General features: G+C 40.1%; 11 protein-coding genes across 13 annotated transcripts; 9 read left to right on the forward strand and 2 right to left on the reverse strand.

The window, feature by feature from the left end:
* Positions 1–4294: 4294 nt before the first annotated feature.
* On the reverse strand, positions 4295–15936 carry rcbtb2 (regulator of chromosome condensation (RCC1) and BTB (POZ) domain containing protein 2). The gene is made up of 12 exons (XM_072391949.1): positions 15765–15936; positions 14207–14339; positions 12301–12451; positions 11458–11624; positions 11214–11372; positions 10796–10903; positions 9779–9921; positions 9325–9515; positions 8528–8654; positions 5535–5674; positions 5326–5456; positions 4295–5214 (listed from the first exon to the last, which is right to left on the reverse strand). The coding sequence occupies exons 2-12, from the start codon at positions 14330–14332 to the stop codon at positions 5074–5076; spliced, it is 1584 nt and encodes a 527-aa protein (XP_072248050.1). The 5' UTR covers positions 14333–14339; positions 15765–15936; the 3' UTR covers positions 4295–5073.
* Positions 15937–17940: 2004 nt separating this feature from the next.
* fndc3a (fibronectin type III domain containing 3A) lies at positions 17941–56812 on the forward strand. Its single transcript, XM_072391950.1, has 27 exons — positions 17941–17957; positions 18166–18320; positions 20972–21115; positions 30201–30276; positions 39867–39943; positions 40045–40291; positions 40485–40775; positions 41305–41363; positions 41806–41972; positions 42083–42142; positions 42221–42359; positions 43857–43910; positions 44004–44128; positions 44295–44469; positions 44821–44907; positions 46705–46843; positions 47327–47395; positions 47494–47612; positions 48805–48910; positions 49093–49268; positions 49387–49500; positions 49606–49755; positions 50867–51213; positions 51895–52107; positions 52286–52452; positions 53358–53482; positions 54341–56812. The coding sequence occupies exons 3-27, from the start codon at positions 21005–21007 to the stop codon at positions 54662–54664; spliced, it is 3717 nt and encodes a 1238-aa protein (XP_072248051.1). The 5' UTR covers positions 17941–17957; positions 18166–18320; positions 20972–21004; the 3' UTR covers positions 54665–56812.
* A 3496-nt stretch (positions 56813–60308) lies between these two features.
* On the forward strand, positions 60309–63859 carry mlnr (motilin receptor). The gene is made up of 2 exons (XM_072391673.1): positions 60309–61092; positions 63561–63859. Exons 1-2 carry the CDS (start codon positions 60309–60311, stop codon positions 63857–63859), a joined length of 1083 nt encoding a protein of 360 aa, XP_072247774.1.
* A 4401-nt stretch (positions 63860–68260) lies between these two features.
* LOC140313960 (capZ-interacting protein) lies at positions 68261–82609 on the forward strand. 3 transcript variants are annotated; one of them, XM_072391951.1, is made up of 6 exons: positions 68261–68471; positions 78918–79004; positions 79105–79176; positions 79907–79972; positions 80742–80945; positions 81588–82609. In XM_072391951.1, the coding sequence occupies exons 1-6, from the start codon at positions 68421–68423 to the stop codon at positions 81972–81974; spliced, it is 867 nt and encodes a 288-aa protein (XP_072248052.1). In that variant the 5' UTR covers positions 68261–68420; the 3' UTR covers positions 81975–82609. The 3 variants fall into 3 exon arrangements, with proteins under 3 accessions (XP_072248052.1, XP_072248054.1, XP_072248053.1); XM_072391953.1 differs by having other exon boundaries at positions 68261–68426; positions 78921–79004; XM_072391952.1 differs by having other exon boundaries at positions 68262–68426.
* Positions 82610–82703: 94 nt separating this feature from the next.
* Positions 82704–88370, forward strand: LOC140313961 (TPA-induced transmembrane protein). The gene is made up of 7 exons (XM_072391954.1): positions 82704–83833; positions 84473–84550; positions 84797–84883; positions 85508–85640; positions 85832–85962; positions 87008–87078; positions 87173–88370. Exons 1-7 carry the CDS (start codon positions 83783–83785, stop codon positions 87366–87368), a joined length of 747 nt encoding a protein of 248 aa, XP_072248055.1. The 5' UTR covers positions 82704–83782; the 3' UTR covers positions 87369–88370.
* A 3744-nt stretch (positions 88371–92114) lies between these two features.
* guca1c (guanylate cyclase activator 1C) lies at positions 92115–94272 on the forward strand. Its single transcript, XM_072391955.1, has 4 exons — positions 92115–92314; positions 92760–92909; positions 93368–93455; positions 93601–94272. Exons 1-4 carry the CDS (start codon positions 92120–92122, stop codon positions 93735–93737), a joined length of 570 nt encoding a protein of 189 aa, XP_072248056.1. The 5' UTR covers positions 92115–92119; the 3' UTR covers positions 93738–94272.
* Positions 94273–95012: 740 nt separating this feature from the next.
* On the forward strand, positions 95013–95605 carry thrsp (thyroid hormone responsive). The gene has a single exon (XM_072391956.1). It carries the CDS (start codon positions 95094–95096, stop codon positions 95508–95510), a length of 417 nt encoding a protein of 138 aa, XP_072248057.1. The 5' UTR covers positions 95013–95093; the 3' UTR covers positions 95511–95605.
* Positions 95606–95782: 177 nt separating this feature from the next.
* ndufc2 (NADH:ubiquinone oxidoreductase subunit C2) lies at positions 95783–97054 on the reverse strand. The gene is made up of 3 exons (XM_072391959.1): positions 96804–97054; positions 96404–96547; positions 95783–95966 (listed from the first exon to the last, which is right to left on the reverse strand). Exons 1-3 carry the CDS (start codon positions 96940–96942, stop codon positions 95917–95919), a joined length of 333 nt encoding a protein of 110 aa, XP_072248060.1. The 5' UTR covers positions 96943–97054; the 3' UTR covers positions 95783–95916.
* Positions 97055–97447: 393 nt separating this feature from the next.
* Positions 97448–101135, forward strand: rab30 (RAB30, member RAS oncogene family). The gene is made up of 5 exons (XM_072391958.1): positions 97448–97628; positions 98547–98645; positions 98735–98818; positions 98924–99107; positions 99467–101135. The coding sequence occupies exons 2-5, from the start codon at positions 98553–98555 to the stop codon at positions 99715–99717; spliced, it is 612 nt and encodes a 203-aa protein (XP_072248059.1). The 5' UTR covers positions 97448–97628; positions 98547–98552; the 3' UTR covers positions 99718–101135.
* A 1054-nt stretch (positions 101136–102189) lies between these two features.
* On the forward strand, positions 102190–117040 carry prcp (prolylcarboxypeptidase (angiotensinase C)). The gene is made up of 9 exons (XM_072391957.1): positions 102190–102917; positions 108502–108642; positions 108727–108828; positions 108960–109141; positions 109376–109533; positions 111229–111401; positions 113916–114083; positions 114199–114386; positions 116258–117040. The coding sequence occupies exons 1-9, from the start codon at positions 102738–102740 to the stop codon at positions 116505–116507; spliced, it is 1542 nt and encodes a 513-aa protein (XP_072248058.1). The 5' UTR covers positions 102190–102737; the 3' UTR covers positions 116508–117040.
* A 3410-nt stretch (positions 117041–120450) lies between these two features.
* LOC140313683 (protein FAM181B) lies at positions 120451–122223 on the forward strand. The gene has a single exon (XM_072391674.1). The coding sequence runs from the start codon at positions 120577–120579 to the stop codon at positions 121537–121539; it is 963 nt and encodes a 320-aa protein (XP_072247775.1). The 5' UTR covers positions 120451–120576; the 3' UTR covers positions 121540–122223.
* Positions 122224–141483: the final 19260 nt, after the last annotated feature.

Raw genomic sequence — 141483 nt, forward strand, 5'->3', positions numbered from 1 at the left:
AGAGGAGTTAAAAGTAGGATATTACGCTCGCCTCCGAGGTGTAGTGAGGTATGAAGTTATAAAGAATTCTAGTGTGTAACATCCAGGGCAAAATGATAGGAGACAATGTAATGTGTAATGTAATATTTCCATCAGTGTCCAATTTCCAGTCTGTTCTTCTTACTTATAAATAAGCATTTTATATTCAAAGATGGGGCTATTATCTGCTGTCTCACAGTATCGTTTTTAAAAAGAAAAGTCAAATATCTATTAAATTTAAAGGAAAGTACCTCACACAGAGCTGGTGATACTTGCTTTTATACTTACTGTAAATACATAATTCATCACAATGTTAAACTGGAATATCACATTTTTAAGTGTCATTAATTTTGATGATGTTTAATAACTAGCTGAGGAACAGATTACCAAAAAAAGACTTGAGACATGACTTTGGTGTCAAGATGTCAGACTCGCACTTGACTTTAAGAAGAAAATTAGACTACTCTCATAAATGGCTGTGTTTCATAAAGGTAAAAATAAGAAGCAACCATCCAAAATGCAAAGTGAAAAACAAATGTCTTCAGAGATAAAGGCTCTCTGGGCCATCTGACTGTGCTTCAAAGGGCTTCCGGCTCACTCTCTCATGTTCACCGTGGAAACAGCGGCTGCACAAATGTTGTGCGGGGATCCCCAAACAAACAGGCCACAATGAGGCAGCTCATCCAACAGAACTGCAGATACGCCAACCACTGAGGGCACGAGTCCTCCTGGGGGTAGGCCCAACACAAATTTCATAAAAGAAGGAGCAAGAATAATGTTTAAACATAGAAATAAAAATAAGGGAAATGACTTTCTTTTTTTCCCCCCCAGATAACCACACATATCTTCATGCAATATACCAGAAACACAAAGATCAGTCAGATGCGTGACAACTTATCTGTATCCTAATCTTTTCTGGAAAATCACAAGTGAAAACAAAACCAGTCTTGACATTTTATAGGGAAATCTTTGGCTCATCACCTAAAGTTTTCACTGTTTTATAAACCAAATACTCCCCACCCACAAACTATTTTCACTCCCACACAAGTTCTCTTTGCATGCACAGTGGTTAAAGAGGTAAATCATCAATGTCACATTGACCCATTTTCAATCCACAAACCGCCGTTGTGCTAAATCAACGGCAGCATGAGAAGTGATGCGAGCAAAATGTTTGAAACTGGTTTGAATACAAGATGCAGCTAAATCTGCATTGTGGCCGAACAGCTTATAATTAGGTGCTGAACAGGAAACATATAAGCACTTGAGATTAGACTGATGATTAACCAGAAACTATTGTACATGCAGAATATTCCACAATGTTCAAGTGTAAAGAGTGGGCATGTGTCCACATCAGAAGTTTAAAAACCTCAGATGTAGTTCTCATTTCTGCTTGGTTTGCACAAATTAATTAAGCAATACTCGCTAAACTGAGGAAAAATTACCACGGAGGCAGTTTCCCTTTTTCATGTCGCCATTCATTTACGCCTCGCACCAGCCTCCCGAGCTATTTTGTGCATGCCTGAGTAGCTCTGCAGAGGAGTACTGAAGCTAGTCCACTTACGTTTCTTTCTAGGGTTTATAGTCACATGAGACTAAAAAAAGATTGACTGGTAATGAAGCAGCCAGAAACAGGCGTGCCAATAGACGTTGTCGTGTTCGCGGTCTGAGAGAGGAAATACAAACTCCAGGTCTAGCTCAGAATTTATTAAATGGTTGAAGTTACACAGCGCTGTGGACCTCTCTCTGCCAGGCTCAGAAACAAAATAAGCTTTTATTTTGCCATACAAATCTGATACATTAGTGGTCCAAACGTTGGAGAGGAGCCGTGGTTTAGACTTGGCTTTCCCCGATTGGTCCTTGGTCCGATATCGGCCTTGTACCCCATCTCTGCTCCATTCCCATATCTTCTCTCCCTGTGTGGGAAAACTCCTCCCTCTCTCCCGGTGTCCGGTACTTTTCCACTAGGCTTCATCCCACCTGTTTTGACTCCCCCTGTAAGCATGTAGCAGTGTCTCTCAACACTCAACTAAGTGTCTTTCCTGTTTTAACCCTTCCTGTCTTAACCCCTCACACCGTGGGGTCAATGCTTGTTCCCTTCAAAAAGAAAGGGTAAAAGCAAAATGCAGAAATATGTAAAGTAAAAGGTCGTCTTAAACCTTTAACTACGTACAGGCTTATAAAACTGGGTAAAAGGCACAACCATAGGAGCCACAAGCTGGTAAAGACAAAAGGGAAGCCACAAAGAAGATGACGCTAAGTTCTCTTCCATCAAACAGACAACTTCTCACTAATTAAGACTGCAAAACATCAGACGCGTGTTATATTTACCCCAGACTAGACCAAGCTGCAAAGAAAAAAACCCTACGTTTATTTTGGAGGAAAAAAAGTACGCACATTCACTCCTAACTGAAGTAGAGTTTTGTCTGGACTACTTTCAATAAGTCAGGTCAAATTTATTTGTATAGCTCATTTCATGCACAAAACAATTCAAAGTGCTTAAAATAAAATAACCATTTCATGGCACTTGACACCTTTTCTACTCCACTGAACCTCTTATGTCAGTGCCTCGATGTGTAAAACTAAATCAGGATTTATTTCACACTTTGACACAGAGTAACATGGCAGAGAGCCAGCGACCGTTAGCAGTTGTGTACACTTCCTCATTTGACTTGTAAAACTGTTTAACTTGTCACTGATAGGATGAGCAGTTTGGTACTACTACAGCGCGTAGCTACGTTTTAACTCGGTTTAGTCCACAAAAAACAAAACATTAACATGACTGAAAGCCTAATTCATCATATGTTGGGTTTAAAGACAAAAAAACAGAAACATATTAAGAACAACCTGCGTTATTCCTGCTACAAATAGCAAAGTTGGGTAATCACTGTTTAGGTAGATCTGTCATCAGAAAGCAGCCGATACTTGTCCATCAGTTTCCTCTCAGCATTTACGACACGAATCACTTGATTTACTCATTTGATTAGTCTTTGGCTAGAATGGAGATCTAGCATCATCGTCATCTCTCTGGTGATGATTTGGCATTCATCACATAACACCTAAACATACATGATCATCTGTTAGGACTCATAATAAAGCCTTTTAACATTTCACTGTGGTGTTGACACACGATCAACATTATTCAACAGTCTCAGCAAAATTAACATTTCAACTTTGACTTAATTTAAAAAAAAAAAAAAAAGGTGTTAAATGTGCCGTTGAGGAAGCGCACAACCACATGTATAATAAACCAGAAGGTTGCTCTGGCAGGAAGAAATGAAACTCCACGTGCTGCATTTCAGTTTGCACACTCTAATCGCACTTCATCCCTGCCGGTTTCTGCCACTTCCTGTGGAAATTTCAACACACCGTATCAAATGGTGCACTTCTTATGATAGTTGCAGGTGGACCTATTATTCAGCAACCCTAACATGCAGGAAATTATTATCAGCAGTGACGTAAAAGCTCGCCAACAAACATACAACAAAACATACAAACACTGACCCCAACTGGTTACCATTTCTGCGATAAAGTTCTCGAGGTGTGTTTTGCAATAGCATATACATCAAGAATGAAACTGTTTATTTTGATTTTATGTACATAACATTATGAAATGTTACCATTTGTGCCTCTGTCAGTAGCATTTTTCATACAAAGTGATAAAACACAAGCTTTTTAAAATACTAATTGGCTTGTTAAAGCAATAATGAAGCTCTGTGTTGATTTCCGTTTGGGCTTTACCTCGAGGTCCTACACGAGCTTTAAATGGAGTCTGCTATCAATTACACTAAGCTAGCACGATATCATTACCACAAGGAGCAATCTGGGGAGACATAAAAACAAATCCTTGTAAAAAGTCCGCTGCCAATAAGTTAATAAAAAAAATTGTTGTAAACATACCAAATTCCAAGGAAATTCAAGTGAAAAATGAGTGTACAGTGTACCGTCACCATCAGGAAACACAAGAATCAACATGTTTGTGTGAGTCAAGCATTGTTTCCAGCAGCACACACATCCTCCAGCAGAATACCTGTACACATGTCATAGTACGTTTAAAAAAAACAACCCAAAAAGAGTTGGAACTGACCACATCTGCTCTCATCAGTCCAAATGTCAGTCAGCATCAATACCAAGCGGTGACCATAGATTAGGATGGCATATAAGTAACGAATGAGTAACTAAGACAAAGTGACAACATCGTTGCTTAAATGTGAGACTGTTCATTAACAAAGCTGTCGAATAATTTATGCATCATGTTCCAGTCTAATGCAAGAAGACAGTTTAATACACTTTAATCCAGAAAGTTGGACAATCAAGGCATCCAAAATACAAGTTGGTTACACAACTGGGTGGGGGCCGTTATTTAATAACTTTTAAGCTATTCATTTCACACACTAAAGCTATTGAAGTATCTTCATCTCCTTCCTGTTACTGTAAAAAAAACTTTTCATATGTGTAAATAAGAAAACGTAGAAACAGATTCTTGTGATCGGCCAACATCAGCTGACTGATATGAGGGTCCGGCTACAAGAGAAAAGCAGCAATGTGTAAAAGGGTAGATTCAGCGCTCAATTGTTTGTTGCTGATCCCTTTATGTCATCACTGATGAGACATAATGAGCTATGAAATTTGTCTGATGGATTTTTGTGACCGGTTGAGATTAGTCGAAAGCATTTTCAGACATCTGGCACCCTTTTGTGTGTTAACAGACTTGAACAAACAGACTCTGCTGAGCCCGTTGTCAGTGACAGAGAAACAACAGATTGACGACTACTGTGGCACATCTTCCTGTTCAGCCCCTGCACTGCCTGCTCGTGACTGGATTAGCGGAGTAACCCAATATTTCCAACCCACTCAAGTGTGTTTGGACGAGGTTTACAAGAATAACACAGAAGCATCAGTTAGCAGGTGAAACCTTAAACCATTTCCCTCCTCAGTATTTACATCCCCTGTGACAAGTCTTTCAAGAGCTGACCAACCGGCTGTTTACTTTGGCTGGCTCTCCTCCGTGGGATTAAACCACATCTTCTTGAGTTCATCATTACAGGGGCGCTCTAGTCAGTTTTTGAAGGCCCCGTAGCGACTGGCTTTACTAATGAAGGTCTTGAGCAGGTCATGATCCATGTCTGCAAAGGCCTGGGTCTGCGTGACAGCTGTTAGGTGGTTGACACAAAACTTGAAGCAGAACTCCTCCAGGTCCTAAAAATGAAGAGGGCTATCTGGTCAGTGCTGAGGAGTGTAACTGACTAGCTACTGTGCAGGCCCCCACCACCATGGTGTCTGACTGTGTGTCAGGGGCTATAAGCTTACCCGCGCCTCATATTTGACCGCAGCAGAGAGCAGAGTGATGGCGTTCTCTTCAGAGATGCCTCTCTTGATCGTTTCCTGACACAATCTCTTTAGCCTCGTCTCTCGGTAGAATGTAGCCAAATCTAAAAGTCCTGCACACACACACACACACAGCTGAGCGTTTAAATTTCTGGTTCTCTCGGCTGTAAAGTCTCCGCGTTAAGGCTTACCAATAGCATCCTCTGGTGGCAAGTTAATAGTGTCTGTGTAGAGATACTCCAGGAAGGCTCTGTAGACCAGGTATGAGAACTGGTGAATTTCTATGGCATCTTCATCCGTTTCATTCAACAACGCACGGAAATGCTCACACCTGGAGAGGTAAGAGAAGAAAACACAGCAGTGAATGAGCATGTGTTTGCCCAGCTATTACAGATGAAACAAACCTTACTGCAGCTCAAGTCTCCAGTATTCCTCTTGATCAGACCAATTCAGCATTTTTTTCAGACATGAAATCAGTGTAAACGAACCAAACAGCATCCTAAAAGTAATACAATAGTGTAAAAAAACAGTATCGATCAACTGTATACCGTTTAACCAGGAAATTAAATATTATTTGTTCTCACGTTTAACAGGAGACAGCAGCAGTGGATAAACACAGAATCCTTTCCATGATAAATAAAAATCCCACTCACGGGAGGACATATGTTTGTCCAAATCTACGATAAAGAGAAGACTTAAAAAAAAAATAGAGAGTACACCTCAGGATGCAAATCACTCATAAACCCAAGAACGCTGAGACCAACAGACTGTGCCGAAAACTTTAAAAGACAGAACCGATCAACCAGAACCAGAACGAAAGGAAGAACAAAAAAAAGCAAGAAGGAAGTTAATGACTGATGAACAGAGACAGAGAACAGAGGCCAGGTGCACATATCCTGGTTTCTATGTCCAAAAACAGAAAGGGACTCTGCAAACGCGCACACCGTCTTTTTCAAACAAGCCTTCAGGTCAGCCACACCGAAGCTTCCCATGAAAGGGTGTGTAAATTCTCTATAGTTCACCGGAAACGTGTGGCTAACAGCAGTTCTCCTGCAAAGTCCCTAATCAACCCAAGTGTTCATGATTTTCTTCTGCTCCTCCCTGTCTTTGTCTGATGTGTTTTTCTCCTTGATGAAAACACATCCAGGTGCATGAGTAATCGACGTGCGCAGTCCACACGCCTACAAACGTTGGAGCTGCGCGCCGACAGGCACAGAGGCGTCCGTCGGCTCCTCGAACACTGGTGAAAATGACTAAATTTACATGATACAGGCCTTAGAAACGGAGAACTGCCTTTAAAACACGAGGAGGCAGCGTGAAGCATTTATGGATGAATTATGGGGTGTACAGAGATAAACTGTCTGCTTAGTTTTAGCTTCACACTGTTTCACACTACATGTGCAAATGTTGTGTCCTAACTCACTTCTGACTTTGTGAAAAACACACGTTATTCTTTTGAAAAGGTAAAGAAGAGTAATGACTTGAAACTTTATTTATTTATATAGCACCTTTCATGCAGCCCAAAGTGCTTCACAGAGCAGGAGAGAACAGAAGTACACAACAATAGAAAGAGCCAGCAAATTAAAACCAAGTCAACAAGAAAAATCTCCCCCATCCATCTCCCCTGAAACTCAGGAATTCCCCCTGGGGAGGCCTGCCTTACATTTAGAAAACCTCTGACCTGAAACAACACTGTGAAAGCAGCTACAAGTTTCTTTAGCTAAATAAGTGAAGCATTCTGCAGCGGCAGAGCCAATCACCTGACGTCAACCTGAGTGAGCTGCATTTAAGATAAAACTGATGGCTAAAACACATGCCTGGGGGAGCTTTACGAAGAAGACAAACAGTTCTTTGGTGATGTCCGTGCTTTCCTAACTTCAGGCAGGCGACGTCTGTCAAGAAAAAATCTTATTTCATGTTAAGCTAATTCATCAAAATACAACTGAGCCTTTAAAAACAGGTTTTACATAGCCAAGAACTGTAATTCCTTCATGTAATTTGGATCTAAACAGGCTCAAATTATCGTTGAGAGTCGGCCCTTTGCTGATATCCATTATGTGGCTTTAATTTGAATATGGTTATATGAAGCTAAACTGACACTGAGTCAGTGTTGAAATATTTCTGGACCTCTATATATACTAATAAATAGTAAATAAAGGGCTCAGCTTTTGCAGCCCAACATATTTACTCTATTGATTCACATTATCAAACTCAAGATTCATTTTCAAGGGCATTACACACACACATATATATATCTCCAGTATATACCCCCTGAGGTAGACTAAAGTTCTAGCTCGCTGCCTTTTTCCATATTTCTCTCCTTCTGGGCCTCAGATAACCTGATTACATTTTTGAAAACGCTTCTCATCCTCCTCACTGCTAATCTCGGTCAGCTCCAAACACTGTCTCTACCAGTTCTTCTCAGGACGCAGCAGAACAAACAACTGAGTTTCATTCTATCAGGAAGCATCTTTAACGTGTAATTTGTAGAAGTTCTGCACAATTGCACATTTGTGGGAGCATATGCAATAAGGGAGACGGAGCAGACAGTCTGGCTCCTTCCTCCTGACAGTGCAAAAGAGCAAGGGCCTGGAATGCAGATACTCTGTGTTCAAGTGCTGTTATAAAAAGAAACACGGGAAACAATAGGCCGCCCTGCGTCTCCATGACTAACAGGAAACACTGTCTCCCAGATGAGGTTTAAATATAGGAAGACAGCATACATCGAGTGGATGTTACTTTTGTTGTCCTAGATTAAAGCTCCTCATGTTTTCATTCATAATGGAGACAAAATCATTTTTATTATGTTGCTGAAACTTAAAAGAACAGAGTTCAGCATGATAAAAGGCTGCTTCTCCTCCTCTGAAAATCCCAGTATTGTTTGCCAAGTGTTCTCATTAATTATGATGAAGCGCAGCATCACAAAGCGAAAAATACACTCACATGATCAAAATGAAAGTCAGGATGGAGAAGCAGTTTGTTCTCAAGAGGGTGAAAAGGAAAATGTTTTGTTAAAATCTGAGTGCAAAAGGATACAGGCCCAGTATAAAAAGAAGAAGACACCGTTTCACTTCTTCTGCTATTCATGAAAGCAACTGTAATGTTGTACTGTGGTTTCATCACATAAAGGAAAACAGGAAAACTGTTTTGTACATGTTAGAACAGATCAGAATTAGAATTTTACCTGATCTTCAGCAGAGCTTTGTGAACATGGATGCATTTCCCATCAACCAAGAATTTCAGGTCAGAAATCTCTGGGCTGTCAAACTCCTTCTTCAGAGACTGGGCGACCGTCAGGTAGTCATCTCCATCTGGAAAAAGCACAGAGAACTGAGTCATTCTTTTGTTTTTACCTTAAACTGGGTAAGTGCTACATTCTGTTTAGTGTCCACTTTAAAGTCTTGTAACAACTGCGAAGTTCCAGCGTAAACCAGCAGCACACACCATATGTACAGGGTATTACATTTTCTTATAAAGATGACAGAAATGACATTTAAAAGGCAATTTCTTTAAAAGTTATAGACACGACTCTTTCATAACAGAACAGAAAGGCAATACAGGCAAATAAAGACATTCCCATCACCATTTGTTCCTCTGACCCGACAGTCAAATGGTTCTAAAAGAAAAGACTCCTCTCATGAGACTGGCGATTGTCAATTCAACAGATTCTTATGGGATATCATTCGCTTTACAGTGTAAACAGCAAATGAAGCTCCAACAATGTTAATGCTCCTCAGTTTGAGCAGAGTTCATAGAAGAATGTGTTTGACATGAAGAGGAAACACAGCATCCTGTTTATTTCTTAGACCACTTCCAGGAATTTGCACCTATGACACACAGATATGTGCCAACTGCATAATTATCCCCAACTGGTCACAGGGTTAACAGTTTGAAATATTCAACTGAATTGCCTTGATTATTGAAAAGTGTTGACCTCTATGAGCCCTACATCTTCTTCAGTTGTCTGTACACAGCACTTACCCACTGACAGAAGATGCCACGTGACTGCTGGGGTGGCGAAGCAGGCAAACACGTCATCGGTGCTGCTGAAATGGGTGAGGTGAGGGCTGCACACTGCCTGACCTCGACACTGACCCCACATCAGAACCTGTCCGCTCTGCGTCTTGGCAGCTGATGTGTGGCTGGTGTGACATGCAGCCACCTCCACCATCCTAGCAAATCAGAATTCAAACCTTCAAGTACTAGTAATGCACAGCTTTTGCACAGAAATACACTCATTACATTTAGAAAAGAGGTAAATCCATTTATAAATTCTTACCAATTATTTCAGTATTGATGAATAGAAGCATATATACAGTGAACACTACTTTGGGATCAGAAAAACTCTTATTATTCATCATGTAGCCCTCCGTGATGAATGACTGTCACTGACATGATGCTGTTCCTTTAGAACAGCGTAAAGTGATGTACCAACCTCTCTTTATCTGTGTTTATTGGAGTTGGAATAGCTTGGTTGCTTTTATTGCCTGTTCCCAACTGTCCATATGAGTTGGCTCCCCAGGCGTAAACAAAGCCCTCATCTGTAAGCGCCAGCGTGTGTGCATATCCACACGCGACCTGTTTGGAAGGAGGAGCATTTTCAAGAAAAAAAAACCCACAAAAACTGGGACATTGTGTACAATGTTAAGAAAAACAGAACATTTGACATTTCCTGATATTCACACATTAGCTCAGCTTGGAGCTGATGGCAGCAACATGTCTCAAAAAAGTAGAGCTGGGGACAACAAAAAGCTCGGAAAGAGTGCGATTATAAAAGAAACAGAGGGAGGAACATGTTGATAGTAATATTAAGGTTAATTGGCAACAGCTCAGGTACATGATTGTGTAGAAAAAGAGCACCTTTGGAAGGCAGAGTCTCTTACAAGTAAAGCTGGGCGTATCTAAAAATCGTGGAACACTTTCAGCACAGTGCTCCCAAACATAAAGTTTTGTAGTATTTCTATAGAACATTTCATCATCAGAAGACTCAAACAACCTTTAGACATGTCTGTGAGCACGGCTGAAAATCAGTGATGTCTGTGATCTTCAGGCAGCTCTGCATTAAAAACAGACATGGGAAACACTGCATGGGCTCAGGAACACTTCCAGAAACCACTGTCTGTGAACGCAGCTCACCGTGACCTCCACAAACAGCCATGGAACTGGCACATCTGGAAAGGTACCATCAAAGCTGAAAGTTAAATACAGGCTCCTGCACAGATGATGCCTTCTCCTTGCATATTTTAAACCACACTGCATCTGTTACAAAAGAATTTTATCTTGAAGATTGCTTTGTGGCTGATCTCCTCAGTTCACAGGTGCTTATAGACAGTTTTACAGAAGACGGGATGCTACTCACATGGCTCTGTCACGATCTTTTTGAGACGTGTTGCTGCCAAAAAATTCAAGATAAATACACATTTCTCTTGTAATAGGAAAAAGTCCAACTTACCTGGATTATGTTGACACCTTGGAGGGCAGCGATCCTGCACGGCGTCTGCTGATTTCCATTGTTGCCCAAACCCAGCTGTCCATTGCAATTGTAGCCCCAACCATAGATCTACAAAAGACAAATTCAGGGTATGCACATAACTTCACAAGGACATTGGTGGAGGGTGTTTTTTTTATTTGATTATGGCTCACTCCCAATAGCCTGTTGTAAAGTATGCTACAAACCACTTCTCTAGTGGAATGAGAGCCATATCTTAGCCGTATTTTAGGTTTAGGTTAGCTTAACTGGTTAAGTGGGCAATACAAGCTTTGAGTCTTCTCCGTCTACTTTTCTGTCCCTCCACTTTCAAATGAAGGCACACGACTGTCCAAAAGTAAATGAATAAATATAACAACTTCAAAATTCTATGACACGGTACCTCTCCATTGTCCAGAACAGCCATAGAGCAGAGCTGACCGCAGGCTATGTTGACCACCACTTTGTTCTGCAGGCAGCTGCTGACCCGACGTGGTGTTGGCTGATTGGCAGTAGACCCTGAACCTACTTGGCCGGAGTTGTTGTAACCCCATGCAAACACCTAGCCACAGAGATAAAAACTCATTGTCCAAAGATGTACTGAGTAGAAACACACTCAAGTGAGGACACAAGAGAGGTTGACTTACCTCTCCATCTGTGGTGAGGGCAATAGTGTGGTGGGAGCCACAGGCCACCTCTGTCACTCTCTTACTAAGGAGGTTGGTGGACACCAAAGCAGGGATCAGTCCATGGTTGGTGGTCCCATTTCCCAGTTGGCTGTAGCCATTGTGGCCCCAGGCAAATACTTCACCATCTACACAGCAGTGGGTAAACTCTTCTTCATGTTGTAAACAGTTGAGTTCACCAGATTTACAGCCAAAGCTCAACACTACTCCCATTAGGTATCACATGTTGTTTTTTTATGGAGCTTAAATATTTCTGAATGACAGAAAAAACACGTCCAAAGTGGGAGAGAACGAATAAACTCAAACTGTATGTCGAACCTGACTTTCTGTTCTCTATCAAAGAGGATGTGGAGTCAGTTAAAAATGACTTAGCTGTACAGATCACGTAAAAAAAAGTGTAAAGACACCTGGATAAAAGACAATGCAGCACCAAATTAAATGAGGCATTTAACATAATTGCAACTCATGATCAGTCACAGCTCAGTGTAATCAGAAGCTGGTGTAAAGTGGTGCTATGCTTCAAATGTGGTGTGATGCACACTTCTGAGTGCAATGAGTAAATGCAAACATAAAAGCATAACACCAGCTAAACCCTTTCTTTGATTCACAAATGTACAGCACTTTCAACAAAAAGTATCAAGGTTTAATGGGTGAATTTTGGATATAAAGTTGTGGCTGCAATGGTCAGCCATTAGAAAACTACATTAGTTCGTATGGTTCTGTTTACATGGGTTTTCTCTTCCTCTGCCTTCACCTTGGGGACAAATACAGCTTTTCTGAAATGTTACATTCTGAACCGATTACCTGCAGTGGCGATAACCACATGTGGTCCTGTTCCATAGCTCAGGGACACAATCTTCTTTCCACACAAGACATCAATCCTACGCGGCTCAATAGTGCTTTGAAGGTCTCCGAGTCCCAAACAGCCGCTGCAGTTGGTGCCTAAAGCAAAGACCTGCAAGCAGCAAATGCAGCCGAAGTGCAACCGATGCTTAGAAATTAAACGTATACTCCACACACTAGTGTTCACAGGTATTTACAAGCACTCACAGACATTATGTTCATTCTGCGTTTCATGAAATAAAATAACAAAACTAAAGACATGGCGATAGAACCGAACTGAGATCCGAAGTGTTTGCTGGCCACGTCACCGTGTTGATAAGTCTTTCCTGAAGAAAAGTTTGAATGCTCTTCGGCAAGTTGCATTATCCTAAAAAAATACTTCATCATCACCAAACCTCCTTTAGATTGATGGAGTGAGTTTGTTCATCTGCCGTCGAGGTACTGACTGCCATCTCCTCCTTTACCTGTCATCAAACCCATGTCATCAGTGATTGTGGAAACGCGTTTTCTTCAAGCAGTCAACTTTATAGGTTTCCTTTAACCTAAACCGAAGAAATTCTCTTTATCTAATCACTGAATATCACTTTAATCCAACCATCTACGGTCCGTGACAGCTTCTCTTTAGCCCTCTGTCACCTTGCTTTCTTCTGGTTTGGTAAGGGACGATTTGGCTTCTCTGTCAATCTCAGCTTCTTCCAGCTATATGTGCCCATTTGTTTTTCATCTCTTATTTGTGTGTTCTCTCTTTCAGACATATTTCTTTGATTTTTTTTTTCAGACATAACTGTCAGGAAACAACAAACATCTTGTGCCACACTGAGCTGAACTGGCATCTTGAAAGAGTTTTCTAATCTTCCATTGTTTCCGCTGACAGCTTTCCAGTTTGGGCCATGGTTCGTGCAACTCAGCCTGGTGCAACAGCCTGTAAAGCTTTGCAAGCTGTTTCTTAACAGCTGTCTCATTTGGGTGTCAAAGCTCACGCAGGAATTCATTTTAGAAATGCAAATTACAAGGCAGTTGTTTTCCTCACAATTGAGCGATTCAACAATTGTTTTCTCTACTTCATCTGAAAGAAATTATGCAAAAAACTGTTTTAGAAAAACTCAACTTTTTTTGGCATGTTTCACAAAGCCAGAAGGTTCGGCTATTAAAGGTAATAATTTCATTCCATAACTGAGTTTTATTTTTATATTCTTACTGTGTAAATAGGTCGAATAGATATCTTCTAAGTACGGTGATTCCATATTTTTTGTCAGGGGGTTGTACTTATACACCTATGAATACTTAGTGAGACAACTTACCCAAAACACTGTCGTTTATCATTACGGTCACATGATCAAGCATTTAACCTTATCTGCCTTATTCCTTCTTGTACAGCCCTTGTAACATCAGTAAGAAATGTACAGCAGTGTTTTATTATCATTATTAATAGTAGTTCAAATATTTGTTAATAACATTAATCATGAATTCTATACTTAATCAAATCGATTCAATAAAACCCACCAAAATAAATTCTTTGCCAAGTGTTTGCTCCGAAACCTCACCTGTGTCAGGGGCAAACAAATGAGCAAAGCTAGACAGATGAGGCACGTACAGCACCTTTCCATGGGATAAAAATAGAGCTTGCTTGGGTATTAGGCCGATATGGCTAAAGATAACCCCATTCTATCTGCTTATCTCTGCGCGGAGAACTGCCCCTTATATCAGAGAGTGAGAAGCCAGAAGCACTTTTGTTTAATCGACTGTCAAAATAAAAGAAAACAGGTCAAATCAACACTGTGAAAAAGATAAACTCTATTAAGTCTAACTGCACACCTCAGTCCAAATTAGAGGATTAAGGAACCCTTGCTTAAAGCACAAACGTTACCTCGTCATTAACTGTGACATAGAGAGCTTCATTTGCAGCACTGCCAAAGACACAAGCCTGCCGGATAAGCCGTAGTTCCTCAGGAGGAAGGAGTGCAAACACTGGCCACTTCCCTATGTCCAGCATGCTACAGCTGTGAAGACAGAAAAACACACAGTTACACTGCTCTGAATACAAGCATTTATGGTCTAGCTGACTTTGACAGATCAGTTATTAAAAATGTCTAACAAAACTAAGCTTAAATAAAGAGCAATTAACATTGCAAAAAAAAAGGCACTGAGAAGCAGAGCCTGATGCATAAAGTTAAAAACAGAGAGGATAAGTTATGAATGAGAGATCCCGCATCTTAAAGTGTCAGCATGTTTGTGCTGAGCCCAGTTTTGCAGACACGTCAATACATGTGTGCATGCGGACTCAGCTAAACACAATAATGCAAGTTTACTGATGGGATGAGAAAGTTCCAGTTTACACCATTTCAAACATTCAACGAAAGTCTGAAATAGTATCAGTCAAGAAAAAAGTTTTCTTGGTACAAGACCAAAAGATTAGATTTTAAATGTGCTGTTTAGCTTTTTAAATACAAGCCACTGTTGAAAAATAAATCAGTGATTTGCAACCCTTGTGTATTGAAGTAAGAAATAAAAATTTTAAAAAGTAGACTGGAGTCAGGGTCACAACTGAGATGTGTGTGTGGTCTTCAACTGATAAAACATCTTGCCAAAAATCAAAAAGTGGAAGCCCAAAAACGGATAACAGACTCAGAACTTTCCTCTTTCATTGGTCATCTCTCTGGCATCCCTGCTTAGAACAATCACCTCCATCTCCAGCTGCTTGAACACTAATATGTCAGTGATAATAATCCAAACTAGAACTTCTAATTTAATATTTACATTACATTTTCTGCCAATATTTATGAAGTTAAAGTACTTCCCTCTTCTGGTAATCCAGTTGAAATAAAAGCTCTCAGTGTTTCTACTACCACATGTGCCTCAGTATTCACTGGAGATTAAATAAATGATCCATGTGGCCGTTTCTGCACTTGTGTAAGTCTGCTGTCTTGCGTTACCTGGTCTAATGTGCAGCTCACACTATATAAAAAGCATATCAGCAATAACACTCCATCTAACATGGCTGAATCACAACACCAGGCGCAGAAAAAACACTTCTAAATCTGATTTAACACACTTCAGATTCTCAAAAGACCCTTATAAAGACATGTTTCAGTCATCTGGCAAACATACAGCTGCTGTCTTATGAATGATAATGTGAAGTTGCACTTAGCATGAACCCACCCCTGCCTAACCCCACCCCGCTTCCATGAAATGTTCCAACACTTCAAATGCAAAGAGGATACAAACAGACAACACAAACGCTAGGCTCGCTGCCTAACACTTGCAGCCTATAAACTGCAGCACAAAGGTTTATAATGTGCCGTCTATAATCCACAAAAAACTACCATCTAAAAGAGTACAATCCAGCACAAAACTATTGAGCTAATTAGCATTAAGAAGTCTTGTTGCTACTGGGAACCGCTGAAGGCTCCAACTGTTGACGTTACCTTGCTGTTGTTCTAGCCAGTGTTTCGTCCACGATGTCGTTTTCTATCTAACGGCAAAACATACACTTTTCTGAAGGAATCATATCAATAGTCTAGCGTGGGTCTGTTAGCTGTGGCTGCACCTTCTTGTAGCTAGCTTTGACCACTACATCATCACTTAAAAAAACAAAACTTACCCTCAGCTTACTTCCTGTAGTCCCATGGTGTGTTTAAAGAGAGTCGGAGGTTGGAGCTTCAATGGTTTCTGTATCAGATGAGTACAGTACAGTAGGCCTTAATAACTTAGCTGCATAAAAGGCTGTGCACAGATAGAAATAGCAATTTCATTTGTTCTCAAAACTCTCCGTAAAATTACACAATCCACAACGTACAATTAATGAATTTGTTGTTATTTATTTTTCTGTTTTTAGTAACTATACATTGTTTACCTGCTTTTATGGGAACAATCCATGATTTTTCTTATATTTTAGGCCATAAGTATACTGCAGACGTTTTAATAACATACATAATAATTTATTTTATCCGACATCACAGGTTACAGCAGCATGAGAAATATAGAATATTGAACACACCTCTGCAAGCTATATACAACAAATACCTCCTTCCCCACCCAGATCACAGTTAAAAAAAAAACCCCACACACATGTGGCCACTCATCTTGCATTTCTCCCTGCATTGTGGGTGCAGCCGTCTGCTGCTGAGGTCCCACGCAGAGCACAGCTTGTTTCATTTATGTGTACACAAATGTGTTTGTGTGACTTCCCTACATCAACCTTCTATTGCTTGGAGTTGTTTTTTTCTTTTTCCTTTTTTCATTTTAAGTCTCGCTACTTTTACTCGATCTCCATCTTGACATCTTATGAGAAACAAGATGAAAAGCAAATGTTTAATTCCTGAATATTTTCTTGATATGCTTTTTTGTTCTGCAGCAAAAACAGTAGAAACAAACGTTCAAAAAGAGGGTAAGACATTTATATTAAACAATTCAAAGAAGGTCGCCTCAAAGGGTTAACTGGAACTATAGATCATCCTCACAACATCAGTTTAGTAGAAAATTACTACAAATCCCCCTCATCACTCCAAAACTGAGGCACAGAGGTCCTGCTTTATAAAGTCCAGCAGGTGGAGCCCTGTCTAGTCTGACACGTCACACCTTTTTAGACGAATATAGCTCAAATATATTTAGACATATAGGAAGTGTGTGTGTGTACATTCTTTCTTTGGTTAAATAAAAACAGCTGCTTCAATACAAGTAGTTTTAGATAGATAGATAGATAGATAGATAGATAGATAGATAGATAGATAGATAGATAGATAGATAGATAGATAGATAGATAGATAGATAGATAGATAGATAGATAGATAGATAGATAGATAGATAGATAGATAGATAGATAGATAGATAGATAGATAGATAGATAGATAGATAGATAGATAGATAGATAGATAGATAGATAGATAGATAGATAGATAGATAGATAGATAGATAGATAGATACTTACTTGGTAGTGCAACTCAGTAGGATATATGTTAGTTCAATGCTTCTTGGCACTGATTTGAACATTTGTGGTTTGGAGTTAAGGACTCTATATAACTCCATATTTTGGAGTTGAAGATAAACTTTATTAATTTATTTTTACCTCTATCTTGCATTTTGCAGATATGTGTGTATTTTCTCGGAAAGGACATGTGGTAACACTATAAACATTACGCCTTATATGCAACGTGTTGCTGTTTCAGTGGGCTAGAAACTAAAATAATTAATCAAATTAAAGAAATGAAAAAGAAACTCACAGAGTGGCGTATGGCATCAACAGTTATGCAAAATTAAGCCTAGAAGGGTTAGTTAAACAGGGGGCATGATTCATTTTCTCGCCTCATCACTTCATCGCACACTTTGTATATGGCTGACTTGGACGAACCTGTTACAGACACGTCAACCGTACGGTCTTCCTTAAAGTCATGAAAATATGGGTAAACATACGAAGTTAATTTATGCACCATCGCATAGTAAGCATGCCCACTATACGAAACAAAATTGAGCACTGAAAAATTTATAAAGCCTGGAATCGCTATTTTGGAATTTGGGAATCATCGTGAGTTGTTCTCATACGCATGCGCACCAAGCCTGTAAGCGATGGCGAAATTCCTGCCTTTTATTCGTGGAACAGGGTTGGCTGGAAAGTTATCTCGGTAAAAACTAGCTGCTACGTTAGCATTATCAGCAGTGGTATCGAGACTGTTGCTTGCTAGATATCTTTAGCTGTTTGAGGTGCAGTTACTGCAAGACGTCACCATTTATACTACGAGGAAAGCACATCATCTTGCTAACTATTAGCTAGGCAGCATTAGGTAGCTAACGCTAGCATGTCACGTTTTGCCTTTTCTTGTGTTTATCCAGGTAGCTAGCGAGTTATCAGTCTCAGGTGTTGCAGAAGATAGTTGGTCATTGTAACTTGCTGACTTTAAATATCCCGTGAGGACCTGCATAGGAATCATCACTGTGCACCGTCGTGTCAGTCAAGATTGCTGCTGCTGTACCAACCAACTGACTGAGTGAGTAACGTTAGCTGCACCATTCGTAATAACTATTTGTGTTGCGACAGTCTGTCATGTATTATAATCGTGTCTCTTAATGGAACTCAAAATCACCGTGAGGTTATTACGTGTGCCTACTAAAAGGTTAAGTTTCAGTTAGATAACAACAAGTATGACATAACGCTAATCACACACCTGTAGTCAGAGTAAACAATTCTGTTGGGTGCAAGGAAGCTAACGTTATTAACGCTGCCATTAAATAAGAAGCTCTATTCCTGGATATCAACTTAAGCGTTATTTATTAATGTATTTGCATGTCGTTTAGTGCAGAACTATAAACAATAATGTAAAGTGAGGCAGACATGTTGTTAGCTAAGTGTCTATCAATAAGCCTGAAGCAGATGCATCCACTTAATGGATGGCTAGCTGCTACATTTATATGGCATGTTTTTTCAGGTGTTGCAGCTGATTATCTACAGTAAAATAGGTTTCTAACTGTCGACTCCATTAGTCTCTCAGTCTAACCGAAACTGTAACCGAAAAACAGCTGCTGTGTCCTCGGACTACTCTCTCTGCGACAAACAAATATGATGTACGGTTGGGGCAACAGCAGATGTTACCGCAGTTTAGACACAGAAGCTATGTTTGCGTGTTGCAAGAGGAAAAGATGCACTCTGGCTTTTCCATGGAACCACAACAGGGATGTTGTTTCTGTGGTGATTTATGATTTAAACTTTTAAAGACACATTTCTTCCTTTCTCTGCAGAGGTCACAGGAGCAAAGTGGGAAAGTACCTACATCATATGATAGCAGGAGAAACATGCTGCCCATGGAAGTCTTTTATAACCAGCATACATAGAAATTCTTCATAATTCCCCTCTCACTTCAATCGAATTACATGAAATGATGATGAAGATGAGTGTTTTTTTCTCATGTGAGAAAATAATTTAACCTTTAACTTCCCCAAATGTGTCAAAGATGTGTTGTCAGAGGCAAAAGGAATAATTGTTTGGGTTTTCCTTTTTAATGTATTTTTATGTAGCTGCTGTGAGTGTGGTCTTGGTAAATCAGTTTGATTTGAACAAACTTGTTTTAAAATTTGTAGAGCTTTATGAATATATTGATGAGCTCAGTGGCCTAATTAGAGCCCGGGTAGTCTACTATTAATCTTAAGCCTGCTAGTAATACTATGCTAATCTCATGTCAGTCCTGCACTATAGCAATAGTTCCCTCAAATCTAGTTCAATGACCATCAGACTGTAAACTGACTTTGTTGTTTAAGCATAAGGAGGGGAGGGGCTAAAGCAAACAGATAAGCCAGATCACTGCAAGGTTTAGGGACGCATGCGCTAGAGTGTAATTAGGTTCAAGGACACATATTACACCTCTCACATGGTGTTTGTCATTTTTCATCTTTTTCTATTGTCAAATTCTATCAAAGCAACTTTGTATTTTATCAGTAAACATTTTCTTATCAGACTTTGATCTAATTGGAGTTTGGTTTGTTGATTTCTAGAATTGTGTACATGCCATTTTGATACTTGGCAAAGCATTTTGCTTGTCTCATTTGCTCTCACTTTGTAACATGAGATTCATTGTTATTGCAGTGATATGATCATCAGGTGGTTGTCATCTAAAAGAGAATTTTTTACCATCACTGCATGGTATTGAAAAAAAAAATGGGATATTTAACCGCTTGCGGAAGTGAGAGCTCTTTTATGATGCTGAATGTTTGCGTTACAAACGATCACTTTGATTCATTGTTGCAAGTCGAGTAAATCCGATTGCATCACTTCAACAAAACTTGATATAGAGACGGATAATTTACTACCATTTATTCATCAACCTTTCTGCTCTACTGGGCTGCTTCCATTTGGGATTATTTTCCTCAGGCCTAATTGTTGGTTTACTAACGGTATACTTAATATAAGCCAGACAGTCAGAAATAGTTTCACGTGTTGTACAAAATAACTTATGTGTCAGTAATGTTGTCCAATTTTGAAATCCAGACAAGCTAGCTGTCCAGCAGCTCATAAATCGTATTAAAGAGGAAATAATAAAGAATATCTTGAAAGGAGAATTTTCTTAGAGCTACAATCTAGTGGCCATCATTGGCATTACACTTATAGTGGCCATACTGAGCCGGACCATGTTAATCAGATAATGCACACATTTCAAGCATTTTTCCCAGACACCTATAAAGTGGTGTCGAAGCATTGATTCCTTTTCTTCTTTGTTGGGGGTGGGGTAGGATGGGGGGTGGGGTTGTGTCACCCAGTAGTTTTCATTGAGTTAATGAGATGCCATATTATAATCTGGTTCTTAATGCATGATAGATGCAGCCTTACCAGAACATTTACAGGGTGTATATATATATATGTGTGTGTGTGTGCATAGACACATCATCCATTTGTTCATGCTTAAATCCTTCAGCCTAAAGGGGAGTATTTAATTTTAATTTACAGACAACGCTGCACACTTTCATCAGTAAACTAGCTGGTGACGCACTCATAGTAATATATACAACCTGGAGGAGAGGAGCTGCCTCCTGAAGAAATCTGGATAAACGGCATTATCAGCACAGGTTGAATGATTGCCGGGACAGTGACGTCGCAAACCTTTGTGATATACTGTGTACACTTCCATATATCATTGCCTTTCTTTTGCAGCAGTACCTCTTCAGTGGTGTGAATGAGGGAGACATGGCAGACCGCACGCCACCTCTGGAGTCTGGCCAGCTTCTCAGCCCTGAACTCCCAATCCTGGCCTCGCCACCACCCCCACCAATGGTCAACGGGGAAGGCCCTCAGCAGGTACATACAGACCTCTGTGTATCCTGGTCTCTTCTGTTGAATCTTCACAAATGGCCTTCTAAGAAAAAGCCTTTAAATTACATTTGAGGGTATGTGTGTCTTTGAGAGATGAAGAGATGGTGTTTGCGTCTTATTTTCTGAGTGTTGGCCTTAAGTGTGCAGGTGCTGAGCTTCTTTATCCTATCATATGAAAAAACTGAAGGCTGATTTTTAAAATGCATTTACATATTTTTGTCCTTTTAGGAAATACTCACTCTGTGCCATATATAATGCTGCTAAATAAATCCACAGATATTTGTGCCATAGTGTTAGCAATATTTATCCATCTGTGAAATTTTATGTATGCATTTGTTACTCATGTACATATGGTTTATTTTATGCCTCCATCTGTTAGAGTAATGACATTATCAATTTTAAGAGTGTTGCTGTAGATTAACTTTGTAGTTTGCAAAAAAGTGTTCTGATGCATTCAGATTGTCTTGTGAGATCTTTGTGGGATTTTTGCAGGCTTGTTTCAGATGCTAATCACTCTTACTCAACTAAGTATTGAAACAACCAAATGGATTTGCTCTCCTCTAATCAGTTGCTCATTGAAGGTATTTCATAGGCAGCAGGTGCATGTTGGTTATGAACCATATCTCTCTCGGTTTTGATGGCGGTTTTGCCTTGTATTTTCAGGATATGGGCTTATATCCACCATCGCTTCTTGTCAGTATCAGAGTGAGATTGAACGACTTTGACAAGCTCGGCTGATTTCCTTGTCATTTTAAGGGTCACCAGTTTGATTTGCTTAAGTTTCCCTGACTTCGAGATAGCATCGAACCCAGTGATATCTTTTCAGCCCATTTCCTCAGTCATGTGTTCTTTGTCCTGATAACACTTGTGAGTATTGGCTACATAAAACTTGCCTTTCCACCCATCTCTGCCGTTTCCACAGTGGAAAACCCCTCACCTGAATCAGGCTTTGTTCACGTACAGATTGAATTTTGCTCATTTTGTTCAGCTGTAAGGGAGGAGTTCTCATGGAATTCAGTCTTTACTTTACCACATCTTGCAAATATTCCCTGATTGCCTCAACATGCCCCCTGTGACTCTTTACATTGTTTTATAAGGGCTAAAATAATGATAAAAAAAGCTGCTGTTGTTTCCTAGCTTACATCATTACCACCCTGCCGCTCAGGCCAATTTGAGACGCTGCATGTTCATGATAGCTGAAATTGGAAAACCAATTTCATGTGTTTTTCAGTGATTCTTTTAAAATTTTATTTATTTATTTTTTCCATGTCTGTGGATCATTCTCAGACATATCAGTACCAGCATCTTTGGTTTGCAGCTGTTTACATGAGCACGAAGCCTTTGCTTCACATGATAAGAAATGATTTACTTTTTTATCCCCTTTGTGTAGCAAACAGTGATGGTCTGTTCACAATATATCTCAGTGGTTCACATTCATTTATGGTAAAAGCAATTGTTAGTCACCGAGCTGATGTATTTAATTTAGCATGAAATAAACAAAGACATTTTAATTATGTTAACTATATTCCTTTCAGAGACAGAGTGGCAAAAAAAACCCTGTAAAGAATAATTTGTTAAAACTATTAAGCTTGAAACGCTAAATAAGTCAGTCTGACACCAAATTAACGAGTGAATAATGTGGCGTGATATACAGGTGCACAGAGGCATTGTTTGGGCAGCATCTACTTCTTTTTCATTGAAATGTTATCATAATGTGCAATGTGTTTGTCATATTCCATTTGAATCCATCAGATTAGGGTTCATGTGCAGTTTGTTAACAGCTGCAGCGGGTTTGCATCAGTTGGACTTTTCCTGCAGGTGTTGTTGAAATCGATCCTTAAGGCAGCATAATAAAGTATATGACCCCATTTTATTGTGCTCCGTTTTAAGAGCAACGTGTGGTGAGTCACACACCTGGGTTTTTGAGATCTTTATTGATTAATTATCCTGTTGACACAAATTTCTATTTGCAGAACAATTTTAAAGGGATTTTTTTCTTTTTTAATCTTTTTTTTGTTAACCTTTAAGCTCTTTTCATGTGTTAAATGGAAACATGCACTGCATGCAGTGTTTTCTCAGATTAAGGGTGTTTTAGTACCTTGTGGAGAGCACCCACAGATAAGGAGATTAAATGTGATTTTGTGCCGTCAGAGTCTGACCCCTGACCAGCTGTGAAAATGACCAGAGAATAAAAAAGATGTTGCATTGTTTGATGTTGGGACTTTGAAGCATTGTTGTTCGAGCAATACCATGAATGAATGTAGTTTGCGTGTTCTGTGTCTGATAAGGTGCGTAAATATCATGACAGCTTCAGAGTGAGGGGCACGGACTACTGAAGGGGTCTGGGCCCTGACAGAATGAGGCAGGACTGTGGTGACAGTGAAGAGGATGCACAGTGATAGCTGACCCCTCAGTTTCTGACCTTTAGTTAGAAAAGCAGCAAGGACACTTAATTCTTTGGTCTTTCTTTTCTTTTTTCCTAATTCTAGCCTTGGTATTAACGCTCTATTGAACCAATTATTCTGAGTCAGAGAGGAAGCTGTTGTCTTGGGGTCATTACCTGAGATGATTCCTTTTAAGAGATGACTTTGGCTACAGTATGATTCACTGCTTCCTTCCACTTGAGCTCCCCCCCCCCTTTGGTTTTTCCTGCTCTTGTTGTTTGGTTTGTAGCTAAATTGGTAACAGATGAATCGGTCCGTTTCTGTCAATGTTTAAGCCTAGTTAATGGCCTATGCACTTAGCTGTTGGCTGTGCTGATAGATATGTATATTTTCTCCCACTTTATTCATTACTCTATTTTGTTGGGCCTGCTTTTTATTCTTTGGACTCTTTGTGCTTGTGTTTTTATTTTCCCCTGTTCTGATGGATTTGAGGTTTCTGTTTATAACTTGACAGATTGGCAGGGATTAGTCTCACTCCTTGGTGCAGACTTCTTGCTGTGCGGTCTGTTAGAAACACTTATAATAACACCATATAATTACAAGTTATTTCAAGACAACATTGTCCGCTTAAGGGATGGCTTGGAGAGAAGTGAAGGTGGAGTAGATGCTTTGTGTTTCACCTAATTCCACCGTACTCATGTTAAAACAAATTGCTGTTAAAAACATGGCGTGAAATCGAAGAACCAGCAACCTATGAGTCCTCTGGTTGTTTAAAAAGAGCTCCGTAATGTATTGCGACTTCACAAACTGAACAGGAAACGCAGAGTCATGAATGTGCGGCCTGCTTGTGGCTACGTGTTATGTGTGGGTTCATATGAATGTGGGTTACAGAGACCTGACTCCTAATTCAGATGTCTTTAGTACTGGCCTTGTATGCTATAGCCAGACAGAGGAGACAGGTCCTTGGACACATTTCCCTCACAAGTTGCCAGAGGGCTTGAGCTGCTGTGACAAAAATGCAACCCACTCTTCTTGTCTCCTCGTCGGCTACTGAATCATCTGTGAAGACGGGGGTTAGCCCACTATTTGTCAGCTACTGTGAGGAGGCGGACAGTTTGTGACTCAGCAGTGTTTAGGCCACTTTATTCCAGGCAAATAAAACAAACCACATTAGTTTAGGTACTGCGATAGAAACAGTAAGCCACTACGCCCAAGTCTTATGATGGTGAAATCCCTACTGTTTATCCTGGCATCATGTTGGTGGCTCTATCTTGTAAACAAACGTGCACATAGATGCAACGGGGCTATTTCGGGCTATATGTTAATGTTGGAACAGTTCTAGATGTGAGTTAACGCATCATAAATGCTGAATAGAACTGACCTGGTGTCTCTGCAGCTTTCAAGGCTAACCCAGCTAGCATGTTACAGCTGACTGCACATCAGCTTGTGCGCTGCCAAAATGCTCCAACTGCTGCCAGTAAATGTTTGATTCACTAGGTGCACTTAATTATAATAACTGAATAACATCTAACATCATGCACATTTTTAGTTACCAGTTACATGCAGGAGAATACACATACCCTTAAAGGCAACTCACGATTTCCACATGCATTTGGTCACATGGCCCGTGTGAGATATTTCATGATACCACTGCGCTATCGACTGGTTACGTGCCTGTGCATGGAAAGCTTTGGTGTGGCTGACCCAAACGGCAGTATGGATAAGACTGACTGGGACTCTGCAAACATGCATGCTGACACAGAAACCATTTACCCAGCCTAACAGTTGCATGCTCAGGCTTCATATCAGCAGCCAACAACTCCTTTTTATTTGTAAGCTTTTTATTTAAAGGGTAATATCAACCTCAGGAAACTACTGTGAGCTGCAGCAACCCAGACCAAAACAAACATGACCAAAGTCAAAAGTAAAACCGAAGTTGCAGCCTCTCAGACAGCTCATAAATCTCTCTATCTCAGATTAAAGGGGCTGATTTAGACTTGGGTCTTATCTCTCTTCTTTTTTTTTTTTTTTTTTTTTTAAACCAAATTAAGTGCGATACTCGGTGAATGACGATCTAGAGTTTCGCTTGCTCTCAGAGAGATATGCCTGCTTGATCATGCACACATTTGCCTTTTCCTGAACACGATTTCGGACTGTCAAGCAATATCAAAAAGCTTATGAATAGGAAAAGGAAAGCAAAAGTTGAAGAGAAGCTGTTCTTATCAGCTCCTGACAAGAAGTAGTGGGACGTGGTGGTAAATTCATCGGAGGAAAAAACAACCTAAAGGATTGATTGGAAACATGAAAACTAGTTAACCTGGTAAATAGTTAAACTTTGATTCCAGATACCACATTAATGTACATGATTGACTGTTCTTGGATATCATTTTGTGATCTCTCTGATTATCCTATCTGGGACTAGATAATACATCAGTATAATCTCCTTTTGGAGTTTTTACCCCCCCCCCCCCCCCCCCCCCCCCCTTATTTCTTTTTTTTTATCCACTATGCTATTATGCAACGTTTCCAGGAGATCCTGAAGGGTGGAGGATCATGAAATTGCTTTGAATCATCACTGCACACGCAAGTGTATGCCATCAGCTGCAGGGAGACTGCGTTAGTTCCTGGCTTGTTCCGACCCTGGCAGGATTTTCCCTGTGTCATTTGGCTCCTGTTTCCTGTCCACCCAGCTGCTATGTCGCATCAGCGCACAGTAAACAATTAAGAGGAACAAACTGAGAAAGCTGAACTCTGAGTCACCAGTGGCTGGGAAACGTCACGAGCACAGAGCAGGCCCATTCTCTGGGGTAATAAAACACAGCAGTGGCCACCTGTGTGACAGTGCTAAGAAAGCCAGGATCCGTTAGCACACACAGAATTAATACCTGGATGTAAATCTTTAGTGGTTTGAGCCAGATGTGTTGCTTAGCTTTGGGACATTACATTCTATAAAATTGTTGTATTCATATTTTCTTTCTTTTCTCTTTTCAATTAAAAAGATCTGATGTTTCTTTAATGTGACCAGGAGACCGCTGCACACTACAATGCTTAGTCATCTGTGTGGAAAGTAACCTTTGCAGTTTCCTAGCACTTTTTCAGAGTCTATATTCTTACAAAGCAAGCCACTCAGTGACGCATTCACTTGGTTGATGCACTCGCATTCGCTTAGTTTGTGTTTGCCAAGTGTCTTTATCATAAGAGGAACTTGCTTTATCTAAAAAGTAATTAAACTTTGCCATGTTCGCTTCTTCACATCACGTGTTTTGTGTACTGAATACATACGTCATAGGCATATGACGAACCTTTTGCCTTATAGAAAAATCTACTCTCTGCTCTTATGAAGCTGCCTTTATTTGCGTCATATTTCCTCCATTATATTCTAGAACGGGTTCTAAAATGATTTGCATTCATTGTGTTTTTCTCATACTTATCTGATGGCTACTTTTTTTGTTCCAAACAAGCCGAGCCGATACGAGACAGCAACTTGGAAACGTTGCAGCTTGCTGATTGGTCAGAGAGAATTGAAACTTGTGTGCACTATGGCTGCATCTTGATAGTGCCTGGATTTACATGTAAAATGATCAACCACAGAGAAAGCTCACAGCTGTGAGGTCGGCTGAATGTGCTGCTGCCACTGAGTGAAGTTGTTGGGTAAAAACCAAGTGCCTGTCGGGCTTTTCGGGGAAACTATTCAGTGGACAGTAACAATGGTTTGACCGAAAAGAAGCTCGATTGGTCATTGAGAGCTTATCTGAATTCATTCTGGCAACAAAGTTGCAATGTTGGAAGCAGTTAAGAGAAGTAGTGATTGAATCTGCAGCTCACAGACAAAGAGGGAGAGTTGGGGTGGGGCTTGAGATGACGGGAGCAAAAACCAGCGCAGCTTTACAGAGGAAACCGGTTATTTACTGCAATATCAAAATATCTCACTGTTACCGGTGAAAAACATCAATACAAAATCTAAAAAGCACGTACACCATCAAATCAGACCAAGCTGATGTTTTATCTCTGTAGAAAAAGTTTGTTCCATAGCTGCATATGTTTTACAGAAAAGCCATTTTTAATGGATTCTCAGGTTAATGAGGATTTTAGATCAAAGCAGTTTAAATCTAGTGGGAGTCTGTGCTGTTTCTTTCCGTCTTTTGCAAGTCATTTTACTCTAAATATCCCTGAGGTTATCTTACTCTTTAAGCCTATGATATATGGACTGCTTGTGGCTATTCTCGTATCACTGCTTTAATCCAGAATTTTAACATTTAACAAGTAAAATAAACTAGGATTTGATCTTGGGGAGTATTTTTGATGTAGCTGTTGCGCTGCAGAGTCGGTGACGCATCTGTTAACTTGACACATGCTGATCAAGTGATCAGCACTGTCGCTTTAAGGAACGATCCATTTAGACTTAAATGAGGGCAGATGTTTCAGAGGCATTGAGTACTCGCAAGCTGTGTGTATTGTTTCACCATACGAATAATGTCTCTGTTTGTCTGAGCGTACTGCTTTGTGGTCCGTGAAGACTGTGGAGAACTCGAAGCTGGAATTGTCACCAGTGCCGGTGCTCTGCAGTTGAACTCCCTCTTCCTCATCTCCTCATTGATCACAGCATTAGGAGAATGTATGGCATTTTGCTCTGTGAATGGGAGAGAGAGCCAGAGAGCGGATGAGGGGGAGGGAGAGAGGGAGGCAGGCAGAGGGACTGTAGCGTAGTCGTATATGTCAGCCTGAGAAGCTGCGTGGGTCGCTCAGTTCCCTCACGCCATTGTTGTTGTTGTTGTTGTAAAAAGACAGGACAAAGGACTCCCCACGCTATGGACCCCTTATACCTTTGCCGGCTAACAGTGCTATGATCACACCCTGATGGAATGCTATTGAAATTAACCACATTAAGGATCACAGCAGGCGTTAACTGAGCTGGCACACAGTGACAGAGGCAGGAAGAAAACAGAATAGCAAACTGAGGCATCATCCAAAGTCGTTTTCATTTTTGGTCCTGTTTTCTTGGACTCATCTGCCTCCTCTTCCGAAGAGTGGCCACTGCTGATAAGGTTTCAATCCCTTCTGTGGAGGTTTGGCGCGGACATCGCTGAGGCTTATTTGTTGAAGGGGTTGCTGTGGATACTGACGGCAGGCAAGCTGCACTGGAGCCAGAGGCAAGAGTGAACAAGTCGCCTGCTGCAGAGTGTGCCTGTTGGAGCAGATGCGGCTGAACCGAGCTAAGCAATGAGATTCATGCCACACTTTCTGTGAAGGCAACATCCAGTGCGAAAGAGCAAGCCCCAAATTACTGTTCTCCTCGCGCTCTGTCAGTTTCTTGCCGGACTTTATGCAGAAGTTGATGGAAATGGAGGGTGTAGAGGACCAGCCCTGCCAGATGTGTTAGCATCGCAGGTCATGTGATTTCTCATGAGGGTTGGGTGAAGTGGTGGAGGGTCTGGTAGACCCTGGAGCATCTTATCCTGTCTGTGACTGCATGAGTAGTGACGCTTGAATGAGACAAAGCAATGCGGGCAACAGTAAGTAGCAGTAAGATCTTTTACAGACAACATTTTCCTCCTGATTTTTAGTAACCTGAAGTGCATTTCACAGTATTGATCTTGACTGTAATTTCCAAAGTAAAATTAATTGCCGGGGGGGGGGTTGTTGTTTTTTTTTTTTTTATTTTTTTTTTTTACCAATAACATAGGGAGAGAACAACCAACATACTCATGTACCTGACAGAAGTCCCCTGACTTTTATTTAATTAGCTTCTTTTGCCCCTCCCACTACCATCATCACACTACACACACTGCTGACGCTGCTTGTGTGGGTTTGTATGAACATATCGCTCTATGTGTGGCAGTCAAAGGGCTCTTTCCTGTCCGCTGAGCACATGAATGGGAGCAGTGTCAGAGATGGAGGTGCTGATGATTTCAGTGTTTGAAGACAGCCTTAGCCACAGCTCTTTGGCAGAGGAGTGTAGATTCTATGACAGCGACTTCCACAAGAGTGAGGTACCTAGCGCCCACACACAGTGCCAGGCGAAAAGAAAAAAAATGTTTTTGGTGAAGGGAACAACCACTTTTCAGGGGAAGTTTCTGCTTTTAGGTTTAGAGCTGTCAGTTAGGTGAATTTTTAAGACTGACCATGGAAGGATTTTTGTTAATTTTGTTTTATTTTTTGACACTGATTTTGAAACTCTGTATTTGTATAAAACTGTATTTGCTTGAAAATGTTTACTTGAACAAAAGCGCGTGTTTTCCATGAGCTTATTTCTTGTTCGGTCAGTATTTGTTTAGTGTTTTGTCAGGACCGAAGCAGCATGACTCACTGTTAAATACATAGCAGCGTGTACCTGACATTTCATGTGGAACCGAGTGTAAATAAAATCTAGATACTGGAAGATGTAGTTCTGTTGAATGTATCGGCTCCTTTGTGCGTTTTAAATTTGCAAAGTCAGTTTGACTATTTTTAAACGCAGTATTGTGTATTTTTTCAGCCTTTTAAAGTAGCTTAAATTGATACATTAATTCATAATTTGTCCATTAATTAACTTTTTGTTATTTTTGTAGAGATAGTAAAACCTATTTTTTATATAACTTATTATATTCAGATGTTTAAGAAATATGAGTGTCTGATCTGTATTAAGTCTGTGAAATGGTTTGTTAGTAAAAATGAACCGAATCCATTTCCTCTTTGCTTCCCCACAGGTAATCCTGGTGCAGGTTAACCCAGGTGAGGCCTTCACTATTCGACGAGAGGATGGTCAGTTTCAGTGTATCACAGGTAAGAATTCGATTGTGCTTTTTCTAAAACCTCTTTTTAAAGGTTCAGTGTGTAGGAGGTAGTGACATCTGGTGGTTCGTATGGCATGTTTAAAGAAACTCGATGGCCTCACCCACCCTTGAGAGCTAGCTTGATAAAGTCATAAATTCCAGTGTGTCTGATGTGGACCTTTGCCTTCTTTACATGCAGCTCCTCTGGAAAATGTGTAGTAAATTTCAGGCCTACAGAGCTGCTGTGAAACCAGCTATTCTGCATCTTTACGTTGCTTTTTTTTCCACTTTTTTAAATGTAGTGAATATTTTCTTACCGTTTATGTCTCATTAAAGCTCATTACACATGTCAGCGACCCTGCTCTTCTCCCACAGCGGTCGCAGCAGCACAAACAAACACGCCTTCTTAAGCCGCTGCTGTTCCCATTTAACCGAGCAGATAAAACGGAGGTGGCTCAGCGCCGCTTCAGTGTTAGCTTGCACACAGCGAGCCGGCGTCGCAGAACCAGCTGAGTGATGACAGCTCGGTTAGTCAGAGCAGCGTGTTTTGTGAAGCTGGCTCTCCTGGCTGTTTTTGGCCTGTGTGACTTCCTCTGACACTTGCTCAGAGGCATATCAGTGGCAGGCCAACTTCAGCCTCTCATTCCACCTCTGTACTTTCAGAGGACAGGCTGTGCTGGTAAAGCTCTCCAGTCCTGTCTGGAAACAGACTGTGTGAAAAGAGGTATCGTAGTCTCTGTAATTTCAAAGGAGCGAGACAGAGAAATATAGTTTTTATTTCTTTTTAAAAGAAAGTTTGCTCAGAAAGCTCTTTAGTAGGACCCCTTGTTCAGTCCTGCAACACACTCAAACTTACAGTCATTTAGACTTTTTATTTAAATGGTTAAAACGCTGGTAATTCTGTCGTACATTTATTTTTTTTGGCCTGACTGATGATGGTATATTAGACGATATGAAGCAGACAGGTGTTCCTAATTCTTTCCCCCTCCAGTGGGCAAATTAATTGAACAACAGTGTAACAATGGACAGGTGTTTCTAACACAATGATTAGTAAATATGAGTAAGAAAACGATTCATCTTTGTTCTCTTATGTAATAATCATTTATTTACAGACTACTAGACTGCAAGCATTTAGTAAGTGGGTTTGTTAGCTAATGTGAGCCTCCTGTCATGACAAGAATGTGGGGTGGGGCCAGTTCTGTCATCAGTGTTTGTTGCTCCATTCATTAATGTTCGCCTCATTAAAGTATTTATTTCAATGATGCCCTCCTGTAACAATACAATCCCTAATTTCTGATTATCAAAGGATGAAGAATCTTGTTTTAACTGAGGCGAAGGCCTTCTCCCTCTGACACCCAACACAGAGTTTCTAAAGTAAAGACTGCAGAGCAATGCCATCTACTTCATATGCTGCTTTTGGTTTGGCTCAACATGATCCGAAAACTAGTTTAACAGCTTGACCACAAACTTTATTTCTTGTAAAGCACAACAACAGCATTATTCATAATCTGTCCTGGAACAGCTGCAGTGACGATACGACAGAGCCGCTGCGTCAACGCTTTAAAAGCCGACACACACGAGTACAAATGAAGGAAGACTTCACATTATTTACATGTCATTTATATATATTTTTGTTCAGAATTGAATTGACTTTTGATGGTCGGTGACACAGAATTGGGGAACCACATAAATTAAATCGACATGTGAAACGACACCAGTTCTCTCTTAAAGTTCCACTTTACTGTAAAGTTTTCAAATAAACTGAAGGTCTGTTTCGATGGGTAAAGGAAATCTGCAAGTGTTGAATTACAACCATTTAGATTTTTTAGATCCTACATTATATGCTGGTGATCCACAGATTTTCACCATTAACACCACTGGAAAAAGCTTGTCTGGTGCTCTCATTTAAGGGAGTTCGATTTCTGACCTATATATATATATATATATACAAAGGGAGGTTTTGGCCAAGATGCAATGATGTATTTTTACAGAAATGTAACGGATAGCAGTCACGTCTCACAGCTCTGATCAGATTGAACTGGATGTATGACAAATTAATATCATAATCTGAAGATGGTTGGTGTTTTATTCATGCATGTAAAAGCCTGGGTTCTACTTTAAATGAGGATTTGTTTGTAAAATGAAGATGTCAAGGACACGATGAATATTCTGGTTTGTCCTGCTGAAATTATACTATAGAATCCACTCTGCAGCTCATGAGTACAACTGTGAGTCGGTTAAAGTTACTCTGGGTACGCCTTTAGCATTTGTAACATTGGGAAAATTTGACTTTTAAAGTTGGGGATGAAAGCAGGTTTGTCGTTTAGTCAAACATCAACAAAGCCGCAGCTCTTTCTTTCCAGTAGAAGTTACAGTGGCTGTTGTATGTGGAATAGCCCTTCCTGTCTTTACTTTGTGAAAATGTAATATAATCGTAATTTTCTACCCAAAAAGCTAACATAGTTGACACAAAGTGTTCCCTAAAAATCTGGGCCTGGATGTTTCTGAGCTTTTCTTTTTGCTCTGTGGAAGTTCGTTAAAAGTTTGTACAATCAGTTGCAGAATAGCCCTCCCTCATTTTAGACGTTTTCACATGGGTCCAAGACTCAGCCGTCACTTAGGTCTCCTGTCTTGCTGCCACTCATTGGGTGTAACCCGAGCACCATGAGATCTCTGAGGTCACATGCAATCCATCAACATAAGAAATTGCACATCTTGAGCGTGTTGTGCAACACTTTTTGTGGCCAGAAGCTTTTTAAGAGGCTGATCAGACACATTAACCATACGTAATGAATAGGTCTTTTACCAAGCTTGTTTTCACAAGCCTAGATGTGGGATGCAGTCATTGTTCTGTCTGCACTGGCCATGAAAAGAACCAAGCCCACAGTCTTTTTTTCTAAAGTTGGACTTGTAAAATTTTCCTGACCTTCAGTAGTAACTCTTCATTAAATGTTGGACTCTCTGCATCGCCCTGAATGTTATCATAATTATAAAGGTGGCAGATTTCTGATTTGCAGAATGATTATAGCAAGGAAAACGTGTTTCAGAGCTGATATGGCTCCATAATTACCTTTTTTTTTGTTCTTTAATAAGTGTGACTAATCAAAATATTGCCTAAGTATATAAATCCAGCAGTAATCCTTCTACCTGAATGCTGCTCTTGCTGTTCAGTTCGACAGCTGATAAAATGAAAGGTGTTCCAATGATCTATCATAATGTGAACAAAACATATTGGATAATTTCAGTGTTTAGTAAAGTATTATGGGGCAGAGAGGCAGCGTTTGAGTTGGATGTGCAGCTCATTCTTATTTATCCTGATGGGAGTCATTTCCTTTTCCACAGTTGTTCCGCTGGCTTTGCGACAGCAACAATGAAGTGTAGCTCCGACGTGTTTTTGTCAAGCCTGAACGGAAGGCAACTGGAGTAGTTGCAGGAGGCAGCTTTGTGGGGCCGTGGTTGTAAATCATAAGGATAAATATTGGTTGCCTGGAAAAACAGTTAATTTTTTGCCTTCTTAAATTGTGTTTTTGACGAAAGAAGATGCTAACACAATAAATGTTTGAGAAAAAACACCTGTTGTGTCCCAGGACGAGGAATTTAGTGACATATGTTTAGACCAGTATTGAATAGCGCTGTCTGTTTTAGGAAAATGACTTGCCTGTGGCCTTTGTCAATACCTTGTGGCATATGTGCAGAACAATAAAACAGTAGGCCTCAGGTATTCAGACTGGATGACAAAGCAGCGAAATGAGAGATGGAAGGTGATGCTGCACAGCCAGGATGGCGTCTTAGTGTGTTCTCAGCAGGGGCTCCTCTGCTTGCTTTTGTCTGACTGAGCTCTAATACCAGCCCTCCATTATGAGCCGAGTAAAACTTCCTAATAGGGAGCAAGAATACATAGTTTTTCCATCAGAGGAAAAACCTGGAACTAAGAGGTGCCACATAGATCAGTGTGACTGCTACTAACTGGCCTGTCACAGGGTGTACTCATCTCTCTGTGACGTGAATAGAGGGATGACTCACCGCTTGCAGTGCAAAGAGGCAGGAAGATGAGTGTGTGTGTGCGTGTTTTAGTGCGGGCAAGAATTTATGTGTGTATGTGGTTGGTTTGGTTTGTTGTTTGAACACAACAACAGACTATCTTTGTTCACTTAGGCACTGTTGTGCATATATGCATGCAATCATTCTTAACCCGAGAGTATACTGACGGGGTGGAAGGACAACGGTAAAAGTCAAGCCAAGTGGTTTGCGTGTGTTTTTCAGGATGTAATCTATCCTATCATTTTTTTTCCAGTCCAACAACTAGACGTGCATAACAGCCATGTGACGGGGCATGGCAGCCTGCTTAATAGGAACAGACAGTCTTGTAACATGCAGTTTATAAAGGGCATTTGCGTTTTTTGATATCTGCCTTGAAGGTGGGATCTTTGGTGAAGAGAGATAATTAGAGTAGCCATTTAGCATCCTTCTGCTCACCATCTCCCCTGCCTTAAGGGGAGCTCTGTATGCGAGGGGACGTGCCCTCATAACTTCACCCCAAGTGCTCCTTTTGTTTCCCTTTCCCAGAATCTGCTACAAGATTCCAGATTTAAGAGCTGTATCATCAGCATCTGTAGCCACCTGATAAGCTTGGTGACTGATGAGGCACGTCAGCATCAGGACCATTGGGCTGATTAGATCCACTTCTTTATCTGAGTTAGCCTACTGGTGATTCACCCACACTTTGGATGATTCATTCTTTGGGCGATGGCATAAAGCATTGTGTAGTTCCAATAGGATTTTTGACCTGCTACAGATGTGCCACAGAACGTAATATACCCAGCTGTGTGAATGGCATCTGGACTAGAAGTTATGAGGATAGAGAGGACATCTCCTCATTCCTTACATTACAAATGTGATTGAGAACTCTGGCTCAGTCTGTAACTATGTTGTAAGCTGATGTTTATTTGTAGCTATGGTGAAAGTATTCTTGTTCCATAGGTTCCGTCAGGCTGAATCTAAGTGCTGCATGTAGTTTCATAGTTGAAGGTTTTATTTCTTTGCATCAGAAAAAATAAATGGAAGTAGGTTGTCAAATCAAATATGAGAGGCAAATGATATACTAGTGTGGCCCTGGACATATTATCAGGATATTATAAAAGTGATATGGTCCTTACCAGGTTCTAAAATGATGTAAATACAACCTCCAGCTGAATAACGACACATGACACATTAAATGTTTCAGTCTACAGCATACAGGTGCGTGTTCTCACGATGTGAAGGAGGAAAGACCTCAGCGGTGATCTCAGAGAAGCACTTGTTGCTGCCCATCAATCTGAGAAGGGTGATCTTATTTCCAAACAATTTGGAGGATGTCTGAGGGGCTAGTACCGAATGTATAGGGCTGCCAGTGGTCCGTCAGTTGGTTTATCTGGGGTTTTAAAATTCTCTTTCATTTTACCGGCTCACATTATCATATAATTGAATTATACAATCCACATGCACAACTGTGTGTTTGTTGTTTCTCACTCACAGCACCCTCTCACTGACCCAGCTCATCACATATGGCTCACATAATTGGAGTGCAAACACATCAGACACATTAGCACTTTCCTTTTGTGCTCCTCGGCTCCCCCACCTAACTCCAAGGACATGTACACGAACGTGCGTGCAGATGAAGGATGGAGCTTGGGGCTCATTTTGCCATTGCTACAAGAGAGACTAAGAAAGGTTGAAATGTATAATAAAAGCATTATATATATATTATATATGTCAACTTTTCCTCCACTTGCAGGAGGTTCCTTAAATCATACATGGGTTTGGGGATTAAAGTTTTGTTACCGGATGGAACTTGAGAGGAAACTAAGGATTTAGAGTCTGTTCATTCTCATAAACGCAGTCAAATGCTTAATTTTTAAAATTTTTTTTTAAAAAAGATCCGTTCCCTACAGCCATGGCCTCTATTGCTCTGGTTTAGTCTGGCTCAGAGAGGCAGCCGCAGCAGCAGGGTGTGATGTTCTGTAACAAACAGTAGCATGAAGGTTACAGATTCCCTTCCTTCCTGTAAACATTATTCATACCACTGGGACTGTGAGAGCTGTGTGGATGTCTTGACATATGAGGAAATCAAAGTTTATGAACATCTAAGAAAAAACGTCTATTTTTAATAAATTCTCTTGTGCTGTTTACTGCACAGCTTCTTCCCGTAGGCTCTGGTTTACACACAGATCAACATAGAAAGCTGTTCCCTCTTTGCGGTTCCTTCTGCTCTATGTGGTGGTTGGATCCTAACCGGCATGAGAAGCAGCCTGGCCGAGGGCAAGTGCACACATGCGTAATCTGCTAACAGAATGCTACACTTATTGCAAATTAGTGCATTCCTCATTAATGGAAGATGTTTCCTGCCTGCAAGAAAAATGTGCAAAATCATGCTAAAATGGGACTATTTGCTACCGTCATCACAAAGGGGGAAAAAAAAAAAACCCTGTTGGTTTACTATTGTAATTATTACTTTCCTGTATTATTGACAGTTCAGTACTTGGTCTCTTTTCCTTGCTTGGCAGTAATTATCATGCTGAGTCATTTCATCTGTTTCTTTCTCCTCTCCTCTTTACTTGTGGATGTAGACAATTTATTAGCTCCAATTAAAAATCAAGCCCACTCCATCTTTTTTGGCTCATAGTTGATGATGTGAGATATCTCATATGAACCTGCTCTGTTTCTCTGTATCATTATCCCCTCTTGTCTGTTTTCCTTCATTTTACCACCCTTCTGTCAACCCTTTGTAGTATATCTTCATTTTATTCCTCCAATCTAGCTGAGGGTTCACTTGTACATCTGATTAAACCTGACATTTTGCTTGGATTGTTTCTATTATTTCAACACCACGTCTCCTAAGTTTCCCCCTGTTTGCATTCTACCTCAGTGAACCAATGCGAAGCCCCACTTGATTGTTATTTGTATCCATTTTCAGACAGGAGGACATGGATGAGTGCTCCTCACAACAATGGCACATCTGAGTATGGATGCATGTGAGCATGTAGAATACCTGGCCTTTAGGTTTCTCTTTTGTGTTTGGCTTCTTTTCTCTCTCCCTCCCTTTTCGTCTGGAGGACGGCTTATGTTTCTCCCGTGGCTGCTTCCTCTGGAAGGCTGGCACTCCACGGCCACGTCAGCACTACCAATGCTCCAGTTGACACGGGGAGGGGAGGGGGATGTGGCCGGTTTTTTTTATTTATCTGATCTCAACACGCTTGTGCGTCAGTTTGATGTAAAAGAGTGAGTGCCCCCCCCCATGTCTCCGCCCTACCTTTGTTTTTCTCTCCCTTCTACAGTAACATAAAATGCCAGTCTTCTTATTCGTACACTCTCCAAGTCTGTATACGCATAGATTTTAAATCTAAATGGATAACACATAGGACACTAATAAAATTCATCACATTTACTGCTGGTCAGCATCAGCAGCACTAAATAGAATTGCCTTAATCAGTCATTAGGCAGGTCCACAGCCGAGTGCTGTGCAGCACAATATTCACCTAATGTGTCTTAAAAGTGAGTGGAGTTTACAGCAAACACTTTGAACATTCACTAAAATTACATTGTAATATTAAATCAATTATGAACAGGCGATTGTTGCTGGGTTCATTCAGGCTGAGCTCCTCCATGCTCCCTGATTTTAAAATGTTGTCCAACTGCATGCTTTGTTCTCGGGTGGACATATAACTCACGGCGTGTCTACCAGTTGTCTGTTTTATGCAAAAATATTTATTAGCGGGTATAACTTAAATACTTAATACTTTAGTAATGGCTCGCATTGCGGTTACTGTCAAAGCATTTTCTCTCGACCTGAGTGACTGATGGTATGGTACACCGAGCCAGTGGGATAAGATCATAATATGATAAAACACACCTTGTGCTTGATGGCATTAAAACATAAAATGGCAGACAGCAGATGTGTGTGCATTCTAGTGGGATTCATAGGGCAGCTGTCGCTCCGCTTCTCTCTGTCACTAAATGTATATCGATTGTGTTAATTACTAATATTCTAAAAAGCCCTCTTTGATCTCCCAGGTGTGAACTCTTTGAAATTCTCAGCTTGCCTTTCTCCTCCTCTCTCCTGCCTCACGTCAGTTAAATGTCATCTGACAACAACTAAAGTGAATTTTTCAGGCCACACCAGGTCCCCAAAACGGACACAAAACTGACTTCCAGCCCTAAAATCATGAGCTGACCCTCATTAATGTGGCCAGTACAGATGGAGCCACTATGTTGCTGTGAATGGATGTTGTCAGTGTTTGGTCTTCAGTTTTTTAATCTGAGGAGATGGTCCAGCACACTTTCCAGTCATCTATGTGGCATCCCATCCTGCCACATATCCCCTCATATGGCATACAGGCCTCGGGGTGTATGCCCAGCTGCCGTTGAGCCCTCCCATAAATTCTGCTTTCATGCCTCTTTGTCATCTTGATGGTTGCAGTTTATATTCCTGTTGAAGAGTACTGCGTACATAGAGAGACAATTCTAAGATTTATTTAATCTTTACGCCACAAACTTAATCCTCCAGAAAGTTAAATCAACACTTCTTTGAATCAGCTTCAGCAACAACTGTATTAGGTAACCCTCATGGAGTTAGGCTTTATTAGCGGGCTGAGTTAATAGCCTTAGCTCGGTTACCAAACACTGGAATTGCATCCATCTTTCTTTCTGTTACTCTCCCATTAGAGGCTGAATGACAACACCTAAGAGAATGGTGTCAGTGGGACTGTTGGAAGTTGCAGTATGTCACTGCATTGGCTATCCTCTGAAGCCATGACCCCATAATAGCTGCACATTGAGAGGTCCATTCTCTCATTACACAATTATTGATAAAAAAAAAAAAGTGAAAAAAGTTTTTCCTCATGAATTATCCCGGGATGTCGGTGAATCCCTCTGGTCTCCTGCATGATATCCGGCATTGGGTCCTCATTGTTTCTGTCTCAGGTTTAAAAAGAAGAGAAATGTGCTAATGTTCAAACTTGGCTCTGAGATTACTCTGTTTCTTTCTCCAAGGCTTTCTGCTGATCTGTCACTTCTCTGAGCTGAGCTAAGCCATTGGACTGGCCCCTACAACAGAGCAGGGAAATTTGTTTCTCAGCACTTTTGTAAAGTAGTCCTCTTACTTTTGCCAATATGGTTAAAAATGCATTTCTTTGCCTTTTCTTACCCATGCGCATTTTGGGTTGGGATACTCCCTAACTGGTGATATTCACACCAGTTAAAACCTGCCGGTTGTCATATGCTGCTTGTTGCTACATGCAATGAGTTTTTGAAAACGTGAAGAGCTTTTATGTTTACCCATTACAGTAGTTAAAGTCCTTATGCCATCTAAAATACTAAAGAAAACTGTTTCCTTAAAAATGTTCAAGTCTTTATGAAGTTTGACAATGTGCTGCGAATGTGGAACTTTAGACCCAGCGCTTCGATATCTCTGTATCTTTTGTATAACTCTTGGGCTCTGGCTTGGAAATGGAATTAAATTTCTGCCTTATGTACACCTCCCTGTGTGCCTTAGCATATTTACCACAGATAAATCAGCTGCTTGTCCAGAGAGGGTGATTGATCCCATTATCTCTTCCTTCATAGGTCCTGCTCAGGTTCCCATGATGTCTCCAAATGGTTCAGTGCCTCCAATTTATGTGCCTCCTGGATATGTTTCACAGGTATTTATTCCAAACTCTTTCCTGTCCAATATTTGTGATGGTCAGCTTCTATGAAGAATTAGCAGCTTTAAAGTCTGTTATGTCTGTTTGCTTCCTCTAAGATCATAGAAGAGAATGGAGTGCGGCGGGTTCTGGTTTTACCTCAGCAACCAGATTTCCACCCAGGGGGGCATTCCCCTCTCCACCATCCTCCACCTCCACCCCATGCACACATGCCTGCCTTCATCTCACACCATGCCATGATGCCCCATCCACCTCACCTGTTTACAGGCATGGCAGGGGGTGTGGGCGACTTGAGCTCCCAGTACATCCCTCAGTACCATCCAGCTCATATCTTCTCAGAGCAGGGTGAGTTGGAGTCTGCAGTCAGGTACTCTTTATTTGTCCTTGTAGCTTTATTAGCCAAGTCGACCAGTACAGTGAAGACCCGAGCCAAACTGTCAAGCCTTTTAGCCTCTTCATCTTGAAGATACTTCACTTCTGAGCTGTCTACTTGTATGGCCGTTTTATAATAACTTGAAGGTTCGTTCTGTTTTTACAGTCTCTACAGATTCTCACTCTCAACATGGACGCCCATCGTTTGTTCACAGAGACGATAGAACTAACAAAACACATGAACGTCTTCAGAAGAAACTGAAAGAGCGTCAGGGAGGTGGAGGAGGAGGGCAGGTGAAGGATAGCCCTCCGTCGTCACCTCAGAAGTCCTGCAGCAGCCCCCCAGCTGTGGACATTCACAACGGCATTAGTGGGAAAGTGCTCGATGCAGAGCACAGACATGCTGTAGCCTGTCCGGACAGGCAGACTGGCAAGGGAAAAAATGGAGAGTCAAAAGGTAAGGTGGTTTTACAGCAGAGGTTTGCTCAGATTTTACAGTTTGATAAACCGATAACATAACTGAATATTTCCCTGTGGTCGCACAGGTTGATAGTACTTTATGACTTCATAAAGATACCATTAACTTGTGATGGGGCGTTAAAAAAAAGTCATGTTGCTTTTATTATTGTGTACCTAATTAGCCAACTTTTTTGCATGAATTCCTTTTGGTTAATTAAAAATGGATTCAGGACCTGTTAACCAACTAAAAGTAGCTTAAAGTGACAATATTATCTTCCTATTTTGATGCAGTGTTGGTTCAGCGAACAAAACTAGTGGTACCACCAACTAATATTGCAGTCATAAAGTTACACCCCTTATCAAACCTTTTATTAGCAGTAGTCAAAAACAATATTCACGTCTGGATTCACAATACAGAGCACTCAAAATCTAGTAGAGGCAAACAGCGACTGTGTCAGTAATATTTACTCAGTTGGACGTTGATGTCATGGTTTCCATTATGTTCTCTACCTTCTCTTTCTCCTCAGAGCTAGACAAGGAAGCTCAGGCCCTGCTCGCACTTTTGAGTACCATCAGTAAACCCACGGTTGGTATTCACTTCTATTTTTTCTGTCTTCATCTAAATATTACATGACTCTATGTGACAGTTAACATCTAAAAAGAATTGTTGCTCGACAACCTTGGAAAGTGCAGCTTTAGTAGACAAACCACACTAGTTTCTTTAAGGGCTGTGAAATGAACTGTGGGAAGTAAAAGACTAAGGTGAGGCCCCAGGGCAGAGGGTTGGAGTTACAAACTTGACCTCATTGAGTTATTCCACATACCCCCCCCCCCACCGGCAGTCTAGCTCAGACTATTTTTAAACCTTCTCCAAACAGAATGAAAAATCTCTGGTTTGCAAAGCACATCTCTGCAGCTGGGAACCCTTTGTCAGTTCCCTCATTACTTTGCATATTTCGATACCCCTCAAAGATTTGAATACTTGTCTTTTAGACATTTGAATGACACGTGAATTTGTCATTTGCTAGGTGTCAGACATCCAAGCCAGAGGAGCAGTAGTCAGCTGGAGTGCTCCCACCAGGCCAGAGAATGAGAATGGCAGCATTGAGGATGACTGTAGCCCCACAGAGCCCCTCAGCTTTGAGGTCTCTGTCTCAGTTGGCGGCAAAGATGGGAAATACCAGAGCATGTACTGGTGAGTGCAAACGGCAAGATACTACAAGGGTGGACGCAAATTTGTGTCAGATTTTGTATTTGCAGTCATCAAAAATCACAGAACAATATTTTTCTTTCCCTTTGATGCAGCGGGGAAGAATTAAATGCAACTTTGGAGGACCTTCGACCAACGACAGACTATCATGTCAGGTTGGCATAACCCCCTGCCCGCATTAACATCTGTCAGTATACAGTGGAACCTTGTGTAAACACGTTGTGTTTCATCAGGGTCCAGGCAATGAGTAACTGTTTACTGGGAAGCCCATCAGAGGCTGTGAGCTTCACCACTTTAAGCTGTGAGCCAGATCCTCCCAATCCTCCCAGGAAGGCCAGTGGGACCAAGAACACACTTGTACTCCAGTGGAAGGTAAAAAAAAAATAGTATTTTGACCGATGGAGTTGGAATTTAAAGCCACAGTTTTGAAAGTGGACAAAGGAGAATCCTCTGTCTAATGGAACACCAGAATGAATGTGGCCCCACAGTATATTAGCCTTATATTAATTTATTAACCAATATTTTTAATTTGAGCACAGAAATTATGTCAGTTTGCACAGCATCATAAATACAGGTTTTGTGATGCACACTAAAAGTAGAAGAATTTGGTTAAATAACTAAAATGTCATTAGTTATAACCCCTCAAAACTGTCTGAGAGAAGGACAAAAGCTTATAAAGGAAAAAGCTCCCACCCACACAATCTTCCTGTCCTTGGCAAAAAAAAGTTGCTGAAATCATCTTCAGTGTTGTGCTTCTTCTCCTACTTTGGCTTAGATTTGTTACTTTGAGCAGAAGGATGGTGGTATCACAGATTACCTCCCATTTTAACAGGGACACATCAGGAAGCTCCACGCTTGCTTAGCAAACTTAATTGAATGAAATAAATCTTGTGCGTGCATCTAAATGCACCTTGTTTATTATTAGTCGTGCCAAAGGTTGCTTCTTTTATTGGAGAAGCCTGTCACAATCACATAATCACCTGATTGCAGTCATGTGAAAATGCAATTATCCTTATAAATGTCTGTTCACATGCATTAAATCATTGCGCACCGGCGCCTGTCCCAGCTGCCATTGGGCAAGAAGTGGGCCACACAGAGACAAACAACCTGACGCTCACTCCTGGGGTCTATAGAGAATCACGCATTAACATGCATGTTTTTGGACCCGTAGAGAACTCGCACATATGTGGGGAGAACATGCAAACTCCACACAGAAAAGCCCCGGCCTGGATTCGTACCAGGAACCCTGTTCCTTTGTGAGGCGACAGTTGGAACCACCACATCACTGTGCAGCCCTGACTTTCAGGCACTTTTAGCATAATTTTTTCTTTTCAAAAAGTACCTGCTGAAACATACAGCAACCTTTGAATAAAAATGAATTGCTTTCAGTGTAGGAGAGTCCCTCTCTGCTTCAAGCACAGGGAGGGATGCTTTGTATCGGTGCATTACATAATGATCATATGGGTCCTCTGCGGATAATTTAATGAACAAGGACCCAAACAGCAGCTTCAAGGACGTTAATGTGAGTTAGAGAGTTAGTTTGGAAGAAGAAAATTACGAGATTATCTAGCTTCTGATCTAATAACAATAACTGAAATGAAAATCTAAGTACATGCAATAAGTTTAGGACAAAATAGACACACTTTCCCCACCCAACAATTGTCAACAACCAATCAAAAATGTGGCTGGCTAAGATTGTTATTGTCAGCTAAAGCTTATTTAGCTGAACCCTAGTTTGTTGCATTTAATCACAGGTCAAATAGTCAACAACTAGAAATTTATGAACTTTGCAGCTCTAGTTGCAGTTAAAGAAATGTGTGTTTGTGATGGAAAGTGAAATATAATGAGTCGTGTCTGCTCCCCCTATAGGCTCCATGTGACAACGGATCCAAAATTCAAAACTACATTCTGCAATGGGATGAGGTAAAATATTATCTATCATGACGCTTCGTTAAGTTTTGCACAGCTGAGATGCCGAGTTGCTCCGTTCTTACCTCAGCATCTTGTTGTCTTCAGGGGAAGGGCACAGGTATTTATGAACAGTGCTACTATGGACCTCAGAAGCAGTATAGAGTGACCAAGCTTACTCCAGCCTCAAGATACTCCTTCCGCCTTGCAGCAAAAAATGACATGGGTGTAAGGTAGGTGAGATTCTTTCTTGGATGGCGCCCTGACTGTTGTCCATCGTGATGTTACTGTTTCTTCCATTCACTGTCTCTATCTGTATGTGCTTGTGCGTCTCACACTGTCTCTGCTGTCTCTTCCTCCCATTCTGTCCCATCCTCCGTCTCCCTCGGCCCTCCCCAGCGAGTTCAGTGAAGTGGTGGACCTGTTCACCTCATGCAGTGTGCCATTGCCACCCTTCCCTCCAGAGCTGGAGATGGCAGGTGTGACCTGGCTGTGTGTGAAGTGGCAGAGACCGAGTAGCTCTCCAAAAGAGGATGACATCTACTATATTTTGGAGATGGAGGAAGAAGGTTCGGTAGGTCTCTCAGTGCCTGCAATTTATCATTTTTAATTAAATATTGTACATCTCATTTCCTTTTTTGGGAAGGTGCTTTCTTTTGTTCACTGGACCTTACTTCATTGGCAGTTTTTACATGTGAGAGTTTGACAATCTGTAAATGATATGATAATAGACATTCGTTGATATGATGTGACACTTGATCAGAATCAAGCATTCACCTTCAAAGATGGCTCCTGTTGGCAAACAGAGGAGTTCCTTTTGCTCCAGTTATTGTTCCTCCCTCAGACGCCTTTTTCTACAATGATTGTCAAATAATTCATTGCTCAGCGTATTGTTTTCTTTCTTCCTCATTTGTCTTTGTCCCAGGGATATGGCTTCCAGCCAAGCTACGACGGTGATGAACTCTCCTGCACTGCGAGGAATCTCCACAGGAGTACCAAGTACAAGTTTAGGGTAAGCAAGCTCTTTGTCAGAGCTGTTTATCTGGAGGTTTAACATTGGAAGTGGAGTTTGTATGTGTGGAGGGAACAGGGTTCAGGGAGGGAGGGATGCTCAGGCCCACGATGGCCCTATGACTCATCTGTTTACAGGATTCAGCCAGCAGAACAGTGGGCAACTGACAGCATCACAGGAGGACTCCAGTGTTGATCACATGCCAGGCCCCAGTGAGAAGCTCGGCAAGCGAAGTGTTTGACCAAAATGTGGCCTTTTGGCTTGCAGTTACGTAACAGAGTTGAGGGACAGACTGTTTTTTTCCCTCCATGTCACTTTATCTCTGTTTCCTCACCCTCATTCTCACATTTCCACCCTCTCATTCTCATCCAACTCGTTGAGCTTTTGACTGTGAAAAGTCTCGACTAATTTACTAAACGACTCAAGTGATCATCCTTCATATCTTGTTGTTGGACCCTTACGATGACCGATGTCACTCCTGATCATTAAATCTACATAATTAGAAAAAGGCTTTAATAGCTACACTTTTCACTGACAAACTCCGTGTGAGATGAGATGTTGGTCAAAATACAAAATGAAAAAAGATCAAAGGTTTATTCGACTGATTTGTTGTTTTGTGCTTAGAAACAGTTCACCATTGCGTAACCTCTGTTTGGGCCACGTGTTCCTTTGTCCTTCCGTCCTGCTGCCATAAATATTATAAATGCCATAAATTATGTATGACTTTTTTTTTTATCATGGCAGTTTATGGCAGCAATTTTTAATGAGTGCAAAAAAGATCCCCAGCAGACATTCAGTATACTTGGGTAACAATTAACGCTACATTGCCCATCTGTAGTAGGATTCTTAGTTGTTTTCTTTATGAATAATTGTACAAACTCTTTAAAGATTGATGCAGCTACTTGTCTGGTGTTTGAGCACAGTGGCTGCACTCTGGGATGTTGGATGAATTGTTGGTATGCAGCAAGTTTAGAATTACAGAAACGCACGTGTTGTGATTATATTTTACAAATAATCCCTGTTAAATATATAGGTGTGTTTTAGAAGTTGCCGTTATCATCTGAAGTTGACAGCTGGATTGCAGGTATTTTGCTGTGGCTCAGTTCTTAATAGCTGTTATTTTCCTGCAGCGGGTGACAGCAACAACTGCTGTTTTTATTCTGCCCACCGCCTCAAAGAACATAAAATCTAAGTTTTACTCCATTAACCAGAGCAGACTGTGCCATAGCGCGGGTAAATATGGTGCTGATAGAAAAGTTTTTAACATCTAAACGCACCACCTCATGCATAAATGATAGAAATCCATCTTGCTCATTCCTCTTATCCAGCTGCACAGTGTGAAGGGAGATGGGGTGCTGTGCAGTTTGTCATGGCGCAGTATGAATGAGCTCCACGCAGCAGGCGATCAGAGATTTCTGTATTATTGCAGATGTTTCTCACTGAAATGCAAATGCCACCAAAGCTGTATTGCCTCATGGCATAATTGTATACTTGTGGTTTCTAAACAGTTTTGTTGAAAATATGTAAGTTAATGATTCTTGTTCATAACATTGTATTTGTCTGAGGTAATTTTAGCTGAAGGCACACTGAATTAGCATTTCAGGGTCTAATTAGTAGAATAGAATAGTCTATTGTCATTGTACAGGCATCTATACAACAGAATTGAATGTGGTTCGTGCTATCAGGAAACGTAATGTCTTTATTACGCTTGCCTTCTATGACTTTCAAAGCAAGCTGTTTCCAATATTCTGACAAGAATAAGACTGCTTACTGCATGTGTTTGTACACTTTCACCAGGTGACAGCATACAACTCAGAAGGGAAGAGTAACCCCAGTCAGGTGGTTGAGTTTATCACAAAGCCAGACAGGCCCACCTGTCCCTGCAGACCTGTCATCAGAGGAAGAGTCCTGCCTAACAGCTTCAAAATGGCCTGGGGTGAGCTTTCCTCCCAGATTCCCTTAATAAAACCTCTCAGTCTTGTATGTTGATGACAACCTGGCAAGTCTAGTTTACCGATTCACTTTTCTTATGGAGCTCTGCCTGACAGTAGATGAGACAGATCACATCCCATATAGTCTGTACTATAGATGATGTACAGGTTTCTCCTCTATTCAGACATCAGCAAGAATCCTTCATATGCGTCAGCGGGCAAACACATCCCTCATCTCTGTGTACCTGCTCTATGCTTCCATTTGTCAAGTGGAAAAACATGTCCGCAGTTCTAATAACGTTTCATTTCTCTGTGCGCCCAAATGAGTCCCGGAGGTTACTTTGGGGGGTAAATCCCTTCTCATATGTCCTAATTTTACTGACTTGCTTCAGGACAAATTTAAAGGCTTGTTAAATTCTCATGTGGATGACCACACAAAGCAGGATGTTTAATATGATGCGGAAGTTTTGCTTTTCTTAAAAATCTAGAGCCCCCTAAAGATGGTGGCGGAGCAGAAGTCACAAAGTACGTTGTGGAACTGTCTGAGGGGTTAAGTGGTGAGTTCCACAAGCTTATGATCAAACAGCTGAAAATTTCTCTCTGTTCTGTTGAAAACGTTCTTATTTGGTGGTGATTTTAATCAATCTGTTTTTAGGTTTATCATGGGGGCTGGTGTACTCTGGGCCGGCTCTGGAACATGTCTGTGAGGGTTTAAAGCCTGGCTGCTCCTACCAAACACGAGTTTACTGCCTGAGCGAGGGGGGGCAAAGCCCGGTGAGTCATTCAGCATCAGTACACGTGCACATGTGATGGTGTGTGCGCACATCTTTGTGTTTCCACACAAGAATTTAAAGTGTTGAATGATTGCTTACAGTTCAGTGGATTACAGCTTCAGATATCATTAATTTTCACCTTTTTTTTAATCATTATCATCACGGTAACTCAGACTTCATATTGAGGTGGAATTGGCCTCCAAACCTCCATACATTATTCCTACATTTGCTACTGCAATTCACTCTAAATTTTATTTAGTTTTGCACATTTTCCCTTGTGGCTTTTTTCATTATGGACACATTTCTTGTCTGTTACTTGGTTTGCAATTGTTAGGGCAGGCTGCCAGTGTTATGATTATATTTTTACACAATTTTTAGATATGCATTCTATTTATGGTGAGTTTTAATAAGAATTTGTCATTTATTCAACCTCCTATAGTGGGAAATTGGATCACTCTTCCTGGTGTGAAAGTACAAGACAAAGTCTGCTAATCGATTAACCCTCCCTGCATGTGTCGGAGGATGTTTTTCTATTTTTATTTAACCGGGAAAAGCCTCATTGAGATTAAAAATTAATTTTTCCAGGAGGAGCTAAGACGGCAGCACGGAGATAAAAATCTACCGACAGACACATCAACACGCATAAAAACTGACTGAAGTATAAAATTTAAAGTATAAAATCCAAAAATCAGGCAGAACATCTAAATCTGCCAAGTCATCCAGCATTTATTTAAAAGCCTCCAATGGCACCATGTCATGAAGTTTCAAGTCCTAATTCTTCATCAGTTCAGTTTGCACATGCTCTTCATTCACGTCTCCAGCAGCTGTTTAGCTGTTTAGGATTTGGTTCACACGGGCTGGGGAAGACGCATGAGTCACTGAGACGGTTTTGTTTTGGTGCAACACAAATGTGACACAGCATTCACATGCTTTGCTTTGCCATACTTTTATTGTTTCCAGATAATCTAACTTTATCCATGGGAAACTCTGTTACTCAAACCTTGTGTATGCTTAAACAATGCATTCAGATTTGTCTCCTCCCTGGTCTGTTGTAGCCTGAATCAGCCTGATAAGCTGCTGAAAATGACAATAGTATTCAGTGTCTTTTGTGAGGGCGAGTGAGAGGAGGTTGTGAAATTGTCAATTTGTTATTTTCTGCCGCTCTTAATTGGTGTGTTGTATTCCCTTGCAAGCTGTCAGAGACCCTGCAGGTCCAGACTCCCGCAGTGCCTCCAGGGCCCTGCCAGCCCCCACGAGTGGTGGGCAAGCCCAAAGCCAGGGAGGTGCAGCTGCGCTGGGGTGAGTCATTCTTCTCCAACTTACATCTGTGTGGGATGCATTTCTAGGGTTGGTTAATGTATGTATTTGTGATGATGAGTTTTGATTATGCTGCATCTTTTACTGCGAATTTTACAATTTGTCTTGGAAAACCCTTTTTAAAGTTTCACCAATTTATGCACTGGTTTGTGGAAATTTCACAGGTCCCCCCCAGGTAGACGGTGGAAGCTCAGTGTCCTGCTACAGTGTAGAAGTGAGTGGGCCGCAGTCTGAGGAGAGCAGGGAGGTTTACCAAGGTCCAGAGCTGGACTGCTCTGTGGGAGGATTAATGCCTGGCAAAACCTACAGCTTCCGGCTCAAGGCAGCAAACAAAGCTGGGGTGAGAACGAACTGTTAAAGCTAATCCATCAACGGGAAGACAGATTTTATTTCTTAGCTGCATCATAATATACATCTACTCTTGTTTCCTTATACTCGTTCTTCTTTGGCACCACTAGTTTGGGCCTCTTTCTGAGCGCTGTGATGTTACAACTGGCCCCGGAGCCCCTGAGCAGTGCAAGGCCCCTTCAACCACATGCAAGTCCCCCAGCTGTGTTGTTGTGAGCTGGGAGGTAAGACCAGCTTCATTTTTATGTATCACATGCATAATTCTAAGATTCTCATGGAAAAATGGCCTAAAGCTGCACATTGTAATCAGTACTCATTGTCGCTTTTAGGCACCTCCATGCAACGGCGCTCCGGTGACAGAATATCGTCTCGAGTGGGGCGCAGCAGAGGGCAGCATGCAGGTGTGCTACAGCGGACCAGGACTCAGCCATGAAACGAAGGGGCTCCTGCCAGCTACCAACTACTTCTGCCGGGTGCAGGTGAACTGAACAAACACTGGCTTTTTATTTTCAAGAAGCCTCTATTAATTGACAGAAACAGTCGCATGGCAACTCATCGCAATTGATAAAGAATAATCTGTCTTCTTAGAAACTAATTCATGGGAGGATGATGGGGAATTCAGAGTTTAAACAGGTACTTCTGTAGTTGTGCGAAAGTTCAGTTCTGCCTCTTTCCGTCCTTCCTCGTTACCTTGAGCTGACCTTCCATTCATCACAGCAGCCTTTTTATGCATGTCAGGATACAGATGGATTCGGGCCGTAATCTTTTCAGTGTGGCGCTGTGGCGTTAGTCAGCGCTGGCTTTAAACTGCCCATTTATGCAAAGGTCATTGATACATGAGGTATCCCAGGTGTCTTCATTCCTCATAATGGCCTGCAGCCATGTTAACATGGAATAATGGCCACTGCAGGCTTATGCTAATTCAGACTGTGAGCGTAATGTTGACACCAAGCCAGTTGTGTATGAAACAGCCAGAACAGCGCTTCCTTAATTTTCTGATCCTTCGAGGCATCTGTTCAGCTTGAGGTGGGCTGATGTGCAGCATGGATTCTTTTCTCCTTTTAAAGGAAATGTATTCCTCACACACCCATAAATCTCACCTCAGTCATTGCAACAGGTTGCTGCTGTTTTGGATGATATTATGGGAGAGTGTGTACAAGAACAAGTAACAGTTAAATTCTCCCCATATTTGGAAGATTTCTTTGGATTTTTAGTTGTTAGTTAATAATTTGAAGACCTCTTGAACTTGATTTCTTTTTAACATGCTGTTCATGTAGGCTCAAAGCTGAGGATTAAATTTAAATTTAAAGTGCAGTTGCACTTTTCTTTCTTCTTATTTTGGCTCGCCATGTTGCTAGTCAGATATTTAACTTGATTTGCTTACCCATGATGGCTGGCTGACGATTCCATTGTCAGATCTGTGTTGCTGATGTTCAAAAACAAAAAAAATGCTTATTTGTTCGGCTTTGTTGAAATGTTTACACTGGAACTCCACCTTGTGGACAAAAAGGGACGTTGCGTGCCCCCACATGTCGCAGGTTGACTGCTGACATTGGCATGTTGGGCTCACTCTTGTGTCTTGACGTACAGGCTGTCAACGTGGCCGGCGTGGGGCCCTTCAGCGAGGCGGTGCTGTGCCAGACGCCTTGCTCTGCGCCTGCAGCTGTCAGCAACATCTACGTGCTGAAGGAGTCCGAGCTGCAAAAGTACGAGACTCCAGCTGATGCAGATGATGATGATGAGGAAGAGGATGGTGGTTCCACGCCACCACCAGTCTTCTCTCCATCCACCTGCCTGGGTATTTGCTGGGATCCTCCATGTGATCACGGCTCTGAGATCACTTCCTACCTGATTGACCTTGGAGAGAAACAGCCCATAGTTGTCGGCCCTGTCACCAAACACATCATCCAGCATCTGCAGCCTGACACCAGCTATAGGTTGGTGTTCTTTGTGATCTCCAGGGTTACAGAATGTGGTATCACTCACATTTCAGCATTAGTATTTGGTTCTCTGCGCTCACAAGTCATGAACGTGTTGGAATTCAATAAGACGCACACCACACTGATGTATTAACTCACTCCTCAAAGCTTTGTACAAAAAGAGGATACAAAACGTCATGAAGTCTCACATCTCACTCCCCAAACATTCTTAAAGTCAGGTCAAGGTCTGCTTTTTGGGACAAAATGATGCTGAACTTGAACGTGACCAGCTGAAGTAACCCCAGGTCACTTCATTCACCACATTTCCTGTCCTGAAGCGACCATGACCCTGGAATGGTCCAATCGTTATGCTCCCAAGCAAATTTAAGCTTTTTTTTTTTCCACTGATGAGTAGTTTTCTTAAGGCTACGCCGCAGTTTAGCTCCTTGCATTGTGCTTGTTGAAATGTTCTTGGTTTCACTGTTAAACATGGCAGGTAGTTGTAAAACCATTTTGTTTTGCACCCCCTAAAACTAAGTTTTTCTTCAGATTTGCAGTGAAAACTTGCATCACTTTAAAAGGTTACGTTAAGAATTTGTCTTCTTTAATGCCACTTTGACAGTCTCTGCTCTGTTCAGGTCAGGTTAAGAGCAGTCTTTGCAGCTCTTTGAAGTTTTCTCCGCTCTTCTTCTCTCTTAGGATCCGAATTCAAGCCCAGAATAGCCTGGGAACAGGACCCTTTAGTCACACCTTTAAGCTGAAGACAAAGCCCCTTCCCCCGCTGCCTCCCCGCCTGGAGTGCACCGCCTTCAGTCACCAGACCCTCAGGCTCAAGTGGGGCGACGGCCCAACCAAAGCTGCCACCTCAGATGCCCTCCAGTATCAGCTTCAGATGGGAGACAAGAACGGCAGGTCAGTGACCTGGTACATTGCTGATCGGGGAGGGGGGGTGCACCTGTCGAAGTGCTCTAGAAAAAGGAAACTGGGATTGCTTAAGCCACTGTATATTCAAAGGATTTTTTTCTCCCCCAAAATTAATCTTTGCTCATTAAATCCTTTCTCTGGATTTTTCATGTTCCTGTCATTGCAGATTTATATCCTTGTATAAAGGACCATGCCACACACACAAAGTCCAGAGGCTTAATGAGTCTACCTCTTACACGTTCCGCATCCAGGCCTTTAATGAGGCGGGCGAAGGGCCCTTCTCCAATGTTTACACATTCACCACCCCACGCTCCCCTCCAGCCCCTGTGAAAGGTACAGTGCCACTTTTCTTTTCTCACTATGCTTTTCTTTCTTCTTCTTCTTTTTTTTTCTTCATCTCTCTGTGCAACAGTTCTTATTATCTTCACCAACACTTACCGCTGACAGCCAGTGTGTTCAGTTTTTAACCTCATTTGACCAAAGCTTGACTTTCATTTGAGTAAGACTCACCAGCCACGGCTGTCGTCGTGAGTCGGGTTGTTCAGCTTTATGGTCTGTTCTCTGCCAGCCTCTGCAAAGCCCCTTTTGATCCGACTCGGTGAAGTCAATAATGAGGATAAAGGCTTTATTGTCAGTGTAGCAGCGCTTTAGAATCAGGCAGTCATGTGCCAGAATTGTCAGTGTTACTTAACACTGTTTGTCTCCACGGTAAAGTGGACATAAACAGTTCAAGATAAAGTCTAAATGCCATCAGGGACTGAAGTGGATTGTTCTGTTATTACCATAACACTTCACTTGTCCACTACAGCCTGGTATTTTTATACGTTTAGCTTAAAGTGCCAACTACCTACCTAATGCAGTATTTGAGCTATTGTACTCTGCAAATAGGGGGAAAGCATATGCAGTTGTTAAAGATTTGAAGGGGGAGGGTTAGTTAGTTATTTAGAAATGACACAAAGTAAGTGTTGGGGTTATTTTTGGTCCAAAGGAGCCTTTCGTCCAACTTAATGGCAGTAGTGAGGGATTGCCACTTTTAAGAGATACGCAAATAAATGGATGTTCAGGTGCCTTTTATCTGGGATTACGAGTCACTCGAACAACTAAGTAGAAGGCCACAAGGTACGTCAGGAAATGTTGTAACTCATATTCATCTTTTACAAACTGACACCGTCTTGATCCATCTGTTGGATCAGCAGAAGAAGTTTTCTCACAAATTTCATCCCACCTTTACTTCTCAGCCCCTAAAGTGGAGCGTCTAGACGACAACTCCTGCGAAGTCACATGGGAGGCCCTACTGCCCATGAAGGGGGACCCAGTTACCTACACCTTGCAGTGCATGATGGGGAATTCAGAGTTTAAACAGGTACTTCTGTAGTTGTGCGAAAGTTCAGTTCTGCCTCTTTCCGTCCTTCCTCGTTACCTTGAGCTGACCTTCCATTCATCACAGCAGCCTTTTTATGCATGTCAGGATACAGATGGATTCGGGCCGTAATCTTTTCAGTGTGGCGCTGTGGCGTTAGTCAGCGCTGGCTTTAAACTGCCCATTTATGCAAAGGTCATTGATACATGAGGTATCCCAGGTGTCTTCATTCCTCATAATGGCCTGCAGCCATGTTAACATGGAATAATGGCCACTGCAGGCTTATGCTAATCTCACCACATCGTACACTGCAATTGAATCAGGAAGCTGAAATATGTGTCTGTCCTCCCCGTTTGTTTCCCTCCTTATTGTTGGTCACAGTGGCCTCGCTGGATTCAAAGCCTATGTTTATGAAAGGGAGTTGAGGACAGGAGCACGAGCCTGAAGGACAGTTCAATCATTTTAAGACTTCTTCTTGTTACCATAATCCTTGGCTTCAGAAGATTTTCATTTTTCCTCTTGAAAGTCGTAGGTACCAATAAATCTTTATTTAGTTAGTTTATGGGCTTGCTTCAACAGTTTAAAAGATAATTTGTTAATTAATGATTTACTTGTGGAACCACACGGATCAGACTCACTAAAAACAAATGAGTGTGTCAGAGTAATTCGAGCAGATGGCTTTCCACATCAGGAATGATATGAAATGAATCAGTCTGTTCAGTGAAAGACGGTCAAGCTGAAAAAGGTATCTGCAGCTGCCTGAGGCAGTCAGTTGGGAAGCCTGTTTTCTGTTTTATTGCCCTCTGTATGTTCAGTACATTTAAGAAAATAATCCACTGGCCTCCTCCTTCCTGTTCACAGGCCTACAAAGGCTCTGCTACATCCTTCCACATGCAGAACCTGCAGCCCAACAGCGACTACCGTTTCCGAGTTTGTGCTGTCAGGCAGTGCCAGGACGCCACAGAGCTGAGTGGTCCCTACAGCCCCACTGTGACCCTCTCCCCCCAGCGGAATGATGTAGTGTCGGGCGGCAGCGCATCCGGCTCAGGGTCCAGGACCGGTATCGAGTCCAATCGAACCAGACAGAGTCTGACAGACGAGCAGTGTGCTTTCCTCCTCCTCATGGTTTTTGCCGTCATCGCCATCCTCATCGCTTTTGTCATCCAGTACTTTGTCATTAAATGAGCAGTTTGCGCCACCCAGCTGCAGGGTTATAGCTTTACCCCACCCCCCCATCCGTTGTTTTGTATTCTTTGTTTTCACTTAAACTGTTTTCCGGTTTCAACAGAGTAATTGCATTAGCTGAAATGGGGTGCCGCAGGAGGGTGTGCTGGGAAATAAGAGCTGAACAGCAGTTATGAATGGAGGATGTAACATCTCATTTGGCACCTGTGATACCTTCCGTACTCTCCAGCCTTTCTGCCCCAAGTTTGTGATATCTGTTGTTCTTTTCAAATTTATAATCCCTAATGATTAGCCTTGTGTGAAAAAGGAACTCAGACAGCATATGGTTATGTTTTAATTTGGGGAAAGGTGGGAGGAAGTGGCGCGCATATAAAATGTATAGAAATATTCATTATTTATATTTCCATTTACGTGTCCTGTATGAATCTGTTTTTGATAGATGTGTTCCAAAACTAGTATGTAGGTGTTTCATTAGCCTATGTGCTATTTGATCGTGGGACCTGATGGGCCAGTGTTTGCACAGTGAGGTGTATCCAGATGTGTATACTGTAAGTAGTTTGTGCCACGGTGGTACACGGCTGGGAGGACTTCAGGGCCAGATGAAGGGACTTGACTTCCAGCATGCTGAAGTTTGAGGAGACTTGTGAGAGAAGTAACGGAAAGAAAAATCTTGTTCACAGTATAGAACGTTCATTTAGCACTTTCCAACTTTTTTGATGTTCAGAATGTTTAAGGATGCAAAAATTACTGGAGAAATGTTAGTATATTTTTGTACAGTGAGGGCATGAAGATCTGTAGGATTGATGGAAAAAAAAATGCTCAGTATAAAGTTAGAAAACAAAAACCAAACTAACAGTGAATTCTAATTATTTTTACTATCATATAGTTATACTGTAGCTTGTTTTTACAATCATGCAGCTGCTTTACTCTGAAAAATTGTTGTTCAGCACAAAAAATGTATGCTTTCCTGTATGTTTTGTTTTATTTTCTTTTTCCCCTGGTAATTAATTTTGCACATTAGTGGAGAAAACCTTGACTGACTGCATTTTGGTCTTGTGATGCATTTTATAGAACACACTTTGAGATTGTGCAAGCCCTACTTGGTGTTTTAAAGTTGTAGTATCAGATAATGTGTCACTGAAACAGCTAATCTATCAGCAAAAAAAGAAAAAAAATAGAAAAATAAGAGGAAAAAACAGGAAAAAAAAGGTTGTACCAGTTGTTTCAGAGGCCTTAATTGGAGAGGAAAAAAAATCTCGGGAGAATTTTTTTTGTCTTTATTTCTCTTAAGTTTGGCTATTTTTCTTTTAGTGTTAGAAAACACTAAACTGTGTTTTAGTTCCTTTTACTTTTCAGCATTCATTTGATGTTCGTTAACATGTAATCATAAGAGAAGTGGAAAGTAGTTCTATATATTAAGAGTTTTTGGTTTCTTTTGTCAGGTCATTCATGTGTGAAGTATATTTTTTTATAATATTGAAGTAATATAAGTTAATACTCTCCACAGAAGATGATAAATCCTGAGTAGTCGTGAATCATGGAACGCAAATGGCGGATACAAAAATGTGTTATCATGTACTTCCTGTGAATCTAAATTTGCCTTTTCTCTGTGTTAAGTATTTGTAACAACACTGAGTCGTCAGTGGTAATCTGGCTGTGGGGTCTAGTGTTGTTTGGTTCGGGGCAGATCACTGCTGTTGCAACTGTAAAAATGAGATGCAGGTACCTTGCAAAACGTCCTGAATAATTACATGATTTGGTCCTTCAGACATTCTGCAAATGTCTTCTCTTTGTCATTTAAAGAATTCAAATTCCTATTTTTGATAGCGATTGCAGCGTGTGCCATTTTAACACCTCCCCGCCGTGGGCTTACCACCTTTGGCTGGGGAGATTAACAAAATGCTACAAAAATGAGTAAAATATGCACAAAAATAGACCATTTTTATGTAATTTTAATGTTTGCAGTTACCTCATACACCGTACATTCCAAAATGAAAATTTGTTATACTATACATACTACCAGACATATCACTTTACAATGTTCGTTATGGAAAAGATGTATAATCATAGATATGTATCTAAAGTGTATCTGTATAGCCATGATATCTACTAAGGATCCATGCACAATAAAAAATTTATAATTCTTCATCATGTTTCATGTTTGCGCTCCTTTGTTTTTGGTTCCTGACTTTAAGACCAGCTGAGCTGCTTCTTTCAGCTTCACACCTCACCAACTTACACGTCCTAAACATGAAGTGAACTGACCCCAAACTTTGTTTTTCAGGCTTCAAAAGCTTGGAACCTGAAAAGGATGCATTCAGGTTTGAATGGAGTAACAGTTAAGTATGCTGACACACACTAATCTCAAATCATTTCATCGTGTTGTAAAGTAACCTTGTTGCCTCAGACCAAAAATGACAAAAACTTCACATCCTTAGTTAATCCTGACATCAGGAACCCACCAGCCTTTGCACCAGGGAGCAAATTCTTCATAATATATATGCAAAATCTCAAATAAAGCCTCTCTCATTCACATATTTCTGTTAGACCGTTACATGCATCAGGAATTGTGCCTGAATTCAGGCCTTTAAGACCATGTCCTCAAACAGGGCTGAGAGTGAGCTGCCTGCTGTCTTGGAATGGTTTAAATCCATCAATCTCATCTCTTTTTGTCCCTGAGTTGTTGCCGTCTGTTTCAGAGCCTCCACATTGGTCTTTACAGTCAGTAAAAATGTGTTTCTGTAAAGAAAAAGTGAGCTATGCCCACTGTTGTCGTCCCAGTTGCAGAATCCTCCATGAAAACATGCGTGTACACTCGGTGAGTGTGTTCCCATCAACACCGTGCTGATAAATACACTGATAAATAACCACTGGAGAATCATTTGAGCCTGAACTGAATGGTGATTCTAACAGGTTCTTTTTGCACTCAAAAGCCCGAAATCAACAGCATTAGTGTTTCTTGACTAGTGTAAAAGAAGCTTAGCTGTCATAACACGTCACTTACTGTGTGTGTAGCCCTGTTCAAAAGGGGCTGTTTCAGTAGACAAAGTGGCCCGCTGCCCCTTTTCTTTTCTCCTTTTCACCAAAGGGAAAACAAGGACTGAGAGAGGAGGGTGGGCTGCGTTAGCTGGGGTCATAGCTGAGGGTGGGGGCTGTACAGTTGTGACATCACAACCTCTGTGAAGTCTTGATAGCCTTTTTTTTTTACGGCACTGCTTCTGAATGCAGGTTTTGTCTTTTTCTCAATGGATGAAACACTCCCACAGAATCAGTTTCTCCCATTCATAGTCCTGTTTAGTATTTTCTAAAACGTGTGAAAAACTCTGCCAAATGGAGCCTTTAATTGAATCTGCACTGTTGGTTTGCAATGATTTACTGATGGTGAGTCAGTTTCCAGTCAGATGATTCATAAGTTATGCACATTCTGTTCTGTAATAATGACAGTTTCTATATTTCTCTTTTATGTTGTCTCCCTCTTTCCTTTTTTCTTTTACTTTTGATAACTCAAAATTAGAAAATATGTCCTTGAAAATTGTTAAAAATTCGAATACTTCTACCTGTTCATTACTGCTCATTGTGTGAGACACTGGAAGCTTCTGGAATAAAATGCAGCATTTCTTGTTAACTTCATGAGCCCCTCAGCGGTGAAAGCACAGCCACTGTGATTAATGAGGGTGAGAGCTGCCTCGCTCATCTTGGTCACGGCAGTGTGAACAACATTGGCTCTTGTTGAGAGATGGATTACAAACCCTTGAATACAAAAAAAAACAGAAAAACAAGCTCTCCCTGTCTCGTTGCTGTGACATGAGTAAGCAGGGACACAGGAGAGATGGTCCTGCTGACCCCTCAGAGGTCCGAGTAGTTCATCCGGCTGTGGGTTACCTCTGTGTAAACACACAAATAAAGCCTCATGTCAGTGTCTTTCTTGTGGCAGGGCTTCATTTAGTTCTAATGGATGTGATAGCTTTTAACCAATAGAGCACAGCAGCGACCATCCATGCTTTGATGATTGATGTCGCCTTTGACATAAAATGGGAAAACCTGTAGATCAGGAACTAAAAATACACCTCTGTTTGTGACTATTTTCACACCTTTCCACCTTCCACCTCAAAAAGCCTGGAAACAACTTGAAACCTCATGTGTTGGTGGAGTTGAAACTAAATTAGAATTTGTAATTCAGTACTGAAAACCTGGAGTTAACGACGATGAATCAATGATTCATTTGTCCAGCAGGCCTTATTACTTTTAAGGCTGCATTTAAGCACTAATCAATGTATCTCTTTTTGGTACTGATACTGATTATATACATTCAGTCATTTTTCAGGCTATTTATTCTTGTCTTGGTATTTCCAGAGATATTTATTCTATAACCTGTTACTCTCATTAGAATTATTACTGTATTTGTTATCATTACAACTATTATTATCATCTTCTTTTCTTTCACCATCATACTCTGATTAATCATTTCTACAAATAGACTCATTCTCATCACCTATATTATCGTTATTCTGATTTCTCGTTTAGTTTGATTTCTGTGGACGTTTCCCTCTTCCACACTATCACGGGCTTCTGTGGCATCACACTTGTATTTATTAAGGCTAATCAATTGCTGTACCTGAACCATCCACAATGTCACCCCTTTCTTCTTCTTCCTCATTCTTTATTCATGGTTGTTGTTACTCGTTATCTTTTTCTTTCTTTGGTCAAACTTCAGATGAAGAGGAGGGAGAGGAGGTTTGAGGACTATTAAATAAATGCATGCAAAAGTGATTTTACTTTGATCAATAATGGATTGATAAATGTATCGTTCTTGCTTGGATCACCAGTTTATCCTCAGATAGGAGCATCCGTAAATAGGAGATTGCCTTGAATCCCATTCCTTTCAGCCTCTACCTTTTACCATCACGCATTCTGCCATCATAAGAGTATGAAGATTACTTAGGCATACACACAGCAGGCAACCCCCACTGATGCTCCATGACTCCTCAGGGTGCTGTGGAGGAGGTGCTCCTTTCTTCGTCTCTCAACACAGCTCAACTGGTCATTATTATCAGGACAGGCTCTGCCACTTCATCTGATTCTCCTGCTGCTGCTGCTGCTGCTGCTCATCAGCACACACAGTAACTCTGCAGGGACTGAGAAAAGTTAAAAGGACCCAGCTCAAATTCTCAGGTAAAGTCACCTGCTGAGATTTCTTTCACACCACTTTATTGCATGTAGAATTGAAGTTTCCATAGAAATCACTTTTTATGTTTTATCTTATCTACTACAACACTTTAAACAACTGTGAACTATGTTTTAATAGTTTAATATTTGAATAGTCTCTGGTTTGCGATAACATCTGTGTAATGCCAACAGAGACTGGAGTTGTGTAATAATAGATGGTGCATTCATCTTTGTTAGTCTGGCTTTCTATTACAGTACCTTGCACCAAATGCATGAACTATACAACTGAAAGCGTCATGTTCCCTGCCAAGGAGGAAATATCTGAAGCAAAATTACTGATTCATATTATGTATTCAAGGAGACCAAACCTACACAAAACATAGGTTTAGTCCTAAAATGTCCATTTTTTTCTCTCTGCAGCAGCCAGATTTCAGAGTCCAGATTTCCCACCATACTGACCCCACACAGTGAGATTGGCATGCCCTGGGCCAGACCCCAGGTGGACCTTCATGCTGGTGGAGCAGAGGCCACAGACCAGTACAACATAGACGACCACCACTATGAGGGATCCCTGTTTCCCACCTCCACACTCATCCCCGTCACAGTCATTTGTATCCTCATCTTCATCATCGGGGTCACAGGCAACACCATGACTATCCTCATCATCCAACACTTCAAGGACATGAAGACCACCACCAACCTCTACCTGTCCAGCATGGCAGTGTCAGACCTCATCATCTTCCTCTGCCTGCCCTTTGACCTGTACCGGCTGTGGAAGTACGTGCCCTGGCTTTTTGGCGAGGCGGTGTGTCGCTTTTATCACTACATCTTCGAGGGCTGTACCTCGGCCACCATCCTTCACATCACGGCTCTGAGCATCGAGCGCTACCTGGCCATCAGCTTCCCCCTCAAGAGCAAGGTGGTGGTGACCAGACGCAGGGTCCAGTACATCATCCTCGCCCTGTGGGGCTTCGCCTTGATTTCTGCAGCTCCCACGCTCTTCCTGGTAGGAGTGGAGTATGACAATGAAACGCATCCTGATTACAACACGGGGCAGTGCAAGCACACCAGCTACGCCATCAGCTCTGGACAGCTGCACATCATGCTCTGGGTGTCCACCACCTACTTTTTCTGCCCGATGCTCTGCCTCGTCTTCCTCTACGGCTCCATTGGATGCAAGCTGTGGAAAAGCAAAAATGATCTGCAAGGTCCCTGTGCGCTGGCCCGAGAAAGGTCACACAGGCAAACCGTCAAGATCCTGGGTGAGTTATCGAAACAAAGGTTGGAAAAGACAAAGAAAGGAACACAACTCACACACAAAGGCACACAAAAAGGAAGAGTAATCAAAGTGGAAATGAGACTAATATTTACAGAATCAGTAATCCTTACAAGCTATGACATGTTCACCATCTGGTTAAAACTTAACCAGAGTCACTCATATGAAGATAGTGGTCATTTTGATGGAATTAACAAATTGTTTGAAGATGAATTGCTATAAGAGCTACCAGTTTATAGTTCTTCACAACAATGAATGAATTATCAAGTTGTTCCTTAATTCATAATATGTGTAATTCTTTTTGCTTCTTAACTGACTAACCAAACAATACCTACAGTTAGTCATTAACTGTTGGTTATCAAGCAGACGCAGCTTCATCTCCACTTGCACACATTTGTTCATTTGAAACTCCTCAAAAGTGATGTCACCACCACTGTTCCAGCAGCGTGACTCATAGTTTCTCCTTTGCTTTTAGCAAATAACTTTGCTTTTTCTCCTTGTTGTCGTCGGTTACTAAAAAAGCAGATGCAGGAGCCACAGCATGTAAGTCTCTTTGGAGGGAAATCCACCTGTTTACACAGTCAGTTTGCTTTTCCGTGTTGCTGAAGACAAAAAAAAAAGAATGTTGAATTTCTGGTTTCCTGTGCTGTGTTTGGGAGTGTTATCGAACAGCTTAAGCAGATCTTTAGTAACGCTGTTTTTGGTTAAAAAACTTCCATCTCTCTCCAGCAGCACTCTGACAGATCATTATTTCACCTCCACTATGACGAAGAGAAAGCTGGTGCCGTGTCTGCTCTTGTTGATACAATCTGGTTAATTAGTCTGTTTTGTCTGAAGCTAATCATGTCCTGTCACTGCACATACTGATTAGCCTAATTTGTGGCTCTGGTATATTGTGCAGGAAACCCTGTTTTACAGCAGAACACTGCAGCCATGCTGGTTCAAATGTTTAATCATGATGTATTCATTATGATATTAATGCTGTCCATTGCCTGAGCAGATACTGCACAGAGCTCACGCAGTCAAACTTATAGCCCTCATTTGCCAAATCCCAAACTGGATTGTCATCGACATAGGTCGACATAAATCAGCCTTAATGGAAGTTCGCTCATTACAACAGCCCTGGGTCTATTCTCTATCTGCTGATGTCATATTTCTCATTAATTACTCAGTGACAACTGTGGTATCTGCTCACTCTGTTTTACTGTTTCAGTTCACAAATAAATACCCCCCCAACACACAAACACACCTCTTTAATTACAGGACTGGCATTTATTGTCCTTACAGAAACAACTGCCCTTATTAGAAACTGATGATAGTTTTATCTACAGGGGCTTCTTGATCAATACCGGTGACTCAGTAATTAGCTCACACCTCACACAGATGTCCACCTTTGTTCTTTGCTGAATTAGTGCCACGTTTCCTGCTCAGCTGACCTCTCTGCTGCATTTGTCCTCTAATTGTCTTGCTTGCTTGTCTGTATGGTGAAAAAAAAAGAGTGACTTCAGCATTGGAGCCAGTTACGAGCCACAGCCAGTCCTGGAAACATGCTTTGGGCTGAAGGGGACATCTTTTTGATGCTTCTGTAATTACTGCTGGTCATTAATAAATGTCATGGATGGCTGCAGATCACAGGATACTTCAAAAGCCTGAAAATCAATTTTCTTAATCAGCTTCTCATTATAAACAGTAATATAAACAGGTTATATTATAAACTGGTTTGAAGTGAATGGGGCTTTATGGAAAAGATTATAAAGAGGAATATGTGTGTTCATCATGTGTGTTCAGAATGTTTTTAAGATTTTTTGTGTTTTTGAAAAATTTTAAATGACACCAAGCTACCTAATACATAAACCACTTTGGCTGATGTAACAGTAGATCATTTTCCTAAAGAAACACTGAATATAATTTCAAAAAGTATAGATTCATATTTTGGTTGATTACTCACCCAGAGTTTGATAAAACTGATATTATTCTTATAATACTATAAAAGATTGAAGCTATTCTAAGCAGCAGTGGTTGTGTAGTAGCTGGCTCTTCAAAATGAACAAAATCTTAAACAACCTTTACGTATCATAATTTGGCTTTTATTATCTCTGCTGTGAACAGAGACCTAAATGGAAAATCGTCAGTGCCTTCTTCCTTTTTCATGGCCAAGTCTAGAGACTCCTTTTGTTGCTTGGCAACCTCATGGTGAAGAGAAGACTGAAAGTGTCATCCTTACATTTTGTACCAACCACTAAGAACGATATTTTGATTATTGATCTTCTTTTGCAGGTGTTAGTGGATGTATTTTGTTACTATTTTACTGTAGAAGCTGTTTGCAGCCGCGAAGTGGCTTTGAGCCACAGTTTTAACAAGACATTAGGGAGTGTTTGTTCTCTTACATAACTACTTTCAGTTAGTCTTAAAATGTTAATGCTCATTTATTCCACCTATTTTTCCCCCCATCAGTGGTGGTGGTGTTGGCCTTCATCATCTGCTGGCTGCCCTACCACATTGGCAGAAATCTCTTCGCCCAGGTAGATGGCTACGAGACGGCCATACTCAGCCAGAACTTCAACATGGCCTCCATGGTACTCTGCTACCTCAGTGCCTCCATTAACCCCGTCGTCTACAACTTGATGTCTCGGAAGTACAGAGCCGCGGCCAAACGCCTTTTCCTGCTGCACCAGCATCCAAGACGAGCCCACCGTGGCCAGAAACATCTCGATCACATCTCCACCCTCAATGAAAGCCTGACTGGCGTCTGAGCGTTGTTTGGTTTCACCAACAAGAAGGAATTTGAGTCTATTTAAAGTTCAGGGGTTAAGGGTCAGGAGCTGAAGAGGAAACTCATTGAGGATGTGCAGAGGAGAGAAGTTTTGCTTTAGAGGGGAAACAGGGCTCAGTGTTTCACTGCACTTCAATGCAAAATCTGATTTATTACTCCTCAGTGGCATTCTATTCACTGAGACACAATGATGATCGTCAGCCTTGTCACATTCTAGTTTTTGTCTTGAAATCATGCATAAATTGTCTGAGTGTTATGCACCTCATGCAGCAGTCTTTACATTCAGATTGTGTGCTTCTCTCCTGGTTGTTCTTATGTGCATAATTTCGTTTCACATTGATCATCAGTTTGCTGCACAGAAGTAACCTATCTTTGTTAGTGGCAGATATACAGTGACTGTTCATTTGTATTTTTCGGCTCTTGTCAGCCTGATGCTGGTGTGTATTTGCATTTGTTTTAATGTCTGGTGAACTACTGTTATCATAATGTTTGTTTGTTCTCGTGCATCCAGTAAAACAAAGCAAGTAAATCTGTTAGCAGTCGGTCGTTAGTTGTGCAGATCTGAAAGAGGGTATTCCGGTGTGTGTGTGCACACATTTGAATGGATTGAACATACACCTGATAAAAGCAGATTAGAATGAAAACACGGCTCTTGTTGACTGTGTGTATGATACCGAGGCCACCTGAGCCCGGAGGTTTTTGGGCTGTGTACGTGCCAGTCGTCACATGTAATCTGACATGGCTATTATATTAAATGGGCTCTGAGTTAGATTTGCGTTGGCAGCCAGCGTCTCTGCATCACCATATTCAAAGTAATGGCTGCTCTAAGTGCTTTTGAAAGAGGAACAAAGATATTAGGTTTTCAGCTGCAGCAGAGCTCATTACTTTTACTGCCTCTACTTGTATACGTTGTATGATTCCTATTCTGTGCTGGGTTTTGGATTTAAAACTGTACACTTTTGTACCACACATGTTCCACCAAAAAAAAGGTAATGTCATAGTTATGCAGTCTAACCTGGAAAAAAGCCTAAAATAAACCCTTTTTTTTTTTTCAAGTTCTGCTTATCAAACATCTCATTCTTTAAAAGAAACTGATTTTTCCCATGAATCATCAGGCCTTGGTTTGCACAAATACAAAGAGACATAGTCGCTCTGGGATGACTCATTCACATGAAACTTTTTTTTTCACAGAGCCATTAATCTTCTCAAGAGAGGAGCTGAAGCAGCCCGTGAAAGCTCATATCCTACAGACCATCCTGCCATCACCTTGTAGAAAGATCAACGAGCAGCACGACTCCTCTCTTGGTTATTTCTTTAGCGATAACAAAGTGTTGCTGTGAGCGGTTAGTCAATAGCTTCAGGCATTATTTCCACTTTTTTCAATCAATATTGGGGAAATACAAATTGATTAAAGAAAATAAACTTACATATTCCACACATTGCATTTTAGCTCTGTGGTATATCTCCTGGTTTATGTAACCCAGACATTGACTTAGAATGAAATGTAATGACACTTGTAACTGTGGGATTCATTAAGTTTATGGTCACAAAAACTCCATCATAATTCATTCACCTGAAGGTTCTTCACAAAGATGAATCAATTTTGAGGTCATCATCTGCAGCCATTATTTAAGTGCAGATGTTTTATTCGCCACAAGGGAGAGACAAAGTCTAGTGTTGCAACATTAATGCAGCAGGGACCAGGTACTTAAATTGTTAAGAGCTCCTATAAAATACATATTTGAAATGGACATATAAGAATGAGTTTAAAACAATTAAGACAAATAGATCAGATGAATGCAGTATAAAGTAAAACAGTCAATAAACAATTCTTTCAGTCAAAGCTTCTTGATGCCACTTTTCCCTTTAAGAAGTCATCAGGTGAGAGGCGGGGTGCACCTTGGACAGGTCACCAGTCCATCACCGGGCCGTATAGAGACAAACGAGACAAACAACCACACACACTCACACTCACTCTAAGGACAATTTTAGAGACACCAGTTAACCTAACATGCATGTTTTTGGACGTTGGGAGGAAGCCGGAGAACCCGGAGAGAACCCACGCATACACGGGGAGAACATGCAAACTCCCCACCTGGGAATCGAACCTGGAACCCTCTTGCTGTGAGGCTCCTTTCAACCCGTTTCCACAAATTATCAACAACAAGTATTCACCTCCTATTTGGGTCTTTATGCTTTCCGATCCATGTGTGTGACTACAAGAGGCTGTGCTAAAGTAATTTAGGTTATTCAGATGAAGACAAGTCTCTCTGCCAATCCCAAAGAGGTTCACTCTTCCCTGTTGTGTTTTGTGATCATGGTGCCATCTCCTTCTCTGTGTCCTCTACAAACTGAGAGCCTTCCCACCCCAAGATGACAGTGAGGTCAGTCATCTCAAACCAAAACTATCTACTGCTAAAGATGCAATGGTGGATTTGGCATCATGGCAGCTGGAGGTCTGAAAATGTATCTTATGTGAATGTAAAAGTCTCCCATGCGTATTCATGCTTCTGTGCTATGAAGAGGCGGACATGTTCCAGAACAAACGCTGTGCTCCTGCTGCACAGCTGGGAAACAGAAAGACTATAAACACAAATGTGTCTTTGGCTTTTAAAAATCACCAGGCACAGCAGCCCTTTAATGAGGGTGATAACGATAATAAGCTTAAATTGTGAATCACTTATCACCTCATTTTGTAAAGCTTTTAGTACCCAGCATCCAGTGTTTAATGAGCCTTGTTGCACAGAGAAGAGCCAATGTATCTACAATGTTTTTATCTACAAATCAGTGGAGATTTCTGCAATTCGGAGGCTTGTTTAAATCTACTTGGCAACAGTAAAATAGCTTGTTCAAGGTGTTTAAGATTTGGTCAAGCAAGAGAAAAACCTCTAAAGTCACATATTCCTTTGATAACTGAACAAAAAGAGAGACCTCTGGCTTTGATGAAGATGTGAACAAATTCAGAAGTTGATATCTGGAACTGACAGACTTGAGGTGAGGTTCATTTTTGTCAACCATGAAAGTGGCCTTAAGATAATATCTTTTTATTAGATCATTTTACCAGCTGGGGTATCTCTTTTTCCTGAACCTGTGTCATGTATGCAAAGCCAGCTGACTGTATCATGTTCAGCTCTGTCAGTATGCCTGGTGCCATTAAACAATGCAGCAGACAGGTTTTGGCATCACTTTCCAACACACCGGGTAAACATAGTGAAACAGTTGAGTTTACACCCTATTATCCAACCCACTGAAGTGGTGCGTTTTAATAAACCATAATCTTTTCCAAAACAGAACACAGAAAACAGTGAAACAGCAAGTGGAACTTGGCATGAGATCTAAAGTACACAGCGAAAAAAAAAAAAGGAGAAGTATAGATAAGTGCAGGTTAGGCACATAACACCTATTGTTAGATGCACTGGGTTGTGAGGTGTCCTCAAGAGATTCTTGAAGGTAGAGAACCAAATGCTCTCAGGGTAGAGTGACAGTTTGAGCAGATATGACATATAATTTCTCTCATTTAAGTTTAAAAGTTTGCCAGCTCTGTTTTTCAGTGACAATAGAAGAATTGTGGGACAAGTATTGGGAAAAAAAGAGGAGTACTAACTTTAATAGTGAGATCAATGTGGATAGTTAGAGGAGAACGACTTTAATCCAGTAGGTTTCTCATGCCCAGCACAATTACATTGACTTGTTCATTACTCACCTGACACAGCCAATAAAAAGGCCAGGCGTGATAAACTGTTATCTTCTAAATATAAGCTTAAATATTTTGGGACAAGGAGGGAAAATAAAATAATTCGGAAAACCAATATTAAAAGTACCAATGTGTAAAAGTACATTTGAGGTTTCAAGGGTCCTTCAAGGAGTACTGCTACAGTCATCCATGATGACTGAAATTGTCACAAGGCTGCTCACTTTTCCACATAGATATCACAAGTGTTTACTATGAATTTTAAGAAGATGCTAATTGACCTTGACTGCATAAAGATAAAGCAGGTATGTAGCATTCATGAACTATCAGACTACATCAGTTGTTTAGGTGTAAATGGTTTGATGTTGGGGCAACATGTCTTTTGTCACTATTTTGAGCAAAGAAAGCATGAAGTTTGTCCTTTTCGTTTTCATACACAAATTGCACCATCTAATGTGCAGCTCTGGTTTCCATAAACGAAACCTGCCATCTGACAGAATTCAAACACTTCTTTAAAGAACAGCTGATCATTCAGAGAAACGTCTCTTGTGTCTGCCCCTCCTTCAGCATCTGTTTATGGGAGGAAAAAAAGTTTTATTTTGGAAGTCCCGACCAGAAGTTTTGTTTATAACGTGAACAACTTGACGTGCCGAGGGAGTCAAACGTGCGTAAAAGTTGTGCGCTCCTCCTCTACGTCCACCGGGCTGATTTGGCTCCAGATATAAACACAGAGCTGCTCCGTGTCTCCGCTGCGCTCGTCTCCTCTCAAGCAGCGCGTAGTTTGTTCCAAAAAAGCCGAAGCGGAGGGGGAAAAAAGCAAGAGGGAACGATCTCTGGCGCATTCCCCAGGATGGAGGTAGAAACGAACTCTGAGTGTACCTCTCTGATGCAGCCTGTACTTGTAAGCCAGATGTTTTTGACATTTCATAGTGGTTTTGTGTTACCATAGTGTGGCTGAAATTGAAACATTACATCACAGGTACTCAGTGAGTCACAGTGTTTTTGAAGATGTGTTTAATTATTGTCATAATCTTGTAACTGTAACTATTTTTAATAGTGTGGATATGATGTGTGTTTTAATGTTTTTAGAACAAATACTAGAGATATTCATGAGTATTTCGTTGTTCATTATGGTCCTTATAGTCTACCTCTGAATTGTTACAATGTGTTTGACCTCTTATCACTAGCTGCATTTGGCACTTTTTAAACTCCTTTTAAAAGTTGACTTTGTTGTGCAAACACATGCGCTCACATACACAATCACACATACACATTGGAGCCACATGACTCACCAAAAGCAGCAGGAGTTTGCCTCTGTTACCAACACTGGCTCAGTGCGTTTCAGGCAAATTTCATAACAAGTGACCACAGTGTACAAGGAAGGAAATGGAGCTGATAGACCATCTGTCACGAGTCACTGTTTATGTACTGCAAATGTGTGGAGTGAATGCTATTAGTGATTTTCCCCAGCATAAGTATGCTGAGTCCTTTTTAGCCTTCCGAGTTCATTACAAAAGCCAAATTGTCTTTACCCACATGCACCGAAGCAAAAAATGAAAGGCGTGCTTCTGCATGATATAGGAGGACTTTCCCAGCCTGTTTGCTCACAGGTTTGTGGCCTCCTCCCTTTTTCATTTCTAATTAGTTCTTTCAGCTTTCTAACATGATTCGAGAGAATTTAATGTCATGTGGAAAGTAGAGAAACACCCAGTTTCTTTCTTTCATTGCACACCATGGAACAGGGAAGTTATCCACATAGTTGGATCTTTCAACTTCCAGATTTCAATACATTTTAGGCCACTAGAACTTCAAATAAGAGCATGAAAATGAGAATTTTTTATTTTTAAAGACGCTTTGAAGAAGGAATTTATATTGGAAGAGCCCAGCCGTTGCCCTCTTCACCTCTTTGTCATGTTTAAGCAACACTGGCTCAGAAGCAGGCCTTTTGTCATATGTTGCAACCACTACAGTTTGGGGACAGGTGGAAGGAGAGATTGGTTCCTTAACATTGATTTATTTAGAAAAAATGGTTGATGGTCTGGATGAATAAGCCATGCTAATTTTCCAGTCTATTATTCAGAATGATTAAGTTATTTGTTAGTAGTTTTTTTCCCTAGCTGTAAATGTTGCCAGTTTTAAGGCAAGATTAACACATGGAAATTCTTAAATTTCCTGTTTCCTACAGTATGTTGGAACAAAAAGCTACCAATCAACAAACTGAAAAGTTGTGCAGATGTGGGTGCGTGCAACACACCTGAGGATTTTCACTGTATGGGTGTGTGTTTTGTGGAGTAGTGTTTTTCTTTTTATGGAAAAACAACCCCACAGCTGGAGCAGTGAGTATTTGGGATTGCCTTGCCAACCATCTGGTGAGCACATTTATTATGTAATGCATAGTAAACTTAATAGACCAATAACAGTCTGTACCAGCGACTTTGCTAATGAGTTGGTTTTTCCCCTTTTGCTTTGCTGCAGTACGTCATTTAAACAGTGTCAGAATATGATTATGGACCAACTCTAACACCTTTACTCAAATACATGCAAGTACATCTTGTTAGATTAGATTTGTTTCAGTGCAGCATGACTTTTTCACCCCACCAAAAACATGAAAGAAGAAACCAAACTGATTGTGAACTTTGGTGGAATGCAGAGCATCAGCATGAAGGAAAGCCTAAGAAACAGCAGCCTTACCTCAAAGCCAGAGAGATGTTATGGTTGGGCTTCTGTGGAAATCACATATATTTGTGTAAAATGTCTCCTTACTTCACAGCTACCAGAAGTCAATGTATTTTCATGAGAGAGGCTTGTTAAGATGAGCACATTGTGATAACAGCACAAACCAGCACCATCTCATATCATAGCATCTTAGCATATTTTCTACTTCATGTCCACATATTTGAACTGTATTGTGCTCTGATGTAAGCACTTTAAAATGTTCCAAATGATCTAATTACAAATTTGATTTTTTTCCCAAGCTTGATGTTTTTACTGAGTCTCCTGCAGTTTGTCTTATTTTTCTTTATAAAGATTGGCAACGTAAAAAAAAAGGGCTTTCTGGGAAACTGTTTTTGCTGTCAGTTCCACGACACTCATAAAGAGAAACTTGGACTTCTTTGTAGATCACTTGTGACACTGTTTAGTCTTGCTTTAATTCATACTGTTTCCCTCGGCATGAACAAGAAAAGGATAGAAGAGAGTGGAGAGTTTAGCCACATTGAGTAGGTGGAAAAATATGTTGTAAAACATGCAGTTCTGTCATGAAATATATGAGGAATATGCAGATAAATAAGGCTTTACATTCAGCAGTCAGAGGGATGCACACAACACGTTTGGTTTAGCAAACCAAACTTTCTAGTTAAAATACTGATTTGGTTGAACACTACTGTGTGCCCTGAAAGGCAAGGTGTACATATGATACCAGCTGAAACACTTTGAAATGACTCTTCTATCCCATAATCTCTGGAGAGTGTAGTGTGTGAAGGCAAAGCTTTGATGTTTCATTTTCCATTAGATGTGAGGTTGTTAGTCTGAAACATATTTACTCTGCTGTCCTGTTACAAACGTTTGTCTGTATTTGCCTCATAATCTTTTCACTGCTTTTTTATTCCAGCGTTTGTTTCCCCTTTAAACAATGTCACTGCCTTTCCTCTCGCACTACACATGCAGTGCATTTTGAGTACTGCTATCTCTTTCTTGTGTTAGAGGCGTCTTCTCAGAGTCTCCTTCCAAAGCAGTGCGTGGGGTGGGGAGATACCGAAGGTGGGGAGTGAACCACAGAGAAGATAATGCGGACACTTATGTGTAAAATTAAACCACCCATGCTGTTGGCTTTCATGGAAGTTGCACTTGAAATATAAAAGCTGTATACACCACCTGATAAAATCCTCATGACCAAACTGACAGTTGATGCTGGTTTGGTTTGAGGTGTCTCCAAACATCTGTTTATTGTTAAACATGTTGAATTTTGTCAAAATGATGTCTTAAAACAGGACAAACCAGAAGAAAATTTTGAAAGCAATGAGCTATGCAAAGGAAGTGGAAATTATCTAAAACCGACATCATCCGAGCTTATAACTTACTTTCAGAACTCCCAGCAGAACAGTAAACCATACCAGCTGAACCACCCTCTTCTAATTTTGGCATGTGGCCATGCTTTTTCCTTTTTTGGCAGATGGGACTGCAAACATAAGTGCCGCAAGCTGCCTTTACTTACAAGTGCCATTTCCCCCAACCCCCACCCCTAAGTAAAGTTTAGCATTTTACTGAGGGCTCATATCGCAACTTATTCTAGAGTCTGAATATTGTCATTTCACCAGAATTGCTCCTCTTAAATTTACTTTATTTTACTTTCACTTACATTCAAGTCACTGATGTTAGCCTACGAAGTGCTTAATGGAACGGCTCCCATCTACTTGGATGCTCTCACAAAGGCTTACGTCACGACTCGGTCACTCCAGTCGTCGCAGGATTGTCATCTAGCAGCTCCTACACCACGCTTTAGACAGTCCAGACTCTTTTCATGTGTCGTTCTACGATGGTGGAATGACCTAAGAACGCTACCCTGTCTATCTTCAAGAAACTCTGAAGACCCAGCTCTTCAGAGAGCATCTCCTATCCTAGCACTTACCCTGTACCCTCTATGCCTGCACTGTCACCTCTGACAGAGCCTGACGAGTGTTTTTTCCTTCTACGTAGCTTATTGTTAGTTCTGATGTTAGCTGTAATGCTAAATGCATAAACATACTGTAGTACTGTGAGGAACTGAGATTTTTAGGTAATTCTGGCTTGAAAGACAGGTGTTTCCTGTCATTATGAGCATGTTAAAGCCCTTTAAGAGCAAATACCATGAGAAACTGAAAATAATGCTGACTGAAACAAAGACAACTCCATCAAAGAATAGACGAGTGCACACTGTTAGTTTGGCTCTTGGAAAAGTGAACCATGAGGTTTTTTTTTCTTTCTTTGAGAGGGTCGAACTCAACACAGTTGGAAACAGTGTTCATATTCTTTAATTCAACAGAAGCTGTATGCAAGATAAATTCCTGTACTGAAAAACTGACTATAATGTTTTTTGCCAGTAACATATACATACAGTAGCAACGGTAAAATGTTTTGTCCCTTTAAGTCAATCTTACTGAGTTTCCAGTTTTTTATTAAGACTCTGTTTATGTAATGCAACTGTCCTGAAAGACATCCTGACTTCATGTGGATTCGGTGGTTAAGATATTGTTGAAGGTGCTCAACTATGTGGCCTTTTTGGAAGCAGTTTTTTAAGCTTGTATTGTGCTAAATCACGATGCCTCATTCCACTTTATTACTGCAATAGTTTGAATAACAGAAACACTACTTTGACAGTTCCGACAGGTTGAATCTCACCGTGGAGTATAGCTGTTAGTGGTGGTGCGGTAAAGCCGAGGAACGGAGGAGGGAACACATCCTGGAACATAATTAGGTGTTCTGATAGCACGATTTTAGGTCTAAAAAAAGGTAGAGGATATTTTTCATTATGCTAACTTGGGTCCCTGCTTCCTTCACTCATATCTGATCTCCTTCCTGCAAGATGTAGGAGAAAGAGACATAACGATGGAGCTGAATGTTACAAAAAAGCAGTGATTGGTTCCTTTATGTTTGTGTTAAGACGCCACACGATAAAACTGTCTTATAACTGTGGACTGATTTACTCGAGAAACTTCGACAGATCATTGACGAGATTCACTGATATGAAAAAATTCAAGGTATTTTGAAATGATAGTTATTTTGGTAACAGTTTTGAACATTATCGTCGGTATGCAGCTATACAGAGATGATTCGATGCCTTGTGGCAGTCTGCAGGAACTACATAGCTAGTCGTCTTCTGCACAACTTGGCCTGAAAGCCAAACATTGATTAACTGTCCAGATGGTTTTTGTCTGCGTTGGATCACAGTGGATGAGAATATCAGGACATCATGTGGAAATTCCCAGTTTTTCATGTCACTCTTCAAACATTTGGGGGAGGCAGTCCCTACTGTAGGCTATTTGAATTTACTTAACTACTGTTTCTCATCATTCACTCTCAACAAGTCAGTTGATGTATATAACAGACTGTTGTCATATTGAAATATCACATTGCATTCTGTCATCAGTTTACACATCTTCCAAACCTGTCTATCAAATTGCAGATTAAAAAGTTTAATCGTCTCTCGGGGTCTTAACACATTCACTGAGGAATTTTATCTTATTTAACAAGAACATGTGGTGTGTCTTTGTGAGTTTTAGTTTATCAGCAACTGTCTGTTGTCAGTACATCTGAATTAATCTTCCCTGTCTGTGAGCGTTTGTTTTATTTCATATTTGTCTCACCAGTATACATGTACCACTCTGTGTCAGTAGCACCACCCTGTTCCCTTGAGGCTACAGCCGCTTGTGGATGAGTTTACCTCATATGTCTGGTCGAGGACCTCATTGTATGTGAAAACAGAAAATCCGTGCCAGTCAGAGCAGTGGAAAAGTGAGATATTCAGATGAAGTCAGGTTCTAAAAACACATAATGTTTTCCTGGAAAGGCAGCAGGCATGAAAACGCCTGTTTTGCTTTTTTACCGCTGAACAAGTGTAAGCAGAGTGGAGCTGCTCACTGTGGTGGTTTCTCTCTGGCAGAACTTGCTGATTTGTGAAAACAAAGTCTGCAGACTCAAACTTAAGCCAGAACGATCTTATTGAGCAAAATGTAGCTGAACAGCTGTGTATTTAACCTATTTTGACCTGTAGAGATTTGCTGCTTATGAGGACTGCTGTATTTTGAGAGAAGGGTTTACGATCTTTAGTCAAACAGCATCTTTACTTGCTCTGTGAAAGATTGCTGTTGTTACATAAAGAAATATGTTAGAATTTACTGAATCTAATATCATGTGCTTCTTCTTTCTTGCCTCTGGAAATGAGAATCACAGGAACAGACAATAACAGGCTTTGTGCGAGTGGTTTGTGTTTCTTCTTCTTCCACATCTGCTGGTCATACAGTAAACCTCGTGTCTCCGTCCACAGCCAGGAAATAAAGACACTCGCAGGGAGTTTATCTCAACCAAATAGCTCACAGAGATTGTACTGTGTAAAGTATTTTTCCCTTTAAATATTTCAGGTTATACTGTTTAGAGGCTGCAGACAGTCAGTGGCATCCACGCATAATGTTGTCTTTAAATTGAATTAATATCTCTGACTGTTTGGATTTACATTGATTTATCAGGAACAGCTTCAGGTCTAAAGTCAGAGTTTAACGCCGACTGTATTTACTTATTTTTTCTTTTTTAACTGCCATACATGCCTGTCTTTAGGACATGGTTCAATCACATGGTTAAGCCACTTCTTTAAGAAGTTCTTTTTTTTCCCTGTCGTTTCCTTGTTTAGACATGCTCTATTGCTCCGTATGCTCGATTGCAGTATGTTTCAGATGTGGTCCAGGGACACACTCTCCGAGGAGCTGAGGGGTTACAGAGCAGAGCTGTGATCGAGACTCCCTGACCAGCTCTGGGGCTTTTTCCCAGGCTTAGAGCCCCAGAAATAGTCTGCCCTGCTCTCTCCTACAGAGAAACATAGTTTCCCACTCTTTTGGAGCTGAGCATGGGGTCCCAGCTGACTGAAGCATGTGTAGTACTGATAAGAAACTCTAGGTCTTGTATAGTTCGGCCTATTATTGTTCCACTTTGTCTTGCCAGTTACACAGAGGATGAAAGAGTTTGTGAACATATCAAAAACTGAACACTTTAAAAGAAAATGATAAACCGGCAAATCAGTTGCAGTTACCACCCAATATATTATCCACTGCCAGGCTAAAAACAAAACAAAAAGACAAGATTTTTACATTTAAAGATTTTCTTTTCCTTCCTTATAGCATATTGGAATACATCCAAGATGATATTGTCAGGATTAATTGGGCTCAAATTGTTAAAGTGCTTTTGGGAGCACAAGAATCACACATGGTTTGGCCTCCACAGAGTCCAAACCTGAACCCTGTTGAGAAACTTTGGGATGTGCTGGAGAAAACTTCACTGTGGTGCAACTCTCCCATCATCAATGCGCGATTTGCAAGGAAAATAATTGCCACCATGGATGTTGTGACTTTGCATAGGCTTAAATGCATTTTTGTATAAAGTAAATCTTGCGTGGTCCAGTAAAGTCTGAGTTTTTTTCCTGACCAGGCAGTGTATATAACACTATGGTGTTTCTGTAGCTCAGCAGAGTAAGAGCAGGGCTAACAGTGAGGCCCATCTTTGTAGTGTTGGTCCCAGTTTGAAAAGATTGCCTTTAGACAAAGTTAGGTGGGATAAGTCTCACTTTTAAACAAAATGAAAGTTTTAAACTCAACAGCTATGCACTGTTCAGATATCTTTTAGACCTGATTAAAACTATCATGTCTCTGCGAAGCGAGCAGTTAATGAACTGGTGTCTGGGCTTAGAACTATAGACACACCAGGAGATTTGAGAACTTCTACCAACGTTTCAGTCCTTATTAGCCATCAGGACTGTGGGTTGTCATTATTGGGAAAGGTCAGGTGATGTAAATAATGACTCCTCAAACCTAATCCTAACAATCAGCAGTCATGGGCTCCACTAAGCAGCTTCCTGGCACTCTGAAAATGTAAATTATTGATGACCACAATGATCTCTTTATGGTTTTCTCTGGCTTTAGTTTTCCACAACTGATTGAAGGATTGCTACAGACAAATCAAAACCTTTGTCTGACTCAGAAAGCCTTCAGTAAAATTTAGCAGACTCTATAAGGTTGGTTCTGCTGTGCAGCCAAACATACAACTTTCATGTAAATGAAAATCTAAACAGGCCTGATGCATGTTAAAGTCTATTAGACTGAAGTTGTAGCAAACATTTTGACAGCATTGAGCATCATGGAGGGGGGGGCACATCATCAAAAGAAGTCAGACAGTAACAAGGGCAACATTGCACTGGTAGATGGATGAATGGATTCAGTTGAATACCCTTACATTTGGGAAACAATCATATCAATAAAAACATGAAAAGAAGATGGCTTCTTCGGTATAATAATCTGAAACACATCTTAGAGTCCATAAAAGACTGAAGGGGTCCAAGCAGAATGCTTTACAACTGCCCTCTCAGTCCTTTAACGTGAACGGAACTGAGGGTCTGTGGATGTTTAATTTAAGGGAGATAATCTCTAGTATATTAAACCTTCTGCAGGAAGATAGAATTCGGGTTTACCAAACAATATTTCAAGGACTCCTGAGGACGTAGAGATAGCATTTGCAAGCTGTGATAATTGCACCAGGGATGTTACAGAGTTCTGAACATGACGTCGCTCTGTGCATCTTTCTGTTCCTGTTGTTTTGAAATTGTAAAAACTGGAAACGGAAAAGTAATTTTGCTTAAAATATTAAAGAAATGTGCCATTTTTTCCCTTTTTGATCAGGGGTGCTCACATTTCTGCATTTCACTTAACTATTGGCTATGAGAACGCAATACTGTAGTCCTAATGTAATTATTATGTGTAATTATTATATTTATTGGACATTTTTACATTTAACATGAAAAACATCATGTCTGTCATCACGTGCACTGTATGCATGGCAAGTGTGTGTCATTAGGAGTTTACATCGGATCGAAGGTTCTTTTCGCTCTGCATTGAAAGCTCATTAGAAATAAAGACTCATTGTGAAAAGAATCAAGGAAGAACGTAATGATATCCAAGTAATTTCTCCTGAAATTATGCAGCTGATAAATAGTTGTCATTGCTGGACCCTTTACGCCACAAGGGCTTGTGGCTACTGTGAGTATCTGATCAAAATGTGCAGAGTATTATCGTTGCTGCGCCTGAACAATGTTCCCTTCTTAATATTAGAAGTTAAATACTGAACTAAGCTACAGCATACACACTGAAATGGGAAAAAGCTTTCCTCACCCAAAACGTCTGAGCAACAACTTAAACAAAGAGCCCTGCTTCCTTTGCTTGCGCTGTTGTGACTTGAGTTTGCTTTGGAAGGGGCGTTTGTTTTTGAAGGACAGGAAAGTGTTAACAATTAGAGGTTACCAAATAATAAAGAGGCGGGTGGGTGGTCCCTGGTAATTGCTGTTTATCGCATACGAGAAAGGAGCGCACAGGAAAGGGATTGGTATGTGGATCAGGAGAACACAGAGAAGCCTAAGCTGAGACACTGTGGGGCGAGATGGTGCTGTGTCAGACTTGGGTGGAGGGAACAAGGGGGTGAGGTCATGTCGAGAACAAGGGGGAAAAGGGAAAATAAAGCGTGTGATTAACATGTGGTATGTGTATCTGTGACGCATGGGAGATCTGTGTTTTCACAGGCACAGGTTCAAAATGAGCAGAGAGGAGGTGGGTGGGAATGAGGAATTGGGAGTGCACACCCAGGAAATGTGACAGAAGTGGCAGCTGTGAGAAGATGCACAAGCTTTTCGTGGTCAATAAAAGAAAGATGGAAATTTATTGTAGAACGAAAGCCAGAGAGGGAAGGGTGGGGCCCCACAAGCAGTGTCTGAGATGCAAATCATTAAATGGCAACATAATGCATGAGAACTGGCACAATCCTGGCACAGCTCAGGCTGCAGACATATGCAAACAAACGCCTTGAACCACTGGCAGTCCAAAGACTTAGTGCAAAAATTAAAAAAAGAACAACAATGTTTTTAGAGCTTTCATTCCTGCAAATTCCACCCCGACGCCAACTTATCACTTAGGCCACAGATATGTGGAGTGAGTTACGGGTCATGAAAGGGAAGTGCGGAGGAGGGCTGTGCAGCAATCAGCTTGGGAATAGTGTGAGAGACAGAAAGAAAAGGGGCCAAGAAGTGATAACAGTATGAAGCAGCAAGGACAGGCTGTGGCTGTCACAGGCAGCAGTGTGATGCTAAACAGCTGCTCAGGCAGGGCTCACTTCCTGTGCTCTTTTCTGGAAGACAGTGCTGAACCAGACATACTGGTGGAATCCTTCCTGTATGAAAGTCATTCTCCTAGCAATGTTTCTCAACTTGTCTGCGTTTTCTTGTTGAGGAAAAGGAAGTGAAATATTTTCGTTATTTTAGAATGAGAATTGTGTTCTTCTGCTTAAGCTGATTAATAGTAAGATATCCAGCAAACCACTCCTCAGTATGACAATATTTAGCTTTTGTGGATTTCGTGTGTAGATTACTGAGTTCACAGTCAGAGTAAAAGATAGAAATAATGGATGTCAAACAAGCTGATTTCCCATACATATTTATTTACTTCATACATGAAATAACTTTTGGGCATTAAAGTTTTCTAATTTACTTAAGCATGTGTCGAGGATATTGTTCAAATGAACTATTTGCCCAGTGTTTGATTGACTTGTTTTCATTTTTTTTCAGAAGGATTCTCCATCCAAGCCATCTGTGGCTGAGCTGGCTGGAAAGTTGAAAGGTCATATTCTTCCAATGCCAAACTCAACTGAAGAGGTAACTAGAGTACAAATGTTTCATATCGAGTGGTTTGTGAATTCTTAAAACTTGCTCATGAACACGGTTTTTGCTTCCTCCCCCTCCTTTTCCTTTGTAGTCGCCATTTCGAAGACGACCTCCGTGTTCCCTGAAGTTGCAAAATCAAACACGTGATAATGGAGAGTCAGATGTAAGTAATTTTGTCTTGTGGTACATCTGGCATCTAGAAATTTTAGGGAAGTCCCAGAAAACAAACTAAGTATTCTTTCATTTTTATTTCAGCCTAAAAATATGTTGTAATTCTACAATTTTGATTCTTTTTGATGAAAAACCAGGAGATTGCTGCATATTTTTCCCTACAACAGAATGACTTACCCGGAAAGCCAATCTGTGCATTATTAATCATTCCAATGCGTGGGCTATGTTTCATTTTATGGGTGTTTGCAATGGTCAAAGCAAACTCACACTGTTTGAAGGGAACTGGAGAAGAAAAGATTTTAAGAATACAAGGTGGAATATATTTAGAAGACATGGAAATGTGAAGAAAAATAACTTAATTAAGAACAATCATACAACAGGTTACTCACTTAGCATTTATCTGCTCTGCCTTTGCAGAAGGAAGATGCACTCGTGCCCCTTTCTTACATTACCATGAAAAAATGAAGAAACTAACATTTCTGATGAGATTTGAAAGAGTCGTAAGTTAGAAACCTGAGAAAAACAGGTTTTGGCAAGAATAGTGGTCATTTGACAGCACAATCCACATGCATAGAGGCTTACATCTTAAACAACAAACATTATTTGTGAAATAGCATCTAATATATCTAATTCGATTTCAATGCTTATCAGGACATCTTACTGTGGGATATATATACATATATTTTTTTTGTTATAATTTCTGTTCCTGTCTGCCCTGACAGAAACCCATCTCTTCCAGTCCTTTTAAAACAAAGACGAAGAACTCCACCAACATTGAGAAACTGCAGGTTGGCAAATCTTGGGATGTTTGATTTTTTTGTGTGAGTGAGCAAAAAGTGGAAAAAAAACCTCAGCTATGATGGGTTATTACAAGTGGCATGAAGTACAGCCAGGAAATTTAGAATATTTAAATCATTACTGCCCCCAACTGTTGTGTTCGTGCTGGTGTCAGAGCTGCTCACATACAGAGGAGGAAGGGGAGGGGCTTGTCCCTGATGCCACAATCGGCTCAGATTAATGAGCTAATGGGATGAAGGGCCACAGAGGCTCTGGTGAGGCTCTAACTTGTCACTCCAGGTCCTTTAGTTAGCAGTTTACATAGTGGGCAGCCATGGGACAAAAGGGCTGCCGATTCTCCCTCTTTCTCTTCTCCCCAGTACAGGTGAGATACAATCTTCTGAATTTGAACCCTCTGGGTTTGGGGTATTTGGTTCTTGAGAGTGTAACATTTGAAATGGAGTTTGCTTCTTGCAGTGAGCTTTCAAAGAGGAAAGTTGGCAGGTGTAAACAGAGCAATGTCTCATGTGCAAACCTGGAAAATTATTTTTATTGATGTGATTTATTTCAAGGACAAAAAATGCTCCCTTTGGGGAACTTTACCTTGTAAAAAAATTCTATCTCTTGATAAACTGAATCATGTTCTGAAATAATCTGACGTCCTGCAAAGGCAGTCTCAAGTTTTACCTTATTTCTTGCTTGTTTATCAGTAATGAATTTGCTCAAAATCCACCTGAGACTTTATTGCCTTGGCTTCATTTTCTTGCCTTGTCTCTGCAGGCCAACCTAGCTCTGTCGCCCACTGCTCTGCTGCCTTCACCCAAGAGTCCTGAGGTAAAGCTTCAGCCAGCACCGTTGTCCCCCACCACACCCTGCAGCCCCCTGAGCCCCACTCTGCGACTGCCACATCAGTCCAGCGAAGAGGAGGATCCCATCAGCTTCGACAGCCCTCCTGAAGGCACTCCGCTGCCGAGCTTCAACAAGGTAAATGCAACTGCACAATTCACACCAGTCTGACAATATTAAGGACACACAGACCGGGTTGTGTGTCTGCAGAACCTTCTTACAATTCAGTGACACTGTTTTTTTCATCATATTAAACAGTGTGAAGGTTAATGGTTGCATCCACTTCCTGTGATTATTTTGGTTTAAGCAAACTAACTTGAGTAGATTAGTAGTCTTATCGTCCATATATGTGTAAGTTTTTACCACAAGCTCTGACTCACTGATAAACAAAGATGCGCAGCTGTCACATTGAAGCCCCTAAAGTCTTTCTCACGCTACTCGCCGAGTGAGCTATGATGTCACAGCCAGGCACATGCACATCCTCCCCACTGACGTGTTCTTCATTGGACATTGTGCATCTTCTGTTTAAGCAGGTGTGAGATAAGCTGGAGCAACATGGTGGATTAAAGATGTAATCCCCTTAGCCTAGTTAGAGTCCCTGTGTACCATTTGTTTGATGTTCTCACGCAAACATTAATTAAATTTAGACTTTTACCAGAAATCATTTGAGCAAACAGAATGACTAATATTTATTAATATTTGTTCCTTTAAAAACACTCAAAACTTGTCTAAAACATCATCTAAATCACCTCTTGATTCTTTTTCATCTTTTCCACACAGACTCGTGCACGATTATCTTTCAAGAGGCGTCCGCCCACGAGGCAGCACAGGAGGTCGGCCGGTGAGGAGGTGGGAGCTGCTGGGAGTGATCTGTCTCCATGTGAACTGCATGCGCCAAAAGAAAATGGGGACAAGGACCAGGTTTTTGACAACCTGATGGAGGAAGCTGAATATCGGCAGCTGGGTCGTCAGAAAGAAGCCGAAAACAAGGATGAGGACTGTGAAAAGATTGAGGCTGATGGAGCACAGAGTGACCCAGATGACAAGGGACATCTGGAACGGGATGTGCAAAAAGTCAAGTGCACCGAGGCTTTGGAGGAGGAACAGAAACCAGAAGCTGGGCAAATAGAGGATGATATTAAGACAGAAGTGGGGCAGGCATCTTAGGAGACACACCATAGAGAAAGTGATGGGATCTGAACTGTGAATGTTTACGTTAAGGAAAAAAAAAAACTAAGTTATTCATTGCTTTGACTAAGAAAACTCCTCTTTAACAGTTAATCAGTCTCAAATGTCTTAATTCCTGCTACTTTAAGGCCCTTTGTCCCCCTCTCCTGGCTGTTTATGAGCACCGGAGAGTCAGGAGAAGCAGGTGTCCACGGTTGGTGAAGCTGTATCCACGGTCACAGGAAGTTTCTTTCTGTCACACAATGTGTACAAGACTCCTTTTTTATTCCCTTTTTTTTTTAAAACAAGTCAAAGACTTTGTTTAGAGTGCATTTCCATATAAGCGGTCTGTGCCACATATTCAGAACATTGAAAATACTGAATGCAAGGCGGACAGAAGGCAAAATTACGAGTAGATTAGTTAAATGTTTGAAGATATATAAATGTCTATTATCAAACAAAATCACTTTGAGTGAGATGGTGAGCTTTGCTTAGTTGATGTACAGTATGTTATTGTGTGTTTCAGCTTGTCTTGTATGCAGCCAAATATAAACCCTACAGTGCTACTGGATAGAAGCTCATGTCCTCAAAAAGGTTCAAATAAACTGCTTTCCCATTATGTAAAGACAAGCTAATATTACATGTTGTTTGAGTCAAACTTCAGGACAATGCTGATGTACTTTGGGGTCGTCAATCAGATGTAGCTTGCCAAGGTTGCATTTTAAAATGGGAGGTCATTCATTGGGATACACACAGATCAGAAAGCTACTGTATGACTAAAAAAGTCCCATACAACTGATGTTTTTCTTTATTGTGGCAGTTTGCACACATTGAGAATTGAATTTGTTTGCAAAAGCCACAGTTCTTGTTCGTGCTGCTGTGCTGTCGTGGCCAGGATTTTAATATCAATGGGACCTTTTTTCCAGGTTAAATAAAGGTTTAATAACAGGGTAGTCGATCAGACATCAAACATGCTGAATGATTTTAAAGAGAAAATGATTCACTTTAGATTTACTGACGATCCCTTTCTAATACTGTGTGTAGCTGCAGAGCATGCTGTCACCTGTCGGCCTCTGCTGATGAATTATAACAGCAGTCATTAAAATAAAAATACAAACTGCAATGTGGTCGATCGAATACCTTCATTATTGTCTATTATTAGACTTCATAAAGTTGTAAATTTGTTCAACTCATGATTATGGCACCGTTTTAATGTGTAGACACGTCCATGTGAAAATGGAAATAAATACATAAACTCACGCAGTTATTTTGACTGAATACCTGGACGGAGACGATTTTTTCAACATATTAATTGTCATAGCTAAAGTAGTTATCGCCTCTTGTCTGAGTTTGATTACATATCGCGTAATTATGCAAATTTGAAGAGCCTTTCGGACACATTACTGGGTCACATGGGATACCTCTAAAAAAACTGTCAAAGGTTGCAGCATCAGACGTTGCGATGCAGGTTGAGACGCAGCTGGGCTGGTTGTAAATGCCGGAGTTGTGTCATTCTCTTTCACTTTGTCGCACTTCTTGTTCTGGGCACCGCCTCCACTCCAGACCAGTTAGTCAACTTAACCGAGACTTGGAAACAAACTGCCTTCGAGGGGGGAAAGTGTTGAAGAAGACAATCGTTGCTTTGTCTAGAGGAAGATTTTTACCCAAAGTGCCGGGTCAAAAATGATGAAGACCACCGCCTGTTGTCTTTAAGGAACTTTGGACTCTTGGAGACTTTTGCGGTCAGAGCTTATTATTTCTCAACATTAAAGCCTGTTGGCGGAAGGAGCTTCCGGGTTCCCACCGGTATGGACACAGGGATAGAAGTAATAAATGTGGAGAAGGCAGCCGCGACTTCGGTAAGATAATGACATAAATAAGATATGTCAAATATAATTCTCAATATTAGTAATCATCGCCATGACTGACACAAATACCTGGAAATAAATAGATATTTTTATGCACCAGTAATAGAAAGCTGCTGCTTGTAGTTTTTTTCTTGAGCAGGATGCCAGAAAGTCAGCAGCACTAAGGAAAAGGTGTTCATTTGAAGTTTGATAGTGTTATTAAGTAAGGAGTCGGCTGGTAGACAGGTCAGCTATAAAGCTCAAGTATAAAAACCATGTGATTGATTATAACCCTATATAACTGTTTGAATGATGTTTGTCTCAGGCTGGATAGAACCTCCTTCCATGTATACCTAAGAGCTTAAATAAAGCTCAATTTAAAGCTTCAACTGTGTCTCTTTGTATCCTTGAAAGATCTTTTTTAAGATATCTGTTCAGTATTTCATCATTTTCTTCTTTTCTACTGTGATATTATAGCAAACTTTCAACCTTTGGGCTTTAAGTGTTGGTCGTGTAAAAGAGGCTGCTCCATGGTATCATCTTGGGTTGTGTATTCACGCTAAATGTATTTACAATTTTCTATGTTTTCTAGATTAAACAATAACTTAATAAAGTGTTTTTATGTAATTTCGTGGTGATATTTCTTCATAGGAGACAGCAGATTTTACAGATGGTGTGGCCAACGTGAACACTGATGACTCAGAGAGAGATGTGTTTCTGCCTATACCGGTGAGCTTTTATCAGTGTTGGGCTCTTGTTTTTCTGCTATTTGGTTTTATTCAGTTATTTTCAACATATTCAACACACAAAGGTCAGCCCACACATTTATTTTAAGTATGGCATTTCTATTCAGGCAATGAACGTCATGTTGCTCCATTTTTGAAAGTGAAAGAAACGTTAATGTCCCATTTACAATGCTGCAATCCAATGATGGAAGGAAGAAATGACACATGGCTGTTTTGTCGTTTTTTTCAGGTTAGCAGTAGTAATGGGGAGATGCCAGGTGATGACCACACACCAGGGGGTCTAAGGAATGGGGGTGCAGGAGCCATGAATGAATTAGTAGGTGTTTTTTCTGTTAAGGTCTATTAAGGTGAATGGATGTTGCTATTCTGTTGTGTTGCTTGTTTTGGTTATAGTATAATTTATTATGCGATCATATTGAGTAGCAGAATAGCGGGTCACATGCTTGTGGGCGGGGACTTTAGTTAATTTATTCACCGGTTTATTTCTCATGAGGAGGTATAGAGAAGAGGGGATGAGCAGGGTCGCTGTATTTGTTGTTGACTGCTATTTTCTTTGATCACTGTGATTACTTTGAGTTTGCGCTCTTTATCATGAGTTGATCATCTTTCGGTAATATCTTTTGGTAATAAAAGGTTAAGCTTATTTATCCCAGTTAAGTCTTTTGTTAAGCGCATCAGACTATCAGGCCCAACCTCAGTCTCTCAGCGACTCATCCGTTTGGTTGAAGTCGCTCCAGGGGGAGACAGAAACATTAAAAAAAAGAACACATGCCTTGAGGTACATAAGAAGCTTTTTATTTGGTTGTTGGTATAAAGGATGGTCTCCCTGCTGCTGTGAGTTGGGTGTTTTATGCTGTTCTTGAAACCTCTTGTAGTATCTAACTTTCTTCCTCACAGGCTGCAGCCACATCTTAACAATTCAATTTTATTATGCTTTTAGAATAGTTCTGTTTCCAGGGTAAAGAAAGAACTGAATGAGAAAGTCTTTTGGAAAGTCAGACTGTGGATGATTATCCTTTTCATCTTTCTTTTCATCATTGTGGTGATTTTCATCTCTTTGGCTTTGTGCTCAGGTAAATGACCTCTTGGTTTGTATAGTGACTACTGCTACATGCTACACTTTTAATGCTTTAAACATAAAAGCACAATTGATATATAAGCGTAAGTTATTCTGCAAAAGCACTGACTTTCATGTGTTATTTATAATGCAAGAAGTCAACATGAAAATGCACAGTTTACTGATTTTAAGGCTTTTCTTTAACAGCAATCCATATGGATGAAGATGAAAAGTTTGACTCTTCGTTGTTTAAAATTCCTCAGTATTTCAATGGAAGCTTCCAGATGCTAAATCTCTCTTTCACTGAGAGTGAAAAACCTGCAGAGCTCCAAAACAAGGTACAAGTAATTACTGTCTGTATTTAAAATGATGAATTAATATATACACAGTAACCTGTGTGAAGAACTCATTGTATAGGCACAAAATAGCTCTTTCTCTCACTCCATTATTAACACGCCATCATGCACCATAGCACCTATAGTGAAAGTTTACATGCTTGCATGCTATAATGTTTAAAAAGATTACTTTTCTCACACTGCAGGTAGCTGCAGCCTCTCTTCACCTTCTGACACTCTGTTATGATTTCAGGCTAGTTTGGCCTGGATTTTGGCGTTCTCAGAAAGGAAAGCAACTCGTTAGAGGAAAGATAAAAAAAAAAGCATTTTTATCAACTTATCGACAACTTACTAGATGAGTGAACCAGTGTGCATATTTTAGTAAAATCTAGCAGTAAAGTTGCGAATTTTCAACCAAGCAGGTGTGAAAAAGTCTTAAAAATAACTATCTTTATGTTTGTGTCTTTCGGGCACTGTTGTAACTGTCAACTGTCGTAACATCACAGGATAAGGGGAGGGGACTGTATGATCTGTTCATTTAAAATACTCTTTCTAGGGCCATGATAACACAGCAACTCTTCTTTTCTTCACTCTTTTCATGTAACTGAACACAAATGAAAGGAATTTAATTACTGTTTGACTTTTATACCAATAAAACTTTTATACCGAAATGACACACGCTGATACCTTAAAGGCTATATAAAGCCTGTTGAAGATGCTTGTGTGTTATGTGTTTAATGACAATATGAATGACTTTGTTAAGAGTAGGTTAAATATGTTTAAATGACAATAACAACACTGTTTACACTGAATACATACAGTAAACCGCACAGAAGACTTTAGTAAAAGATTACATTCAAATACAATCTGAATATCTATTTTATCATATTATATTAATAATATAATTTAGGTGATAGAAAAACTGGAAAAATGTTCTTTCAGAGAATACAAATTGAAGGTTTTTAAGAGCAGAATGAAGCTCTTAATAAATGAAAAGTCTGTACTTGCTCATTGTTTGCCTCTGCATTTTTCCACCTGCCACACCCAGCTGGCCGAGCTCTACAGATCCTCGCCTGCCCTGGGGCGATACTTCTCTAAAGCTGAGTTGCATGCTGTCAGGTAAACACACATCACAGGGCAGGGGTTGCATGTGCTGTTTTTTCATCTGCCACATGAAACACTGAACTTTAGAACTGTTTCACTTTCTTTGCAGGAATGATTCAGTTGTCATTGAGTACGAGCTGACGTTTGTTTTGCCGGAAGAGCAACAGGAAGAGCTGAGAAACTTTACTCTGAGCAGGGAGATGGTGTACAACGTGTTCAGACAGTTTCTTTATGAGCAGGATCCAGTGGAGACCGGGATGACGTATATTGATCCAGTTTCCCTGAAGATGTCTTCTGTGAACTGATCACAAAAAAATGTGACACAGAACAAACACAATTTTACAAAATACAAACCCTCTTCTAGGTGGTTGTTGCTTTTAATTACTTGTCAGAAAATCTATCTGTATGATTCCCCATGTCCATTTATGGGATTTTGCCATGAGTTTGCACATTCAGTATCCAACAGGAAGCTACATGCCCACACATCCACAAACAAATGAATGTGTTGAATGATCTCAGTTGGTCAGGTTTCTTGTTGCATTTTAGATTTTATTTTGTATTGTTGTGCATCAGTCAAGTCTAAGGGCATTAGTTTAAATGTTTGTGTTGTGAATTATTTTATATTAATTGTCTGATATTCACCGTGATTTCATGTATGAGCATTTGAACATGAGAAAAACTGCCGTGACAAGCTGCTTGTTGACGGAGAAAGCAAGTGTTTGTATTTGAATATCTGTGCAGATATGTTGCTCCACCTGACATTTGCAAATGCTAACTGGAATGCATTTATCTATAGTGTAACAAACTGTAAAAATGTTCAGCTTCTGAGGACACTAATGGAAAATTTGTGTCCTATTTCTGAAGTGATGGTTGTGCAAGCCCATTTAAAATATGGGCATTTCCACCTGTTTTTATCTGGCGTATACAGTTGAACCTTGTTTTCCCTCACACCCAAATGTGTTTAGAATAAAAACACATTTGAGCAGTAGGGGGCGTACATGCCCCACATGCTAAAAGTTCCTCTTTTCCATAGCAATGAATTGCATGGACATTTTCCAACCGAGTAAGGTTATTGCAGTTCATAGCATTGGTGGTAAATTATTCACATTTTCAGCAAACATTGTTACATCAGATTGCACACTTTTCATATCAGCTCCCAACACACAGTGACTAATCATCACCTCATCTAGTTGAAATCTGTAATCAATATATCCTGTTTAATTGTGAAATTCTGCAGTTTAACCCCAAAACTGTCCAAGTCTCAACCTTCCAGCTGGCAATGATGTGAATAAAAGTATACTGACATAGGAATGACCTGTCTTTCTGGTGGCTAAATCTAACATAAAATATGTCTAGAAACATCACCTCACAGTTGAAGGTATCCTAAGCAACAGTGAAAATTCACTGCAGAATATGTTGGAAACTTAGAATAATTTGGTAGATACAGCAGACTATATACAGGAAGGGAGGTGCAACAACGTCAACAAGTGTTTCCATTTGCCCTTTGTTCCCAAACCGTTAACATCTTAGCCTTTATGACTTTCGAGCTGGGGCTGATGGGCCTTTGTTGCACACAGATGTCATGCAAGCGAGGTTCTTACGCCTTGTGTCTATGTATGTACGTATTTGGTCCCTAATTTAAGGGCTATGCCTGCTAGAGTTCTGGAAATGCACAATGCTTTTTTCATAAGGATGAACTTCACTAATAGGATAATAATATTATTAGATAATAATATTAGCAGATTTCCATCCAGTTTATAGAAAATGCACATGACATCACCACGACAGAACAAACTTGTAATAGAAAGTAGGAGATCATTTAGAAAATGTTGGTCTACTCTGCAATAATTTTTAATGACAGATGTTAAAAGACGTGTGAACTCCAATGAGTTTTCCACTATTTTAGTACCAATGTTGGCTTGATAGGTCTGTAAAGTTTTTGTTTCATTATGTCTAAAACTTAGCGATCAGTTTGACTGTAAAGATAGTTTGTTTTCCTGTTTACTACTTAATTCATCAAACATACTGGCAACTGTCTTGCTTCTCATTTAAATCAGATTAGGGAGATCTTTTGTGTTGTCAAATTGAATTCTGGGTTCTTTGCTTGCCTTTGCTCACATAGCTTGCGGTTTGAGAAAAGCCTAGTTGAGTATAAGTAGTGGAAGTAGTGTAGGAGCCAACCAATCACCTAAGTAATCATGTGTCTGGTCTTGTGACTGACTGTCTTATACAATTGTCTACAGGCCATCCCACTGTAGACAGTTAACGCATCCGTGTGAATCCTTCCTAAGGCCAGGAATACACTTGTGTATTCTGGACTACGGATACGTGTGTTTACCATGACTGCCTCACGTGTTCAGCATTAGTCTGGAGCATTGTTTGGGCCTCTCCTTAATCTTTAACCCTACATGTCCACAAGCTACAATATGTAGGTGAATGGCAGGGACAGTGTAGTGCTAAATTTGACTGGATGTATGGTCAAAGGGTTGGTAGTGATAAAAATGGCGGGAAAGCATGTAAAGACAATTACCCTTATCTTTACGATGTGTCTTCACCACTGCACAGTGACAGATATGCTTGGGAAAAGTTCTGGTGAGAGAACACCTCTTTTGAAAAAGGGCGTCCATCTCTTTTATCAACAGTTTACACCAACAAGTTTTTCACATTATCTGGAGAACGAAACATTCATCTACATTAATTTAGCTTGTGCTTTTTGAGCAACTTCAAATCAAGAAAATCATCTCATCGTTTACAATTTTGGAGGTTTTTGAATGCACTTTTTTGTTCTTTTGCACCATTGTTTTGTATTTCAATTTTGTTCCCTTTTTTTTACGATGACAATGAAGATATTCTGATTCTGAACACTGTCATGTGAATTTGGAAAGTTAAGGATTGAACCAGCAACTTTGATTGAAGATTTGATTGCTCTAAGTTAAAGCTGCCCACATTTCACAAGTGCTGACTTACAAAATCTTAAGCATGGTCCTTTTTAAATATGGTCAACTCAGGTATTAGCCATGACTCCCTTAACAGTCTCCAATCTGTTCAAAGTTCTGTAACTAGACTCATCACAAAAATACCAACCTAGACATGCGTCTCTGAATGGGCTGTTTCGTAGATTTGGTATTGACTCTGACATTTTTACTCGTCTGTTTTAAAGCCGTATGGCCTTGGAACCTAAATACATCTCAGACTTAGCGACCTCATATGTGCCCTCCTTCCTATTTAGATAAGCAGATGGTAAAATCCCTGCTGACAATTCCCAGGTCACAGTTTGTGGCAAAGGGCAATCATGTCTCCTCCATAATCACCCATACTTTTGGGACTCTATAAACTAAAATCAGGCGCACTAGTTCTGTCTATTTTCAAATCCCTCAAAACTTTCTTCTATGTGAAAGCCCTTTGGCAAACTGATATTTATCCTTTCTTGTACAACAATTTGCAACAAAGTCAAATATAAATGTAATAACGTAATATGATAACAGCAGTATCTCTCAGCTGGGATCATGTGAGCACTGTCTACAACAGTGGTCAGGCTTTGTGGGTGCTCCAGTTTTTCCCAAAATCAATATATTATCACGTGATTTAAAATGCATTTTTGTGCAATGCATCACTGGGATTTCAATAGCTTATAACCTTGGAAAATCAGATATATCTCCCTGCTTTGAAAACATCAATAAAACCATTAAGATAACAAATGTTGCAATAAAAAGGCACATTTTTGTTTTGAGTAGATTCACTGAGTCAGATAAGTCCAATTAGCTTTAGAAGCTCAATATATATTATTTTCCAGCTCACTCTTTTCTGCAGAGGTAAATGCGTGTTAGTTGTTGGCGCCGATGCAAAATCAACATTGCCTCTGGTTGTGTATGTCTAACAGATATTGGCTGCCAGCACTTGCAGTCCATTTGCCCAATCCTATTTTGAGAATTGTCAGTCGTCTAAAGCCAGATTTACTATAATAAGCGCCGTGAGCTTTGATAGCCTGGTTTCTCTGAACAGTGGCTACTTTTAATGCTTCCGTGCACCCTTGTGCCTGTGAGTTGGACACAAATGTGTGATTCGGGGTTTGACAGTGCAAATTTAACAAGTCTGTTGAATAGTGTCTTAAAAAATGTTTGAATTGCAGAATTTTGCTCTGAATCCTGTTTGTTTTATTCTTAGTATTTTTCTCCTAATATACACAAAAAATGCTTTAAATTGTGCCTTTAAATGAACTTTTGTGAACTGGAAAATCTGTAGTTGATCTGTAAATTATTTATGGTAGTTATTCCTCTTGAAATATTGAAATATCTAAATTAATTTGATCTCTTAACACTAGCAATGTGGGGAAAAAAATGCTAATTTGTGTGTCAGTTCTAGAAAATAATAACTAGAGTCTGTATGAAACGAATGAAACAATGTATCTCTTCTTTATCTTTGTTGTAGATTTGGTTCAGTGTTGGAAACAGAAATGGACCTTATTTGACTAAATTTCATTAGTTTAACATTTTGTGTTGGGGGGGGGTAAATATTGTGAATGGTTTTCACTTGCTGTTACAGAGAAATGAAAACATTAAATATTTCTCTCAAATTAAATTATCTTTATTTGTGCTTCATTACATTGGTTGAACAAAAGTGATGAAAAAGACTCGAGAAAATAACACAAAAATATTAATATAACAGAGCTTAAGAGCTAACTATGTGCCCCCCATCTCAACTTTTGCATTTCAGAGAAAACTTTTTCAGACCCTTTAAAAGGGAACTTCCTTTGCTCCACATCCGAGTCCCATTACACAAAACTGTAGTCTTGGAACATCCCTCTTGACAAAAGTCCAGCTTTACGTCAGTCATCAAGTATGCAAAGTGCAGCCGTTCTAGGAAGACTTTTGTTGTTATCCTATTAAAGGGTTATTTCCCCTCTGAGCTTAAAGATTAGGGCTACCTTTGCATCAGCTTTCAGTCATCTTCAGACGTGTCGGTGTTGCCGTCTTTTCCAGTCGCACTTTCATTGTAAGTTTCGTGACGAAGCTCTCTGCAGGATTCGTGATAAAGATCACAGTCCACTAAAGGAATAATGGGTTCCCATGCCTCAAGCCTGGATGATATCTTGGAGGAGGACATGCACCACTGGTACACAAAATTCATGAAGGAATCTCCTTCAGGACTCATCACACTGTTTGAGTTAAAGACAATGCTTGAAATGAATGGTATGACAGAGGAGGCCAGCAGTTATGTGGACCAAGTCTTCTTTACTTTTGACATGGATGGGGTAAGAAATCATTATATATCATTTTCATTAATAACCTTAACAATACAGATCCAGACAGCCACAGATAGTTGCTTGGTTAACTGCTGATACCACCTCTGTGTAATCACCATTACTCAACATGGTTGTAGAAAATAAAGAGCTTACAGTAGATTTGAATGCATCTGACGGTAAAATATTTCAAAAGGAATAGGACTTTATAAATGATATTTACCTCTTTGAGAGGAAACAACTTGGTTAGATTGTGCTTCGGGAGTCCTTAACTCTTTTGTGGATAGATAACATAGATGCAGTAAATGTTTACTCGTAACCACATAGCCGAAGGAGTTCTTGCATATGATGAAAGGCTTATTGATTCTCAATTTTCAAAATTTTTTATTAGAATAAATCTTGATGTTGCAGTTGAGCACAGAGATTTATGGTCTTTCCTTTGTCTTTTACTCCCCAGGATGGATATATAGACTTTGTGGAATACATTGCAGCTATAAGTTTGCTACTGAAAGGAGAAATAAATCAGAAATTAAAGTGGTACTTCAAGCTCTTTGATCAAGATGGAAATGGAAAAATCGACAAGGATGAACTGGAGACTATATTTAAGGTAGGGTGCATTCTCTATGAATGTTGCAGAACCACACTTTACCATTTGTGGAAGTGAGCTGCTTGTGCTTCCCTGAATCAAGTAGCTTTTTCCCTGAGATAGTAATTACGCTTTGGTGTCATGTCAGGAACTAGACATTCCATCGAATCCAATGGGATAACTTTGGCCTTTAATGTAACCTAATTCACAGAGTGAGTAGGTCGCACAACCAGCCTAATCATTTGACACATTTTCACCTGTTGGTGTGTAATTCTACTACCAGTTAATCCGGGTCATGAACTATTTATCATGAAAGGTACTTTAATTAAGTGCAGTTAAGGCTGGAAAGAGATGTAGTGGAACCACTTTAATTATTTTGTTCATCATTACTGACCTGCTTTATGTTTTTTATGTCTCTGATTTACTTCAGACTGATGATCCACTCCAAGCTTAATTTGTATGTAAAACTCCTCTTTCAGGCTATTCAAGATATCACCAGAAGTTATGAAGTCCCTCCAGAGGAGATTGTGACTCTTATTTATGAGAAAATCGATGTCAATGGAGAAGGTAAGCTCATGGATATTTTTGGAAATAATTCCATCATGATCAGATGTGCTTCTGGATTCCATGAGCTAATAACTCCCATTATGAAAATAACTATCTAATATTCAAAATGTGTAGAATGGTATTTAATCAGTTTTTATCCTCTCAGGTGAGCTGACGCTGGAGGAGTTCATCAGTGGGGCGAGGGAGCATCCTGACATCATGGAAATGCTCTCTAAGATGATGGATCTTACTCACGTCCTGGAAATCATCATCAACGGTCAGCAAAGCAAAGCTGTTGAGTGAGTTGGGAATCTACAAGCAGGATTATAAGACTGTGCTGGGAGAAGTCAAGTCCAGACTCTTGCTACATGTTGCCAGGGGGACACAGCAACACCCCAACCCAACCCATGTGCTCTATATGTGTAGAACCGTCAGGCATAACGTAGAGAGCAGAAACTATTTTAGCTGAAAATGTTTCAACAGCAGCTGGTTTCATTTTCATCCATAATTTCTAGTCATTTATAATTGAACAAACTGGATTCTCATTAGTTCTGCTTAGGACCGCCAACTAAGTGAATTCCTTACAAAAATATGAAATGCACCACTTTCACTCGCAGCAATAATTATAGACTTATGGAGTTATTGCTGTATGGTTTACATCTGAGATTCAAACTGCTGTTTTTTTGTGCTGTTAATCCTGCAGGATCTGCATGAAAACTATACTGCTGCTTTAAAAACTCGGGACTGAAGTGACTAAATGTAAAGGTAGCTGGCATTATGCACAGGAAATGTCATTTTTCACTTTTTTTGCTACCACTAAGGTTACAACATTGCCTTAAAAATCACGCTTTTTAAAAAAAGTTTCTTGGTTTTCTCTTTTGAAGAAAATACACTTTTGAAAAGGATTTCTTACCAGATTAAAATGAACAAAGAAACTGAATTGTTCTCAATTAAATGACTGACTTTTCTTTTAGTGTGATTCACAGAAATGTAACACTGTTATGCATAGTTCAGCTGCAAAAACTGGAGGCTATGTTAAAATTAGAGATGAGAGGTTTGGAACAGAATATAAAAACCTATAATAGCCCATGTAACATGTAGAGCTATGTTATTTGACTGTCAGTAGAGAACTGATGCATGTATATTTTAGACACTTTACAACTGAAAGAGCTCATGATTGCCATCTTGTGACCACAAGTCCACATCTTGTGTGTGGAACAAACTGCCAGAATGTTTCAGAAACTTTTTATGATTCATATTCTGTATTTGATTGAGCTTTTTAGCATCTCGTTTAAGTCAGGTTTCACTATTCTGGGTCACAGATTGACAATCATGTGCTCTTATTTTGTCAGAATAAAACCATGAGCTTGTTCAAACATGATGGTATGCATGGTTAATGATTTGACAGAAGACCATTTTGGTGCCCAACAGTTCAGAAAGTATTAAATTCCCCAGACACCGTGGGTTGTGTAATTCAAATAGAGATAAGGGTTTGACTCCATGTAGCACTAAGTGCATCGGATGAGGCACTTGCGTAACTGCTTCGATCTACCCACCGGGGCTCATAATATAAACCAGTGTCTGCTTTCACGGCTTTGCACTGCACACTTCTGCCTACCACCACAGCTGAAGAACAGCCATCCACATCCAACGGGAACCATGCAGTCTGCCACGACCAGATTCAACAGAAACAGCCTGATCTTGACTCTGAAACGATACAGCTCAGCCGTCTGCAACATGGAGCAGACCATTCTCCTGCCAAGCCTGTTGAGAGACGTGCCCTCGGATGAGGTGTGGGACTGTGAAGCAGCAGAAGAGACCTGCAGAGATCTGTACGATAGCTACATAATGCTGAAGGCCATCAGAAACACAGTGGAGAGCAGTCTGGTTCTCCAAGATGACCTCAAAACCAAGAACAAAGACCTTGATAAGACCCTGGAGTCTCTCTTGGACACTGATCCTGAAGCCCTCTTCCACTTCCATCTGAGAGGACTGTTTTCTGTGATGAGTGAACTCACAAAGAAGACTCAGAGCCTCACTGAGAAGTACTTGGACATAATCGGAGTGGCAAATTGATGGCAAAATATCTTAAGTGTCTGAATTGCTTTCATTCTGTGACCTAAAGCTTCAAACTCGTTGAATACAAAATAAATGTGCTTTGCCAAAATTGATCAATTATATCTCTTCATTTGTCTACTATAAACGAGCCTCTATAGTCGTATATACACATATATATATGTCAATCAAAACATATTTTTATCATGAGACAGCTGTTGTCTTTTTATGAATGAACACAGAAAATAAACGTCATCGTTGTCAGAACTCAGAAATACTTCAGACAGAAAACATAGGGTATTTCTTTTTATTTACAGATCTATATTTTTCATAATATATGACAGATTTCACAAAAAGGCTGCTCAAGACATCATGGTCAGCAAATGTTTCGTCTTCCACCCTTTTTCACATCTACAGCCAGGGACACTTAGCGCACAGGATAGAAGGGCTCCACAATCTCAGCAAAGGTCTTTTTTTCTGGCGGGACAAAAGTAAGAGAAAAGCAGCATTATTACTCAAATGATATGTTCATGCTTCAAAGTTTAGTTTGGCTCAATATTTCACATTGATCCAGGTCATGGTAATCCTGAGAGCCTGAGTAAGAGTAACTAGATTTCAGAACTAAAGAAACCTTTAGTTTGAGAGGTGAAACCTCTTCATGAACCAAGAAGTCCAGTTGCCTTTACTCAAGCTTGTAGGATGTCACATAGCAACAAAAACTTATGTTACAGCAAACTACACAGTGTGGGGTTTCAAAACGTTAAAAAGCCAGACCCGAGATCAGCACAAATAAAAACTGTAATGAGACTTCTCTGTGAGAGGGTACATTTGTAACTGCAAAGTTCATCAAACAGCACTTTGTTTTTGAACACAATATACAGGTATGAATAACACAATATGGCACCATAACTTACCCTTTGGTTCAAATTTGTCTGGGTGGAGTTTGATGTACTCGTTCATATCTCGATCCAGTCTGGCGTAGGTGTAGTTTTCATATTTTGTTATGTGGTAGCCGATGAACCAGCCAATTGTTGACAGGAGGACCTGTCGATGAACCCCTAATTAAAAAAAAAACAAGACAAACGTCATAACTCTATCTTAAATCTTAAGCGCATGTCGTGATAGTTACAAGCAATCGTTGATTTGAACCTTTCAAACTAGAAAAAAACGAGTAAAATTGAGTCAACTTTCATACAAGAGGAGAGACAAACAAAGCGACAGTTGGTTTTTAGCACAGCAGTTAAAGGCTCTGCAAATGTTGTTGTTTCCACCATCTCTGCACACGTCTGAGCTGAGAACAGCAGAAAGGCTAACCTGATTTTATCGGCGGCCTGTGGTTGATAGCATTGTCCAGCATCGCGGTCACCCAGCCAACTCCGGCCAGCCACACTGAGTTCCTGTTCACGATTCCTGGAGGAGGAAGCGACTTCCCCTCGTCTGGAATAAACCCCATGACGATAATATTAACCTGAAATCTGCAGCTTTTGTGACCTCGGCCTGTGTACTCCCGTCTTCAAGCTATCACCTCTTCGAGGAAGTCAAGGACAGAGTGTGCAACGGCTTGAAACGTCCGGAAAAAACAAATGAGAGCTGCTTTAGTTCCACCTCTTCAGTTTCCTAGCAACCAACGCCAGAAGACAAAACTTGCTATTCATAGCAAGCTGCTGAGGACTACTAATGCATAATTACGTTGGTATTTACGCGGATAATCACCCAGACAGCCATTGTCAGATTATAATCAATTACAAATGGCAAAGCTAGTAGTAGCTCGAAGTAAAAGTCGCCCAACTATGAACGACAAAGTCTTACAAAAGAGCCGAAAGGCACACAAAGTTATGGAATAAAAGGGGCTGTGAAATGAATCAGAACTCAACTTTAGCAGTAACATGCAGCACTGTAGAGCAGTATATGAGTGGATGTGGAGCTAATGACATCATTGAGTGCATTACCCCTCCTCCTTCTCCCTCCTCTTCCTCTATCCTCCTTTATCAGACAAGCTGCTGCTGCTACTGGGCTGCTGAGGATACACACTATACAGCCAGGGGAATTATGCCCTGCCCAGCTGCGGCTTTGCCGATTTGAAGGGGCGACCTATGCATACGAAGTAGTTAAAGGTGCGGGGATATCCCCGTGTTTTTGGTAAGTGCAAATGATTTCCTGGCTTTATCCGCTGAGCTGACTCTGATTTTCACTCCTGCATCTCCAGATTGTGCCAAAATGGCTAGAGTCGCACGGTAGCTGCTAGTTGCTACTGTTGCTAGCTTCGCCCTAATAGCTATTAAATCAGACTCTAGATTAATCTTTATTGGCTGGAGTTGAAACGCTAATTCTGATGAAATATGCATCAGAGGCTGCAGTTTTTTGGATTTGACAATAGTAAAGGGGGAAAAGGAAACGTGACACAGGGAGGAGTTTTAATTTTGCATGCGAGCTGGGGTTAAATAATGCACCCGAACTGGCTAGATTGTCAGTATTTCGTACGTTCTTGCAAGCAACAGTTTGTTTGCTTCAACAAAATCGCTTTTTACCGTGATTATCCCGTTTTTATGCGGGTTTAGGTCTGATTTATCCGGTTAGTTGCAGAACTGTAACTGTGCTGCAGTACTAACCTGATCTACGTTTACATGCATCTTACAAGCTGTTGCCTGTAAACACACACCAGAAGAAAAAGATTTTCCTTCAGCTGAATACTGGCCTGTTATGCGCTTCACAGGCACATGTATGATGCTAAAAATGTATTTTCTGTCAGAAAATCCACAGTATGTAGTGTTTCAATGGACAAGCTGTACATCAGCACCAGAGATTGTGGGGGTATTACAAACTTAATTAAATTATTTCAATGAACTGAGACTTGCAGAACTGAAATTTCAGGATAAATTCAGTGTTCACACTCTGAGGATCCTTTAGTATGTGCTGGAATCTTATTCAGGTCAAATGTCATCTGTGATTGGAGTTCTGAAGATGCTGCCCTGTGTTCCAGTTTCACAACAACTCTTCGCCTTCCTCGTGTCTCCACTAACCACTTCTTATTTAATTTTGTTCCTGTATTTTTCACAGTTTAGCATGAGCATGGAAGATTATGACTACCTGTTCAAAATAGTTCTCATAGGAAATGCTGGCGTTGGGAAAACATGTCTCGTCCGGCGCTTTACTCAGGTTTGTATTTTTATCCGAGTTGTTTAAGTTTTTGTGTGTCAGAGTGTGAGAGTATTTAATTTACATCTTTACTTTGATTCTAACTTTAGGGCCTTTTCCCACCTGGACAAGGGGCTACCATCGGAGTAGATTTCATGATTAAAACTGTGGAAATCAAAGGGGAGAAGGTCAAGGTAGACAGGATTACATTGATGTTTTAAATGTATAAATGAGCATCCATCTGTGCTTCATCGTGGTTTGGAAGGACAGTTGCCCTCATTGTTTATTGTCTTTTCCAGTTGCAGATATGGGACACAGCTGGACAGGAGAGATTTCGCTCCATTACTCAGAGTTATTACCGTAGTGCCAATGCCCTCATTCTTACTTATGACATTACCTGTGAGGACTCCTTCAGGTGCCTTCCAGAGTGGCTGAGGGAGATTGAGCAGTATGCCAACAACCAAGTGGTGACTATATTAGTCGGTAAGAAAGCTTTACTTTGTACTTTCATTGGGGTTAACCGTCTCCCATGCAGCACATCTTATGAAGAGATTTGCCAAACACAAAACCACTCTTGTGGTTTTTCTTTAAAAATCTTGTCATTTCTAAGAAAATAATTATTTCTGCCTTGAATAGAAAGCTCAGATTCTTCCCTGAAAGCCATCCCACACACGGAGGAACATACAAACACCTCCAACTCCATCTGTTTGACGACACACACACACACACCCACCACTGCTCAGTCACACTCAGAATGATCTGTTGTGATACAATAAGCCAGACACTCACTTGTACAGTTGGTTTACAGATGTATCGTCTCTCTTTTTTTTTTTTTTTTCCAGGTAATAAAATTGATCTGGCAGAGAAGAGGGAGGTTCTCAGGCAGAGGGCTGAAGACTTCGCTGAGGCTCAGAGCATGCTGTATCTGGAGACGTCAGCCAAAGAGTCTGACAACGTTGAGAAACTTTTTCTTGACCTGGCGTGTGAACTCATTCGGGACGCTAAGCAGAACAAGCTGGATAACAATGACACTACCCCTATGCCCGGCGAGGGGAAAACCATCAGTTATTTGAACTGCTGCAGCCTCAATTAAAGGGTGCTCAGCTGCTTGGTTGTGGGTACTGAGTAGTGACTCAGTATCCATTGACTGTAGAGGTTGGATGGCTGAGCCCCAATGCCTCCGTCCCACTAAGATGGCATAAAGCCACCTCTTAGTTTGATCATTTCTAGTCCCATGCCTCTTTTAAGCCGTACAAGGGAGTTAGTCAGCTTTAGTTTGGCCCAAGCAGTTTAAGATGCTGCCATTGATGAGAACTCTATCCTCACTGGAGTAGGAAGTGTTTGTCTGATGCATCCAGGAAGCAGAGGGGAGGCTTCATTTTTGCCTCACTATGTTGAAATCCAGGATTTTCCTGTTTGGGCTTTAGGATCCATTTTCATCAATATTCACCAGCAGTATTACGTGAGTGAAAGGTTCTGCCAGGTATTTTGTCACAGATCCCACAGCAGACAAATTGGTCTGTGATCACTGGCCGTTACCAGTTATTGATAATATGTTTACATACAGTACAATACATTTTTGAGATTACCAAGTTTGATCAAGCTTTGCAAAATTGCCCTAAAATCTGTTGCACATTTTTTTCCCCATACAGTTTCTCATGTTATGAGAATCGATGTTACTACCTTTCAAATTTTCATTTTGCAACTGTCATTACAAACTGTGAAATATTTGTTCCCAATAGAAGTTTTTTACTTGCTGCTAGAATATGTTTTTATGTTAAATAACAAACCGAAACACATGTACAAGTACTACAGTATTCTGTGACGCTATTTTTATTTCTTAGTATACTTGCGGTGCTTGTGATTGTTGATTTAGTTTAAAACAGTTGGACAGGTCGCTATCAGAGGAAATTATAGGTAGTTGAGAATTATTTTTCAATGTTAGCTGTTTTTTCTCTTTTTTTTTGCTTTTGTTATTCATATATGTGAGTATTTCTGCATTTGTTGCTGCTTCCTAGACATGAAATTGTTTAAAGGGGTATGTCCATGTAGTTCTGTATAACTAGTTGTATTTCATATGCTTTTTTTGTGACTTTTAATTGTTCAGAATGGTTACCCATTATTTGTAGTGTCTAAAACTACCATTGATTTATTTGCCATAACTGCAATCTACTGTGTTGCACAACGCCATATACTGCACAGCTTCTTCTTTTTTTTTTTTAAATTGTTGTGACATTTAGTCTTTTGTTGTACAGATTTCGTTCTGTATTACATCTCTGCACTTTGCTTTTATAATTTTGTATTTTCAGTATTCCCTTTGTAAGAATGGCAAGAATCCTTCTTTGCCTTTTACCTTAGATTTCATCGCAGTTACTCATGGTAAATCCTTTCCATCAACCTGTCAACAATAATGGGAAATACAGTGGAAATGCTGTTGTGCTTATTTTCATTTATGTGTACAAAATAACCACTAAAATACTCTGTATAACATTAAAGAATTACACTAAATATTGTATATTTGTCTTGTTATTATCCATTCTTCTTCTTCTTTTGGCCAATCCCTTTATCAGGGGTCATCACAACGAGTCGACTTCGCATCATTGATTTGATGCCCTTCCTGCCGCAACCCTCGCCATTTATCCGGGCTTGGGACCATCACTAGAAATACTCTTGTTATTATCCATTCAGTTTCATAAAAACAAGCAGTAATTTTGTCATTTTTAAAGTAATGCATTCTACTACAAAAAATGTTATTTAATCTGTACACTTCAGGATTATACTTAAATGATTCACTTTGATGGTAATAAAATGTATTCTGCATATTAAATAAATCTAATCAAGGGGCCGAGACACAAACTGCATTGGCACAAAGTCCAGGTCTGCTACAAAAGCTCTTGTAAAATATAAAAAAATGCACTCAAAATGTTTAAGTCTAAATAAAAATGACCAAAGTGTAATTCAGAACAAAGATTAGTTATGTTTACAGTTGGTAAAGCGGGTACCCTGAGACAAAAAAACTTGTCATTTTAGAACTTGTCAAGTTACCCTAAAACATTTCCTGGCATTAACTATGCAGGTGTATTAAATTTTGTTTGTTTTTTTGTAAGTTTTTGCTGCCACAATTCAGAGATGTAATAAAAAAAAAAGGCAATTTAAGAAATCCTTGACACAGTCTAATTGAATGTAATTATAATTACTTGTATTTGTTGTCACGTTAGGTAATTCTGATCATATTTAATACCTGACTACCTTGTTAATACTTCTTATTTCCTTTTATTAAAATCTTATTTTAAACTCTTCACCGGAAGTAAACAGACTCATATAAAGCGATGGTCACGTGGCATAAGGACGGTCCCTGGCTAGCTTAGCCAAGCCGACTCAGCATTTTGCTAGCAAGTTTAGTTACCTCCTTCCTAATGTTCAGTGTAAAACTATACGATAGCAAGAAGAATGCTTATAAATACCTATTTTTCTACACGAGGAAATGGGATAGATCTTTATCTGTTTCTGTTTATTTATAGTTTGCGACAATTTAAGTTTTCGTTAAATGTCGCTATCACTCATGTTAGCACCTCAGTGGCTCCAAAGTACCATTCAGTGAATATTCTGAATACTCATTAAATAATACACATCAAATGTGGCTCGGGCATTTCTCCAACTTGAGAGACTCTGTCCCTGTTGGTGCGTGAACACATGTCCAGTCGTTGAGGACATTACAGGCAGTTTCAGCGATATTTTTTAACGATATAGCGGCGCCTTGCCCACATAAAACTCATTTTCCCATCAACCATTGCGAACTACACACAGTAAGAAGCGTCTGCTGTCTGTATACATCCAAGACTGCAAGTTGACTGCATTTAAAGTTGTGAAATCGTTGGGAAAACTTTTCAACCTGATGCCTCCTGTTCGCCACTGGACTTCCCCAGCTCTCCTGCTAAGTTTAGATCACGCGCTGAGTGGCAACACCTCTCTGGACCTGCTGACAGGGGGATCTCACTTCCTCTCCTTCATGGGACAAGTCTCCTCGTAGTGCAAGCACAGTTAATATCATGCGACCGCGTTAATCATACGCTGAAGATCCACGGGTTCAGGGCTGCTTTCGACAGTGGCTGAATGATGGCTGTGGTTAGGAAGCAGCTTTTGGACAGAATTGCAGCTACCTGCATCATAACATTGTGCTTTGCTTGTTTACACGTGACCGCCCTCAAATCGCAACTTTTCACACGGCTGGGAGGGCTACGTTACTCCAGTGAGCCTCCCATCAGCTATAAAACGTTTTACTTTGACCAGAAGGTGAGTTCAACATTTATCTTTTTAAGTAGCATGTCTTTGATATAGACTGATACCTGCTTGTTGTTTCACTGGTTTCTTCCACTTTATTCTTTCACTTCTCCGTGAAAGCTTTGATTTGTATCTTATAAAAACTGATTTTAGAAGTGTGAGAGAAAATCTATGGCACATTTTCCTGGAAGAATAAGAGTGTGTACCTAATGAAAATATAGTAGGATTACTTTTGGTACAAGATGATATTTTCTGAAAATATAACTCGTTTACTCACACATTTATTCGCTCTTGCATTACTTTGCTTCATTGTTTGAAGTATACAAATAACTGCACCACTTGCTCTTTCTAAAATTCCCACTGTACTTAATTCTATAGGAGTTCATGTGTTGTGTCTGGAGACAATAGGTGTTTCCATCTGGCTTCCTGTAGTGAAGGGAAAACCATCACAATTGGCTCTGTTGCTGCCAGCAGATCTGCAACCATCCTTCCTGGCCCTCAGCCTAAAGAGGTCTCTGGGGCCCAGTGAATGTGAAACGCTTTACCTCATGGGGGTTTGACAGATCTTTAATCAGCCTTTATATTTTCTCTTTATTGTTACTTCATGGAGATTCAGGTTGCATGTTGAGCGGTATATGGTGGCACAGAACACATCAGCGGGTTTAGTCAAAACAAGAAGCCTCCGGGCACAGACATGTTTGAGGCCCCAACTCGTATGCTACTGAGAAAGAAGACACCCAGACTTAAAGGGACACAAAACAACTGCAAAAAACAGCAGATATGATCACTTTGTGGTCATTGCATTTCCTTTTTTCTCCTTCTTTCTGTTGTCAGTTTTGGTTCTTGTGTGTCTGCTGATTTTGTGTCACATTTTGGACTTTTTCTATTTCCTTGTTGCCGTTGTGTGCCTCTTTGGGATAATTTCTGTGTCTTATATTATGGATATTTAATGACTAGAATTGTTAATTTTGCATTTTAATTTAATAGTTTTGTGTCTCCCTTGGCTCAGTTTGTGTTTCATTGGTCAATTTGGGTCTCAACAAGCTAATCTTTTATCTTTTTTAGTATCTTTTTCGAGCCAGCCTGTGTCTCTCTGTGGTTGTTTAGTGTCTTTTTCTTCTTATCTTATAGCCTGTGTCCTGTCGGCCTGTTCAGTCACCTCTGCTTTGGGGAAGTGAGTTGTGAACCTGACTCATAGAATCACATGTCTGAGTCTAATTTTTCTAGCCCTGCAGGCAGAGATGCTGCTGTTAATGGTAAACTTGCACTGCTCACTTTTAAAGAACAGTCTTTGACATTTTGGTGTTAACTTAATTGTTGTGATTAGTTATAATAAGATAAGCTACTAATTATGAAAACTCAGGAGAAGTCATAAACGTGCACTCGTTCGCAAGTTGCTTTCTTCATTTATACAGATGACTGGGGGGAAGCTTGAGCTCTTGGGTACGGTATGGTTAGTTATTGGTATGGTTTCTCCCCACTTGTGTCCTTAGTAGAATAGTCATTGCAGATCTGCACAAATGTGCTCTGAGTCACCTTTTGGTGTTGAAATATTTCCACCGTAATGCAAGTAGTCTTAACTAGGATGCCAATGCCCCCATCCATAAGCCACAAAGGGTTGCAGATGTCTGGTAGATTTTGCACCACACATCAACAAAAAAATCCAATAAATCAAAATCTGTTGCAAGAATGATGTTCCACCCCTTAAGTTGAGCTCTACAGACCTAAAGATTCAGTACCAGGGAGCATCAAAGCTGTTCTGCCGGCCTCCTGCTCAATAAAAAGCAATGAGTTAAGCCCACTTTCCTGCTGACTAAGATGCTTGGCAGTTTTAAGCAGCACTTTCGAAGAGTCATGCTTGTTATTACAGGGTGAAGAAAGTTTTCAGCAAGCAGGAATAATTCAACACAGTCTGCACTGTGCTTTTAACCTGTGATGCAGAGTTACTGGTCGTAAAACACAAGGTAACTAAGTTTTTATGGGAGTGTTACTCACAAATTGAAAGAATAGTGTATATTTGCAAAGTACAGAACGTTTGTGTCAGAAGAGTTGCAAAAGTGCTGCTGGATTGTTTTACATAGAAATATCATATTTGTCACTTTAGGAAACTCCAGGAAACACTGACTAGTGTTTGACTGAGCAAACAACTAACTGATCACTCAAAAACATGAATGCAAATATTGACTGACTGAAATGAAGTGTGGTGGTGTTTCCGTGCTCTTATTCATGGTAATGCTCTCAGCACTGTTTGGATATGAGGACAATGCTCCACACCTGTTCCAACCCACGGCATCCTGCCTAATCAGCCAAGCTGACAAGAAGATTAAGACCATTTCCTCCCTTCTTGCGCCTCCAGTCTCATCTCATGTAGTTTTCTGTTTGCCATCAACTAGAAATTGTTTGCTTCTTCCTGGCAAGTACAATAATTAAACAAATCTGCTGTTATCTAAAAACAGTCCTTAATCATGCAGGCTTTTCAGTGTTTTGAAGTACAAACCACTATGAAGAGAGCACCAAGTGATCCAGGGGTTGCCATCAGGAAATCCTCTTCACTGCATTCTGCCTCCAGACAATGAATGGAAGTGTCCTTTAGCATCCTCAAATTAACTGCGGTAGTTTACCGGAGCTTGTGCTTCATTGCTTTCCTTCATGTCTCCATTTACTGGAAAACAGATGCAGGCTCTTGTCTTGTGGAAAACTTAACATATTGGCCTAGAAGATGTGCGGTGCTGAACTTAAAATGAAGCCAACTGCTGACGTGTTGCCTGCTGAAGCCACATGGTGGCACTACTTATCAGGGTGTGGATGTGTTATGAAACCAGATTCAGTTTTTTTGTTGGATACTGACCGGATAAGACTTCTCACATAATCTTTGCTGCAACACTTTATATTTGAAGTCAGGTTTATGTTCCCTTTTAGATCGTAGTTTTTATTTGAATATTTTCCTCAGTTATTATTGAATTACTTAAAAGTTGTATTTCCAAAGTTGGAAATGTCTCATTTGAGAAGCCTGGTGTTAATTAGAAAATAACTAATAACACAAAATCTGAGCAAATGATATGACTTTAAAGGTTACAAAGTCACCGAAGCGCTTTGTTCACAAAATTCCAGCGTTCCACTTTTGGGTGACCAATGCCACTGAAATGTTCTGCTGCCAGACTACTGAACTTTTCCTTTAAACTGTCTCATAGTCTCCTCGCCCTTAAAAGCACTGCCAAGTGTGAAGGAGTCGAGGCTTGAATGAACACATTGAGGCCCCAGAAGCTTTTTGCTGTCATTGGCTCATAAAAGTGCTGCCTCCTTTGTATCCACCAAGGAGGAAAGAGAGCGGCGATGGGGAAAAACAAAAAAGAAACATTTTGTATTAAGTGTTGGGGCTGTTTCAAGGGTTGGACGACTCAGAACCCTCACATGGTTGTCTTCTCTGTGAAGTTTTTGTTTTCTCTGCCTTTGGAAATATGCTTGAATAGGGGAAGATACCCAGAATCCCTGAGGTTTTATGAAAGGATATTTCAGAGCTCATCTAAAGTGGAACTAATGTGGCTTCCCTTAAATTGGCTCCAACATTTTTTAATACAAATTGGGGCTAATTACCCAAGAATCCAACATCAGGACTGTCATTTAACAACGCCATACCTGGCACGGGGCCACGCGTTTCATGCTTGTAGCAGCTCCTGCAGACTTTGGGGAATCCCCTAAAATGTCATGTTCTTGCATTTTGTTTAAAAGTGTAATTAGCTTCCAAAAACAATGTCTTCTGCTGATCCTTAGATTATATTTTGGGTCATCAAGCTCTAATTTAGTGAATTATTTGCTTTGTGTCCAGATGAGCCCCTAATTTAATTTTAACTTGTAATCATAAGTTATTGTAGTTCTTTTAGCCCCCCAGTATCAGTGTATGATATTGTTATCCAAAGGCAGAACAAGGATTGGCTCAACAAATGGCACATGAGTAAAAACTGATTATTATTAGCTTAAAAATGACGTTTTCAGTGCTGTTGATGGATCACAGTAGAATGTGTAGTGCATGCGTCTCATAAACCTTTAGGTTAATTCAACACAGGAGGCAGCAGATTTTATGAAAATGTGTCCTTTATTTAGCAGAATAACAACAATAGCATTTATGATATCATGAGGTTATACTATAAGAAAAGAAGTACTGTGTGAAAGAATGTTTCAGGGTGTTGGAAGATTACGGGACACCTCCCATCTTTGCTAGTTCTGTCCTCTGTATGAACCTTGATCGACTGAACAAAGACGTCTTATATGACGTTTTGTTATTACCTCCACCGTACTCTCCTAACAAAGATGGTAATAGGAGGGAACTACAGCAATGCCTCATAACCTTGTGTGGCTAATGATTTTGTAGCAGAAGCATCATTTTAGCCTCAGCTTTGTGATATGTTGCGCAGGCTTGTCTCGTTGCTGTAAGATTAAACCTTTGTGTTAACTGTCTCTGAGCCTCATTGGGAGGATTTTCTTAACAACATGGGATATCTGGTGTTCTTTGAGTGAAATAAATTTTTATTTAATCAACAAAATTAAACATTACACGATCCTGAAATAAAGAACTGTTGGCAAAAGTGTTTAAAGTTAATCTGTTGTTGTCTTCCTTTGTGCTTATGAGAACCTATGTTATCTGTGCCTATTGTGCCTGTTTTATCTGTTATTAAATATGCAGATAATCAGAATAAGATGGAGGTTATCAGTAAAAGCAAGCCTGGTCCTACACTAAGGTTTTGGATATGAATTTGATGCAGAAACTTCTGTCTCATGGAACAGTTGCACAGTTAAAAGTACAAAATATGGGACCACTTTGTACTTCTGGATATTGAACTTTATTCAGTTAGTTTTAGTTTTTTGGTTATTTTCAGTAGTAGGTATTTTTCTCTAATTATCCATTGTATGTTGTTTTTTTCTGCACCATGAGCAGGATCAGCTGATTAGAACTGCACTGCATAAAACTACCATGTGTATGAAGAATGGCCATCACACCGTAGGTGTTTGAGACCGCTTCTTAGCCTGGTGTGGTAGCAGGTAGAGTCTGGTTGAGCTTAACTAAACCCTGCAGTGAAAAGAAAAGACTGGCTTTGGCCTACCATCAGGAACTTTTGTGAAGCAGCAAACTTACATGCAATTATAAGCTGTATTTACTATTGTAAGAAAGGGTGCGACACATATTATCGTGCTCGGAAGATGAAGCTAAACTGGAGTCTTATTTTTGACTGAAATGGCTGGCAGCTGGAGCTGTGAGTTTCTTACCGATTGGGATTTTCTGCATTTTTCCTTGAGTTGAGAATTCTGTAAGAATTTGGCAGACTAGTCCACTGAAGTGTTAAAGAAAATGTCACTTATTGCGTTCTGTGTCAGGGCTGTGAAGCATTGAAGCCACAGTAGAGGTGTTTCAGCATTCACTGAAAATATGACAGTGTGGCTGTTTTTTTTTTTTGCACTTTAAGGTGGGATTGCTGTGAATTAAATTTTTGAATTTCAGAATCTTTTTTATCTATGGCAGGAATGAGGATGGGCTTCCATCAGTGTATACAATTAACATAAAATAGTAATATGTTTATTGTTCTGTATTTGTTGGTTACAGATTGATCACTTTGGATTTCTCGAGGATGGCACCTTCAAACAGAGATACCTTGTTGCTGACAAACACTGGCAGCAGCCTGGTGGACCTATTTTATTCTACACTGGAAATGAAGGCGACATCTCTTGGTTCTGCAACAACACTGTAAATATCTAGCTATTGTGCTGCATGTTTACATTGTACATAATCCTCAGTCTAATGCAACACCTAATATTGATTCCTGTTCAGGGCTTCATGTGGGAAATAGCCGAGGAGTTGGGTGCCATGCTGGTTTTTGCAGAACATCGTTACTATGGAGAGTCGTTGCCATTTGGAGAAGACGCTTACAGCGTAAGTAAAGATGTATATTCACAGGTGTACATCTAATTATAATTTTTTCTGCGCTTCCATGCTTTAAAGTTATTTATTGTATTAATAAAATATATGTTAAGACACTTTATGGTAAATCTCTGTACTTGCAGGACATCAAACACCTGAGCTACTTGACCTCAGAGCAGGCCCTTGCAGATTTCGCGGTACTAATTCAAAACCTTAAGAGCACGTTACCTGGAGCTCAGCACAGCCCTGTCATCGCTGTCGGAGGTTCTTATGGAGGGATGCTCGCTGCCTGGTTCCGGATGAAATACCCCAATTTAGTTGTTGGGTAAGATATTAGTGCATCATACCCAAATACAAACAAGCCCTCTTTGCAAGAAAAATATGATCAGAGATCTGTTTAAATACAGTCAGATAAAGTCAGATAATGGTCCACACACACACTGAAGCCTTCCTGCCAAACTCCCACTTACTGAGGTGTTTGGAATAATGAGGGAATGAGAAGTTTTGCCTTCATTGTCTGGGAAGAACAGAAACAGTTGTGCTTCTTCTTGTGTTTCAGAGCTCTAGCATCTTCTGCTCCGATATGGCAGTTCCCTGGGATGGTGCCATGTGGAGACTTCTACAAAATAGTAACACAAGACTTTGCCAGAAGTGGCTCTAACTGTGATGCGAACATCCGAAGGTCATGGAAGGCTATTAATAATGTCTCTTCCTCTGGTAAGTGATGCTTTAATGATTGATCTTTTCTGCTACACTCCAAGAAATGTGTTTTACAATTTGGATTGAAACAGTCTGTCTGGCTGTTTAGTTGCACTAAACCAACGGGAATCCTTTTTTTTTTTTCCAGCGCTATCAGTACTATTATGTTTTTTACTTCACACCAATAAAAATGATGCCTTCCTGCTTTTTAATAAAGAGCCTTTTGAGAGGGATTAAGAAGCTGTAATTAATAGCTTGATTAGTTGTTGTTGAATGACTGGGTTAAGCCAATTTGTTAATGTGAACAAGATGTTCAGAAATGAATTTAAACAGGTCATCAGGAGGAGGAGGCTTAAAGAGATTATGATCTATGTGAAAGCTCACTGGTTTTACTTTAACTTTACTTTAACGTTGCTTTAACTTATTTTCTGAAGTTAACAAGAAGAATTCGATAAGATCATAAATGCACAGAAAGATAACAACAGAGCACAATGGCACTTCTTATCAAGTCCTCAGTGGTGGTGAATGTCTTCATTTGAATTATATTTGGGCCACTTTTGTTTGCATCTGATGCAAGTTTTTGTTATTAAGGTTTTGCTGACGCTGCATCACTTGACGTCTGTCTTAAACAGATTCAAATTAATTTCACATAAAAGTAAATAGATTGATAAATAAATTTCAAATTAAAGTAATTTAGCATGTAGCCACAAAGACAAAGTATCATCATAGAGCAGGTTAAACATCAAAAAGTTGTTCTCATGAATAATAATTAGAATTATTATCTCAGTGTGCACAGTTTCATGGACAGTTGATCTGAGATACAGTTAAAGGTCAAGGAGGCCATTTAACCAGAGAAACACTCAAGACATTCAGCCGCCTCTAACATTTTCTGTGGGAGATCATCGTATATGTAAGCACTGCACAGACATCTTTAAGTTACTTGAATGGTGATTTTCGGTTATAAAATCACAATTTTATCAGAGCAGTTTGACAGTCATGAAATGCTTTCGGCAACCACGAGTTTACGCATAGTCCTACTGAGCTGTGTTAATATACACATGTGCTTTACTGTTTTTGCAGAAATATGGAGTTTTGGAGCATGTGCAGAGCATACATGGAGGAGTGATTCAGTGTCCATCTGCATTATCTAAGTGTATTAGCTCCTTTAAAAGCTTCAATTTTGTACGATTTCAGTTGGTTTAACATGTGCATTTTAAAAGCCTGGTTTTGGTTTGAATTATTTATGGTTTGAAATGAATGAAAATGCAAGTTGCAGCTTATAAATCTTTTAGTAAACTGGTGCTTTATAAAGAAGTGCTATCATCACTGTCATCTGCTTCGGCGTGCTAATCTCTGTAGCAAAATATGTTTCATATCCTTCATCCTCCATACAGTGGAGTCAGGACACACAAGCTGCAGTGAAAATTCTTTATATTTCTGAAATATGATTCATTTATATCACATGCAGCCGTGCAGGTTGTCTTTTCTTTGTAATCTTAATCCCAGTTTGGGATAAACCGCCTGAATTTGGCTCATCACAGTGGCTCAGAATGTTTTTACATTGTGTTAATGTTGGCTGCTGATGTGTTGCTCAGTCTGCTAAAGTCTCCTGAGGTCATGAGAAATAAGGTTATAAGATCTAAATGTGGGTCACATTAAAGAAGAATGAATAGTTTACTAACTTTCAACCATTTATCTGATCTCTTTTGACAGCGTCTGGTCTCCAGTGGCTCTCTGAAGAGTTCAATTTATGTGCCCCTCTTAAAACCAAGATTGATGCCATCTTCTTCAAGAACTGGCTTCAAGAAACGTGGGTGAATCTGGCCATGGTGGACTACCCGTATGAAGCCAATTTTCTCCAGCCACTGCCACCCTGGCCCATCCAGGTACAAATAGCCACGAGGATTCAAATCAGTGTGTTGTTGAGCTTCATGAGGCACATGTTTAACAGAACAGAACCTCCAACTTAGAGGCCCCAGGGCTGTGTTTAGAGAGATAAAATAGTATTTTAGATGTGGGTCTTTTATATTTCCATTGGGGTCTCAGGTACATTGTGATTTAGGCATGTTAAATCCATGAAAAGTTGCTGTTAAAGTATCAGGCCTTTCGCACTGGTCAGCTGCATACACAGGCAGTCAAAGCAGAAAGTGATCTTCAGCTGTGGTCAGTAAAAAAAATTTTGTGCATTTATACAAGGTTGTGGGTGTTTTTATTTGTGCATAGGAACTTCACCGCTGTGAAATAATCTTTCACGCTCAGATTCACTGCTTTCTTGTCCCAATTAGAGCTCTCACCCGCCTCTCATTCACTTTGATATTCAACCACCGACCTGCAGCTCATGGTGCGTGCCAGCTCTGCCCATCTGATTGTTGCAGGCATGAATGTCGGAGCTTTAATGTCGAGTTTAGCAGTTAAAAACTATTGCTGTGGCAAACTTGCAGTGCAACACTGCAGTGAATACTCAACCGATCAGAAATGCTCAGTGCTGTAAGACACACAGGATTCTGGGTAATCTCAAAAGTACTATCTCCTTACCAGGGCTGTTTTTAGGCATACAATATCTCCCCTAAACTTTTGTTTAGCTCCCAGTTCATGTGATCGCACAGAAGGAGGTTAAGAAAAGGACCCCTCAAAAATCCTAGTTTCTGGAAGAGGTTTCTCCAGTTGAAAAGCAGCTGTGTTTAATCGTTTTTACCTTTTTTTTTATGTCTTCACTCTGCAACAAAGAGTTTTGTTCAACCTTGGTTGAGCGGCTAATTTGATCTGACAACCTGTCCTTGAATGTGTGATTAAGCCAATTGTGTTACAAGTGTTTGTTGTGGTCGTCCTAGCGTTTGTTTACAACAGCTGTCAACTAACTTCATTAATATTCATAAGGATCTAGTTTCTTTTAGATTTAAAGTATTCTTTGGAAGAGCTGGAACAAGTATGCCACCATTCCTCCCTTCCCTAGTACCAAATGTTCTTTCATGTGCACACTCCATCAGATCTCTGAGGTGTTCCTGTGAGGATGCTCTCATGGCACCACAGAAAAAGGCCATTTGCCCAGCACATCTCATGAGACCACCAAACAAAAGCTCAACACACTTGTATGAATGGGAATCTAACAAAGTTTAACTAGACTCTTGATCTGAGAGAGCATTTATATCCACAATAACACCAGCCGTGTGAGATTGATGACACACAAAAGGTTTTTTGTGTCTTAGTTGCATTTTTTAAAAAGCTTTTCCTCTCATCAGCATTATAAAATGTCCTTTTCTTTTATGGAAGTGAGCAGGTGACAGCCCAGGAACTGTTTTGCATAGGTTGATTGACTTGGTGCAGTGTATTCGTCGGTCACCTTGGGACGTCACGTGTATATACCAAGCTCTGCTTTTCACCCTGGACTTTCTGTTCAGTGTCTCTCAGGAGCCCTCAAAAGAATCTATTTCTTCCACTGGTGTGATACATTTTTGTTATTTATTATCAAGCTAATGAATGTTTCATCATGTGAAATAAACACTAAATTGTCACTTTGAGTTTTTTTGGCTCCTTGCCTTTAATGTATGCGACCCCTATGGGTTGTTTAAGCGGTTTAGGCCGTGTGTGCAAAGAGGAGCTTTTTTAATGACAAAGCTAATGTGATTATCTGAGTGAGTGTGAGAACGGAGTATTGAGGGCTTAGAGGAGGGAAATCTGTTGGCAGAGATGAATGTATAAGCCTAATCCCATTTGAAAAGTAAGGAGAAGATGCTTTGGAGCTATTGCAGTTTTTTTTTCTTTCACAGTATAAATCTTTGGTTGGACATGTCTGTGGCCCTCCTCATCCATCGACCACCAACTCCTCCCCAGCCCATAAACAAAAGCCTTAGTAACAAACTCCACACTGGTGCAGCTCCCCTCCAACCTCCAAACAAGAGAGCCCAGTTTCACTGCTTCACAAAGACTGCAGAACAACAGCCATGGCCAGCTCTGCCTCTGCAACCATAACAACACTCAGTGAAATTAAACAAGAGCTCAAATGCAAATATTTATCATTCATGCTATTAATTCAGAGAAATCAACCGTGGTCAAACAAAACAGGAGTAATGAGAGCTAAACCTTTAAATTTGAAATCATTCAGATTGGTGCATTTAAATAAATGGACGTTGTTTTTTTTTCTTTAGTGCCAAGAATAGAGCAATAAATCCAAGTTCATTCCAAGGAATGTCTTATGCAAATCAGGTGCCACCACATTTTTTTGTGGAAAAACACTTTATGGGCTACAAGAAAGCAGTCTTTAGTCTTGTAAACAACTTTGATCTAAGGGAATTGAATATTCAAATTCTTCTCTTGTAGGAAGCTTTTGATAGCTAGCTTAAATCTTGCTGTTGTCAAACCCTCATTGTTTTTTTGCATTGCTTTTAAAAAATCTTTTGAAGGTGGTGTGCAAGTATCTCGGTTTCGACTCCTCTGTGTCGGACTACCAGCTGCTGCATGGTGTCTCTCAAGCAGCGAAGGTCTACTATAACTACACCGGAAGCTCTCCCTGTCTCAACACATCTCATACAGCAACTAGCAGCCTTGGAGAAGTTGGCTGGACATACCAGGTGCATAAAACAGCTCAGAGATCAGCCTTGTCACGCTGAACAGATTGATGCATAGAGGTGTCAGCAGGCAGCTTTTCCAGTTAGGGGTAATATGTGCTCAATCTCTCATTCCTAGGCCTGCACAGAGATGGTGATGCCCATGTGCACAGATGGTGTGCGGGACATGTTTGAACCTGAGGAGTGGAACTTCCAGGCCTTCTCTGACGGGTGTTACGGCATGTTTGGTGTCAGGCCGCGAGCTGATTGGGCCGGCACTGTTTACGGGGGAAAGGAAATCGCCTCTCATAGCAACATCATCTTCAGGTAATGATTGCTTGTGGCAGAAAAGTTATTTGTATTTTCTGAGTTTGTCTCCTTTCGGGAGAACAATTTCACTGCAGATTTTAATGAGCTTTTATTGCAGGCAAATGACATGTTCTCCCAAGAATAGCCACTGGAAATTGAATTGACTGTAGCTCATAATAAAAACTTGTTCTCATTAGTTGAATGCAGTAATAACGTATGCTAAGCTGTAAAAAAAAGTCTGCCAATTAACATGATGTTGTGTTGATGTTGTGAAGACAAAACCAAAAGAAAGTTGAATAGGTGCAATTAATTGGCAAAACATTGACGTAAAATAGCCTGTGTTTGTGTTTTATTTTGTGTACATCTATATTTTTTCAAAACCTTGACACAAAAATATGAGTTGCAGTACTTTAACATTTCACAAAATGCATGCTGTGATAGGTAACATACTGGTGGAAGAGGTTTGGAGTGAAGGACACGGTAAAAGACATTGATAGTACCAAGCCTAAATCTCAAATGTTGCAACTGAGAAATGTAAGATTCTCTTTCAATTTGTGATGCTTTTCCAAAAAGCTGGGCCAGTGGCTGCAATGAAAGTTCTGCAATGTGTGAATCTCTGTTCACAGGGAACAAGAACCAAAGCCAGTTTGAAACATTGGTGTTCCTTGGGCCCTTAGGCAGCACTGCATTAAAAACAGAAGGTGGAAATAGCTGCATAGGGCTCAGGAGCACTTCTGAAAATCAGGGTTCATCACTGCGTCAGTAAATGCAAGTTTAGACCTCTACAACCATGCAGAGCAAGCAGGAAGCATAAACACGATCTAGAAATGGGGGCTTCTCTGGGCCTGAGGCTAAATGGAAAACTGTGCAGTGGTTTAGCCCACTTTTCAAAACATATCCTTGATTATATTTGGCTGTATTGGTGCACGTAACATAGGGAATCTGTGGAGACACCACTAAAGGAGACGTATTATGTCCTTTTTTAACAACCTGACACAATTTCCTGAAGTCCTAATTAAATGTCTGTGACATGCTTTGGTCAAAATAACACAGAGAAACGGTGCACAGAGATTAGTTTTGACCTCTATTCAAGCAGATCATTTTAGAGGCATGGAGTGACACACTACTCCGCTGCACACGCCGCTGTATTCCTCACGGTTTTCGTCTTTTGAGATCTGAAGTACTCAATAAAGTTTGGAGTATGTTATTACTGTATGAGAGAATATATGGATGTAGCCTGAGAGCTCAGACCACACACCCAACTGAAAAATACTTAACTGACCATTTTATCATCAAATACTTCTATTTCCCTCCTCTTCAGTTTGACCATGGACAACATGGGCTGCTGGTCGATTATTTTAAGCACAGTCTCGTCCCAAGCCAACACATGGGCCATAGAACATAACAACACCATTGAGAACTCGTGTCCTATTTCCGTCCATCGCATATTTGCTTCCTAAACTTATATATAAGGGGTTTTAGAGCCTTTTGGAGTATTTCTCAGTCGATACCTTTCTTATTTCAGCAACAAACTGCCAAGCCATACTTTGCACAACAGCATTTCTATGTTGTGATATAGCCTTGGAGATAAACTGACCTTTCTGCCCATTAAAAACATTTGGATCATAATGAAAGGAAAAGTACGAGGTCCCAAACTGTTGAGCGGTTAAAATGCGGCATCAAACAAGATCGGGTGAACATTTTAATTTTCAGAACTATTACAGGTGGTGTCAGTATTTTTAAGATGCATCAGCTCTTTTAGATACATTTTCCGGCATTAAATTCTAGATATTTTTCTAAGGACAATAACATTTTCCAGCTGCTTGGAAAGGGAGTCGTATGTACTGTGTCCGAATCTGAGTGAGCATGTCTCTGTTGTTGAATTTCAGCAACGGAGGACTCGACCCATGGTCGGCTGGAGGAGTGACTTACAACATAACAGATTCCCTGGTCTCTATTATGATTCCTGAAGGAGCCCATCACTTGGACCTCCGCTACAGCAATGATCTCGATCCACCCTCAGTCCGTGCTGCTCGGGCATTAGAGGTGAAGTATTTTCGGAAGTGGATCAAGCAAGCTGAAAGGAGAACCAGAACTGTATCGCCTTTCTCCAAAAACAGCCAAATTCGGTCAGACTAGGATGTTTATGAAGTCCAAGACTTGGCTTTAATTTGAAAAGCATTCACATGGTTCTCTCCCTGTTGTGACACCAAAGTTTGTCCCTTTTTTAATCAATTTGTCTTGTCCGTGTTGCCATATTTGGTGCGAGAATACCAAAAGACTTTATTTCATCTTTTTAGGCACACTCCATTTCTTCATGCTAAATGATGCACTTTCAAGGGCTTAGAGACAACAAGTGTTATTCTGTCCTATGAAAACTATTGATAACAATGATGTCGAATTGTTTGTTTATTCTGTCTCCATGAAAAAAATGGATCAATTCATTTTTTCTATCATGTAAAATTTCCTAAAAACCATGAAGTTCAGTCCACCTCCAAGCTAACCTTTTCCTCTGTTCAGTCGTTCCAGTCTGAGCGATATTCAGTCATTTTCTTCATTGTTACAAGTTTGACTCCTTTAGTTTTTGTCATTTTATTTGCATATTGTAACACAGTCTCAGGAGAAAAATTTGGCACCAAAAATAAAGAATGCCCATGTTTCATTGAGTTGAATGGTAATCTTTATTTGTTGTTCACGGAGTAAAACTCCTTGCTGCTTTTGAAGATTTGTATTCATCTTGCACTACATCCTTATATATGCTCTCATCCTCAAGAAATATGTCTCACTGTGAAACGTACAGACATATAGTCCTTTGTATTGTGTTTTGATTATCTGGGGATGAACTACTGTTCTGTTAAGGAGAACCTTTGTCATATTTCAGATAAAATTAGGCCTTTAAATTCCATTTTCACCCAGCAAGAGCAATTGCATATGCTTGAGATTTAATAAAATCCCAATCGGAGGAGGCCAATAAAGTGAGTGGTGGGAGGTTATTGCTGACCTTACCCCTGTGGACCGACCTGTGGGATTCCCCTTGGCATGCATTAATTCACTGGCTGCCACTAAAGCTCTAAATTGTGGCACCAAGGCAGCCCGTAGATTCTGGTTGTTGCCCCCTGCAAGTAATATTATTAATACAACTCCTGTGGTGTTTAAGAGGCTGAGGAGGGTTGATGGAAGGTTAAGAGTGAGGCGGTGAGAGGATGCAGGAATCAGCAGAGAGCAAGAGGCCTTTTGTATTTCCCAGTGATGTCACTTTTTTCCCTCCTTAATGTCAAGATAAAAGACTCCTATGTCATGGAAATGCTAAGATTGGAAAAAAACTACAACATGTTTCGTTGTTTTGTCATTTCTCTTTGAACTATTCTGACCACTCCTTTTTATACTCCACATTCCTTTTTATGCTTTCTAACCTTCCTCTTTTAACTCAAAAGTTCCTGACATGACTTGACCTTGTGTCGCGGATGGGAAACATGTCCTGCTCTGGTATGTGAGCTTATTTCTATGAAGAAACAAAGCCAGGCTTTTTAACATTTTTTCACAGGCTCGACTGAATTTCAGACTCTTCAGTAAAGAGAAACAGAGCTAAACATGGAGGAGGACGAAGTCTCTGCCACTAAATTCCCTTCTTAAACGGTTCTCAGGACTTTGAGAGGTCATTCATTTTGCTGGCCTTCTTTAGGTTCCTGACAGTCGTCATCAATCAGAGGCGTTAATGTTATTCACTCAACCTCAACCTCTTGAGTATGTCCCTGCTCAGACAGGGACCACACACTATTAGGAAGAGATTAAGCCTGTGCGTGTCACATCATGTTGTGCCCCGTCTCACTCCTTTGGGGTTGGGTGCTGTTGAATAAGTAAACTCTCTTGCACAGAGTGTGTGGGTAAAAACAATAATTCAACAATATGGAACAACTGAGAAAGGTACATGGAATGACAGGTCCTACTCCCATTTATTTCCCTTTATTGTTCACATTTCTGCAAATGCAGTCCATGGTTTGGTTGGCTCTGAAATAAACAGAAGCCTTAAACTGGAATCTAACACAAACATTTTTAGAGTAGAAACAAGTCTAAACCTCCTCAGCTGTGCTCCTCAGTTTCTGCCTTTTGAGTTGGTGTGCAACAGCCCATCCCCTCTCGCCCTCTCAGCTTTAATGCAACAATAGAAACTTGTTTCCGGGATCTGTGCGTCAGGCTCTGTGATTTGAATGACCTACCAGCACAAAAGCCAAGACCCCCTGACTAGAAAAAAGGGGGATATGGCTGCCTTGACTGTGATGATGTCACTTTGCCAAGTTGTGCTGCAGTAAAGAAAGCTCAGTAGTCTCCCACTGAATCTGGGAGATGCTGTGAAATGGCTGTGGCTGTTTTCCTCTATTAAAACTTATATTGAGCTAATAAAACTTTAGATATAAATTCAAAGCTTTTTTAAGTTTTAAATCCTGAATTTGTCTTTAAGATGTTTAGTCAGCTCTCTGTTATTAGTACAACCGAACAGTTTTTTTTCACTTGCATGTTTTCTGAGGTATCAAAAGATTTTTAATTACTAACTGAGCAATTAGGAAGTCCTTATCAGTGCCCAGTCTTGAACTGACCCATAGATCTTTCAATGCTATCAGTTTAATCAACTCTTTTCTTCCCAGTAATTAACATAAGAAAATCATTTTCCCCTTTCTTCAGACATTTTTATATCTCAGACTTAAATGAGTCACTGCTTCACCTCAGCATGGGCTTTTGTAATTGAAAGGATCAGCATGCATTGTCATTTGACTCATTTGGTTGCATCGTCTTTAAAAAAAAAGAGAAAATTATGAGAATAAATCAAAGGGATACAAATGGGAGAATTATTTTAGAATTAACAAGGAAAATTTAACAGTGAGTTAAACAGTTTTACTTGCAGTTAGACCATGTCCACTCAGAATGTTCCTGAGATGCGACTTAAATTCCTCTTATATTCACATAAGTTGTGGCAGCTTAATTGCGTGGCTTTTGGACACATCCTCCTTTGTATTCACTGCTGGTCGAGAAACTTCCTGTAAATACGTTATTGTTTACAACAGACGTTTCATACCCAGGATTTCTTAAGGTCAACATTTCTTCTGGCACACTGAGCCTGAACTGCACTTTATTCCCCTTTAATTTAACAGCTCCGGCAGCTTTTCTAGTTAAATCGACTGTTCATTATTGAGACCCATTTTACGAAGGGGCTGTGAGGTGCAATTTAATGAATCTCTGGCACAAAGCTCCCTTTCAGTGCTGCACGAAGAATAGAGGCTATTTAGACCCTGTAGAGCTTTATGTCAAAGGCAGCCCATAATAGTTGTCAGGCCAGGGCAGAAATTCCCACTGGCCTGGGAATGCACTAGAAATCAACTTTTGCCATGAGCAGATTAAGACACAAGCAAGCAGTTGGGAAGATTCCCCCAAATACTGGCATCTGTTTAGGCACAAAGATTTTCCCACAGAAAAGAAATCCTTCTCACAACTGTAGAGCTGTGATTGTGGCGTTTTCAGAACTTAAACAACAAATTAAACTTTATTTGGCACGACAGACAAGAAAAACAAAAGAAAAAGGAATGGTTCCATACTGGTCTAAAAGGCTTTGAAAGCCGAAAAAGAACAACACGAGTAGTGATATTTTCTTTCATCTATCTTTTGGTTTAAAAATGGTTTGATAATCATAGACCGATAATTGTACTTTGTTTTCAGTTTTTCAAATTTTTTATTGAGGGTTGTTTTTTACAGCTCGGCTTTGCATAATATTCCATCCACCAGGACCTTAAAGGCTTTTCTTCTCACTGTTACAGTAATATCCTCCCATTTCATCAAAGCATTTATGGTTCAGAGCACACACAAACAGTTAAACCAGAAGAGGAGAGTACTGACAGAGCTTTTTGTCTTCAGCTCAGCAGGGAATTTCAGACAAATCCCTCTTAGATGCAGGTGGTCGGGCACAAGCAAAGAGTTAAGTCTTGCGGTCCCTTTGCCCCTCCTCTTTGATGTTCTGACATCATTAGTCCAGCCCCCTGAAAGATCTTCTTGCTTTCCCTAGAGCTCGTCACTTCTACTCTGGAATGTTTACAGCAACTTTGGGAGCAGCATCAGGACCAAGAGCTTATCAGAGGAAAAAAAGTCATGCTCTGAAGACATTTTTGTTTCCGGGATCACAGTGGATGCCACAGGTGTAGCCTCTGGGCTCAACAGAGTAATGGCTGTTCAGACTGCAATCATGAACCCTCAGTTCATGAGTTTCTGCTTCCCTGGTTCTGTGATGGAGTATGATGTGGAGAAAAGTCTGGATGGGAGTCTCCTGGGTGAGGCAGAAAATGATGAGGACTTCAAAGAGACCACAAGGGACTTGCTGAGTTTCATAGACTCAGCCTCAAGCAATATCAAGCTGGCTCTGGACAAGCCAGTGAAATCCAAAAGGAAAGTTAACCACCGGAAATATCTACAGAAGCAGATTAAACGGTGCTCTGGCATTATAACACCAGGAAATGTTGCAGAAACCCCAGTAAAAAGACAGGGTTCCCCTGTGACTCAGCCGAGCCCGTTGCAGAGCAAAACTCTACCTAAGCGTGATGGAGTTCAGGCCAACTTGCAGAACAAGAGTCTGGCAGCTCTCTTCAGCCCTGTGAAGGATATTAGGGGTGAGAAAGGGAAGAAGCCACCCCTGAGACATCGCAATCTGCCTCCATCTTTTTTTACAGAGCCTGCCAACTGCTCCAAAGTCAGCTCCACATCTGGGATGACGCTGAAGGACTTGGAACGAGGTAATCCCGAGGCTGCAGAGTTCTTTGAGCTCTTGGGACCTGATTACAGCAACATGATAAGTGACCAAGACCTTTACCAAGGCATGTCTCTGCGGGTACAGCCAGAGTTTGGAGGACCAGATCCTGCTTCCTATGATGCTCACCACTTAGTTGGCGGTCTCCTGTACTCCGAACCCTGGACTAGCTGCTCAGGACCCTCTAAGAAACAAGGAGAGAACCTGCGTACAGGCCCAAATCAGCCTCCTGTCTACTGTCAATCTGAGGATGCTTCCGGACCCATGGATGACAATGCACTGTGCACTTTGGCTTTCCCAAACTTCTTCACAGACTGCTCCATACCTCAGGTTACCTATGACTTAAATGGTGGTTATAACAGAACTAACTATTCATCTCTATGAGAAACTGACAGTTAGATAAGCTGGCAAAAAGCAGATATTTTGGTGATGGACAGGTCTAACATTAGTGAAAGACAGTTTGATTTTATTTGTTTATCTGTTGTGAATGTAACATTTCCACTGGGAAACATATAGTAGCATAACAAAAACTGCATGCAACTTTACCCTCAGCAAAAAAAGTCAGATGCTTTGTAAGATAATTTGAGATGATGTTTCATTTCACACCTGTTTATGGTTAAAGCTGAAATACTTCACTTGATGATTTTCTTCATCTCAGCCAGTTTACAGAAACAGTTTAAAGGAAAACATTTATAATTTGTGAGTATGCTTAAGTTTTGTCCATAAACTTTACTCTTTTGGGGATTTATAAGTCAGACCTTAGTTTACAACATGTTCATATTTTACAAAAGACAAATTTAAGAGCTGCAGCAGTAGTTGTTGGCTTAGTTATATTTGACTGTTTGTCCTAGAGAGATAGAACAACAGATGCACATTTGAAATAATTTTTTAGTAACAGTTCTGCACAGCAACATAAAAGGGAAAACTAATTTTTGCTGAAATTATTACAACTGTGTTTGATGCCATGTCTGCCTTACAGAATTTTATTGATCTGAAATTATTTTCAGCTGGCAGATTGATCAGCTGTATACTTCTTTTTTGAAAGCCTTTAATGTATCTAGCTATTGTAAGATGACAAAATAAAGCTGGTCTTTATTACTGTGTCTGTTTTCCATGTATTGTGGAACACAATGTGTAATTATTAATGTCTAAGGGGGTTACACAGAGTTGAAAGATCTGTAAAACTGTCTTAAACTCAAAACAAACTTTGCTGTGTGATACATTTTAGGTTTCTTCATGGACTCAAACAAGCCTTGTAAACAACATGTGCTCCTTTAAAAACCTAACTGATTGACCTGATTTATGGCGCCTCACTGTTCAATCTAGTGACTTTCTGTCTGAATATGGGCATTTTACTGATAATAGGTGTTGTTTTTCTTCCTCGGTTTGAAAGAATCTTGTCTCACACCCCAGGCACAGACACCTCATTCTTACCAACCGGCCACATTTCCACCTCCCCCTGGTGGCTGTTAAAGGTTTGTTCACTGGCATCCATACCATGATGCAGAAATTTGAGAGGTATAGATGTCCTTCTAAGGTTATTCATACATTTATGCATTTTGTTTAAAAGCAAGAAGAAAACAACCATGAGATTGTTTTTCGTTGGGTTGTTCTTGACTGTCAGTTGTGTTGTTAGCAACACTTAAAATTTAATTTTAAACTATTATAGTTTGCTGTGTATGCATGATCTGTGCAACGGCTCGCACACTCACCTCTATGCTTAGATCTGCTGAAGATCACCATTAATCATTAACTACCTGCTCAAATTGACGATATGGAGTTTACAATAAAGTGCAAATGCTTGTTGATAAACACAACTCAAGTCATTTCAGTTTTCCCCTCAATTTACTGGCCCACAATCTACAACCCATTTTTAGCTTTCAATCCCGAAAATATATCAAATGATGGAGGACCACAGGCTTTCTTGGAGTTTCTCAGCATAGACACTAGATGGCAGTAATGCTCTATGGAAAGCCCATTACTCACCACTCCCATCCAGACAGAAATGATGTATGATATTTTGTATGTAATTGATGCTTTGCTAGGTAAGAACTGAGTGGTTTCTCAGATGTCTCTCCATAAAATAAATCTGTCCTGAATTTAGTAAGTTGGAGGAGAATGAGTGGTAGTAGAACATGATTTTTAATCTGTCTTTTCCAGGCTTGGTTGAAAACAGCTTTGGTTGAGAGAGATTCCCACTCAACACTATTAAGGTGCTCACTCCTGTTAGCATAAAATATTAAGGTGCTCAAATTCATCGCTGTACACGCCCTACTTCAAAGCTACTATCGTCTCCAAGACTTTGGCTTCACTCCGTGCCACTTGACTTGATTAGCAAACTGGTCAACAGTATGCTGTGTCAAACACAGGGAAAACCATATCTGTCATTTTGCAGGGGAGCAAACTATACACAGAAGGTGTATGGATTTTCTTTTCCTCAGTTGACACCGGCTGATACATTCAGATTAGGTCCTGCTGATGAAGCCAGAACTGTATCCTGCTATGATTTATGGTGCACTGGAGATGCAATGTTTGTCAAAGTGATTAACAAGATCTGTGCTGGAGCAGACCTGAATACCAAGAGCCTAGTATCTTTGAAAACTAGATAATGTTCACCAGATCCTTTCTTACATCACATGAAGAAACAGATAATAAGTGATTATGCACACATGATGAATGGATGGAAGCAGCTAGAACTGAAATGGATTCCACTGCAGAGAAGTTAGTGCTGCACTGGAAAATGAGTATCCACATTCTTATTTGCTCTGTCATGGACCTTTCACAACTACTTCCTCTGTCTCGTTTACACCACCAGGGTGGAAGCACTGTGCAAGATTACACTCACAAGTCTTCATAGTCTTTGTATTTTCTCTCTGTACTATGGACAACTTTTATATGTGTACTTTATGGGGGGGGGGATAAATGTTTTAGATGTGGATTGAATTCTTTTTAAAGTAAACTGTGTTTACTGATGTATTTATTATTGTATTCATTCATTCATTAATCTGGGGAATTTGTGACAGAGATTTCCCACACTTTAGAGCCATTGGTAATTTATTGTTCATGCTCAAAGCTTTTGCAGAGGATACAGCTTTCCACAAATTTGAGCAATGTAGGAATTCAAAAAGGCTACTTGGACATGTTGATGGGATAATGCAATGGGATCAGGTATGTACTTGATTTCTTCATAGACATTCAAAAAAGGTTAGGTTTTTGCAAACTTTGAAAATCCACTGCTCAAAAAGCAGCAAAGATTGTCCACCCAATGATAACACATTTATTTGTCTATTTATTGAGAGCATATGATAGAAATCGTCCTTCACTCCAATAGGTATGGTTGAAATGCACTATATACTGTATACGTTCATTTTTTTCATTTAAATATTGTAAATGCTCTTAGAAATTTGAGATGGGAACCCCTTGTTGAATTAATGTGAAGTGCCATGGATGATATTGATGTATCACCATTATCTTAATCTACTTTGGGGCAACTATACAATAAAAATGATTACAGATTCATGTTTTCTCACCAAACTTATGTGTGAGCAACCACTATATCAGTATATGCTATTTGTAATTCTGCTTGGATTATTAACATCAGTTTGTTTTTATACACCAGTTTTTGCCAATTTTCCAACAAACAACACATTCTAATGCTTTACCGCATATGTGCCCCATTGGCTTTCATTTTCACCTGTGTTTCAGTTGCTAAGAAGTGCCTTTATAACCAGCCCACTCAACCACTGAAGTGGTCTTTCTTCCTGTGGCTTTCTAAAGTCTCCGAATGGATCCTCTGTCAACATCAAACTTAACTTTAAATCCTGAAATTCTGAAATGATGTTTCATCATAAAGGACGTTCTTGGCTTTCTTCTATATTTTCAGGTCATCCTACACCAGATGCTACAAGGACCATAAACAAGGTCAGCGCAGAGGTACAATTTCACAACATGCCCTTTATTCCTCATATCTTCTACGGCAAGGCCTCGACCAATGATAGCAGTCAGAATGAGAGGCAGGTTTATGTCAGCACATGGGACAGCTGTTCAGTAAATATTCATTTTGATTTTACATCATATCTCTGGCTGATCCTCTCTTAAGTTATGTGATTACTCAAAAAAATTACAGCACAGTGGATTTCTTTTCATATGCATTTCACGTTTCCCATCTTTCCGTTTAAGTCGGCAGCTATGATGCACTGTTTTTCTCCTCAGGGTGTTGTGGGTATGCTTGCTTACATCTATGTGTATATGTCACTATGATAACAGTTGCCAGCTGAGCCACTGACAACAGTCTTGGATAGATTAAAGACATTGTTGCCTTAAATTTTTCATCTCCAGCAGATGCTTTCCATATTGACAGCCACAGCTGTCTTATGCAAATCAAATCAATGAATAGTAATCTAAGAGGCAGTCCTTACTCAGATGGCAGATTTTGATTGATGCACTTGCTGCTGTTATGTCCTACAAAACAACATGGTTGAATGGACAAACCTGAGCAATTAAACCAAATGACAATGTCAGTATAAACTCACTGTGAAGTCTTGGCTATCACAGTTACAACAATAGACTCCAGTGATGTTCTGAAAGCCTTTTCCACAAACCCTTTCTCCCCCCCAACTCATTACTTGGATGAATAATAATCCCACAATATTATTCTATTAAGAGAATTGTGCTGTATGACACGTCTTTGGAAGCTAATACCTTCAGAAAAAGTGGAAACTGAAAAAGAATAATAATGTTTTACCTGTTAAGCTTTTTCCACTGAAAAATTCATCCATCCATCCATCCATCCATCTTAGTCAGGGTTATGCTTGAGGGAGCCAAGTATCCAAACTCTGTTTTAGCCCAGCAATTTCCTCAGGTTCCTCTTCTCTTAGTTGGTTATGGTCCATCAAAGTCACAGCTAAAGATTTTTCGCCCCCTGACAACAGCGAAACAGAAGCTTTATTAAACTGAATATCTGTTGTTCCTGAAATGTTCTTGCTCCCTGTCTAACCACGGGCCTCCTGGTTTATTCAATGTTTTTCCACCAAATTGTCTCTGTGCTTTGAAAAACTCCAAAGGGAAGCCAGCTCTAACTGAAGTCCACCTCATTCTGTCGATTTCTACAATTTCCCACTCAGTACTGGTCAATACTGAGTTATGACGGATCGTGTAACCACAAAGTATGAAAGGAGCTTTGCATTGTGCCGCGTTGTTATTTTACAAACATAGTGCTAAAGTTACTGTAGATAATTTTTCTGCCTGTCCAGCTCCATGATGTCTCACCAGGAAGACTCGGGTGACAAAGATGCACTGAATGACAGAGGTAATGATAATAATTTTGACTGCTTCCTGCTGCAAATCATTTGAGTTCACCACTAAAAGACACTAGAGGGATGACATAATGTGATAAACAGCTGCAAACTATTATTTTATTGCCTCAATGGGCACATACGCCAAATTTGAGAGGTGTCAGATAATAAATATGGTGCTCAGGGGCATGATCATTAGCATTTACCCCCCCCCCCCCCCCCCCCCCCCCAAAACCTCCAAATACCTTTAGGCAAGATTCACATTGAACCATAATCCTCTGATTATCACCTAGAGCGCAAAAATCTTCTCCGTGTTCTGTATGAAGACAGAGGATGCTTGATAGGGATAAAGTTAAACAATTCTGAGTTTCTTTGGGAAAACCAACAGTGCAGACTTCTTATAAGCTAAATAAGATGCATGCTCCATAATCTGATGCAAGTGAAATGTTTTTCATCTTTGCTGTAACTCAAAGTGACTTGACACACAAACAGCAGAGTGGCAGGCGCACAGCAGGCCCAAAATTTACATTAAAAAAACATGAACAATTAGAAATTCATCTTTCTATAAAGCTGTTCAAAGTAACTATTCACTGTGTGACGACTTACCCAAGTGATCCCTGATCAAACAAACCATGACTGCTGATTCATTTATTAATTTCTCCTTTTCCTTTCTATCTCCCTGCTGCACTCCGGCACCACGTGGCAGACAGTATTTGGTGTTAACTGCCCAACAGAAAAATAATTTAGGTGCCAGTTGATGTTTAGTTCTCCAGTGAGCCAAATTATGTGTGAACAATGGACTAAACTAGAATTTCTTACATGATATGTTCTGCACATATGTCCTGTTCAAAGAAAATCATCTTGATATCCAATGCTGATAATATCCTATAACATTAAGGGTTTATATATGTATACACATATGCATACAAAATAACATTGCAGGATATTAAGTACCTTTTTATAAAGTAATTTGACAGTAGACCATTCATATAGCATTTCTGCCTTAGTAGCCTTGTTATTAACATCCAAATCTTCTGAGTAATGAAAGGAACACTTATAATAACTGGCAATGGCAGCGAAATTGATACAAAAAGCTGGGACACTCAGCAAGCTGTTTTACCCTGCAGCCATTTTTAGCTTTTATTCAAGAATAGTTGCATCAACTACATTTAAGCACAGAACAAAACAAAACAGTTTCTGTTTAGGATTGGATATGTCTAGCTTGCATTTGCAGCCCCGTGTCTCATTCCACACAGCGTGATATCACTTGTTTTTGCTAATTCTTGATGCATGGTGGCAATGTGAGTAAGACTTTCATCTTAAAATAGATGTTATTATGTGAAAATCATCTAAACTGGCTGCCAACAAAGCCAACGGAACTGCTCAATTATGGAGTTTTAATGTATTGTTGCCGAGCTGCAATTATCTCTCTGCTGCATGTCTTGACTTAAGATATTTAGCATGAAAAAGAAACTCAGTGGCTGCCGTCAGGTGCAAATTCGGAGATGTTCTAATGGACGCGTGTTGTGATCTCTCTCTGTCTTTGTATTGGAGTGAGGGCAGGATCTGACCTGAAGATATAAATGATATGCCATTCATCTGAAAAAGAGGAAGTTGTGTTTTACCACTTGAACGTCCCTTGAGAAGCATAAGAATCATTCAAAGCAGAGACAATCCCATTACCTGTCACAGATTTCTTCTCTCATAATTGCTGGAGTCTGCCCTTTGGGAGGGATATGGGGTGAAGGACACCAGACTCACCGACAGACTATCTACGGTAAAAATCTAGGGGACATCTATTTTTGTCTTGTCTCTCACATAACTTGAACTGGCCTCTCAAAATCTGAAAAGAGACTTTTTGTTGGGGTTTGGTATGTTCTTGGGGTTTTTAGCTTATATGGATTTTTTTGTATTCCAGGCATTCATTTTATTTCATACATTCTGTTAACTTTACTTATCTAACTATCATCGCTGCTTTGTTCTTTGTTTGATGCTCTGGTTTGATTGTTCTGAGTGACTTGGTCTAGTCCCTGTTTTGTGTTTTGGTTCGGTTCTCTTTGAGTTCTGGTTTTGAGCTTTTTTCTTTGTGTGTTCTGTTTTAGTTTTGTGTTCTCTTTACTAGATTTGCATTCTGATAGTGTATACTGTGATACTGTTTAGTTTCTCGCTTCCACATTTAGTGTCATCATGTGTTCACTTCAGTTTGTGTTCGTATGCGTGTTCATGTTTACCTTGAGTTTGTATTCCTCATGTGTTCGGTTTAGTTTCTTGTAGTTTTCATTCTTTGGTTTAGTTTAGTTTTACCCTGATTTATCTCATTGTCTCTAAATGTCCACAGCTGTTTTGTTCTTGTTGCCAGGTCTCTGTGCACACCTGTTTCCTGTTAATCACTCACCTGCTGTCACTCTTCTCATCAACCCTCCCTGTATTTCTAGCTCTCCAGTTTTCTTAGTGTTTGTCAGTCTGTTGTTGTCTCTACCCCACGGTTTTCCTGTCCTGTTGCCTCTGCACTTTGCTATTTGTTCATTTGGAATTTTTAGATGTGATGTTCTTCAGAGCCCTCGGCTTGTTTACCAAACACATCCTTGGCTCATTGTTAGTTTGCTTCCGGTCTGTCTGTATTTGGGCCACCAGAATCTCCTGTTACCATTGGTCTCAACCCTTTTTTTATGAAACACTAGTGTAGCACGATATGATGCCAAAACCAAAAAACTCACTACAATGAGTATCCCAAAGCAATAGAGTGTGATAGTGCTTTGTTAACATCTGTCTTTAATTTAAAATTTCGTGTTCACCAACATTTTACGTGACAAATTATATATCGCCATGATTCTGAAGGATACGTGTCCACTCTCTTATGCAAGGTCGAGCAGTGATGCAGTTATTAGTGTATCTCCAACAGTTTGTGAAATTCTTTAACTGCATCATGCATAATTCAGTGAAGGGGAAGATGTTTTTGTTGTCAGTATGTCAACTCATACAGTGAATAAGCTGCTCTGTTCTGATGCAGTGACGTCATGGTGGACAGTGAGGGACAGACTGATGTGAAGTCTGTGATGGAACTCATAAAAAAGCACAGCACCATCTTATCACTGACACCAGTTTATCTATCTGCCAAGGCTAAAATCTAGCCCCATTGTACTGATGTTCATTTTGGACTCTTTTTGCTCATCTGTGTATTGTTTCTATAAACAACTTGCTCACATATATCTCTGAAATTCGGTAGATGCTTGGCCAAGTAAAAGTGCAGTTTACAGCAAGTACAGGCTTGACATATTTAGGTAAATATCGTAAATTAGGAGACTGGCCTAGTTAGAGACACCGCTGACTGTACATTACAGGTCGACCACATCTGTATCATGTATAAATAAACTTCTAACTCCTTCAAGTCCATTGAAATTATTAAAGAGGCACCAACATGGATGGGTTTCAGTAGCATAAACTTCAATATAGGCCTTATAATGTAAAAAGAAAAATAAATGTTCTTTACTGATTGTCAGTGATGTCACTAAACACGTTGAATTTACACTAAACAGGTGTGTGATATTGGTATTGGGCCTTTATCCACTCATCCATGGAATTATCCATCCATTCATCTATCCAGCTGGGAGCAAGCTAAGCCAAGCAAATGCTTCCTCTGGGAACAAACAGAGGTGGGATATCTACTTTTGTAAAAACCACGATTTAATCAGGATATAGGACTCCTGAGATTTTAAATCTGCTTTGCAAGACTTTGATGACTAAAAAATAAAAAATAAATTAAACATTTTCATCACCAGACAGCAGGTAAACAGCTCATTAGCAGTGGGAACATGCCATCATGCCCCCCCTGGATCCTAAAACAGCTTTCAAACGGTGGAGCAAACAGTATGATTGTTTATGTACGATATAACAAAGTATACAGCGGTGGTTAACCAAGCTTATAAAGGTGAAGCTAATCGCCTTTGGTCACACTTTCCTCTCAGGAGAAGAACGAACCCTGAGCCTCTGTGAGCTGACCTGAGAGACGCTCTGTCACCAGAGATCACACGGTCCAGACAGTTGTTTGTTCTGCTCCCACAGTTCCGTTTGTTCAGCTTTGCATCCAAGTAAACCCGGCTACAGAGTACTGAAATACCTTTGGCATTCTTGTCCACTAAACAGCTCGGAGTTTGTCTTCATTCCCCTGACATAGCAAGAAACAAGATCTTGCTGTAATCACGTGAAATAAGAAATACCAACTCAACGTGGTCATCTGCAGGTTACGCAGGAATCAAAAGCCTTATATTTCAGCATACATGATGTAGGCCTTTGCTTCTGCAGCGGAGTTCGAATACATTCAGAAAAATAATTCAAAATGTGGTTGTAGCATTCAATAAATCATATTTCAGCAACTTATTGTTCTTTGGTGCTATAACACGTTTTCTAGCATTGATTTATTTTTGCCCCCTGCAGGAGCTCAGATGTGTCATGCTTTAGCTTCACTTTATTCTCTCGTCTGTTAAAGGGGAACTCTTATTTCTGGCATAAAATACGTTTATCTGAGAGCACTTTGGTGTCACGAGTGTGATCCACTGCTTGTTATATCTTGGTTCTGTTATGCGTTGTGTATTTGGTTTAAGTTGCATGTTTATCTATATTTTGTGTTTTGGATTTTTTGTTACAATTGTGTTTATTATGATTTGAGTTATTGCCTGTATTGTTTTTTTTTTACATTAACAAGTAAGTGGATACACCTGTTAGCTGACCACAGCGCCAGTCAATCAGGTGCTGGAACTGGTGCCTAGATTGGTTTTTAAGGAGGCCAGATAGCCGAAACAGAAAGGAAAAGAGACAAGGAGCGTTTGGTCGGCGCGGACGCGGACAAGTGAGAGGTGGCGGCAGGAGGGACTCGAGGGCTGGCCAGAGACGCCAGAACAGTGCATTGATCGCTGTTGGGACGCAGTCGAAAGCTGTGAGTCCCTGATGTACAATGCACTGTTAGCTGTAGGGTCAGACCCACTCCGGAGGAGAGCGAGTGACCCTCCTGTCCGCATAGTTGTCTGCCGGCCATGTTCTTTGTTTTTTAGGTCCGCATCCATTGCTGGGACCACTGGGGAGCACCGGAGACCGGCTGAGCTGAGCAGCCAGGAGACAGTATATAGGACGGCTCGCGGGATTAGTGGAGGGTGTGGCAAGGAAAATGTTTAGACAATGGTTGTGGCGCACGGACTGTGCAGTTTTAGTAAAGTTTTTAATAGTTTTTAATTGGTCGTCCCAGTAGAGTGCCTGTGTAGAAATCCCTCCGTTAGCTCTCCTATAGCCGCAAGTAGCCACATAACAGCAGCTATGAGCTAACAGAGCTTTAGTACACGTTCATTCATTCATTCTTCTTAAGGTGTTGGTGAAATAAAGACAGATAATGCCTTATTTAGAGGCCGCATCGTCCCTGCCCCGTTCACTCTGTTATATGGATCTACGCCAATCTCAAGTTATCTAAATAGCTTACGAAGGACGTCGACTTTCGCCAAACTGTTCTTGGTGAGTAGATAAACGTATTTCATGGCAGAAATAAGGTCTAGGTTTTTAAGTTAAAGTTCCCCTTTAAGATCGTCTGACTGATAACCAAAAAATATTTCCGTCCAGGTGTGCTCTTGGATGAGTATGCCTCCTTTGTTTGTCTTTTTCCTTGTTTGCTCTGCAGGATGTGGGTTGACTGGTGAGATTCTGTGACTGATGCCATTCCCTTTTTTTTAACAAGCTGTTTACGTGGCGTCTGGTAGCTGGAAGTCTTTGATGTTTGCGTATGGAAAGATGGTGCCAAAAAGCCAGAGTGAACCACGGCTTGTGACGTTGTGTTTTGACACATTTGAATCGTGCAGATCCCTATACAATAAAGAAGCAATAAGAGAAGAAAGGCAAAAGAAGCTCAAATAATTCATAGGCTTTTGACTTTAGAAAACATCAACTTTCATGGTGTTGAAGTGTGCGATCTTGCCTGTAAAGATAATTCATCTCTCAATATGTTGCTTTAGAGGATAAGAAGATAACATCTGTTGATTGTTGAGGATAAATTAGGTAGAAAATATGGTAGCAACGCAGTCCACTGGTGAAGAGCATAATTTGAAAATCTGGTTATTTAATGCCGCTATAGACCAACAAATTAGATTACTTTGAATAATGTGTCTTAATAGTATCATGATATATTTCTTTTACCAGCTGAGAAGACTTGAGTTAATCATGAGTTAATCTTTAGGTTAACATATATTGAGTTATACAATTAGCTTGGACAAAAAAAACAACAGCATTTAAGATGATTTTTCAAAATAGATTGTGTCAAAATGTGATTGAAACTTCAACAAAAACCACAAGACTAAATTCTTTCCAATAGGCCAGATTTTTTTTAATCAGAGCATCATCATATTTTTCTTTTGTCAAACTGAAAGCAGTTAATCTATAAAGCTACTGTCCTTCTTTCTGTCCTTGTTCACATTTATGATATGCAAATTCAAAGCAGACCCATTTGCATCTGTGTCCCCAAAGAAATTTCTGAATGTGCAGTACCAAAAATGGAATTTCATGTTTTTTCTCCTCGTCGGGTAAATTGTTCCATTAGCCATCTTCCAACAAATAATTCTAGGCTTTCCAAACATCAGCCCATTCTCCAGCAACATCAATAATTATAACCAGTTTTTCGACAACACAATTACTTTTTGGAAAAATGTGCTTTATAAATGTTCAGTGCCGTGGAATACAGTTAGCAAGGGAATCAATTGTCTCTATTATATGTGTGTGAGAGAAAAAGGGGAAAATAACTTCATATTTATTTCTGTTTCCAACAGCCATTTTAACAAGTTAAATTTCATCCACACAATCATTCTTCATAGCTGTGTCCTTTCAAAAGTTTCCAAAAAAGATAAACTCTGTCACCTAAAGCATGCTGGCGTGCATCTCCAAAGCAGATGTGTGTAATAGGTGAAATCCTCTTGAGCAGCTGCATTCAATACTGGTTCATTGACCATACAAGACAAATGACTAACAGCTGTTTTATTTGCTGCAGACACATTCTCAGAAGGTGAATTTTGCTTTGTATCCATCCTCTTTATTGCACAGTATGCATTCTGCAATCCAGCAAAGATCTCAACATAAACGCTAACAAAATGCATTGTGTGTCTTTGTTATACAGACCCACACTGAACTCCTTAATTCATACAATTCCTTAAAATAGGTGATAATTAAATAATGATGATAAGTCTCAGGCATTGTAAGTAGAACGTGTACACAATTTTAATATTTACCTTTATTTCCGTAAGAAGACAGCTTGGGGCTGTAGACTTTAAGTCAGCACTTGAGCTGGAGTTCAACTTGGAAAAGTCACGTTTGTATGACAGATGTCAGAAAAACGAAAAGCAAAAGCCCTTAACATGAAAATGACGGACTGTGTGCACAGGAAAGATCAAATGCAGAGACAGGAAACAGGAGACGTGTTTATGGAAAAGCCAGTATTTTCCTGTGATAAACATTAAACCCGTGAAAGGTTCTGTCTACATACACTGATACGCAGCGTGCTGTATGCAATGTAAAACTCGGATTTCAAAACATGTCTTATTACCGACATCAGCAACAAGTCCCAAGATGGTCACTTTAGAACAAAACATAATGAGATAGATAAATCAGATTTGATCCCCTGTGATCAATGTTCAGTTTTTTCTTCTTCCAGCTCTTTTTGCTATCCTAGATCGGTAGTTACACTGAAAATGAAACCAGTGTCTTATCTCTATGTTTTCACCAATGATGCTGTCACTGTTGCAGGGATCAGTAGATGATGATTGCACAGGAGTCGCATACAAATAAGCTTAACTTCCAATGAAATCAATGAGCTCACACACGCTGGTGTTTAGGGTTTAAGATCTTATCAATACGTAAAAATGTCTGTGAGACGTAAAACTGGACTTTTACATAAATGCACATCAACAAAATCATCGACTCGCAAATAATCCTTTATCCCAACCTCGGAAATTTGTCAAGCACTTAATCAAATGGAATCTCAAATCAATAGATTCTGATCCTCAACATGAGGGCTCATTAATGTGTTCTAATGACATTAACGCAGATGTGCAAATCTGAATACAAATTATGTTTCAGACATGGTTTACCTGCAGGGCTCAGGTGAAGCATCCCAGTGCAAAGCATTACAATTTAAAGGCAATTAAATGAGACTGCAATGAGGAGACAAGATGCCTCAACAGCCCCCTCAAGATTTTTGTCCACAGCAGCAGTTTTTTAATTATACAAATAATCTTTTCTAAATAAAAATGCACTTAATGATATTTTTCCTACATGTGTAAATACAGATACAATTCTGTCAGACCAAAACATTATTAGTATGAGTGTAGTCCTGTGTGACCTTTTCAGAGTGTGTTATGATAGTGAGAAGGTCAGCAAATGTCCTCTTTGTTCAGAACGGCAGGAAGAGGAGGAGGGGGGATGGCTTAATGTGAGCTGCACTAATTTAGATATTACATCGAGGAACATTCTGATGAGGAAATGCTCATATAAACAAACAGCATATGGCTCACACTCCAATGAGGCATGCTTAGTTTACTTTTTTTAACCTAATAAATGCCAGCTAAGGTGAAAAGGTAGGAATTATAAATGCCAGGGAAGAAGTCCTGATTCTTATATAACTCAGACACATTCTTAAGGAGAAATTTGATCTATTATCAGCCTTTATGTCTGACTCTACAAGTAAATTCAAGAAGATTTGGGACTAAATGACTTAGCCTCTAAAACTTGCATTCAATAAGAAATCCGTTGTTGAAAAAAAGCTCAATTCTTCATGCATTTTCTCTTCAAGTATTATGTTCAAAGATAAAACAAACAAACATTAAAAGTAAGATTTCATCATCCTGCTGAGCTTTTGACATCAGCTTTTCATTTTTATCTGCCTCGCAGTGTGGTTGCCCAGTGCATCTTCATTTATGGAACAATCAGAGAGCTCTGACTCAGCTCAGACACTTAGCTTGATTCTGCTCAAGTACCACTGAACCATTTCAAGGTCACCAAGAAGCAAACAATTCCTGAGCAAACATTTCATTAATCTTAATTCATTAAGATGCAGCTATATGTTACCTCCACCGCCATCTGCAGTGGGACACCATCTGTTGTCCAGTCAATGCTCCTGTGCCACTTTCATATGACCTCACTGCTGGGACACGTTCATTTAACACCTTGTGATAATGACACCTTTTATATCACTCTGCATGCATTCACGACCTTTTGTATTTAGTGATGCATAGCACCTAAAATGAGACATCTATGCAATAGATTAATAATAATGAAATTATAATAATAATCATTTTAAACACTTTGATCTGAGCTTCAGATTGATTTTTCACACTAATCAAAACTGATGACCGTAATTCTGCTATGATGATTTGGAAATAAAATGCCATCATTGTCGAGAAATGTCAACCTCATAAAGATAATATTGTTAAATCATGACACTTGGAAATCCTTATGAATTTGTGATATTTACACTTACTGTTTCTATTTTCCTTGTGTTTGTTCTTTATTTATTTTCTTTTTTTTTCACATCATGCTTACCTACTTTTAAATTCTTCAAATTAACACATGCTAATCTTAAACTCATCTTAATTGAATTTGGTTCAATTAAGGGCTATTTTAAAACTTTAAAGGGAAAACATGCTGTTATCTTTACTTTTCTGATAGACACAGGGGGCAGTGCAAATACATGTACCTTCCCCAGATTTAAAGAGATTCTATAATAGTTATGTATGCACACTAAAAGTGAAAACTATTTCTCCGGCACACACCACTGTATCTGACAGTTGACTTGAAAAAAACTTTGATGAAAAACAATAAACATGGACTTCCACTTCGAGGATTTGACCTGATCGCTTTTTCTCAAATCCTCTCGCTTCACTTGATGCACCTTCTGTTATGATTGATAGAAATTACAGAGCTATAGTAGAAAGAGCACATATCCACTGCTTGTTCTTAGAAAAGATAATAACCTGAAAGGTGCGTATGTCAGACAGATTTAAATCAAAGTAACAGACCATTAGAGCCCTCTGCTCCTGAGGGTGAACATGATATCAAAGGTGAATAGTTTCCCCTTAAATAATTCTTCAAATAGCCCACAAAGCACATTACATTTCAATGAACCACATGCCACAGAATGTAATCTGTAATAACCGTGCTGTGCAGGCTATATTAGAGGCACTGAAATGGATTGGCACTATTTTGCCGAGGCTGTGCAAGAAAGGGACACATTGTGTAATATCTCAATGTCATCCCAGAGATTATTGAGAAATAGCTTTGGAGTAACTGACAAAACCGAAAGCGTGAACTAATAATAGTATGAACAAATAATGCCTCATCAACTCAGAGGATGAAACGGAATGATCAAGAGAACAGGCTCTGAGTGCTGTTTTATAAAGGGTGGGGGATCAGACACTCTTACATCAGTATGCATAATGAGTTAGGAGTGTTGTTGTGTGATGGAGGGTACTATTTTACAATCACTTGTCCACTTCATTTGGTTCTTGCAGAACTCAAAATATTCCTCTAGAAAAAGGCCTGTTACATACAATCAAAGGTGTTTGGTGCACAGATATAGTCGATAATTGCAGACACACCTCCACTCAACACAGGATCTTGAGGCTCATTGGATTCTGATTTGCCATGATTGGCAGAAATGTTCCTGTTTTGTCACGTTTCTTTCCTTTTTTTTTCTTGCAATCATTTGATTATATATTTCTAATTTACTGATTGCACTAGGAGCCTATCCACTGCAAAACAAACAATAAAAATATTAAAAATGTAATTTTTTTTAATCTGACAGCAAATGTACAAAACTGAGCTTCTGAAAACCAGATAATACGGTTGCGGATTAAATCACTCCTGCACAGGTCTGTATTAATACAGCCTAATTCCCAGTATAGCTGCTGTCATTCACATATTTTTCTGCTTCTTTGGTCAGACACGTTAGAATCTATTCTATAACTACATTTGACAAAATCACTATTCAGGTAACTTAAAGACTTTGCTTGTAACTGCATTTCTTTATTCTTTTTATTCCATTCAGGCTGGCTGTGCTTTGGTCAGTGGTGCCTTTGTACTCTGAACAGCTGCAGACGGAGCCAGAGGACTCAGGGGCTACTGGTCTGCCCATGCTTTGCTGCTTTTTGCTACAGGGAACAAGTTGTCTTTGCATGATGGTGATGACTGCTTTTCCATAGTTACTGTTTCTTTGGGCTGTTTATTCCAAACAATACCAAGCCAAGCCTTCTTGATAAGAAGTAAGCCATTTTCCTTTATAACTATCTTACAAGCAATTATCCTGTTGGCAACATCCGGTGTATTCTAATGGGATGAGATTTCATATGCATCACACATTCTCCTATTCATTTATCTCTTATTTCATTACTGTAGGTGAAATACTAAACCAAATCTTATTTCATGTGTTCTTAAAGGCTTTCAAACTGTTATTGAAAAGTGCAGAGTGAGCAGAAGCAGGGATACTCAGTGTGACTTCAAGAGCTAGAGGGGCTCACTTTCTGGGAAATGCAGTAAATCTGATGTGAGTCCAAAGCTCCACCAAAAAGAAAGAGGAACACAAAAGAATCAGATAGTCATGCAACTGATCACTTGCATTAGGGTGGGTATGTTGTACTGTGTTACGTGATATTCATTCAGTTTTAGGCTGGTACGACATGGTTTTGTTACTTCAATGTTTACAGCTGCAGATAATTGCAAAGCTTTAAGCTTATGTGTATAACTGGTGCATATAATACAACTTCCACATATTTCTTATATTCACATCCAGCTCATTGTCTTTACACATAGTGTTACTTGTGTCCAACACGCACAAAATGATTAGTGCGTAAAAAAACAGTGTGAGGAAACAAAATTAATTTAGCTTTTCCACATAATCATGTTCCTCACTACAATCACTATTAGCTCATCTTGAATTCGATGGCAGCCACACATCTCAGAAACGTTGGGGCATCTGGGAACTGAGGCGTCCAGTTTCAGGACCTCTGGGAAAGAAATAGAATCCGGTTCTTTTCTGATATAATATTCCACCAGTCTAACAATCCTGAGTCTTCCAGGGTCTTCTTTTTTTATACAACATGATGCACCAAATATTTCAGCTGTTAATAGGTCCAGAGCACTCTTCTACTTTGAAGCCATGCTGTTTTAAAAGGTGTAGTATGCGGTTTAACACCGTCTTTCTGGAATAAACACACCTTCCTTGAATCACTCTTCAGCTGGGCCAGACCTTTGTTGCTCAAAAAACTGTATATGCCTTTCAAAATGAATTGTGCCTCTCAGATGTACAAGTTGCAAGCTCCATAGTGCACCCGCATTCTGTCAGAGATGCAGGCTTTTGAACTGAGCACTAACAACAAGACAGATGGTCCCTCTCCTTTATAGACCTATGGGCACAGCATCCATGATTAAAAAAGAATAATTCAAATTTTGTTTCGTCTGGATTGTCCCAATCCATTTTAAATGAGCTCTGGCCCACAGAATTTCTGGATCATGTTCATATAATAGAGCTTTTGAACAGTGTTCACAGAAAATGATTTTTGGAAGTTTTTCTGAGCTCATGCAGTGATTTCCATGACAGAATCATGTCTGTTTTTAATGCATTAACATATCTGAAGACCCTGGGCATGCAACACTGATTCTAATGAGTGCACACAGAGATGTCTCCAGATTCTCTGAATCTTTTAATGATATTATGTACTCTAGATGATGGAATATTTAATCTTCACAATTTTACATTGAGTAACATTATTCAGAAATTTGTTAAAGCATTTTTTGTAGATTGTTGAACCCTTGCCCATCTTCATTACTGAGAGACTCTGCTTCTCAAAGGGGCTCTTTATATGCTCAAACACATCACTGACCTATTGCCAGTTAATCGTATTAGTTGCAACATGTTCCTCCCACTGTTTCTTCTGAGTACCACCTTTATTTCCAGCCTTTTGCTGCCCTGTCGTGTTGCTTCCATCAAAATCAAGATGAGCTAAACTTTTTATGAAACAACAAAATGCCTCACTTTCAACATTTAATGTTTTATTTGTTATATTAGGAATAAATGATTGATTTGCAAAATCATTGCACTCTGTTCCTTGTTCACATTTTACATCCAAACCTGGAATGGGGTTGTACTTCCACTTCCATAATCTTTCAGGAAAATGTGATTATTGTTTTTAATTCAACATATTGTGTGGTTGTGTTTTTTCTAAAATGACAGCCGTTCAACAGCAAAACATGATGTTTGAGTAGACTGGATCAGCGAGTGTGAATGTGTGTGCCCATCTGTCATAACCTGCTCATAGTAGTTCCTCTGCTTATTGATTTTGTCAATAAATCCCTTCGGTTTCATGTTCGGTGTCTTCTATGTTGCCTTGCTGCTGATCGAACTGATGTCCCTCCTGACCTCTCCTCGTCCGCCCTTTTTGGACCTCCCCAGACAGCCAGCCATCTGTTTGTTTTGCTTTTATGGAATCACAATCTCAAATCTGTACATTAGAAAATTATACAGTGTGTATGAAATACTGCAGCTTACATTGGATCAGATATACTTGCACAATCATTAACAATTATGGCTATTATTTTGTGGTTCATTTTCATAAAGTCACTATTACATGATTAAACATTTCTCTGTTTATCAATACATTGGATTGATCATATCATTCACACTTAACCTGCCGTGGCAGACAAACATCCTGAGCAATCCTGCTCTCCTATCCACATTCTGGCTAAGCATTTACTTGCATGTCAATTTGAGACTTTTAAAACAACAGGATAAGTTTAATTGCAACTCAATTGTCTGAATCATCAATGTAGAAAATGTGACAATCTTGTGTGAGTTTCAAACACCCCTCTCAGAGCTTGGCATTACTGTCACGATCACAGCTTTGTAATTAAATGGGCTTTGTCTGCACATGGATCATTGCTTTCAGCTGATTAAGAAACGATAGGAAAGACTATATAAATCAAGGACAACCAACCCAACTAATTAGCTGTCCTAACCATTACATCTACTAACAACTGCTTTGGGTGGTTTCACTTACATAATCAACTTCATTGTTTCACTTAATCTTGCAATGGTTTGCATTTGATAACAAGTCAGTTTAGCAACCTTTGAAAAGATGCATCGAATCATTTCATCCTAATTCTTTGTAATGTTACATGTCACTTAGTCAAAATAAACTAAGAGATATTCTTATGCTACTCATTGACAAGGGCAAACAGTGCAGTGGGTTGTTTCAATTTGAAGAACAATGCTTTGGCTTGATTTTAATTTGTCATTTAATCAATTAATAAACCTTGACAGCATTATCATATCAAGGTGCAAACTAAAAGTATGAAGGACATGCTGTAACTTAATGATTTAATTACACAATGATATCATGTGCATACAAAGCAACTCCATTCCCCCCGTGAGAGCAACACTCAGGATGCAAAGCTGGGGAGATAATCCTCTAACTGCAAGAAATCTGTGACAGTTGTCTCTGTTTAGCAAAGATTGTGCCCTCAAAAGCTTCACCTTCAGACTGGGGCTATTATGTTTCCCCTGATATGGGGCTGATGCTAATCAGTGTGGATTGTATTTTATGCCTCAAGGCGGGAAAATGTGCTGATGAGGGTCCAACAATAAATGAACCTTATCACCTGATGGCATCTTTGCCCACCTTGTGGCTTATTGAAAAGGCCCCTGCTAAATGTCACAGGCAAACAGAATACACTTGTGAGATAATTAGAGAAATGAATGATTCACAGATGTATCGCTCACTTATAATTATTGCTGATAGCAAACTCAAGGGCCTCCTGGATACGCTATCACCGATTTCTTTAAATTTTTTAAAACAGAAATATTTTGGTCACAGCTAAATTGCAGTGATCTGACAAGTTTTATTGGAACTGACATCGGCAGACTCTACAAAGAATAAAGTACATCTTTTACTAAGTATTTTTGTGGCTCTAAAACTGGAACGTTCATCACGTAATGGTGCACTGAACACACCCCATGATG

Source organism: Leuresthes tenuis, unplaced genomic scaffold (genome assembly GCF_036924035.1).
Source record: "Leuresthes tenuis unplaced genomic scaffold, fLeuTen1.0.hap1 SCAF_9, whole genome shotgun sequence".
Lineage (NCBI taxonomy): Eukaryota > Metazoa > Chordata > Actinopteri > Atheriniformes > Atherinopsidae > Leuresthes > Leuresthes tenuis.

Excerpts from the sequence above, each read along its gene's own strand:
- rcbtb2 (XM_072391949.1), bottom strand. The coding sequence starts at position 14,332 with ATGCTGGACATAGGGAAGTGGCCAGTGTTTGCACTCCTTCCTCCTGAG. Across the intron at positions 12,452-14,206 it reads ATGTCACAGTTAATGACGAG|GTCTTTGCTTTAGGCACCAA; the intron begins GTAACGTTTGTG and ends TGCTGCTTGCAG. Across the intron at positions 9,922-10,795 it reads AAGGTGTCAACATAATCCAG|GTCGCGTGTGGATATGCACA; the intron begins GTAAGTTGGACT and ends CCTTCCAAACAG.
- fndc3a (XM_072391950.1), top strand. The coding sequence starts at position 21,005 with ATGGCAGACCGCACGCCACCTCTGGAGTCTGGCCAGCTTCTCAGCCCT. Across the intron at positions 21,116-30,200 it reads ACGGGGAAGGCCCTCAGCAG|GTAATCCTGGTGCAGGTTAA; the intron begins GTACATACAGAC and ends GCTTCCCCACAG. Across the intron at positions 47,396-47,493 it reads ACTGTCTGAGGGGTTAAGTG|GTTTATCATGGGGGCTGGTG; the intron begins GTGAGTTCCACA and ends ATCTGTTTTTAG.
- mlnr (XM_072391673.1), top strand. The coding sequence starts at position 60,309 with ATGCCCTGGGCCAGACCCCAGGTGGACCTTCATGCTGGTGGAGCAGAG. Across the intron at positions 61,093-63,560 it reads GCAAACCGTCAAGATCCTGG|TGGTGGTGGTGTTGGCCTTC; the intron begins GTGAGTTATCGA and ends TCCCCCCATCAG.
- LOC140313960 (XM_072391951.1), top strand. The coding sequence starts at position 68,421 with ATGGAGGTAGAAACGAACTCTGAGTGTACCTCTCTGATGCAGCCTGTA. Across the intron at positions 79,177-79,906 it reads GTGATAATGGAGAGTCAGAT|AAACCCATCTCTTCCAGTCC; the intron begins GTAAGTAATTTT and ends CTGCCCTGACAG. Across the intron at positions 79,973-80,741 it reads CCAACATTGAGAAACTGCAG|GCCAACCTAGCTCTGTCGCC; the intron begins GTTGGCAAATCT and ends TTGTCTCTGCAG.
- LOC140313961 (XM_072391954.1), top strand. The coding sequence starts at position 83,783 with ATGGACACAGGGATAGAAGTAATAAATGTGGAGAAGGCAGCCGCGACT. Across the intron at positions 84,884-85,507 it reads CAGGAGCCATGAATGAATTA|AATAGTTCTGTTTCCAGGGT; the intron begins GTAGGTGTTTTT and ends TTATGCTTTTAG. Across the intron at positions 85,963-87,007 it reads CTGCAGAGCTCCAAAACAAG|CTGGCCGAGCTCTACAGATC; the intron begins GTACAAGTAATT and ends TGCCACACCCAG.
- guca1c (XM_072391955.1), top strand. The coding sequence starts at position 92,120 with ATGGGTTCCCATGCCTCAAGCCTGGATGATATCTTGGAGGAGGACATG. Across the intron at positions 92,315-92,759 it reads TTACTTTTGACATGGATGGG|GATGGATATATAGACTTTGT; the intron begins GTAAGAAATCAT and ends TTTACTCCCCAG. Across the intron at positions 93,456-93,600 it reads AATCGATGTCAATGGAGAAG|GTGAGCTGACGCTGGAGGAG; the intron begins GTAAGCTCATGG and ends TTATCCTCTCAG.
- thrsp (XM_072391956.1), top strand. The coding sequence starts at position 95,094 with ATGCAGTCTGCCACGACCAGATTCAACAGAAACAGCCTGATCTTGACT.
- ndufc2 (XM_072391959.1), bottom strand. The coding sequence starts at position 96,942 with ATGGGGTTTATTCCAGACGAGGGGAAGTCGCTTCCTCCTCCAGGAATC. Across the intron at positions 96,548-96,803 it reads CAGGCCGCCGATAAAATCAG|GGGTTCATCGACAGGTCCTC; the intron begins GTTAGCCTTTCT and ends TTTTTTAATTAG. Across the intron at positions 95,967-96,403 it reads AGACAAATTTGAACCAAAGG|AAAAAAAGACCTTTGCTGAG; the intron begins GTAAGTTATGGT and ends TTGTCCCGCCAG.
- rab30 (XM_072391958.1), top strand. The coding sequence starts at position 98,553 with ATGAGCATGGAAGATTATGACTACCTGTTCAAAATAGTTCTCATAGGA. Across the intron at positions 98,646-98,734 it reads TCGTCCGGCGCTTTACTCAG|GGCCTTTTCCCACCTGGACA; the intron begins GTTTGTATTTTT and ends TTCTAACTTTAG. Across the intron at positions 98,819-98,923 it reads TCAAAGGGGAGAAGGTCAAG|TTGCAGATATGGGACACAGC; the intron begins GTAGACAGGATT and ends TGTCTTTTCCAG.
- prcp (XM_072391957.1), top strand. The coding sequence starts at position 102,738 with ATGATGGCTGTGGTTAGGAAGCAGCTTTTGGACAGAATTGCAGCTACC. Across the intron at positions 108,829-108,959 it reads TTGGAGAAGACGCTTACAGC|GACATCAAACACCTGAGCTA; the intron begins GTAAGTAAAGAT and ends CTGTACTTGCAG. Across the intron at positions 111,402-113,915 it reads TGCCACCCTGGCCCATCCAG|GTGGTGTGCAAGTATCTCGG; the intron begins GTACAAATAGCC and ends AATCTTTTGAAG.
- LOC140313683 (XM_072391674.1), top strand. The coding sequence starts at position 120,577 with ATGGCTGTTCAGACTGCAATCATGAACCCTCAGTTCATGAGTTTCTGC.